Here is a 144,179-nt window from a genome sequence, read left to right as displayed (position 1 = left end):
ATGACTTAATTTGCAACATTTCTATTGCAGTTATATCATACTGATCAAGATACAGTTATATATCAGCGTATTTGTGGAGATGAATTCTGCAGATGAATTTAAAGCTGTTTTTTATACCACGCCTACTATAGTATAGTGGCTAAAAAATGAAAGCAAAACAATGAGTTAGATAAATCCAATATTTAACAGAAAATTAACTGAAACAATTCTGATATGGTTCACGATATACACTCAATGTCTTTCTTTAGATTTCTTTATTTACAGTTTGCAGTACAAGCTTAGATTTTTCTAGATCTTATAATGCACAATCCAGAAATAAACACAGTCGTTTTTAGCTGGAGACACATACAATTCTGAGATTGGGACACAGTGAAAATGTTGAGCTAAAGTGTGAAAAAACAGCACTTGAAGTAAAACTATGAAGATGCTGTAGCACTGAAAGACGTCACTTCCTTATATAACTTTAATGTGACTGAACAGATTGCTGCCTTTTCACACTGCTCAGTGCAGTGACTGTAAGCTTGTTGTGTGTGAGAGTAGATGTGTGGTTAAGTGTGTGTGGCTGGTTGTATGTAAAAACACTGCTGAAAAGTATTGTATTTGTAGTACAATACTGCAGTGGATGTCTTTGGTTCACATCTAAGAGCACAGCATTTGCATGTGCCGCGGTTCATTAATTCATTAATTTGTCGAATCCTTTCTCGTGTCGCCACAGGCTTTTAATATCAGATTTTCCATCCAAAGACTGAGCTTTTTTTCTCAAATAAACAAATAAAGGTAAAATGAAAAAAAAAAGAACTAAAATCAGAAATTAGATCTTAATGTGTTAGCACCCATACAGTACGACCCGACTTCCACTTTCAGTTGACCACGCGGAGTCATAGCGTACAGTATATGAAACTATTTGAATTCAGACTGTGTCATCCTAAAAACAAACTCATTATATCTTTGGATAATTTGTCCTCCAACCATGTGGTGTAATAACACTTGCTCATGCTCATGCTGCTTTTCTTGATGACCTTTTCCTTTTACTCGCAGAATAAGACACTGCCTCTGGGCACAGACTTTCTAATGAAAAAGTGAGCGATTTCACCACTCCCACTGTTACAGTATGCTTTGCCTTCATTTTATACATATATATATATATATATATATATATATATATATATATATATATATTAGGGGTGCAACGATACACAAAATTCACGGTTCGGTTCGGTTTGATACTTTGGTGACATGGTTCAATATTTTTTCGATACAAAAGAAAAGTTCATGCCTTTTTAATTTGTCATTTATTAAAATTATAAATATATATTTTAACTCAAAAGTACAGTTTTTAAATTTAATGTTGCTGAAACAACAAAATAAAAAACAAAACAAATCTATCTAATCGAGAAATCACTCATCTTTGGAAAAGAGTCGAGCGCAGATCCACTGAGCTCTCAACACAGACAGCATCGTCAGAAGAAAAGTTGATAAAATAAATAAAAAAATTTGTATTGTTCAATACATATGTGTATCGAACCGAAAGCACTCTATCGAACGGTTCAGTATCGATACGAATATCGTTGCACCCCTATTATATATGTATATGGTTAGATTTTCTGTATGATTAGACTGCATGTTGCTTGGTTTATGATAAATTTCTCCAAACCTGCATTCACTTGTGAAAAATCCCAGGAGGCAGTTTTAATTAAATATAGATATTAGATGGCGTCTGTGGGCACTCACAAAGTTTTCTCATAAATTATGCTGCCACATCTTAATGGTTGCAATGTTTTAAATTCTTCCTTTTTTTCAAGGACGGTATGAAAACATGCAGCTGCTTTTGGATAAGATGAGACAGCTGGGAATGAACGATCGTGTATATTGGAAAACATCATCATACTGTACATACGCTGGATTTAATATGTACACTACAAGCTCTGCGATCTGCTTGGCTGGGACATGTAGCCTAAGCTCTGCTTGATCCCCGTGTGATCAGTGGATTTTTATGCATTGAAATCGAGGATTAGCTGTTTTATACATCATTATGTTCAATATTTGTGCCTGAATCTGGATTTGTTTGGCAGTTTTTTGTCTTTGTGCCCAATAGCTGGTCAAAGAGTGATGAGATACAAAGATAGTTCATGCCAAAAACTAAAATAAAACCAAACAAACATTAAATCTTGTGTACTTTATCTGGTGTGAAGACAGAAGAAGTCTTACTAGTTAAAACTAGCAGGCATTTGAACCATGTTCTCATGTCATGCTTCAAATGACTCTTTGCTCATTCCTCAAAATTAGTGTTTAAACTTCACAAAGGTAAAAATATCTGCTTCCTTGTACAGAAAGCATATTCACTAAACTCAGCTAGAGTTCTCTTGTAAATATTCAGTGATAACGAAGTGAGTTCTTAAAAACAAAAAACAAAAAATGTCTGTATGAGTGAAATTTGCCCTGAAGTCACATCTGGAGTTAGGTCGTAGAGAGGGTAGATGGGGACATAAACGCTGCCTGAAAAGCTCTTGGGGTCAAACTGAACCTGATGTTTGAAACATCCCAGAGCCATAGCTGTGTTCACAGTCACAAAGGTCTGACCTCAGCTGCAGTCACAATGACGCAGCGTCAGAAACATTTGTTCATCGGATGAACGTGACATTTGAAGAGCTACATTCAAATCATCCGTCCCCTATTCCAGTGGGGGTGATCGCAGTGATCAGAAATAAATAACAAACTAATGAGTATAGATAAGAAGTAATGTTTAGTTCTTAAAAATATACTATTGATCAAATAAATGAACATTTCCAGACACAGTCAGATCCGACTCACCTTTTTTGGACAGTCAAGTTTGAACATTATGTTGCTCAGCAATCACAGAACGGCTCCTTAACATGCCTAAATACCTACAAGTCCAAGGGTCAAACTCAGCTGAACTTTTCATCTGTCAGGGTGAAAACTAGAATTATTAATGGTCACTGGGCTGTCTGTTTGTATCGCAGACTGTGCAGTCTCTGCTTTAAGAGTATAAGACACCCTGTGTGGTTGTGTTTGGGTGTTCTGGTGAGTTTGTGAGAAACGTTACAGCGGATTACGCCGACGCATCCTGAGTTTCAACCTCGTGTGCGTGTGTGTCACACCTCCGGGATGAATAGTGACAGCAACATAACCTAAGCAAGTGGCTAAAACTTGAGGTGGCTTGGACCTCATGCGTGTAAATGTGTGCGTAGGGCTGGAAGAAGAGCGTAAACATACATGAGCATGTGCTCGTATTTCTACGAATACTGGCTGCATCTCTTTCCTGTCTGATGGGATAATATGAAAGCCCACAGAGGACAAACACCTCCACCTGAGACTAAAAATGGGATTCATTTTGTGCCTTGTTTGCTTTCTGATTTTCTCTTTCATCCTCTTTGTGTTTGCCTCTGCAGCTTTTAGTAACGTGAAGCATGTGACGGACTGTTAATCCGTCTGAGAATTAATCCCTTTGAGATGCTGCGTTCTCGTCACTGTACGCTAGCTCTCCTGAGACCAGGAGCAGCTGTTTGTTTAACCTGAACAGAAAATATCATTTTCCAGTTGTGCCTTTCATCACTCTATTATTTATGTTGTACTGAAAACGGTGCTCACTTGCAATATTTTTCATTTTTATATCACCAATTCATCACTACATTGTAGGTTAAAGACCTTAAAATATTGCGTACCAGATTAAAACCCTATTTAATCGCATATTTCAGCTTGTCATTCGTTTTGTTGCACCTGACTTTATTAATCACCCAGTTTTGTTTTTCTTTCTCTACTTGCCTGGCAGCAATTCCCGGCTGTGAGCGGGGCCTTCATGGATTCTCCGTACAACGGCAACACGTCCTTGCAGACGTCCACGTCCAACCTCAACGCTGGCTATTCGCGGCCCTCGGAAGCCGAGGATGACGGCAAAGTGTCCAGTGACACCATTTGGCTGTGGATTGCTGTCCTGGCAACAATTGGCAACATAGTGGTGGTGGCTGTGGTTTGTGCCTGTGCCTTCTGACAAAGTAGAAGAGTGGAACAAAAAAATTCTGCTGCTGTCGGACATGGCAACTCTTGTATATTTTGAAAATATACTTTCTCTAGAAATGTTGTAAAATAGCCTTACTTTAAGACTGATCCCATGGATTATTTTTTCTTTTAAATATAAGCATCAGTTTGAATTTTGCAGAGGAATTTGCATGGGAGTCTTTATTCCCACAGCCCCGTCACCCCACTCCTTTTTCAAAACGTAAAATCAGCGATCATATTGAAATAATTAGCTCACAGAATCTTTCTGTTCATTTGTACAGTTCCACAACCACAAAAGGAAAGCAACAATTAAGGTTGTGATATATGTTGGTACAGAAGTTCACTTTAACGTAAAATGTGACGAAATGGCTCATTGGCCAAACTCAGATGACGTGCATGTACATCATGTAGTTTGTTACACGATGCAGGAACTTTTCCCTTTTTTTAAAATTTCCAAAGTGAAAACTACATGTTACAGTTAAAAACAGACCTTTGTTCCCTTATGCAATGCACAGATTTAAAGACATTTCTGCTGTTACCCTTGTTCTGCCTGTTTCTAGAATGCTTCATTTGAGAGCACTATCATAATTCATTGGTTTCCTTTGTGTGTAACCTGTTTAATATGCATTAAAACCATGGCTATGACTCAGTTTTAATCCTGTGCACTTCTTTGTAAACAATTCTGATTGTTAAAGGCCACAGAAACTTGTCCTCGGGCTCGCCCTTTAAAGCTGAAGGACTAAAAGTGTCACAGCGATGTTTATTTTAGCCTCCGTGCAAACAGTGTATTAGCATTTTCTACTAGGCACTGCTACCTGAGCAAAATAGGAAATTTATTATTTATGAGTTATTTATTTTGGACTCTGGACAGAATAAAAGCTATGGTCCTAAAATTGTAGTAATATGCTTGCACGGGTCAGTTATTACGTAAACTGATTTTGAGCTGGTTACTCTGCAGGTTCAGCAGAGGTCAGCGTCACAACCACAAAGGATTAGATAAGATCAAGAGCCTGATCTCTTACGGGGACCAGAAGCCAGAAGGATGTCAACTGTTTGAAGCTTCACACTGATGAGTTAATGGTCAGAGGTTTGAGCAACCAGTGCACCGATGAGTTTTTATTTTTATAATCAGCAAACATACTGCTGGAAACCTGCACAGTAATATGCTTACTGTGATATGACCCATTCCTCTGTGGATTCACATTTTGATGCCTCAGGTTTCCCTCTTTACATTTAGGTTTTCTCTTGGCTTTCTGGAGTCAAGAGTGTAAAGAGTGTTATTTTTATCTTTATGGATGCGCCTTAATGGGAGAAACTCCATTCATTCATACATACATTTCCCCCCATGGTGCTGGAGCCTATTCCAGCTGTGATAGGTTAAGAGGCGGGACACACCCTGGAGAGGTCACCAGTCTAATATCTACTAATACCTGCTAAAATAGTTCCAGATTGATACAAATGAATTCATTCAGTGACTAAAACTGGAGCACAAATGTCTTACATCACTAAAAATGCTCCAAAAGGCACCAGCGAGTCAAGGCCAGTTTAGTGACTAAAATGAACTGAAATGACCCGTAGCAGGGAGCTAGTGGCAGTTTGGGAAACAGCCTATTGCTTAAGAGAGCCAGACTCCTACTGAATCAGTAGGAATTTAGGGACATTTTAGAACTTAAAGAGATCAGTTAATAAAAACAAAATTCTTCACTCTACTTCTTGGAAATTAGATGATATATTGTGCATATTAACATTATGTGTTTACAATGTATAAACATTTGTTTTAGGGTCGGAATATTAACATGTTCAAAATAAGTCTGGGACAAATGGCGTGCCAACTTTATGAGCTACTAATGTGTATATTTTTAGCTTTATAAATATATCTTTCAATCTCTCTCACTACAGCGCCGTATTTACTGTTTGTCCACACTGAAAAATCCAAAGCATGCTTATACTTACAGCAGAGCTGTAATGAACAATCAATTATGTCAGTTTTGAGCTGCAAGAACAACTATGCCATGACTAAAGTGCTTTTTTCATTAGTCAGTGCTCCAGCAAAATCTAGTTGTCCCAGTGTGTTTTCTTTCAAGAAGCTGTGGCACCCTTTAAAAGCCCAGAGGAAAGAAACTCTTTGTAGAAAGAAATGGGGCTCAATGGGATTGAGCAGTGATTTGTTCAAATTTAACAACCAGGAGAGGTCATGCGGAGGCATATCTTTCGGTCAGGGTTACATTTGCCCCATTATGATGATGGTGGATACATCATTTAAAAAGTGTAGTGCCATTTGCTTTCAGCTTCCTTCCAATCACTGAGATTGTTAGAGGAGGAATTAGCTTTGATAAAGGCAACAGCAAAGAAAGAATGACACAAGAGCAGAGAGAGGACAAAGAGATAAGAAATCAGAGAGATGAGGAAAGATCACAAGAGGTCAGAAGTAATGGAAAGAAAGTTGAGACTTGCAAGTTCAGTTAAAAAGAAAAATCTGAGGTTCGCCTGTTTCCAGGATCTGAGGGAAACTCCAGAGTCTGGTGATAAAATGTCACTTAAAGTGAGTCCATTTACATACAAGTAAATGGACTGTATTTATATAGCGCTTTACTAGTCCCTAAGGACCCCAAAGCGCTTTACATATCCAGTCATCCACCCATTCACGCATACATTCACACACTGTTAATGCATTACACAATTATATAAAAAGCAATTAAGGGCTGTTTTACCCAAAATATAATTGCAACCCACAATTTCTCTTAACCTTAATAATGACATAATTTCAGCTAAAAACAGGAAACCAAGGCTACAATATGCACAGTTTACCAGAATTGGACAACAGAAGATTGGAAAAACATTTCCTGGTCTAATACGTTTTTAGGGAAACCATGGACCATGGAAGCACGGCTCCATCCTGCTTTGTACCAACAGTTCAGCTGCTATTGGTGTAATAGTGTGAAGGATAACTGAGCATCATTAAAATGGTAGTAAATATTTCTGCCGACTGCGTCCATCCTTCAGTTATACTTCAATTCAATTTTATTTATATAGCGCCAAATCACAACAACAGTTACCTCAAGGAGCTTTATATTGTACAGTAAATCCTATAATAAGAGATATAGAGAAAAATCCAACAATCATATGACCCCCTGTGAGCAAGCGCTTTGGCGACAGTGGGAAGGAAAAACTCCCTTTTAACAGGAAGAAACCTCCGGCAGAACCAAGCTCAGGGAGGGGCGGCAATCTGCTGCTGCTTAGGGTGAGAGAAGGAAAATGGGATAAAGACATGCTGTGGAAGAGAGACAGAGGTTAATAACAGGTATGATTCAATGCAGAGAAGTGACTGGAAAGGAAAAACTCAATGCATCATGGGAATCCCCCGGCAGCCTACGTCTATTGCAGCATAACTAAGGGAGGATTCAGGGTCACCTGGTCCAGCCCTAACTATATGCTTTAGCAAAAAGGAACGTTTTAAGCCTAATCTTAAAAGTAGAGATAGTGTCTGTCTCCCGAATCCAAACTGGAAGCTGGTTCCACAGAAGAGGGGCCTGAAAACTGAAGGCTCTCCCTCCCATTCTACTTTTAAATACTCTAGGAACAACAAGTAGGCCTGCAGAGCGAGAGCGAAGTGCTCTAATGGGGTGGTATGGTATTATAAGTTTATTAGGGTAAGATGAGGCCTGTTATTTAAGACCTTGTATGTGAGGAGCAGGATTTTGAATTCAATTCTGGATCTGGAGCCAATGAAGGGAAGCCAATACAGGAGAAATCTGCTCTCTCTTTCAGGTCCCTGTCAGGACTCTTGCTGCAGCATTTTGGATTAGCTGAAGGCTTTTCAGCGAGTTTTTTGGACATCCTGATAATAATGAATTACAGTAGTCCAGCCTGGAAGTAATAAACGCATGAACTAGTTTTTCAGCGTCACTCTGAGATATTTCTAATTTTAGAGATGCTGCGCAAATCAGCAGTCTTACATATTTGTTTAATATGTGCGTTGAAGGACATGTCCTGGTCAAAAATGACTCCAAGGTTCCTCACAGCGTTACTGGAGGCCGAGGTAATGCCATCCAGAGTAAGAATCTGGTTAGATACAATATTTCTAAGCTTTTCAGGGCCGAGTACAATAACCTCAATTTAATCTGAATTAAGAAGCAGAAAGTTAGCGGCCATCCAGGTCTTTATGTCTTTAAGACATTCCTGCAGTTTAACTAATTGGTGTGTGTTATCTGAGTACTTAGTTATCAACATGCTGTTGTGCACTATGTAGTTTTAACCCATCAGTTTTTTGTCTTTAATTGCATGTGTTTCTACATATGCATGTGTTTGCATGTGCATCTCAGCATCTCTCTGTTAAAGATTTAGTCTAGAGTGAATTGCGTCATTGTCCTGTCAGTCCTCAGCAGACTAATGAGCTGTAATGTGCCTCTTGAGCTTCCTACTCATTTAAAATAATAACTTTTTCACTTCCTTGCTTGATTATCCTAGAGGGAAGTGTTTCCCCACAGGCTTTAGATCGGTCACAGCAGATCAGCTCTCTGTGGCTAACTTTATTATTTGCAGAGAGAGCTGCCAGAGTCCAGAGAGAACAAAAAGAACAGAAATGAGAAAGACTTTGTCATGATAGTCATCAGAGGCAAAAAGGCGATGAGTGACACAAAAAGTAAAAGAGGAATATGTGGATGGGAAAGGGAAGATAATGAAGGTGGAAATGCATCGTGCTCATTTCTTGGCATTAATAAACTGACTTCAGACACCTGACAAGGAAAGAGACACTGGATAGGAGTGAGAGAGGAAATGAGAGGATAAGTGCGATGATGGATTAGAGGAGACAAAGGAAAAATGGGAAGAGGTAGTGTGAGGAGGATGATTTTTGAAAGAGTGGTAGTCATTATCAACCATGTCATGTCGGGTGGGAATGAGAATAAATTAGTAATAATTAAAACTTTAAAGTGAGATTATGGCAAGAAAAAAATCTAGTGGGGTAAAAAAATAAACGTTATGTTTGTAAAGGAAAGTACCCAATTATATAGCACATAAAGGCCGGCTGGCACATTCATGCTATTCTAATTTTCTTCTTTTCATTTTAAAGCTTGGACCTACAGTATTAGCCCAAAAGATATCAGTATGTTCTTACCCAGTGATAACAAGCTTAGCCTGACTCATCTGATTCCACAAAGACATATAAACTTATATATAACGGAAACCCACCAGATAGGAAGGCTCTTTGGCTGTCTTTGTCAACATCTTCATCCTACTTTCTAATTCCCAGTGCTTAGTAACTCCAATCTCTTAACTACATGAAAATCCTTTAACTACACGTGTTTAATGTAAATGTCAAATATTCTGATGTCACACGTTTTCTCTTGCTGTTATTGTGCTGAGCGATCCCTATACTGTAGATTGCTATAGAAAAAGAGGTAGCATAAATAGGCTCCCTTGCATTGCTCATTTGCAGCAAGTAAAATTAAATACATCCTCCACACTAGACATGAACCCAAGATGGCAGCATAACAAGCTAAATGATCCATAAAACTGAAGCGCAAGAGGAACCGAGCAGCTGGGGTTCATCTCAGCTCCTTGCAGAGTCTGACCCTGAATATATCAGCTCGAGGGTTTTGCCCTGTCAGCAGGGTTAAGTCAGGTTAACTGGCAACCTTTTTCTTACTGTAAGCCTTATTCTTGCCTAGCTCGATTAGTATAGTTTACATATTTCTCTTATCTCCTTTTGAGAGGAGCCTAAAGTGTTATTAACTACTATGATGAGAATTTAAAAAGCTCAATTGGTGTTGCATAATATACACCGTGGTCTATTCCTCCTTTGTGTCACGCTGTACCCTCTGTTCTTCCCCTTTCATCCCTTTCTCTGTCATCTCTCACATCCCTCCTTTCATGCATGCGAGGCACCAGACCGTGAAATCCACATTGTGAAACCCCTCTTTTGTACACACACACACACACACACACACACACACACACACACACACACACACACACACACAGAGTCCTGACCAGACCCCTGACTCGTAACATTTTTTTCGTCTCGATTTCGTCGTAACTCAGATTTTACTAATTTTGCGACAAAGCTGGTCTCACCGCGATGTGAGGAAAACCTAAATCACATAAACCTTTTAACAAATAAACAATAAAAAAACTATAGGGGTCAATTTCCCTTTAAACTTCAACTTTTAACCTTTGGCTGAATATCGTTGGCTCCTGCATGTTCTCTGTATACTGGAGAAGCGCTTAATGAAAGAGTTTGGACAGAAAACAAAAGTGCTGTTTTCATTTAAAAAATTGAAAAACTGGGAAACTACAGAGTAGCTTTGATTCCCTTTACTTTCCTGGATCACGTACCATTTCATGGAAATACATTCATGTCTTGATGACCGACTTCAACATGAAAAAAATGAACACTTTTGCATCATGAATGATTATTACAGTACTATTACTGTTGCAGAGAACACATATTATGCACAATGTGATGGTGTGGGATGCTTAGAGGATGAATGGACAAAAGAATGGTGAAGAATAACAACTGTCTGATTACAGATGTTCAACAAAGGTTATCTTTGCTGACATGTAAACACTTCTATTCGCAGCTGTGACGAGGACCAACAACTTGAAAATCCATTTCCTTTCTATTACAATACTGACTACAATTTTGCTGTCTGGAAAAGACTATTAAAACATCTGACTCAAATGATGAAGCCATTTATTTGTCACTTGCAATTGCCTGCAGCAAAATTGGACCTCTTCTGACCATACATACAATACACAAACATCACATCAGGTAGACAGGTCAGAACAGGTAGCATAAAGAAAAACAATCAAATGTACAAAACAATAGGGGGATGGAGGAGAGACAAAGAGAACTCTTGTTAGACTGACCTCCTAGTAGGAAATCAGTATGAGAACAGAAAAACCAAAAATGGCAGTAGATGTAGTGGTGTGTGTGTTTTATTTTTAATTAAACCTAGTAGTCCAGTAGTCATGCTACTAAGATTTAAATTTGAAGACCACTTTGAAATGTGTAAAGTTGAACTGGTAAATTTTGATGTAACTTACAGATCCTTTTTCAAAATATGCCCCAAAACACAAAAATACCCAGCCAACACACACATGTGGGGCCCAAATGGGGAGAAGCAGTGCTAATATTTGGGGCCCACTTGGTAAACCCACCTGGGACCCAGCTAATTTTGTCCTCAGTCCTCAGTTTGTTGGGTCACACCTCTTAATCTTTCAAGCCAGGCGTTTTCAGTCCCAATGCCACAGGTGTATGAAATTAAGAGCCTAGCTCATGGAGTCTGTTAGACCCACTTTATTTCACTGAAACCTTTGTAAAAGAATGGGTTATTCTAAAGACTGAACTCGAGTATGGTAACAGGATGGCACTGAAGCTATAGGTCAGCTCTTGAAGTTTCTTCCATCATTAATAATCCACGATCAACCTTAAGTGGAATTATGGCAAAGAGGAAGTGTTTCAGAACCACAGCAACTCAGCTACAACTCAGTGTCAGACCAAATAAAGTTACAGAGAGTGGTCGTTGAGTACTGAGGTATATAGTAAGTTGCCAACGCTCTGCTGATTCAATAACTGCAGAACTCCAAACCTACTCTGGCATTAACATCAGCACAAAAACCGTGTGCTGGGGGCTTCATGGTATGGGATTCAATATGTCGGGTTCGTGTCGGGCTCGTAACCGAAAACTAGCTTTACTTTGTTATCTGGGTCAACTTTGCTAGCGAGAGACAGAGAGAGGCGTTGAAAGGCTGCTCCAACGGAACTTATTGTTTGAGAGGCAAACGCGAACACGGTGTACAGTCGAGTCTTAGCAGCTTACTTACAACTGGGCTCGTCAGGCACTCTTTTTGGCTGCAGTGGTTATTATTATATTTACATGCTTCCAGCTCCTGTTTCTGCTCAGTGACAGCTCTTACTTTTCCTTTTTCCTTTTTCCTTGGTGATGGCAAGCTACATTGTAGCCACAGCCACCCTGGGGCGCACTGACAGAGGCGAGGCTGCCGGACACTGGCGCCACCGGGCCCTCTAACCACCACCAGTAGGCAACGGGTGAAGTGTCTTGCCCAAGGACACAACGACCGAGACAAGCCGGGGCTCGAACCGGCAACCTTCCGATTACAAGGCGAACGCCCAACTCTTGAGCCACGATCGCCCCTAGGTTGTGTCGGTACGGTTTCAAATGAACTCCAGAGCAGTTAGTTTATGGTGTGAACGTGATCCGCACCAACTACCTGGTGTAAGACACAAGTTTGAGCTAAAAAACGTCCCATAGCAACATATGCTTTTCATTTTCAGTGTGGGAAGGTGCTATAGCTGTGTAAAGGTATTTAGGGGCTGCCAACTAGCCTTGAAATCAATGTAAATTCTCTGTTTTCTCACACAGCACCTTCTTCCTGTATTTACTTTTGATTCTCCTATGAAGGACACATCATCTGATCCAGGCATTCTCATGTGGTTTGTAGTGACGCATTTTGGTTCACCTTAGCTCACTTGGATTTTTTCTTTGTGAAAACAAACTAAAGCATGGGGAAAAACTACAAGTTTACAAGGTAATGAATTATGACCTAAGAGGTATACAGTGCTACACAAAAATCATATCATTGCGAATGGTTTGATAGCGAGTAGATTCCTGCAGTTGCCTGTAATTTGCAAGAAAGATGATGTCTTGTCTGCAAACACTTGGTAGCTGCTCGCTGAGCAGTAGAGAAAGTGTGAAAACTAAAATCAGACAGGAAACAGACATTGCTTTCTTTCAAAGTAAAGGTTGTCCATTTTGGGGGGTTTTAGCAGTAAGACAACACTCGTAGGGAGACACAGGGAATCCACACAGCAATGAGGGAGAACGCGACGCCGAACAGAGGGAGACGCAGACAGAAATACACAGAGGGTTAACGAGGAAAGTGGGAACACACGGGGAACACAGCTGACACAGATAACCATAACGAGACAGGGCGGGGTGAACATAACACTGACGGGAGACGGGCAGAGTCAAACAGGAAGTACACAGAGGTTCAGACAGGAGGAGAGAGCACGGGGAGAACACAGACATAACAGGCTGGGGAAAACATGGAATAAAACACGAAAGGGGACAAGGGCTCATGAATACATAGAGGGGCACACAGGGGGTGAGAGTCACAAAGGGAAAGCACACAGGGAACAACATAACCGGGCAACTCAGGAAACAGAACCTAAACAGGGAACTGAATACCAAAATACAAGAGAACTAAGAATACTGGGCCAACACGGCCCAGGACCATGACAGACACAACTTCTACTTTGATGGCAAACATTTTCTGTTTGCAGTTTGGACTTTTTAAACGTTCACTACTGCCGGGGTCGCAGTTGGTTAGTGTTTGCTCACAGGTTGGCATCTTCTATGCAAACGTTGGGCAACCACAGCAATTTGCTAGCAACCAAAGCATTTACAACAAGGTTTTTGTAGCAGCAATCCTTTTGTGACTGATTTTACCTAGCGACACCCAGCAACCATCACCAACTGGTCAGGGAATACACATCTTTCCCTAGCAACGGTTACCTACTGGTCTCAAGACTTGTGGAACTGAGACCTGCGAAAACCTTTGAACTTCTCACCATTTTACAATCTTTTGGGTCTCCAGAATTACAATTTCAGTATGAAGGACACCGGATGGACTGTTGTCAAACACCTAAAAATTTTCTTTCCTTATAGTCAAAACTGAAGCTCTATTATACAGGCATTAGAATTCATCATTCTCCTAAAGTAGCATGCATTATCTAAATCTAATATGAAAAAAATCTTCAAAACTTTGTAATAGTACTCATGTATTTTTTATAAGTTCACTTACTCTTAAACTAACATTAAATAAAATTGCACCGAATGCATGCGAAGAAGTTGGAATAATGTGGCCTTAGAAATGCTGATCATAAAATTTTCATTTTATTTTAATGGACTGTTGCATCTCTTTAACCTGTCTAAGGGTATTACTTTAATGTAGCCTTGACAGGCTTCTCTTCCTCCGATAAGTCATATAGAGAACTGAAGGGATGAATTATTTGTTCTCTGACTGAACGATGGCATAGAGTACTTAAGAGACAGAAGTTGTTGCAGAGGTCTTGCTTTTTATATTTCTAATGAATCACAAGAGGTATTGTTCTTCTTCTTTTTTTTTTTAAAATTAGCCTCCATGTTAAAACATTGTATAAATGTGTTACACTCAGTTTGTGTTTGTATGCATGTATGTGTGTGTGAGTTTGTGCACGTAAGCAATTAAAGCCCTCAAACACAGTCCATCTGTAGTCCTGCCAGGGATGACTGTCTTTGAGGTGTCGAGAGATCCTCAAATACACACCAATGAGTTAATTCATATACACACAAAGACAAAACCTTTCTACAAACAAAAGCCTTCCATATTATTTAACATTTAGTCTCTATTTTGACTTTCTAGTTTCTTCTATCTAATACTCAGTTTGACCTTTTGACCACAGAATTACCTTGAATCTCAAGAAAAACTTCTATAAACAAAAGATGCTGTTTTTGCCGTTGTTTTATTTTGAGGCGAGGATACCTAAGGGAGGACATCTCTTGCCGATAAAATGAAAAACATAACAGTTTGTAGGCTTCATAAGACACAAGGATCGCAAGGAACAAATCTATAAGAAAATTCAAAGCATTTAGTTTCCTGGAAAGAAAACAGAAAGTCACCACAAGACAGGAAATTCTCATATTACTGTTTTTCCTGCCAAAAACAATGATCACTAGATTTTTGGCGGTACATTTAGTTTACAAGGGGGGATGGGCAGGGAAAGGAGAGGAGAACGGATTAATGACTGATAAACACAGATTTAAAGAGCTAGACAGTCGACAGTGTCATGATGACTGTTTGCACTTAGAGATCAGGGCTGCCTAACCTATTCCTAACAGAGAGCTATGCAAGATGTAGATTACAGTATTACTGTTTACATTATGTTATCATTCATGTGTCATTTGACTTTTAAACAATGAAGTTTTCATTTAATACTAGTAGATTCATGACAAGGATTGTTTTAAGTGGATCTGAACTGATTTAAATGAGAAGACACTGTGTCTGTGAAAAAAAAACAAGTTTTCCAAGCAGATGTACTGGCAACAATGTCTATATTTGGTGTTAGAAGGGCAGAGGAAAACAATGAGGTGAACTTGGTCACAGTTTTCATTGGCAGATTAAAACTCGAAGACCCTTCAGGCATAAATACAGGCCCCCTGCACGAGCACACAACCGGATGTAATGATGCAATGATGTAATGAGGGCAATGCATTACAAGCAGTACAGCAGCGACTTGTCATTTAAATCCTAAGCCATACCAGTCTTTATTGTCCTCTTGAACTTTCATGGGAAAGTATGATTTACAAAATGTATATCAAGTTCACTTCAGTACGACCAGTGACCAGGACCACAAACTCACCATTAAACTATTTACTGAGGTTGCTGTCCAAAAGAGCTGAAGGACTGAGTTTCCACAGCTCAGCAGTTCTAAACAATCTTTTTTTTTTTTTTTTTTTTAGCAAAAGAGTCACCCCCTTCTGTCCATTAGGAAGAAGACACCCAGAAGCTGTGACCAGGGGGTAGAGTGATTGTCTACTAATTGTAAGGTTTGATTCTCCAGTCCACATGTGGGAAACCCAGCCCGGGAGCGAGGCTGGCTCTGGCGGTCAGAAAAAGCTGCAGTCATTGAACAATCTGTAGATTGCAGCAGACAACTCGGGCTCCGTTGGTTGTGGGGCGCTCCTGGGGGAAAAAACAGAATCCATCAGCCCGGTTGCAGGTGGGCGGCTGTGGCGAGGGGCCTGGGCCGGGACCACCTGATCATCTTTGTGGTGCGATGTGTTCAGTTAATGTTGGAGAGGAATAAAGGAGTGAGAACTGAGAGCTCTGTCATCCATGCTTACCTCCACATTGGGTGTGAGTGGAGCCCTCTAGTGGTCCACCACAAGGGCAACATTATGTAAGTTCCTGTTTGGGCGCTATAAAATACCTAGTTTTCTAAAAAGTTTGATATTTACCAAATTCGTGGAATTTTTGTTTTTGTTTTGGATTATGTGTTGTGTTTCGCATCAGCTATTCAAAATGTGGTGCTTTTCTTACTTTTTATTTATTTAAGTATTTAATCACTACCAGCTGGAGAAAAGGCCACACTTGGTGGTTTGTTTAGTCACCAAACAATTTAGCGGGGTTTTGAAAATGATCATGGTTTGAGTTAAAATAGACCTTTTCACAAGCCTAACTACATTTTAAAACATTAAACTTAACTTTTGCTAGGTTGCCAGGGTAACGTGTTCCAATCCCCAAGAACACGCCCCCAGAAAACCACCGGTACTTCACAATTCCACAGACTTGATTTTAAAACTGGTACCAACTCTGGACCAGCTCCAGATTTTTCTGCGAGACTAGTCTCCTGCAAGATTTGAAATATTTATTGTGTATGTCTGTGTGTGAGACAACAAAACAAGATAGCAATAATCAGGCCAGCCTGCTAGGCTGCTTAGATATGTATGTCTGAGTGTCTGTTGTTACTTTTCCAGTAAATTATGACTCACTCGCTTTGTCATTCAAGTCATTTTAAAGATTGAAGCATTTTACAAGCTGAGCTGAGCATAAACAGTTTACAGAAAATACGTTAATCTTTCACAGCACAGATCACGTCACGTCTCTGCAGATATGATCTAAGAGTCAGCATTGTGTAGACTTTCATTTCGTCGTGAAAACAGCCTGTACTGATTTCACTTAGTATGAAATCTCCAACATCAGGACATTCTACAGGTATCTGTACTGCAAAATGATTCTGTTTCACTTCCCTTCAGTAGAAAAAGCTTTACTTAGTAGTAGACCTGATTTGCTATTATACAGAGCTCTTTTTACTACGTTGATCTGTTAGCTATAATGGATTATACAATTTCATAACATTACATCACGCAAAGTGCCCATTTACTTAATCCAAGGAAGGTCTGGCTGTAGATTGTTTTTGCCTATGAGTGCAGAGTGATAAAGTGTCTGACAGTCAGCCTGCCAGATGGGAGTCACTCTAATCTAAAAGGTGGCTCAGCAATAATGAGACACAGATGGTTGTGGTATGTTTATATAAAAACACATACAAATCACAACCAACCATGCAAGTGTGAACTCCTTTTTTAAGAGTTTCTTTTTTAAAACTGGAGAATAAACTTTCACTTATATCTGTTACAATATTTGTAAATGACTATTTGCGTCGGAAATTACTGGTTATTTGGAGATTTCGATTGAATTATCCTATTATTTGAAGTTATCATTTTAACTTAAATACAGTGTTTTCCATTATCCTACCCAATCCAATTTTAACTGAAGAACACTCATTTTAAAAACGCAAGTTTGAAACACCACACAACATATCCATTAGCATTCTTTGTTAAAATTCTGTCCACACATCTGGACATCTAATATTCACCTTTTTTTCCCCTTTATGTTAGATTTGCATTGTTTATTGTCATTTATGCTTAGAAATATCTACTTATATATGCTTAGAGTTTTATAATTAGTTGTAGATTGATAGAGGTTTGATTCTTAGTCTGCAGAGACGTTGTGTGCATTCCAGAGTGCTCTGGCATTCACACCCACATTCTGGGAGCATGGGAGAGGTCGTACCTTGTCTTATTGTTTTATGGTAGGATAAACGTATCTATATCTGTTTTAGGCTAAGTGCCTTCTGTTTAGATGAACTGCTGGACTTCCAGACCAGCAGGTTTAGGGAAGTCGATTATGGGGTCACACTCTGACCACACACACACACACACACACACACACACACACACACACACACACACACACACACACACACACACACACACACACACACTTACACAACGCACAGGCAAGGTACTCTGTGTGTATGTAGACGTCATATGTTAATGAACCTATGCTTATTCATGTAACCTCAATAAAAGAGCAGTGTTACGGGGGAGCAGATGAGAGCAACTGGGGTCAAGCGAAGGAACGCCGTTTGTCCAGTTCTCTCCCGTGCACGAGAAACATAAAGAACTTTGCCTACTCGTGTCTTGCTTTGCTGTGTAATTTAAGCTACAAACCTATCACTTTATTTCAGGTCTAGAGACAAGTCATTAACCACCTGGACACGAAAAGTGGCAACCGAAAAGAGTGGTTGCTGTGGATTGCAGGCCGGCACTGTGAAATCAGTTGCTAAAATCATCGATGCCTGCAGACCTGTCAGTGACCCTCTGGCAGTGACCACTCACTAGGGAAAAATGTGTATTCCCTAACCAGATGGCTTATGGTAGCTCAGAGCTCCTGGATGAAACTGGCTGCAAAGAGGATATCAAATTTATATGGAAGACTTCACTTATCTGTAAACCAGCTACTCAAACACATTGGCTACCTACTTGCCAAGTTTTGCTACTACTTGGCAAGTAGTTAGCAAATGTCCACAGACAAACGGGCATCTTTAAAACTACCTTGGTGGGGCACCTTATACGTCTTTGCAACCAGTTTCACCTGGTGACTGCTAGCAACCACTCGCCAACCAGTAGGAGAATAACAATTTTTTCTTAGCAATCATGAGTTTGCCCGGGGGGGTCATTGAACAATCTGTAGCACTGTGTTGTTTGGATCCCGGTAAAGACGGTAAAGTGTTTGATCTCAAACTAAAAGAATGAGCTGCAAAAACCTGAAGAGTCATGTTCTCTGTGCTGATTATAATGCATTAAAATATAAATTATATAAATCTGAAGCAAGTCAAAGTAGAGAAACATTGTATATAAGAAGTTTAAAGGTCTCTTAACTGTCCCCCCCCCCCCCCCCCCCTTTTTTTTTTTTTTTAATTTTCTGACTTGGGAAGAAGCTATAATTCAACTAAAAGTATTCAAACAAATTAGTTGCAAATGTTTGCCAGTTGTGCTCTTAAACATAAGATTCAGGTTTGGAATAGTGCCTGGAGAATCCATTGGTCTCTGCTTCCAGCACACGTCTCAGTTCATCTGACCACACACACACACACACACACACACACACACACACACACACACACACACACACACTCGACCTCACCAGTGTGAGTAAGTCTGTCTGGAACTGTTAGACACAGAGAGGAGGTCTGGGAATGCTGAAGGTGGGGGAGTTCAGAGGAAGAAGAGGTAGAAAGTTGCAACTTCAGGGCAATATGGACCGCATGCTATGGGAAGGAATGCATGTGTCTTTGTAGGAGAGTGAAAAAGCAAATGAAAAGAAGAGGAGGGGGAGGAGGAAAGAAGCAATGAGGGAGGGATCTCAGCTAAAGCTGCAGCGTGGCTGTGTCTGAATGAAAGGACCTCTCACTCTCACTTTCTTCTGCTGTCTGTCTGTACCTATGGCTTCTGCAAACGAGCACGTCCAGACCAAACACAGAGCAGAGACTCTCCGAGTGACTTCAAGCTAGAAGTAAATATTTTTCAGAAACTGTGGCTGAGGGTGCAGCATTTTCGATTGCTTTTCGTAAGGTTAGTCCCTCTTTCTAAGAAGATTAGTACTTTTGTTTATTTGCTTTTAGTGCACCAACAAACTTATTTTTGAGAATAAGTTGCAATGTGATTGATGGTCAGTTTCAGTGACGGGAACCTTATCTCTTTCAGGAGCTTCTGCTGTGACGTGCAGGTGTTTATGCAGATATGACTGAGTAAACTCTTCTCATCACAGAAATTTGGGACATTGCTTGGACAGACCTTCAGGACTGCTCTGCAGTTCTCCTGAATAAAATAATTCACTGGATCTTGGATCAGATTTACTATATTTTACCTCATTTTTGTCTCACACATCTTGAGGTTAGCCTACCATGTGAGTGTGTTGTGTGAGTTAGATTTAACTGGAGTTATCCTGAGTATTTTGTAGGTTTCTGGCCAGCTGGCAGGCAGCTGTGATGGAGGGTCACTTCATACACACATTCACACCTCTAGACATAAGCTCACTGATGGCTGCCTGAATCTGCAGAGACAAGCACACCAAATGAAAACATCAAACATTCCACTTTAACTTTCAGTTTCATATTTGCGCTTTATAGACGTGATGTAACCTGTACACTCATTTCCTTTTCTTACCTTTTCTAAACTCAAATACCACATTCACACTGACTTCATTTACTACAATATTGGGTCAAGAGACAAACTATCCAGAACTGAGAGAGCGTATACTTACAGCACGATGATACAGACCTGCAATTTGGTCCCCAGATGCATCTTGCAGCACACATCCCCTCACCACCTTCTCCCCATCCTGCTGTTGCTCCTCCGTACCTGGTGGGGGAGCTGTCACCCTCAGTGTTTGGATTACAAGCCTCCATTTGAGCCCAGGCAGCCATTGGCCTTCTGCAAGGAGTATTCCAAGTTTGGGTGCTGTGATGTGGAAAAAGATGAGGAGATATCGGGCAGGTTTTACAACATTATGGAAAACTTTGACCATTCAGGTTATGCAGCCTGTGGCAAATACGTACGCAGCATCCTCTGCCAGGTAAGAGAAACATTTATTCTAATTTGATTTGATCTCTTTGATTTGATGAGTATAGGTACAAATATTCAAATCAGACTGTGTTACACATGTTCAGTTTAGAATTCAAACTCATGTTTTCCACTGTGTGTATAATAACTAGATTTTATTATGCTATTTTATTTTATTTATTATTTTATTTTAATATGCTGTCCTCTAATCTAGCATCACAATTGTGACTTTTTACATTTAAATTAAAGCAGGTTCCCCTCTGGTTTGTTTTAGCAGGTAATAAATTCTACTACATATTTCCAACAGGAAGATATAAGTGTGTTTAGTCATGTGTAAGAAGCTCATCATAAAGGAGAACCAACAAAATATTTTAACAGTTTAATGAATACATGATGCTTTTAGACAGCAGTTACTCATACCAAAAGCCAAACCGATGTGTAAATTGAACATGGTGAATATAAAGCCCAAAGGATCATCCAGTGGAAATAAACCCTCCAAAATCAAGAACAGGCTGCCTTTTGCTAAGAGAGTTGAAGATGAATGATTGCGATGGGTTTTCTTTCCCTCTGTCACCAGAGCACCTGCTCATGGGGGTCATAAGATTGGTGAGGTTTTCTCTGTTTAATTTGTATTATTGTAGGGTCTGATGCAACCCATGGAGTGGTGTGTATCAGACATCTGGCCTGATTTAAATGTTCATATAACACTACGGTGGATTTTTCAAAAAATATGTTAGTAATTCCTTTACTGTACCGCATAACCGTTCAGTTTATTGTTGCTAACTTTTCTTCTTGATGAAATGACAGTACACATGGGTGTTGAATGAAAACATAGATATCCAAAAATTTCTGCCACAACTTCACCAACTAAGGTGCATGGAGTGGGACACCTGTTGAATAAAAACAAAAAACGCGCCATTGGTTGGACTTCTTACCTGATACATGATGTTCAGGCTTGTAAAAATTGTGGATTCTTCCAGTGAATCCTGCTATTTGATGTAGACACAAAATGTCTGGGTCCATGGAGGTGATGTTGCATGGTCATCTGTTCACAAACATGTACTAAACAAATCACAGATTAGTTGTCATCATTTTTTTTTAAAGCCAAGAAAGTTGAAATGGACTGATTGACTGGAAATCTGATAATTTGCAGTCTTCTTGGTCCTGACTGGTGACCTGTTGGCTAGCCTCACGTGCATTCAAATGTGAGCTGGTCCTTTTCATGCAGCCACCTGCTAGCATTTGGCTGTGGCCATTTGCGAGTTCTACTGTGAGTAGGGAAAACACAAAACTGGCAAAGTAAATTGGGACAGAATCGGCAAATGTTCTTAGCAAGAGACCTAATCAGACACTTAAATCACCCTCACCAGCTGAACATGAACATTTTAAAGAAGCCAATAAAGGTGACGGCGCTATGGCTAAAGTTAACGTGTTTAGATCCAGCCAGGTAGCAGCCTTGGTATGAAAAAGAGGTCAAAGAAAAACAGTCTGTGTCATCTTATCTGGTAAAGTTACAAGTAAGCGTGAACTATGTGCCAGAAAACATTAGTTTCTCAGATGAGGCACAGACATAAGCATAAGACAGCCAGTCTCCAGAGTTTGAACCAGAACAGCTGTATGAAATTGCAGAACAATTTAACAGCACATTCACTTTTCCAGTAATCTCACAAAAATATGCATTAAGGTTTTAACTACGCCATCAGAAGACTTGGCAATATTTGAATGAAGTGCCTGTGCCAACATTAGGTGTGGAGGGGAACAACTGAATTTCACTTAATGACAGCAGAGAGACCATAAGGCAGAGGTAGAAAAATGAACCAGCAATCCCTAGGTGAACATAATATTTTTTTTTCTTTAACTTATATTGTTTTAAAAAGCATTGACTCATACAATTTTGGCATGAAAAAAAAACTTTCCAAATGCATTATTGTGTTATTCTTGCAATGCAGTTTAATAAAAAATAAGATAAAAATAAGATATGAAATACTTTCCTTATCCCATATTTAGGAAATTCATTTTTTAAATAATAGTTAATGATGATGATGATACTACTAATAATAAAGTGAACATGGCAAAACAGAACATAAAATAAAATAAATACTCAACTTTTAGTCTCTGTTAATAGTTTTGGATATTTTTTATTCTAACGAGTTTTTCTATTTTAGTGTGAATGTGTTTTAGTTTCCTTTTTCAGCTCTTTAATCTTAAACAGATCCCAGTGCTGAAATCCAGCCCCTCCCTTCCTGGAATAACCCTTGAAGCCACTCCCACTCACTGATGACATAATTAGGCCCTGACTTTGCAGCTCAGACGCTTACTACGTGCAGATCCAGAGCACAAATTAAATGATAGGTGCAGCACAAATTTGGTCATGGCCGTATAACTGAGATAAAAGCTTCACTATGCAGAAGCCAAAATAATCGGGTGGGTAGCTTTACCATAAATAACACTTTAATTTTTGATGTCAACAAGGAAACAATGAAAACTAACAAACCTGGCGGCTTCCCGGCAGTTTCATACATCATACGTTATGTAAAGATGGTGACGAATCGTCCAAAAATATAGACTTATGTTATTGTGGTAATTATAGCCTGATGTGGTTCTTACCAAGCAGTGCAGGCTGGATCTCAAGTAAAATTGCAGAGCTGCGACTCACGCACCATTTACAACTGCTGGATATAGGTGGAGCTCAGACGAAATATACATTCAAAAAGTTTAGCATGATACACATGTGCTGTGTAGACTGCAACAAAAAGCCTTTAAAGAAACTCTCATTTACATGAGCGCTTTATATGAAAAGTTATGTTAAAAATAAAGAATGCATTTTTGGTTCCATTTGAGGTATGTTGATGCTTTTGTGTACTTTTTAAACCTTTTTCAATGATGATGGTCCGCTCTGTGGTTTTTCGGCTCCCAAGTTCATAATTTGAGGTGAAAGAGGCCCGGGAGGCGGTCAGGTTACCCCGCTGCCAGGGTACTTAACCAGGGCAAAAGCCATACACTGAAGCCGTCTGTTCCAGCTGCAGAACGGAAGCTTCCTAGCACTGATATCAATCACAGCGTGAAGAGAGGGACGGGCAGACACATATTAAAGAGAGAGACAGAGTGGGAAATGAGTGTGTGTGTGTGAGTCAGGGAGACGGGAGGAAGACTGTCATTGTTCTTTGCTTACTTGACCAAACAAACAACCATTTCCTCCTCAGGCCAGGGGTCCAGGATATATCAGGTTGCTGCAAAAGAGGAGCAGAGAGAAAAAGGATGAAGAAAAGCACAGGAATAAGAAGAGATGAATAAAATCAGTGAAGATAATGTCAGGCATAAAGAAAAGAGAAAAACAAATGAATTAACGATAATAAAAACAGACATAGAGATAATTTCAAGGGCATTCTGTTGCCCTTGAAAAGAGTGTGCATTTGTGTGTTATAGTTGTGCTCTGCTTTCACGTGGCTTTCTCGATGGGTTTTCATTTATTTTGTCATCAAATAAACCATTAGCAGCACCCTCAGTTCAACAAGACCCATAAAGGGGCTGTTTGAGGATAAAAAACATTTAGTGAGCACTGCACCAAGCAGCAGAAGTCCAGATTAGTTGTTTCCCTCTTGCATTTTTAATAAGCAAGCTTTTAGTACGGTAGCAATGTGTCTGGCTGTGTACAACGTCTCTTTATGTCTGTCTCCACGTTGGTTGAGTGTGGAGTAAGTGCATATGAGAGCATGAGGGTGGGAATGGATGTTTGTATCTGTGTGTGCCTGTATGTCTGTGTCTATATGTCAGGTTGGGTGTCAGGCGCCACCTCTCTGGGGACATCTCAGGCCCTCCAAGGTTTGGAGGCCTATCTCCCCCCACCACCACTTCCCCTGCCAGTGGCGGACCCCCTCAGACATCGGTGCGTTGGTGGTTCTTTGTGTCCGGGGATGGGCGTCCAGGTACACACCGGCTCACTCCTTGGCGGCCGCTTATCGGGGCCTGGAGCCTGGGGCTCGCTCGGGCCACTTCGGAGGTGGGGTGCCCCCGGCCTCTCGGCCTGGGGCTCGGTCACTCAGGCACAGCTGGCTGCCGGCGGAGCTCATGGGCGCGTCACTGCAACTCCCCCTGGCTTCTGCTCCGCGGCTGCTGAGTGAGCCCTCATCTAGGACTCTCCTCAGCTCTTACCGGGACAGTGGCGCAGCTGCCCCTCTGTTGGTCTTCCTTGGTCTCTTGTGTTCTGGGGGCCTCTGGATGTCTGGAGTTTTGATCTCCTCCACACCTGCTTCACGCCCTGGAGGACGGGGCTGTGGCCCCCCCACACCCTCTAGCAGATTATTACATGAAGGAACCTTTTAAAAAAACAAAAAACAAGCGCGTCCATGCTCACAGGTGTACACACGGGTGATCACACCCACAAACTACACCCTTTTTGGCTCCTACCTCAAAGCACACTGTGTTCTGTTGATCTTATGTGCTGCACAATAATGTTTAACATTTAGTATTTACTGTCATATTCCCATATATCATTGTGATGTTGTTTATTCTATTACTCTTGTTCTCTTCTGCTTGCTTTCTTTTTTCTTTCTCAGCAGGTGATCCAGGTGATTGATATATGCATTTTTTTTTTCTCTGCCCGTTCTGTTGGTTTTTGTCTTTTGCCCTTCTCCCCCGTCCCTCTTCTCAGCTGTTTCTCTTTCCCTCTTTCTTTCTCCCCTTCTTTCCCCCAGTCAAGTCTGTCCCGTATTCAGTAAGTGAAAATAAAATAAACAATAAAAGGTGAATCAAATGGACCATTACGGCAAGGCTGGGATGGTCAGTTTGGTAAAGTAAATCCGTTGGGCATCTTTCTTTGCCTTTAGACAACAATTCTGATGGCAAAAGAGCCAAACGGGACAGGCCAAAAAAAAAAAAGAAAAAAAAAAGCAATGTGTCTGGCTGTTTCACACTGCTCTCTCAGTTTAAAAACTCAGCCTGTGTCATTTCCTCAGACAGGGTCACACATTTACCTCTCATCTGTTTACCATGACTCTTTTTTGTCTCTCAGCTACAATAAAACACCAGCGTGTGGAGCAGTCAGTGGAGAATCTGGAGCATGTGAGATGACAGGAATAAAATCTGAGTCTATTCTGAATTTGACGGCGTAAACACCAAATTATAGCAGCTTGAAGTGGTCGCGTTGTTAGAAACAGCTGCTTGTAGCTGCATGCCTTATTTCTACCCTATCATAGTGGAACCAAAATAGGACAATGGCTGGGATTTCAGCATGACTTGGTCAAACAAAAGATCATGTGCAGTATTTGCAGTTTGCTCTGCCTTTTTGCCAACACATGTCTCTCATTTTCAAGCAAAGAAAACGTCTTCATAACCTTATACCTTCATAACCTTATTGAACTTATACATTTTTCCTTGAACGTAGCATCTGCCCCACATGCCTGTTTACTGCTTTCATCAGCAGTTCCAGCATCTCAGACTGAACACAGCTTTTGTTTGGCCCAGTAGAGAGAAATCTCTTTCAGAGAACACTCTGATCTTTTCCACAGTAGTACTATCAAGATGTTCAACAAGAGTCTGCGTTGACTGTTTTTGCCAAACTCCCCACCTCCCCGTTCTCTGTGATTTATAAAAGTCAGTGTTTCAGTTAACACTTGGATGGAACAGCAGTTTAAGCCATCTGTGCCCTAAAAGACAAAGACAGACACAGAAATGTAAAGTTTGATGGACTACTGTATGATCAGCAACTGTGATGAAACATTTTATGTGATACAGTAAAAAAACAGACAAAACAGTGTCCAAAAAGTATTGATAGTAATCGATTTGTCACACCTTTATATTTAAACATATCCATTTTAGTGTGGGCTACAGCTTGAGTCATGTTACCTACTGACACTGTGAGTTTGTCCATATGTGTGTAATTGTGGTCTAAATACTTAAAAAAAATCTGCTCACAGGAATATACACCAAACACAAAAGACGGCCTTGTAGTCTTACAGGTGGTAATTAGGATAAAAATCAAGGTCAAGTTTTAAGTTCTGGTCACAGCTGGTCAAGGTCTGGCTGACTATACTTGTAATAAAGCAGTAATAAATATCTACATACCCAAATGCTTATATTTGCCCGATTGCCAAATTGTAAATATGACGAAACAGTTATTACCCACAATACACTGTTCAAACTCTGGCGTCATCTTCCTGGTCAAAACTGTTTTTTGTACCACTGGAAAAATTGAACTAGAGACAGTTGGTTGTTGGTACTGTTTCTACATAGAACAGAGATTAGATAGAGGTTTGCATATAGAAACAAAAATCAAACAATTATATTAAAATAAATAAATTTAAAATCTTTACATTTTGCCCCAGACTGCACTGAGTTACAGGATCTTTTCTTTCTTTTAACAACTCTGGAGTAAAGTGCTCTGCTGGTACAAATAATTAAATACGTTACTGCTCATCCATTTCTACCTGATGTACTTTGTCTTACCAAATAAAGGCAAGCGCAACAGATTTATATAACAAAAAAACAAAAAAACAAATGGCAGGTGTTTATATTATTTTCCAGTATGTAGATTCACTAGTTAACAGGACATCACCCATTTATTTCCCTTGTTACTGCTTTGATCTTTTTCTCATAATGAGGCTTTTCCTACATGTACCCAGACTGTTAAAAAAAAAAAATCTGAATGCTGAAGGTAAGAGTTTTACAGCTGTTGTACTTGGTGTACTTGGCGAACAGCTGTTGCATCACTGCATTCAGTGTCAGCATCAAATGCAATTGTTTGAGTGCAAAGTTAAAGAAAGGAGCCAGAAAGCCTGTGATTGTGAGGTCAAGAAACCACTGAAGGTTTTTTTTTTGCGAATATCTGCTTTTGCTTCATTCTAATCAAGGAAGAGATTGCAAAAAGAAATCCTTCAACACAAACGTTTCTCTCACTAGAAAGTCAAGCAAAGACGTCCAGGCAACTTCTGTGACATTGGTCCATCGTTTGGGGACTATTTTTCAACCAGGGCTCAATGAAGACAACAAAAACTTAAAAAATCTTTTAGATAAAAACACATAAGTACATGTCTTCATTTACCAATGTCCTTGCAAAAATGTTACAGCAAATAATTACCAGAAGAGGCATTGTGATGACAGGATTAAAAACAACACGTTTTGTCCACGTTGACGTTATTCAGTGACATAATTTTTAAAGTGCTTTTGAAACTAAATCCACCACTTACATAATCACTGTAATAATCTCCATATATAAAAACAGCTGAGATTAAGCGTCAGACTGTGAAACAACACAAAAATATCCCATATCTGCTGTTCTGATCTGTGCTAAATGAGCTAAATCTTTTGCAACGTTATTTATGTTTATTTATTTAAATATTTACTTTTGTTTAAATACCAAAACAGTTATTTGGAAAACTTTACTGATGTCAGAAATAATTCACTGCAAAGTGAAAATAGGTTTATGAGCCCTTACAAGAAACAACACCAAATTTAATCTAAACACTCTTGATCTACCAAACCAATCTTATGCTGGTTTGTTGTTTGGGATTTGTTTACTGGATCAGTTTGGTTTTTCTGGCAAATGAAAGCGCACCAGTTTGCATGATGATGGTTTGGGTGCCATGGCTCTTTGTGCCTAAGGCACACCATTCTGGGTGTGGACAGTGTGGTTGTGACTTAATAACTGAGTGGACCTTCCTGGGATCCATTTATACCAGGCCGCACTCAGACAGGCTGCATATATCTCAGGCTTGCCCAGTCAAAATGAGGCCCAGAGGCTGTGGAAGAACAAATACACAAATCCATTTAAGTGATTCATTACTGAATCTCATACATTTCTGTAACTCTACCTTTGATATTAGCTCAAAAAAGTTTTACATTTTTAAATCATATGTAATGAAACGGTATCTGTTGTCCTTTGAAGGAGTGTTCTCCATATGCTGCCCACCTGTATGATGCCGAGGACGCTGACACACCCATGAGGGCGCTACCTGGACTCTGTGGGGATTACTGCTCTGACTACTGGCGGCAGTGCCGGTACACGCTCAGCCTCCTGCTTGAGGACGTAGGGAACTCACAGCAGTTTGCAAACCTGACTGCCACAATTGAAGAAGATCACAGAAGGTTTTGTGAATTTCTGGTGTTGAAGGACAAAGAGTATTGCTATCCTAGTGTCTTGACAAATGCAGGTATGAGTTACATGTTGTATGAAGAGGTTAAAAAAATGCATCTCGGTGTAACTAGCCCAGAAAAAGGTCTAGAGTATACAGCCTTGATAGCTCTGAAGCTGTTATTAAACACATCAATCTGTGAGCTAAATGTCAGCGTCAGTATCAAAATGATGCTCCACATCAGCAAACCAGCTAGCATGCTTAAAGTGAAATGTTTAAAATCATTAGTACGAATGTTAATGATGGATGCAAACAGTCTGAACTGCATGCATGAATTTGAAAATATCCGTGTCTGCACTGTCTCACCAAGAAAATCCCTGCAATGAAAGAAAGTGTGGGTGGAAGAGCTCTTCATATTGATTTGTAACTGCCTGAACAGAAGCTGAAAGTACAGTGCATTGCTGTAAAATAATTACAGTTTTAATTTGGTGCAAATCTCTGCAAGTTTGATTGCAACTCAGTTTGCACATGTGATTAGACACATGCCAATCTACTCTCCCGTGTCTTTTTTCCCCCACCCTAAGAGTTAAATGCTAACCTGGGATTGCTAAATGAAGATCCCGAAGGATGTTTGGAGCTGTGCTTACAGGAAGTTGCCAATGGACTCCGTAACCCTGTGGCCATGATCCATGCAGATGATGGAACTCATCGCTTTTTTGTTGCGGAGCAGCTGGGTTATGTGTGGGTGTACTTGGCGAACGGCTCTAGGATCGATCGACCTTTCCTCAACCTGACTAAAGCCGTCCTCACATCCCCGTGGGCTGGAGACGAGAGGGGATTCCTCTGCATAGCCTTACACCCTAGGTCTTTTTTCCAATCAAAATACACATTTAAATAGCAACATTTAGTTTTCAAAGGAAAAATTCATTGTGCCAAAATGTGAAATGCAGCATTTCCATTGAGCTTCTGTTTCGTTCACAGGTTCACCACTGTCAGAAAAGCCTACGTGTACTACTCTGTGTCTGTTAAGAAGGAGGAACGAATACGAATCAGCGAGTTCACAGTATCAGCACATGATGATAATCAACTAGACCATTCTTCTGAGAGGTGCTGTATTTAGTAGGTCCTTGCATGGTCTTAAATGACACAAATACATTCATCATCTTCTCATCTCTCCTGCTGTAGAACCATCCTGGAGGTGGTGGAGCCAGCATCCAATCATAATGGAGGACAGCTTCTTTTCGGTCACGATGGGTATCTGTACATCTTCATAGGTGACGGTGGCCGTGCTGGAGATCCCTTTGGAAAGTTTGGCAATTCACAAAACAAGTCAGTACTGTTTAACTAATGTGTTTGCATGTTTGGATGCATGCATAGACCCACAATGTTGATTTCACATTTTGTGTTAAAGAAGATGTGAAATCTCAAATAACACGCAAATATAATAGACATAGTTGTGATTGTGAAGAATGCTCATCTTTATAATCTTCACGAGGCCTCATGACGTTGTCAAGATGTTGACTTGATAAACAAAATACCAAAGTCGAGTCGGAGCAGGTAAAGCGTCAGAGAGTCCTGCCAAAAATGGGTTCCAGATAGTTAAATTCCTCTCAAATCAAATCTAATTAAAAGGATCACATTTATGAGGAACGTTTCTGCATTGAACAGAGGGCATTATAAATGATAGTTTTGCAAAGACTATAATTCAAAACAATTTCTTCAAAGTGACGAGTGAAAACTTTGTTTGCACGTGTCATAAACAATCATTCATGATAACTGCCAGGTTCTGTGCTGTGCCAGTTTATGGAGATTTCAGTCTTTAATTTACAAAACACTTCAAATAGGCATTCCTCCTCTATGGTTTATCATTATACCGAGAGCTGCATTGATTGAAGTTTATTATTTTTGAATTTTTAGCACAGAAAATTAAAGATAAAGCCAAAAAACCTTTGGTTGCAAGTCACAAAGTTCAGCCAATAGAAAAGAGCATCAGGGAGTTCAAATATTGCTCCTCATGTTTTGTAAATCAATACTTCATCCTGTGAAATGCACTAATAATGTCACATTTAATAGGTAGGTTTGCATTTTAGGGCTGACAAAAATAGCGATCTATCTTTAATGTTTGTATCAAGAAAGCAAGTAAACTTCCTCCAAAACTGGGACTTCATTTAGAGCTGTTAGCACCTTTTCTCCAGAGATGGACAATTTAGCCGTTTGTCTCTTCCTGAGGCTGTTTTTGACAAGCCGTAGTAGCTCTTCTGGGAATGCAGCCTGCCAAGTCTAATATTGACATGACACACTACACACATCATGGACCACCACACACTGGAATGTGGAGGGGAGAGAGAAAGTGAGCGAGAGTGAGTGCAGGGTGGTAAACACTGGAAAAAGTGGACACTGGAAAAAGGCCATAAAGGCCATTAATAATATTTGTTTTAAATTATTCTTTATACAGAAATTACACCCATTTGTGAAGGTAGTTCCTCTTTTCCTTACATTTCTAAGCAGATGAAACAACAAGGGAGAGAAAGGTAGGGAGAAGGAAAGAAACAGCTCATGCTAAACTATCCCACATTGATGGTCAGTGTTATGACAGCCAGTGGATTCAGATCACTACTGTCCATTGTTCATGATAGACGTAGCAGGATGGATTTTGAAGTGTCCAGAGCTATACTCTCTACTCAGATTCATTCAAACAGAACTGCAAAACAGATCTGACCGTGCTTTTCTGGCGTTAAATAAACACTTACGGTTGAACCATTCAGTCACCACAGTCTTTATGATACTCTGAGTCATTCTTCCTTTTTTGTCTGGTCGTTACGTTTAATAGGTCAACACTTCTCGGCAAGGTGCTGCGTGTTGACGTTGACTTCAACGATAACAGTGCCCCGTACAGCATTCCCTCAGACAACCCATTTCTGGGCGAGAAGGAGGCACGGCCGGGTAAATGAATTTCCTGTTTGTGTGGAAGACTGTGATCATGTCTGGTGACTTTGAAGATGCTGAATGGCACACTTATTAATGCTAATCTAGCTTAGCTTTTCTCTCATAATATTGGACTGCGGTGGGACTGTGTTTTTCTTTCTGTGCAAAGCTGGAAAATGACTGTTCGTGTCAGAAGTGCGTCCTCACAGAGGATGTCATTTTTGTTTGTGTTTTCCATCCACGTATTTCTTTCTTTGTTTCCCTGCAGAGGTTTATGCCTATGGAGTTCGCAACATGTGGCGTTGCTCCATTGACCGTGGTGACCCCGTTACCACTGAAGGCAGAGGCAGGATGCTTTGTGGTGACGTGGGCCAGAACAAATACGAAGAGGTAGACCTCATTGTTAAAGGTATGATAATTGTAGTTTGAAGGATGATTTTCTTTTTCTAATATGTTGATTTCCAATTTTTCCAGCATCAAACCGTTTGAATACATATAAATTGTAGAACTTTTTTGCTGAGTAATTTTACTGTGTCAACTCTTATTTTTAAGGAGGAAATTACGGCTGGAGAGCCAAAGAAGGATTCAGCTGCTACGATCGTAAACTCTGTCAAAACTCATCCCTCGGTGAGTCTACAGTCTGGGTTACTGAAAGTCCATAAATACAAGTATATTTTAACCAAATTATTTAATATTTATACAGATATTTAATTTGTAAATTAAATTGTTACAGCACACTCTTTGTTCTCTGTAAAAGCCTCCTTAGAATAGAATAAAAAAACTGTTGTCAACTCAAAAGAGATTTTAAATAACGGAACTTCATTGTCCTTTAATTTCACGAGCTCAGGTTTCTTACAGGGTACAGTATATTTCCTGTTTGTTACAATGATGTAGCAGTGACACTGAATAATAAACGAGGTCTGATCTTTGTTTATGTGTTTGCAGACGATGTCTTGCCAATCTTTGCCTATCCACACAAGCTGGGCAAGTCTGTGACAGGAGGATACATCTACAGAGGCTGTCAGATGCCCAACCTTAACGGACTCTACATCTTTGGGGATTTCATGAGCGGGTGTGTGTTTGTAAAATTAAAATTTCAAATGAAAACACTCGTAGCCTTTTTTGTTTTTGTGGATTTCTACCTAATCAGTGTCCAGTCAGTGTGCTGTTGAACTGCTCTGCACAGGGTTGATTTAATAATTTACAGTAAAAATGCATTGATGTGAAGCTTTTGGACTACAGCTCTTGCTATGCGTAAACATTATATGTATCTCTGTTTGTGTTTAGGCGTCTGATGTCTCTTAGGGAGAACGTTACCACAGGTGAATGGCAGTACAATGAAATCTGCATGGGAAGAGACCAGACCTGCAGATTCCCCAAACTTATCAACAGTTACTATAAATACATCATCTCTTTTGCTGAAGATGAAGCAGGTAATAACTGTGTGGGTCGGTGTGTTGATGTATTGCTACCAGACACTGCATCACTTATTTAATTAGGTACATTTATAATGGAACGATAAACTTGAGCCCCAATCACACACACCTAGAAACAGTCCATGAATCCCCTGGCAGCTGCCAGTTGCTTGTGGAAAATGTGTATTCTCAGACTGGTTGGGGTTGCTAGAGGTTGCTGACAGCTGGTGAAATAGGTTGCAAAGAGATGTAGGCTACTGCACTGAAACCCTCCTTGTGACACCTGCAGCCAACACTATTAAAAAGGTGTAACTTTTTTTCTGTTTCCAGTTTGTGTTGCACATTTCACAGTTTTACTACTGCTCAGTGAGTAATTGACGAATGTTTGCAGACAAGTAAGTTTCTTGCATGAGAACTACAGGCAGTTTTGTCTCTTAGTAACCAAAACAATCAAAGATGTTTTTGGTGTAGCGCCCTCTTTAGGACTGATTTCACATAGCAAGAGCAAACACTCAACATCTAGTCTGGAAATACAATTTATTTTTCTACATGTCTTTGGTTTCCAGAGGATTTCCTACTGGTTTCCTGGTCTGTGTGGCTTAATGTGAAAAGAAATAATTATTTCTAACTAGTACACATGTAGTGTGAAGTACCAAAGTGGATATTTTTACTGGTGTTATTGTTAATGAAATTAGATTACTACTAAACTGCATGATTTCTAAGTTAGGAAATGTTTAGGTTTGTGTTGGTCTTAAAAAATTGTATTTCTCTTCTTTCCTGATAATTTCAGGAAGCAAATTGGAGACGAATGATTAAAGCAAAGTTTAAAATATTTTTCCCCAGAGTAGTGTTTTGGTCTCTCTCTTTCTCCCCCATTTTGCTATTTTTGTACCTCTTTTATTTCTGTCTCCCATCTGTTGTCATCATAAATATTTCCCTCTGTTCCTGTTGTTTAAATTTTTTTCTTTTTTTATCTCCTTCTTTTCTTGCTCACTGCTTCCTATTTTTTTAATCTCCCCGTTTGTCTTTTTATGTTCTGCCGTCTCTGCCTGCTGCTCTCTTTCTCCATTTCGTCTGTGAATTTTTCCAGGTGAGCTGTATTTCTTAGCCACAGGAGTCCCGAGTGCGACAGCAAGAGGTGGCGTTATCTACAAGATAGTGGACCCTTCCAGGTAACTTGCCAATGCATCACTTTACTTCATCAGCAGTTAAGTGCTCATTAAACTACATGGATGTGTGATGTTAAGGTGTGAGAGTGTGAACCCAATAATTATATATGATGGAGGTTTTAAGAGTTGGAATGCTGCTAATAAAATACAGTGCAGCAACATGTTAAAATGTTAAAAGAAGTGCTCAGAGCACAATCATCTTCCATCCCTCTCTAGCCAATCCAGGCAAAAAGAAAGAAATAAGAAAAACAGATTTTTTTAAATCTTATTTATTTAATCTATCTTCATTGACTGTATCTCTGCACTAATACACACTACAATTAAAGTGGAAGCTGCTAAACACCATTAAAAACAAAACATAAAAAAAATAAATGAAAAGATACATATGTGCTTATAGTACCCAATATTGCATGTGTACTAATCTTTTCTGTCTTGGAAACAGGAGAGCACCACCAGGAAAGTGTAGCATCAAGCCTTCACCTGTTAAGATAAAAGGAAAACTAATTCATTTCCACCCAAAAGAAGGTAAAAGAAAGTCTTAAAGTGGTGTTTTTTTCTCGAATTTCCTTGCCCTGCTTCAACCTTTAATAATAATAATAATAATGGATTGGATTTATATAGCGCTTTTCAAGGCACTTTACAAGTGATTCTTTCTAGAAATTGGTGAGTTACATTTCCAGCAGTAAATAAATGGTTAAAACATGCTATTTAATATGCATGTGGTTTCTTTTGGCTTCTCTTGATGTCTCTTGATTGTTCACTTTAATGGGAGCGTTTAAATTTGATAAATCTACCAAATCAAAGCAGTTTCTTGCATCAGGTATCCAACGGATGGTTTTTAGCACTGCATAATTCTTTTTATTTTATTTTTCTCTTTTTTGCAGAGTATGTAATCAACAAGAAACCAACCACCACAGCTGTTCCTACTACAACGACCACTACAAAACCTACAACAACTAAAAAGAAGACAAGAATAGTAATAAAAAAACCTCCAATGCCAACAAGAAAAAAACCAAAGCCACCGCCAACAACAGCAGCAACAAGAAAAACAACAAGAAAGACAACATTACCAACAACAACACTGGCTCTCAAAACCACAACAAAATCTGCGTCGACCACAACAGTAAAGCCAAGAACTGTCCAGATGGCAGCAACAACTCCTGCCACAACCTCGTCCACTGGTAGGCCTGCTGGTGTACCCGTTTATCAGGCTAGCTCCACTGATTACCCAGTTTCTAGCCAAACCGCTAACCCAACCACTAATTTGACTATTAAGACTAAAAATAAGTCCACGAGACTGGTTCACACCGTGGCACGAGGAGAAGCCAGCAACGCCAAAACTGGTGGTTTCTTCGCCTACATTCTGATTTTGTTTCACATTTTTACATCTTAATTACTAAATTTATGTTTGCTTCTAAGTAAAATCCTTTGCAAATTAGGCTTAAGTGCTAATAATTTAGCTTAGCTTTCTTTTTTTTGGGGGGGGGGAATCACACCTTCTTGGAATAAGGTAATTATAAAATCTATGCAGGCTTTCTCATGATCAAAAAGTATCAGCAGTATCTCCTAAAGGTCATGTTAAAATGTTATGATTTAATCATATTTAAATTGGTTTTAAGGGTTATTTATGTTTTTCTTCAACTAAATAATTTGCTATATAGTTTTTGGCCTTTTAACTGGTTTTACACACCGTTTTGAACTGATTAAGAATATTGTGAATATTTATATAGAAATAAATAACACATAAAATGATTTAAAAAGTTTGATAAATATGCCCCTTGGACATTTTCTCTACTTTGTTGAGGCAGATAAGCCATACTGTAACCTAAATGGCAAAAAAAAAAAAAAAAAAACCAGAGTAAAAAAACAAAAGGTGACTTTTCTTAAATCAATATGCATTCAAAAAATAAGTAGCTTTTTAAGAATTCATTTTTGCATCTCACCTGTCTATACAGTTTAGCAAGTCTGTGCACTGGAACATAAACATGGGGAATGGAAAATAATTTGCATAATTTGCAGAGAAAATGCTGTAAAATTATTGTTTATCTTAATTATAACTGAGTTTACTGCCTCACCCTCTTGGCTTAGTTTTAATCACAAGTTTAATTATTCAGACTAAGCCATTTGCATTTGCACAAGCTTTTGCCTGACTCAGGTATCGTGGAATTGACTAAATTGGCTTTGAATCCCAACTTCAGACCTGCTAACATGCTATTCTTTGGCTGGTTCAAGAAGCTAAAGCAGGATAAATGGTGCTTATTTATGCATTAGGTTTTTGCACTGCTTTAATTTAAATCAGGTGTTTTGGCATAATTTATTATGAATAAATTGTTCTGCATCAGCCTCAGTTTGGACATTCATCCTTTTGTGTCTGTGTCTACGTCCTTCCTTTGTGGTTGATACTATTTTTCCTTTGTCAAATAGTACAATGAAAAATATATATTACAATATAGCCACCTGCACAGCTAAAGCTAGCATTTTAACAACATGATATCTTATTTAAATACCTACATATATAAAATACCAAAAAATGGTGGTTTTACATTTTTTGTCTGAATACAGAAATTTTCTAGATGTATTTACACTTTATTTAAATGATAATAGAAAAAATAGTAGTATAGTAATGAGTAGTAATGAGTAGTATAGCTAGCTAACTTGCTAACTTTGCACATAACCCATTTCCTAGCAGGCTAATTAGTCGCTAAAATATCCTCTTATTTATATGATTTTTCTGCATCTGATTCTTAACAACAAAACAACCTCTGTTTCCCAAAATGTCAAACTTGTTTTATATTAACATTAGTTTCAGCACCTCATAAAACAAATAAAAAGGGTGATTCTGTCTCTTCATCAGGTTATCGCGCAACCTCCACGACTGCAGACTCATCTAGGATTGCAAAAACCCCAACCATCACCACACCTTCATCAGGGAGACATGGGAGACCCCTTCAGTACCCCCCTAGCACCACCTCACAATATTTCAAACCACAACTCCTTACCACTCCATCCACAAAATTGCTGAAGCAGCCCCACATGACTTTAATCTCCACACCCTATCCAAAAGCTCCTGACCATAGGATGACCACAGCATGGCCACCGTACTTCAACCAGACGCCCCTTGTACCATCCTACAGGCCCCAGAGACCACTAATCAACACTACGCTGCTTAAAACACAGGAGGAAAAGCTGTGGCTTGGTGAGAAGCTGGAAAGTGCAGGAGAGGGCAACCAAGTGTTTAAGAGGTCGAGAGGACGGGGTAGAGGTCAAGGTTACAAGAAAGCAAGAGGAGGGTGGAGGCTGCGGGTTGGCTCAGTGCGACTTGTAAGCGCCGAAGGTTTGCCAGATCGAGGCAGAGTGGAAATTTTCATCCGTGGCCAGTGGGGTACAGTGTGCGATGACCTTTTCACCATCAAGTCAGGTAGTGTCGTGTGTCGTCAGCTTGGATTCTCGACTGCCCTGGCAGTGATGAAGAGGGCTGTCCTGGGGGAGGCGGACGACAGTGTTAGGATATTCTTGGATGATGTGGAGTGTGAAGGTGGGGAGAGATCACTGCTCGAGTGCAAGAGGTCCAGGGTTGGGAAACATAACTGCTCACATGCGGAAGATGTAGGGGTGATCTGTGGTTAGCAAGGAGTTGGTTAAAAGAAAGGGAAAAGCATTGGGAGAACTGGAAAAACTGGAAAAAATATATGGGACTATCACATACAGACAGTGATTGTATAAATGATTATTAGATCCCACACATTTTTTTAAGGATGACTTTTAATTAATTGCAATTTTCAGAATTTGTATTATCCTGCTTTTGCATTTCTGCACGTTACCTTAAAACTGCTCTATTTGCGTCTTGGAGAGAAGTGGAAAAGAAGAGCATGCATCCAACTTTTCACTGGCTTTGTGTGATCTATATGCAAGTAGCTCCTTCTAAACTCACTGAATCCACAGTTGTAAAGATAATAATCAGTTACAAGTTGAAACAATGATGATTATAGTAAACAGCAACATAGTATCTAAACCATAATTACATAAACACGGTGTTACCGCTCACAAAAGGGACTCTTTCTTAACCCCTTGTGAGTATTGTACTTAAATTAATTTTGGTACTCAGCAGTTAATGGTTTCATAATGTTCATGATGCAAATCAAGCTAAAAACTGGTGGATTGAGTGAGTTTTGGAGGTGCCTTGACATTTAAAGAAAAAAAAAATCCTGCTAGAACACACAAACATTTTTTAAATGCATAATTTTACTAGATTTATTTTCTGAGGCAGATTTTAAATAAATTGCACATGGAAACATGTTGAATGTAGTTTTAAGATGAAAAAATTATCTTTAACCAGGAAATGCTGGACATTCTGCGGATTGAATGTAATGTTTCCAGGTTTACATAAAGAGATGTTAAAGGCACAGGGGGCCTGTGATGTAAATAAAGTTTACTGCAAAGTGATTTTCTTCTAAGTCTCTTATTTGCTGTCAGTGAATTTTATTGAACAGTATCTGATTCTGCTTCAGCAACACTTCTAAGCACTTTGTTGTGTAAAACAATGAGGATTTGTAATATATTAATCTGAAATTTCTGAGACAGTTTACAGAGCATTTGACCCATTTGTCACTGACTTTTCTTGACTTACACGTAGACCTTAAACAGGAAGTAAAAATGTTTGTGATGAAACTGTGGAAACAGTCCTTACTGACCGTAAAGATATTTTCTGTGGCCCCAAATAAACATCCACACATTTTATGGTCAGATGGAATAAACATTGAAGATCTTTTTGTTTCCTGATAGGCCATAATTATCTGTTGTTGCATAAATAATAAGTAATTCCACTTAAACAGAATTTAGCTTTGGGGATGAGGAGGTCCAGCTGTCCAGCCTTCTTATGTGCACGCACATCAACATTTTGACAGAAGGAAAAACTGATGAGTTGATGAGTTACACTCAGTGGGCTGGAATGCACCACATGTCAACATTTTCTTTACATTTCAATTTTATAATTAAATATCACGAAATCTAAGGCTTGGTCTTATTTCCTTCGTCTGACTTCCTTCATTCTCACTCCATATATTTGTGTAATCATTAAAACATGAAAGTCAGCAGAGTGTAAAAGAGGCGTTATTACAAACAGTCCCATATTAACAAACAAACAGATGGCTGAATGAACAGAGAGAAGCAGCATTTGGGCAAATTAAGGAGTGAAGTGACGAAGAAGAAAACAGAAGCAGTACACCATCTTGTGTTGCCTCTATGGATGTGGTTTAAACTGAAGGTGACAGAATTCTTCACTATGTAAAACAAAATGTTTTGAGAGTAAAAACCATGATTCCAAACAATATTTTTGAAATCCGGTTAGCCTCACTGTACATTAACCAAATTCATTTGTTTTTCTTGATCTGGATTAAAATGATTTCTACGGTTCCTAGTTGCAGTGTAACACTGTTTTCCTCAGATCTGGAAACAAACATCGACTTTAAATATGAACCCGACATGTTTGTCTTTTGTACTGTTGATACAAGTACATCCATGCTTACATTTTGTTTACATCAAATTCTGAGTTTTCTAGTCTTGTTCCAGAAGTCAAGTCTCTTCAGCCCTCTGTGGTTCAGTTTTGGTGAGTCCATGACAATTGTAACTGACCGGTGTGGCATCGGGTGTGGTGCCGTGCCTGTGGGCTGCTGCATTTCTAGATGTTGTTGGTTATTTGAGTTTCTGTAGCCTTCTTATTACCTCGATGCAGAGTGGGCATTCTCCTATGTTCTCTCACTGGGAAAAGGCATTTTCAACCAGAGACCTGCTGCTCACTGGATATTTTCTGTTTTTCGTACCATTCTCTGTGAACATTAGAGATGGTCATGTAGTAAAATCTCCGTACATCAGCAGTTTCTGAAATAGACCAGCCCCTCTGGCACCCACGACCACAGCCACTTAAATCACCGTTCTTCCCCATGCTGTTGCTCGGTGTGAGCTTCAGCAGATCATCTTTACCACGTCCACATACCTAAATGCAATGAGTTTCTCCCATGTGATTGGCTGATTTGAGATTTGCGTTAATCAGCAGTTCAGCAGGTGTACCTAATAAAGTGGTCAGTGGGTGAAATCACAATAATAATAAACTAAATATGAATTACTTTTGAATATTTATAGATTTTTTTTTTTTTTACCAGAGTTGTGTAATGTTTACCTGAGAACAATACAACGGATGATTTTTATTATAAAAATGGAATTAGCTCCCTTTTGTTAATAAGTATTTATAAACAGAACACCAGGAAAAAAAGATCATATTTAAATAAAGCTTGCTTTTGCTTCCAGACCACAGGGAGGCAGTCATGTATAATTTTATACGGAGCTGTGAATAATACAGTCCATGTTCCCTTGTTATCTATTTCATTAGCTTGCACTATCACACAACTGTTAAAATTTGTTTTTACTTTCATTTTTTTTCTCAGTAGAGCACTTTTCAATCTATTTCAATCCATCGCCTAATAAACTCACCCAGTCATGCATGGCAGAGGCAAACTCGAGCCATGAATTCCAAGAAACCATCAGAGGCCCTCGGAGCAGAGCGATGACACATTAATTAATTTATCCATATAGCTACTTCACCTTGTCTTCAGTCTGTGCTAGTTTCTCACATCATCACTCACATCTGTCCTCCAAAGACTGTGTGCATCCTGTCCTCTGGACCGTGACAGTGGCACTTTCCGAAAATAAAGGTCCGTCTCTGTAAAGCAAGGCAGAGGTGCCCCTGTTGTGAGAGATTATCTTATGTATCTTTTACAGTGAAGCTACTAGAAGTGGCTATATGGTGATGTTAATGGGAGTGACATTGTACTGTATGCAGGTCTTAAGGTCTAAATTCCAAAGCAGAAGATGAAAGTGGTTGTACCATTAGCAGGCTTACAATTAAAATCCTTATAAGTCTCTCTCTCTTTCTATCCCTCTGCCTTTAGGCTAGCTGGCCCCATCTGCTTGCAATGTCCTATACTGTGTTGACTGAAGTCTCAGGGGAGACATTGTTTCAGACACAGGATTTTTGTCTTATTTACCCAAGCAAGGTGACAGAACACACTTTAGGCAATGGCCTCAGGAAGGAGTCTCTTAGATGTAGGAGAGTCGTAACTATTCACACCAGAGTAGCTCAGCAACCAAGAGACAACCAAGTCATGCTCAATACCCCCTTTTCATACTTCCAAGCATAAAAGCATAGACCAGAGTGTCCCCATGATCTCAGAGGTAATACCCAGAGGCCAAAATGAGCTGGTAATGCACTAAGTTTTGCATTTATTATTATATTACATAACATAAATCATCCACTAATTACAAGCAGAGCTGTGGCTCAGACTTCAGCACAAGAGATGTTTTGTTACAGAGCACCATGTAGTCTGAAATATCAACACGAGGGAGAGCTGCAGCTCTTGTGCAGTTCATCATCGCTTGTCTGCTGCTGACCCAGATTAACAGGAGAGGGGAACCACATGTGCACCTGTGTAAAAAATAATGAATAAATAAAAAAAATGCACACAGTGGTCAGATGGACACATGCGTATAACATTTTCAAGCATGCATTTGCACAACGTGCTTTTCAGAGTTAAGATGACAGCAACGCCTCTGCTGTCTTGAAATTAGCTCTATGTTGCGTCAGTGTGCTCAGTCAAGCCGTGTGCTCATGACTTTAGCTCATGAGTTCATGAGACGGAAAAGCTAAAGTCTAAAGAAGATAATTAAGAAGGACACTGGATTAAAAAGCTCAGAGATAGGAAAAGCAATAAATGATACAGAGTGACGATAATCTTTGCCAGCAGCCGATTTAACTGTGACATTAATTATCTCTAATGGATCTATGTTTTATTAAGACGATAGATATTCTTCAACAGGATTAGACCGAAAAGGAACGGATAGAGCATCCTATCGATCTACAGTAAATCACTCCAGCAGGAATAAAGCTCGTGGTGTAAATATCACTGCAGAGAAAACCCTCCCAGACAACAAAAGCAACAAAATATGGTTGTTTTCTCCGTTTAATGTGATTACCTACGCTTTTCTTAGCAATAATATATGTTTTTATACACTTTTAAGTTCCATTACATTAAAAAAGATATTAAAATAACTGAGAGAATAGGAAGGCAAAGCAGGAAAGGACTGAACTGGAAACACTGAATTAAGTTGCCTGAGGTTTCACAAGGGGGCTGTAAAGATACACTGCATAGAAACACGCAAGCGTGCACATAATGCCCACATCAGCGCAGACACACACACACACACACACACACACACACATCCTCCGGTGTCTTTTGTTCCTAATTTAGATCTCTTGCTCCCTCCGACTGTCTCTTTATTACTGTTTTAATCACTCATTGCCTGTCTCTTCTCCTCTTGCACTTCCTTTGAGTTCTACTTTTCTAAAGGCAAGTTTGGCTTTTTTTTTTTTTTTTGGACAGAGCTGGAAAATCAAACTCAAATGAAAAAAAGTGAGGATCAGGATAACGATGGCTTTTACCTGGGAATGAGCTAAGAGATTCAGATATCTGTGTGTGTGTGTCTGACGGTTGCTTGATGTCAACTTAGGAGCATTTTTCTCTCATTATGTTTTTCTTGCCTCTGTCTGTTTGGTTTGGTGTTTGATTTGAGTTACCACATCTCTTCAAGTATTTAGTGGGATTAACCACCCTGTTAGCTCTGCTCCTTAATGCATATATTTTTTTACGCGGGGCAAATAGGAACCGGTGAACAGGGCCTACTTTAAATAATCTTGGTGTCAACTGCAGCATTGTTGACACCACTCTGTCACATTGTGTGCAATAGGATATTTATACCTACTTCTTGAGTTTGAACAGCATAGCTTACAAAAAATCCTACAAGTGTGTTGCTTCCTTTATCTTTTGCTTTTTAATCATTACATTTAATCTGATCACAGTCAAAGTCAAACTCAGCCCCATATTGTAATCCAACTCTCAGACATAAGCATCTAAACTACTCATCTGTGGTTTGATGCTCATCTGTATCCTGCTCATTTCTACCCTTAGACATCCAAATAGTATGTATGTTTGTATGTATGTTTAATGCATTATTCTCCACACATATCTCCATTTAAATGTGCCGAATTTGCGAGAATGGGACCAGATGTTTCGCTCTGTTGATCAACCACATTTAAGGTGTGGTTAAACAGTCCATTAAAGAGGGATTGCAGTAATTTGGAACAATCAATCATCTATGACTTTTTAATTTTTACACACCTGCAGTTATGGACAAGACTAAGCGATGGAACAAGAAATGTGATACGAGAAATATCTTACATGACAAGAGATACAGAAACTGGTTTAAGATTTACTTGGTAAGACAGGGGGTAAATTGTGGACTTCTGTTGAGCAAAACTTTGTACAGGTGGTACAGCAGGTGACATTGTTGCCTCACAGCAAGACTTTCCATTTAAAGTTGAAGTTTTTTTTGTGTTTAGGGTCTTACTCCTTATCCTATTTCCCAACTTCAATTTGTCCTTTCTGTGTAAATATTTTCACGTCCTTCTCTTTGTCTTTGTTTGTTATGCTTCCTGTCCGCTCCAGTGATTTCTCTAGCTAACCTTAAGCTCTTTGTGTCAGTTTAGGTTTTGGTTTTGAGTTTCCTTTTTAAACCTTTGCCTTTCATTTGGAACTAAAATGTGACATTTTGATTCAACACTCTTTGAGACCTGTTGCCACAGATTTTCAGTCCTAAATTTCAAGGACCTGACTATCAGATACTGTTCATTGGCTGTTCATTTTTTTTGTCCTCCAATCATCCAGTTCCCTCAGATTTTTTAGGAAACACCTCACACCCTACCGAGATACACCAATGTTTTGGCTAACAGCTCTTTTAGAATTACTATTTTGCCTGTCAAAATGGGCTTTCTCACTCTTTTTGTCTAGATTCAACTAAAGGAACAGTCTAAAGGAACAAAAAATAAAGAAATGATGGGTGCTTTCAGACGTTTTGCACAGTCCCATAGAGTACTTGTGCCAGGATTATCCATCCATCTTCTTCTTCTTATAATCAATATGTGAATTCAGCTCGTGGGGGCAGCAGTCTGACCAGAGAAGCCCAGACTTCCTCACTTCCATCCACCTCTTCCAGGGGGGACTCCATTCCCAAGCCAGCTGAGAAATATAATCTCTCAGCTGATTATATTTCTCAGCTGGGTCTACCCTGGGGCTTGCTGAAACAAGTCCCTGTTTTAGCATGGACGCTACAACAGTATAAATATCTCACAATGCAGTGCAGTTGTGATGCACATAACATCCGTTGCTGGAAGATGACCAAGGCAGATAAGATCTGCTGTAAGAGCAATGACTCTTCAGTTAAAGCGGTTTAATCTTGTAGTTTCGTTTTGGCAGTTGTTCCATTGCTCATCTCAAATAAGTTTGTGTAATCACTACATCTCCACCTTCCATCATGTCTATGAAATGACACAAAAAACACAGTTGTACTTTGAATATTTCAAGTGATACAGTGAGTTGTACATAGTGTGAGGTATCTGGTTATTTTGTCATAGACTGCATGGCTTTGTAGTAACCTCTCCTGACTCCTTTCTTTGCTTTATAGCTGCATGATTTGCTTTAGTCACTTAGTACATAGAGGACTCAGGTCACTTGAAAACAACAGGCATAGTGTCACTTAACAATGAAATGTTACTATGGGGTGGAGGGTGGCGGCGTTGCATCAGATTTATAGTCAACAAATCGTAAGAACTGCTAGTTTGCTCTGTGGATTGACACAAAAAAAAATTTCTAGATAAGAAAACAGCGCATCCAGTGATCATGTAAATGGTTGCTTGGACACACTCACTCATGTACACACATTTGTGCAGACACACACCCTTCCCATCTGGCTGGCAGCACAGATGGTGGCACTGGGTGATGCTAGGGGCCAAAAGGACAGTTCTAACCAGCTACACACAACCACCCACGCACCCAACCTCAGCCACACACACATATACATATATGCAAGAGGACGATGTGATGCACATCTCATAGTTTACACATATATGCACAAATGTTCAGCACAACGCAACATGTACATGCAAGCAAACCCACTCAAACGCTTTCCCTTTCTGATCTTCTGTCTCTTTTCCACTGGTTACGCAAACCTAAATGTACTAATGTTTCATTTAGAAGCTCAATGAGTCGATCACTGCTTGTCAAAGCTGAATTTTCATTTTAAATGACATATTTTTTGCAAAAACAGTATGTGGCTGCAGTCGTATGAGAAATTTACTAATTACATTTTGCTCAATCTTTCTTCGATTTGCAGCTGTGGTCTTGCGCTGCTGAAGACCTGCTTTCATTCTCAGCGCGTTCAGTGAGCTGCGTTTTAGCCCGTGTGGCTGGCACAGGTAGCGCATATCAAAATCCTCATTGTTTGTTGAGCAGGATCTACTTTTGTTTTTTCTCAGTCAGATAGAGTGAAAGAGAGAGAGAGCGAGAGAACATCTTTGGAGCAGGTTTTTGATGTGTGCATGCATTTGAAAAAGTATGAACGTACTATGGATGTATTATTCATGCGGCGTGATTGTGAATGGTGTTCACATGTCCCCCCAGTCCAGTGTGTTCTCGAAGCTTCTCTGTGAGGAAAGGCTGAAAAAAGCAGGCGACGAGAGTGAAAGAAAGGGAGGAGGAGAGGTGGTGATGGAATACATGTGAGGAAAGTGGAGACAGGGGGTAGAGTGGCGGAAGGGGCGGGGACGGAGGAAGTGAACGTGTAAACCAAGTGAAGAGATAGAGGGAGAGACTGAAAAATAGAGGCACAGACGGACAGAGAAGGACAAATATAGAGAGAATGGGAGCATGGTGGGGGTAAAGGAGGGAGAGAAATTGAGGGAAACAGAGTGGGAGAGACAGAGGGAGTAGGCAGAGGAGAGGAGGCGGGAGGGAAGGGATACTGCATTTTAGTGATGGCACAGACTGAGGCTGCAGCAGCAGACAGAGAACGATGAGAGAGGTAGAAATTAAAAAAGAGCAGCAGTGCATTGTCAGGGAGAGTACGGCAGGATTCCAACGCAGGTAAAATATCAAACTATAAATGAATGAAATATTGACAAAGCTAATTTAAATACTACTATACTGATAGTTTTGACTAACAGAGACTTGGAGAGGCCTTTTCCTCTGTGACAGCAGTTAACCTGCCGAACCATTCATCCTTTAAATCCATGCATGTACCCATCTTCATCTTCCTCTGTTCACCGTCTTACCCTTCATCCATCCTTGTGCCTCTGTCTTCACACCTTTTCTTGCTAACCATCTTTCCATTCCACCCACTCACCCACCCATAAGCTTTTCTGCCCCCTTTTCTGAGAACATCTCAGTGTGTTCTTAGAGTGTAAAAGACAGTGGTATTTACAGTAAACATGCTTCTGTCCTTTCTTCTCCTCTTTTCAGACTGTCACAAAAACATATTTGGAGAGCCAGCTGTGAGGGTTAAAGAGAGGAAAAATGGACCAAACTTGCTACAGGGACTGCGGCGAGTGAAAAAGGCATTTCACCAGTGGGAAGAGGAGAAACTAAGCCTTCTGTAATCAAATGAGTAAGACTACTAGCAACAGCAAAAACACAGACAGGATCAAGCATTTAAAAGCAGACTCCTGCCTCTGTTGGGAAAAAGTATGACTGGCTCCTTTTTGTCTTTCTGTTTGACTGTCTATCCACAGTCTGTCCTTCTGTCTGTGTCAGCAGGATGAAAAGGCATCATTTCAGCGCCTAGGACCTAAAAAAATGCTGAACAAATCCTGATGGTTGTTAGAGAAGCGAGGCACTAAAAAAAAAGAACATTTGCAAGCTTCTGGAAGGAAAAGGGAGGAGAGAGCGGTATGACTCAGAGCACAGCAGCTCAAATGCCGCGTTTACTGCATGCAAGAGGAGAGGTGGAGGGAGATAGAGGAACAATGAGGAAGATATAAAGCGGGGGGGAAAAAAATCAGAGAGGACTTGACCAGAATTGAGCTGTCATTAGACAGAAGAAGGACAGGATGAGGACAGAAGTAACCACGCAGGCAGGCAGGCAGTGAGTGATATATAGGCCACGTGAATCAGGTTGCAAGAGGGAGAGGAAGGCAAGAAGAGGGTGAATATAGAAAGTGGAAGGTTTAATTTGACTGAAGCCAGTTGAGGGAAGGTTGAGTGAAGGTTTGCTGCAGGGTTAGTGGATGGAGAACTGCAAAAAAGGACAGTAGGAGGGGATTAATGAAAGATTGTTTGAGCTCCTTGCGGGCAAGAAAGTCCTGCGTGGCTGTGTTTTACCTCCAGGAGAGAACCTGGCAGAGGTTTGGATATGGAGCAAGTTTCATGAGGGTTAAATAGAAGAAGGCAATGATGGAGGGTAGAAAGGTTAGAGCAATATTGGAAATACAATAAAGCACAGAAGGACAGAAAGACGGAGCTGAAGAGAAAACACTGCAGACCAGAGAACATGAGATCCAGCGCACAGTGATGGGGACATGGAAACTTTAACTGTGACAGCAGCACAGCAAGAGATTGCTGTTAAATATTGATGCTGACAGGCCACTCTGGCAAGAACATGCTACTTGCTCCACAGAGGGGAAAACAGAAGAGATGCAACTGATTTCTTTCTCTCTGAGGAGTTTTTACACCAGAATAGTCAAGCTGAGCGATATGAAGCAGAGATGTTGGCACAAAATAACATAAGACATGCAAAATAGCCAGGAGTTGGCTTCCTGGAGGTTTTTTGGGCAGCTGTCCAACTTCTTTGGATTGACTGCAATGACTTTCTAGAGAAAGGAGGACCTTTAGGAAGAGGACCGATATTTGAGCGATCTCATGAGGACCACAACATTTTCTTCTTTTCTACAAGAAGAACACTGATTTACATTTTGGATTGAAATGCTTCACCTGCTTCTACAGCGCCAGTCCTGCCAGATGAGTTAAGCCAACACTGCTGAAGCATAAATGATTTTCTTGTGTGTTTCCTGCAAGGATTAGATTTGAGTATTTGACCAATAGAAGACTGCTTGAGGAAATATGCGAGGAAATTCTTGGACTGAATAAAGTCCCACTGCCTCTTGATCTCTAAACATTCAGTAACTGCCATTTCTCCAACCTGAATTTCTGATTCCTCAAAACATCAAAAAACAGCAACACAATGCCACAATCTCCATCCAGCTGCAAATAGTCCAGCTGTGTGTTTATGTGAGGCTGCGCAGGGGGTGTGTAAGGACTGTGGATGTGCTCAGCTGTGTTTGTGGATATGCTTGTGTGTGTGTAGTGGTGTGTGTGTGTGTGTTTGCGCTGAGCTTCGAACCCAGCTGTGTCGAAGTGTATTCTCAAAGAGTTACCCAGAACTGCTTGTGTGTGTGTGTCGCCTGGATTCTTGGCACCAGCGACAGCGCTGGACCTGAACAGCAGTGGAAAGAGGGGGGACAGGGAGGGGAGGGAGGAGGAGAAGAAGAAGGAGGCGAGAGAAACCAGCAGGACGGTGGAGAAGAAAAAACTGACAGCATGCTCGGATAAAGAGAAGAAAGAAAGGAGTCTTCGACTGCCCCCCTGGTGCAATGTATGGTGAGTACAAATATCTGCAAAAGCATGTAATGGTACACAAAAATCACTGCTTGGCATGAACGGTGGAGCCATCGTTTTGGTATATGTTCAGTACGTGAGAAAAAACAAAAGATGGCATCACATTTTTTTCCAATAACTTAAAAAAGGGGCATTTTTAGAATTGTCTAATAGGCTGCAATTCTTTGCTGGCATGCTGCATGTTGTCAGCTGTATGCTACCATGTATGAAAAAATTAAACTGGAAAAAAGTCCATTAAGAAATGGTGAAAAAAAGTAGTGGTCCCCTACTTTCTTTTGTGCACCTGACACTGACGACGCAGCTTTCTTCTTTGAAAAAACTGTGGATAAGCATGTCCAAGGGGACTTGTGTTTACAAGTGTCATGTGCACATGGTGGCAGTTTGTTTGGCACGTAGAAAGTGAGCAGAAAAGTCATCTGAAAAGCATGTGGCATATATGTTGAAGTAAATTGGTACATTGTATCTCTAAGTGCTTACACTGCTAGACCACTGCCATGCCAAAAGCATTTCAGATTACGCTTATTGCTAAAAATTCTCACAGTAATTAATAAGATTCACAGAAAATGCCAAGTTTCATGCTTGACCAGAGTTTGGGAACCCCAAATTTCTACTTATATGATATGCTTTCACAGCATCTTTGGACATGTGTGGCTGTGTGTCTCTGTGTATCACCTTTTTAAAGATCATATTCCCCACAGGAGCTTGGTCAAGGTGAAAGGTGAAAGGTCAGAGATCAGGGTTATTAAATTAAATTCATTTAATTTAATGCAGGTCATGTGATCTGACACAGTCCATATGATATGCAAGCCGAGGGGGTGACATTATGCATCCATCCACTGATTCACACAGTTTAATGTAGGTCACATGATAGCAGTGCCCAGAGGGTCACATGACATCCAGCCTGGGATTTGAATAAAAAGTGACTCATCATCATTTTTAACCACACAATATTATTTTGTATTAATGGAGAATTAAAGACTTTCAGTCTAGGAAATATCTTCTAGCTCTCCTAACAATTAACAACAATTCAGGCAAAACATAGAAACAATTCCCCTGAGCACAGTACAAAAATGTTAACGTGCCTAACATAAAGTGAGAAAGCACTTTCTATATAGGTACATGCCAAAAGAAGAAAAAAAAAAATCAATAAACATCAGAGCAAGTTTGGACCTGAGGACTAACCTGCACTGAGTAAAATAAGTTGTATGTATGGTGTGATTTGCTTGGGACCAACTAAATGTTCCATGTTGGTATTAGAGATGATATTAAAATGTCCACTAATATTTGACATGCTGCAAAGATCACTTTGTTGTTTCTGAGAAGAAGCTAAATATTTATAGCATTAGCATTATGCTTTGATTATTTTACATTTTATTAAAATTTTTTTTAAATCAAGTATAAAATGCAATGTTGTTCGACCAGAACCAACAAGCTGAGTTGAGTTGTTGAGCAGTTAACTCAGCGAGTTCTTGTTATCCCCGTGTTTCTCCGACACTTTCTCACTCACACAGATGCACTCCATCTCTTCCCTTTCTGTCACAAACACATATACACAGTCACTCTGTCGTGAAGTAGGCACCCTCTTTGCTTCTTCTTTCCACACAAGCACACATACACACATCATTAACAACACACATGCACCAGCGTGGAGAAGGAAGGACTGTTGCTGAGGAGAAGTGACAGTTGCTTGATGGCCGCTGGCCTTATATTCCAGCAGTGCTGGCCAGCCAAGCCCGTAATGAGGCTGTGTCATAAAGATCTGGCTCCCACACCATCACCATGCTGTAATGCAAATCAGCTCTGTGTGTGTGTGTGTGTGTGTGTGTGTGTGTGTGTGTGTGTGTGTGTGTGTGTGTGTGTGTGTGTGTGTGTGTGTGAAAGAGAGAGAGAGAGAGAGGACAATGGTAAAATTACTCTATTTGACTACATTACTATATATGCTACATTCTCCACAGCACACGGTGCCCATACATGTTTCCTTTGTGCATGTGCGTGACAGTGATCTAAGACTAAACAGAGTCTCTGTTCAGTGTGGCAAGTACAAAAACTGTAAGATTAATGACTGAGACTTTCTGTGAAGTCAATAATTCTACCAGTCAATGACACCAATCAATACTTGCAATTCCTTCCTTCCTGTGACCACTACTGGCTATACAGCCAACACATACAGCACAGTTCACCACAGGATAACTTAAATCTGCTATTGTAGTTGACATTATTATTATTTTATTTGCTAAACAGTGACCTCACTGTGTACAAATAGCTAGATTAGGAATCAAGAGGTCAGATTTTCTGTTAATGAGAAGTCAGCGTTGATGAGTTACACACAGAGAGACTAGGTTTTAGTTACCATAGTTTCTGTTGGCATAAATAAGCTTTATTTATTCATATATATCCATCCAGTTTTTATTTATCCAATGTTATTTATACAGCACCAAATCACAACAACAGTCACCTCACGGCGCTTTATATTGCAGGGCTCTACAATAATACATACAGAGAAAAACCCAACAATCATATGAACCCATATGAGCAAGCTCTTTGGTGACAGTGGGAAGGAAAAACTCCCTTTTAACAGGAAGAAACCTCCGGCCGGCAGAACCAGGGTCAGGGAGGGGCAGCCAGCCGCCTGCTGCTGAGGTGAGAGAAGGAAGATAGGATAAAAGACATGCTGTGGAAGAGAGACAGAGATTAATATATACATATATATATATATATATACATATATATATATATGTATATATATATACATATATATATATATATGTATATATATATACATATATATTTACATTTTTGATTGTATTATTATGAGACAATTATTTTTATTATCATCAGTATGAGATGTGTAATAAATCACATTTATTTGGAAGTATAAAAGACAAGGGGAAGAAGATAAAAAAAAGTTGTACTGCTGGTTTTAGCCTTCCAGTACCTCCGAGTGAATAACTAGTAATAAATGGAAGCCGACTACAGGAGTATTGTGGCTCAGCAGGAAGCACGCAGATATTTTTTTATGCCTTAGTCTTCATTTTGAGGTCATCTGGATTAAAAAAAAGTTAATATTATTGTTTCCTATTTTCCTATTTTCAAATTATTAGTCACATAATAAGTCACTGAAGGGTCTTTGTTCAATGTTAAACAATACCACCATGATCCAGATCATCCATGGATAGTACTATCTTGTGACATACTGCTGAACAGTGTCAGTATGCAGACTACTAACTAATGCCAAACTAACAATCAATTATTTTTATTTATAAAATTCCAAAACAATCCTATCACATACATTTATCTCCATTTCCTTTAGCTCTTCTTTTGTACCCCTACAATCCTTTTTAGTATCAGGTCCTCTAATCGCTTACTTACTGGTTTCAATTGTGACATATTTATTTGTAATGCTGTTGCTCTTATTAGAACGTTAGGATTACCTGACTGGTATTGATGGTTTGGATGCTAACAGATGAAGCACAGAGGTGGAGCCTTCTGGCAGGACTGTCTCTAATTATGTCTGCATCTCTACAATGTGTCTGTCATTTTAAACATTCAAGAAATATTTCCAAAGTAGAGTTTTACCAATATTGCTTAGTTCATTAGTACTGATGCATAGCAGGCTATTTGGAGCACACACTATTCAAAAATATAGAGAACCACTGCCAGCAGAAGCAGCATTTTTTTGTATATGACTAGAGGCAATAGATACTTTTATCAGTGCCTCCACAAATCTGTTATCTATTATGCATTACTACAGCAATAAGTGTATGGCTACATGGACATAACTCTGCAGCAGCGAGTCTTGTTTACTGTTCTCAGGCTGATCTTCAATCAATAATTCTACTGGCATAAATATTTAATGTATATTGTATATTGATAATAATACAAAACCTACTTGAGTTATTTTTTAGCTTGTTGAGATCATTACACAGCTTCAAAGGAAGCGCACCATACAAGAAAATAAAACCTGCTGCTGATATTGATGCAAAATGAAATTAGTTACTTCTACTGATACGATATCATTCTAATGTAAAGCATTCATCCCACAAGCCTCAGTTTCATCTCAGGATGTTTCCATGAGATTGCTTTGGTAGCAAATTGCTATGTGACCTCAGATTCCGACTCGCATATGCACACTGCGCTGTAGATGGACCATCTGTAGGGAATTTATATAACTTCCTATATAAATTAATCTGACAGCGATATAAGCAGAGGAGCTATCTGCACCAATTATGATGAATTTTATGCATGAGTTTTACGGGGCAGACTGCTTTGCATTGCTCAGTCAGCGGGGGAGCCGATGGTGAATTCCCCAGTGTTACTGCACTTTACACTGCCCTGATTGTTAGGTTCAAAACAAGTTCGGGATAATTGCTATTTGTGAAATATTAGCAATAATTTACAGATCAGATTCAAATTGTGATTGTTTTTAAAAGACTTTAATCACATGCTTTTCTAAAATATTACTTCTCAATTACGCCTCAAAAAAGCTGAACAGTCATAATTAGGGACATACACGCTTTTATTTTTCGTTTTTCAGGAGGATTCCAGTATTATACTGATTTATGCTTGCCTATACTGCAGGAATACTTTTTTTTAACAAGGCCATTTCATTAGAATAGGCAAATTAACTGCTCTAGCCGTGGTAAAAGGATAAAATAGTAGAGTACGATAGTCCAGTGCAAAAACACATTAGGATATTTCAGTGCTTTATGGTACAAATATATTATAATATTCAAAAGGCTAAGAACTAAATAGGATATTTTATTGCAGCTCCTTCTCTTTTGTTCTTGAAATAGCAGTGAGTTATAGAGGTTTAAATGACTAAAATATACAGCATGTATTTAAATATTAATTCAAATCGAGTAAATGCTTGAGCTGCTTCAGTTAGTTCTAATGTGGGTTCTTAAAAGGAGAAATGAAGGAAGCAAGAGGGAGAATATAAAATCCTGAAATAGATTTGAAACTACCCAGCCTGTGTGAACGATACAGCATATTACATGTACAGTATACTAGTGTATACACTGTGTATATATATCAGTCAAAAGTTTTAGAACACCCCAATGTTCCCAGTTTTTAATTGAAAATTATGCAGTTTATCTCATTGCACTCTGAAATGAAAGCATAGTACAAATAAGAAAGCAGAGTTTAAAAAGAAATTATGGAATCAATTTATAGATCAAAATGTAATCTAAACTTTTGACTCTTCAAAGTTCCACCTTTGGCAGCTGAACACACCCGTGTCATTCTTTCTATAATAGAACTCAAATATTCTTCAGAAAGTTCTTCCCATATCTGTTGCTGAAGCTCCCATAAATGTGCGGCATTGTAGATTGCTTTGCTTTCAATCTTCTGTCCAGTTCATCCCAAACCAGCTTGATGGGGTTTAAGTCTGGAGGCTGTGCTGGCGACTCCATGTTTTCAAGCTTACCATCTTGTTCTTTTTTCCTGAGGTAGTTCTGGCATACCTTGGACTTATGTTTGGGGTCATTATCTTGCTGTAGGATGAACCCCTGGCCAACTAGGTGCATACCAGAGAGTATTGCATGGCGCTGCAGAATGCTTGGTTCAGGGCGCCTCTCACTATGTACAAGTCACCGACCCTGGATCCAGCAAAACAGCCCCAGACCGTCAACAAACGTCCTCCTCCATGTTTGACAGTTGATGGCACAAACTGTGGAACCCTCCTTCCGCCTTCTCAACGACACACAAAGATTCTGAGTGATGAACTGAAGATTTCAAATTTTGATTCATCAGCCCATAATACCTTCTTCCAGTGTTCAGTAATCCAGTGTCAATGTTTTATGGCCTAGGCAAGTCTCCTTCTCTTATTCTCACGTCTAAGCAATGGCTTTCTTGCTGCAACTCGTACCGTCAAACCTGCAGCTCGAGGTCTTCTCACTTAACACTGAGACTTTCTTACTACGACCACTATTATGCTTGAAGCTGTTGTCCTGTGAGCCACCTAGCTGCTGTTAACTTTCAGAAACGTATCCTCTGATTCAGTTGTGCCTTTGGGTCTGCTTTTGGGTCGGACCTCTTCTTGTCAGCGTTTGCCTTTTGATGGTGAAGGAAACTGTACTCACTGACACCTTGACTTTCTTTGCAATTTCTCTGTAAGAAAGACCAACATTTGTGTTATGGTGTCTCTTCCATTGTGAATTGCCTTTTTCTTGTCATTTTTGTAGTAACACACTACGTTCTGCAGTACAATACCCTCAAATCATGAGTGTTAGAGAATCGACACCCACCCACCAATTCACTGTTCCTCTTCATTAGCCACAGATACACAAATGCATGCATATTCATGATGTATATGTACATTTATAGCAAGCAAAACAACCATCCAGATCAATGTTTAATTTCATTGCACCTTTTGCAGTGCAATTGAACTTAAATACTGTAGGTAGTAGTAATTTGAGATATGTAACATGGGTTTTAGTAGTATTGTCACTTCTCAGTTGTAGTGATTGCAGGTCCTTACATTGTTGCTATTAAACAAGCAAAGCGAGAACAGCATTTAATCAAAGCATCACAGATCCAACAACCAAAGTACCACATAATACCATTGCTTTTACAATAGCATAATCAAAGACATAATTATCATAATTATACTTCTGATAAAATAAGAAATTAAATCTTCAAAGAACCAGACACAATGCTTGAAAATTCATTTCAGTTCAATTGTGTTTATGCTCATATCCCCAAATCAAAGCAATAGTTATCTCATGGCACTTTATATTGTAAAGTAAAAAGCCTGCACTGTAAGAGAGAAAACCCCAACAGAAAAAGAAAAAAGGAGAGCATAGAGAGACAGGCCAAAACAGAAAGTGTGGGAGAGAGAAGACAAATTTTAATGACATGTAGTAATGGTGCATGAACACATACAGTGGAAAGATGGGAATGGAGAAGACATGTTCAGTGCATCATGGGAAGTCTCCCAGGGCCTGGGTCCACCACAGCATAACTAAGACACATCTCAGGGAAAGTTTTAAGCTTCATTTGAAGAGGAGAGAGGGTTTCTGCTGCCTGAATACTAACTGGGAGTTGCCTGCAGTCTGAGAGCAAAGTGCCCTCTTAGGATAATATGGTACTATGAAGTCTTCAAGAGGTGATGGGACTTCATCTGTGTGTGAGGGGGGGGAATGCATTGTTGTTGCATTCTAACACTATGCTATAATGATAGGTAACAGGTAGCTTGGTATGTGGCTTCATAACTTTAATGGACTTAGAGCCTGTTGCTCAGATATCTACTGCATGTGGCTGAGATGCACAGCAATCTGGTTTGGGTCTTATTGTTCAAAGAAAAACATTTATGAAAAATATTGTATTAATTGAAAAGTTTCTAGTAGCTATTTGTGAAGGAAAAGCATCAGTCTTCTCTTACTTTAATTTCTGTAAGAGGATCAAATGGAAGAGCCTTTAACAGGTGGCCAACATTTTTTCATCTCCAGCATCCATGACTTAAACTCACAATCAACACCTAACATCAGAAGTGGTGAATAGTTGCAATGTGCTGTAGTTCAAATGTATTCTACTTTCTCACTTTTTCTCCTCTATTTCTATGCTTTATGGCTTCAACTTTTGAGGTGTGCCATGAATCCCCTTTAAGTGGGTTGGAAATAATCATGTTACACTGCTGAATGACTCAACTGCATCAAAAGAGTGTGCTGTTTCTCTAGTTCTATACAGGACATGGACACAAAAACAATCGCACCCTTGGGCAACCGGAACAGCTGTTAGATGTTGAAATGTTTAGCCAGCAGACCACCAAAATGAAAAGATTGAACAACAAGTGTAGAGAGTAGAGAACCGGGGCAGAGAAACTCTTTGAGGATGAATAGCTACTAGTGTTTACTATGTATGTACATGTCTGGACTTACTGATGTTAAAGAGTTCAGAGGGAATATGTACTCTTTCATAACAACACATTATAAAAAAATATTGTTTCTATGGCCAGTTTTTGTCAATACTACTTCCTTCCACTGTAAGGGCGTGGATTATAGAAAAAAACTGGATGAAAGTGGACTTAGTCATGGATGGTTCAGTGTACTGGACAGCCGAACAGTCTTACTCATTTTAGAATATATTCACACACACACACACACACACACACACACACACACACACACACACACACACACACACACACACACACACACACACACGCTTGTGTCGTCGTAATCCTAACCTCCCTTTTTCTGTGTGCTCCCAAACTGTCTCCAAAGACGGCTGATAATTCCCTCATCAGCATCTGACCTTATTCATTTTTAAAGGACACCACTGATCCCTCACAGCTCTAGTGCTTAGCAACAGAGCATACGGAGGAACAAAAGCATGGAAGAAGACATAATGTAATGAATTTTACAGACTGTGGATTTTGAAGAATTTTGACAAAAGATTTAATTGAAATATTGGAACCAGCTAGAAGAAAAGATGCTTATATGAAATTGCTTTAGGAATATTTAAGAAATGACGAGATTGGGGTACATCGATTCAGTGGCAATAAAACATTTGTGAAGCCTTTACAGTTATCAGGATTTCTAAATTTCTGAAGGTGTTTTAGTTTTGGATACCACGAGTGCCATGTCTCGTACAGAGAATAGTATTTTTGCATTACCAAAAATTTATCAGCACATAGCCAATGAACAAATAGCAAATTTCGCACACATGATGACTGTACTGTCCACACTTATTTATATTGTTCACTACAGGACATGGGGTCTACTGTATGTCAAAGCAACATACTTGCTGATTTTTCTCTGAGTGACAGCTGCCTGTTGCTGTTTTGGAGACAGCGCTGGAATCATTCTTTCCATCTCTGTCGCTGGTGTTGAGCTGTTGTGCTAAATATGCGTTTTCTCTCTTGGAGTTGAAGAAGAGCTCCTCACAGAGAGGTCTGAGCCTGGTACTGCACGGGCAGTCTGCAGGCACCGAGTGGAGCTGTGCTCACTCATTTCTACAAATTGTGTAATGTCAATAATGCATGAGTCAGCCAGTAGTATGGGGTACTGTGGTTTGTATTAATGTTACTATTATATATTGACAGAATTATTATAGTTTTGTACTTTCTAATTAGCTTTTTATTTTCATTTTATTTCGACTTTTTGTGTTTTAATTAAGTTTAGTTTCACTTAGTTTCCAAATTAGATTTTCTCACTTCAGTTTAGTTTTCTTTGTTTGAAAATGTTTAGTTTAGTTTTAATTAGTTTCAGCTTTTGTTTTAGTCTTTTAAATTATTGTGGTATGGTATGTAGGCACGATTTAGGAAAATCAGAACAGGTATTACAGTAAGAACACAGCCCTACGAACACATAGTTTGAGCTACATGTATGAAATTTGGCTCACACGTGTATCATGCTGAGGCGAACAAAAAAGTCAGTGGGACCACTGATGCAAACCCAACAGGAAGTCCGCCATTTTGGATTGAAGGTGCCATTTTGGCTCTAATTTTTCCATTTCCAGGCCTCGTACTTTTGCGAACTCCTCCTTGGGATTTGATCGTATAAGCTTCATATTTGGTCAGTGTCAACTACACACCTGGGCCATATTAAATTTTAGAGCTTTTGAGTTTTCAGGATACGGTGTGACCGTGGCGGCACGGCGAATTTTGATCATTCACCATGAAAATCTTATTGCCTCTCATTCTGTTATACATTGTCTGATCTGGACCAAAGAGCCAACATATAATAAGGATCCACCCCTGAAAAAATTTCAACTGCCACATTTGATATCAATGACAGCGCCACCTAGTGGGAACAGGAAATGTCATGTTTTACACTTTGGGGTACAGTATAGTGATGGGTGACGTCTGCAGACTCAAATTTCTCCAGGAAAGCCTTAAGGAGTTGGTCTTGGGTTACATTGAAAAGTGTGAGTTTTCACGAAAGGGTGTGACCCCGAAAGCATGGCGAACTTTGACGTCTTGCCATGAAGAAACAAATTAGTATAACTCAAAGAAAACCAGTCTGATCAGTATCAGACTTTACAGGCATGATGTCAGACCTGCCCTGAATAGATTGATATGCCCATTGTTAGGAATATGCAGAGCGCCACCTAGTGGGAACAGGAAATGTCATGTCTTTCACTTTGATAAACTGATTTTCACAGGTTCATCAGGTCCACCTCAAAAGTGGTAAATATTAACATTAGTCCCTCATGATGCTTCAGTAAGAAAATTGTGAGTTTAAACTGAACGGCGCACCCTGGTGGCAAGGCGGTTCACCATGAAAGATGAAGTGGCTTTTGAGGGGCTTGGAAAGTGCAAAAACTCTTGGAGTTTGGCCCACACCTCCAGTGTGATAAAGGCTTTGTTGTTATATTTTCATGGAATATTGTGAAATGGCTCCACAGCGCCCCCTACAAAATTTCAAAACATCAGCCCCTGCTGTGTTTCATCCATGAGGTTGAAACCTGGTAAGCTTATGGAAGATATCAAGATGTACAAAAAAGTCTTTTCAAGCAATATCCTAAATCCAACAGGAAGTCAGCCATTTTAAAATTAATGTGTAATTTTGGCAACATTTTCCCCTCTTTTCAGGCCTCATACTTTGACAAACTCCTCCTCATGATTTCATCAAAATGACGTGCTCTCTGGTGCATGGAGTCTATAGACCTTTGTGATAATGAATTGTAAAGCTTTTAATGTTTGGCGAAACGGGGTGGTCATGGTGCCACATGGAGGTTCACTCACTAGCCAGAAAGTAGCAATCTGCTGTCACTCAAAAGCACAATGTCCAATCTCTCCCAAACGTGGCAGCCATGAGTCGAGAGTCGAGCTCGTAAATGTTCGATATGCCATTTGTCAGTCATGGTTAGAACGCCACCTAATGGGACGACTATAATCATCATTGAACGAGATGAAATTTTAGCTTGTGGTTCTACACATGATTTCCATCAATGTGACATCAGATCGGATGTGCTGGGTGTAGGTGTTGGGCGTGGCTGAACGCGCGGTGTGCGAGGGCCCTCTTAACGCTGCTTGCAGCTTTAATTTAATTAGTTTTTCTCTGGTACTTTGAACACTGAAGTGATGAGAATGAGAGATGAATTAGGTGGAGGAGGGAGGAGTAGGGTAAGGATATAAACATGCAAAGACAATGAAGTGGGGTCATGTAAGGGTTGGATACAGCACACACAAGATACACAAGGATACACAAGTTAGCTAGATCAAGCCAGATCAGCTAGAGCTTAACAAACAGCAGGTTGCTTGTAACTGTCCACTACATACATCACACGTAGTGTTTTTTATTTTACCAAATCACTGCATTTTTTGTAAATATTAATATTTTATTGTATTTATTGCTGTGCACGCTTATTATTTCTCTTTCTGTAGGGTTTCTTTGTGTATCTGTAATGTTAGATATAGTCGAAGTTTAATTTTGACATTGAGGTGAGATGCTTGACCCAACTGTTGTGTCTTATTTGTCAAATTTCACCAAGTGTTTAGCAAATGCAAGAAATAGTAAATATCAAAAGAATGCAGGAAAAATGAATGTGTTTGTGTTGTGATGGGGAAAGAGAGGAACAGTTTTCAGCAATTCTGTGTTAGAAGTAATGAACCTGTTTCTTCCTCTTCTCCTTTCAGCTTTGTTGCTGTCTCTTAATTCTTCTTCACTGTGTCTGTTGCTAGGCGTCACGCCCTGTGGGGGTGGGGTTCTGTGATGGTAACAATGGTCCCGGGCAGCCGCTATGTCTGCAGCGCTCACGCAAGAGAGGATGACTCCACGAATGACCGTGAAGAGCGAATCTTAGCAGTGCTGGGCATCATTGGGACCATTCTCAATCTTTTAGTGGTCATATTTGTCTACATCTACACCTCCGTCACCTAAGGCTTTCTGCTGGACTTGAGCATGGAGATGCTGGCACAATACTTTTACCAACACTGCCATCCCTCTCTTTAAGTATTTCTATACTAAGAGGGTTTGATTATTTGACGTAAGCGCTGACTTATGAGGATTGTTGGCAGTTTGATCAGCTGGATTGTAACTATTTTTATCTACACCTGCATCTACACTGTTTACTCCTTAAGACAGCTCTGCTCTGCTAGCTAAAGACTGCCTGCAGTCACAGAGGAGGAGCTTCATGTGGAATTGCCTGGACGTTCCTGTACTGTTCATATTAACTGTGTCATTTCTTTCCCCACAGTGTGTCCATTATGGCAACAGTGATATACTTGTATTTATATTGCTCCATGACTGTGGGCTAACATTTATGGGATGTCTCAGACAGCAGGAGAGGAGGTCATGATTGTCTTCGATTTAATGGTGTTCAAATTTGAAAGCCATGTTCCTTCCACACTTTTGTGCAAACTTAAAAAAAAACCAAAACACTGCCATTTATCTAAAAGGTCACAAAAACAAGACACTTTTGATTCAACCAGAACAAATGAGTTGATAAGAAAGGTATATGCTCCTAAAACTATTACTTGGGACCAAGATTGTTAAACTAATTATTATCATTATCAACAGCGGGATCCTTTAGCCTATCTGCTCCCAACACCCATAAATCTACTTGAACAGAACATCGATACTAACACACAAATAATCCAAGCGTCCAGTGAAATACCACTTTTATTAATTAACAGATTTCTTGAAAAAGTTTTACATGGACCTGACGTGTCCATACCTGAGCACACCAGAAGAAAGATTCCTGGCTGTGCTAGGAGTCATTGGCATTGTCCTTAACCTCCTGCTTCTAGTCTTTGTCTATATATACACTTCTATCTGATACATCACAGTTTTTCTGTCAGAATACAGTGCTGTTTATCTATGATCACATTCCTCTAACTTACTACAATGATCACATCTTGCATTAAGGAGGTTATTTTATTGCACTTGTCTAAATTGGTAAACTGTGACATGGTTTATATCGCATATGGAGATTGCATCTCATTCTAGTTTGTAATGGAAATACAAAATGTGAAAATATTTGCTCTACAGTTGGTTTTTTATACAGTACTCTTACACATGTGTGAATCACGAGATGTTTACTTAAGCTTATATTGCTGTATTGAAATACTCTTTATAACGCTTTGACCAATATAACTCATTGAAGTGTTTCTGTTCATTCCACACGATTACCGATATTAAAAACACAAAGACATGAAACTGGATGACGTTTTAGCCTTTGCAGAAGCTTTGTACATCAGCAAAGATCCCTCTGTGCATAATTGGGGCCACAAAATGATCGTCTGTGTTGTGTTGCCATGTTTCTGTGATTGGATATGGAAACCAGGCACAGAGCAGCAACACAGAGTGCAAAGCATGAAAAAGAGACAATGTCACACAAATCAAGACTGTGTACTTTTGCAGTGCGACACAAAGGACTACAACAGTGATAAACAAACTGGTGAGAAACAGCATGGCTTGTCAGAAAAAAGAGGACATCAAATCTCTCTACAAAGCTTCACCATCTGTCTTGAAACTCGGAAAGGCACAAAAAACTCCCCGGGATTTGGTTACAACCTGTTCAATGGAGCTGCATGTCATTATGGATATAATTTTAGGTTTAAGAGCTGTGACTGTATTGGAGGAGCAAAGCAAAATGAAGCTGACAAGCAAGCAGGGAGGACTGGCTCGAATCTACACTTTATCCTCATCATTCTTTTCTCCACCAACAAGCTGACACCAGAGAAGACATAGTAACACGTGAGTCCCTGCTGTCATTTCATAGAGCACAGGAACCATTTATTTCCCAAAATGAATGACCAGCGACTCTGAGTGCTCTCTTAACTTTCTGAGATTTCTGTTGGCTTGTGTGGAAAACCTTGATATTTTATAATTTCTGCATATGATTACTTGTTACACTGTGTATGTAAGCTCTTAGGTTTAGTAGCAATTTGACATTGAGTGTTTTGTTTGGTTTGTTGTCAAGTAAATCCAAAAGTCACAATCACTATACAAGAAAATGTTTGGAATGAAACTCAGTGTAGATGGTTCTGTTGACCACAGTCTATTTTTATAAATTGTACAGGGTTCAGACAAGTGTGCCCACAGCCTATACTAAATACTGGATAATAAGTGGCCACCACAGACTAGCTCCAAAACTGAGTTAATCTCCAGGGAGTCCCATGGTAAAATGACCAAATTTACAACAGAAATGACCATGTCTGAATTGTGGGATTTAAAAAACCCTTCTCTTTAAAAAAGTAATTGCATAGGGGTTATTTTTTAAAAATATATAATTTACCTGTTTTAAATTGTATTAAGGCTTAAAGGCTTATTAGTGGCACAGCCACTTCGATTGGCAGGTGTGTGCAGACACTTGCTGCTGTATCCTGTAGCTGTATGCTAAGCTTCACCTCTGCTAGCCACAGAAAAGTACCTCTCAAAGTATATGTGGTGTTGGTGCCTTTTGGAATATTTTTAATGCAACTATCTGACAAATAACATGGCTTATTGAGAAGTTGCTTACTAACAGCTGTCAAAGAAATCCACGCTGCAATTTAAGTGAGCGATATTCTAGCATTTTGTTGTACTATGCACTACTTTGCAAGTATCTGTGTATGTGTTATGCACCCATACAGTCTATGGATGCACCTTGCTAACCAAGCTTGCTAGCCTTAGCTGTATTACGCCACCCTCTCATCCAAACATGGTCACTTATGGCCAAGGAAAATGTATGTGTTGGCAACCAGAAAGCTAAAACCAAGGCTTTAAAATGGAACTTCACGAACCAATGAATGATTTCATGGTGGTTACATCAATCTTTCACATGCGGTGAAGAAAATTCATTTAAAGATGCATAAGCAACTCACATGAGAACTCTCTGAACTTCTCACTTGCACATTTACGCTTACACAGATTATGATTAGTATGTCTTTTCTTGCAAACCCCTCACTGCATTTTCCCCTGACCTCAAGTAGCACATCAAACTCTTTCTGCAACATTATAACTGGAGGCTATAACCTATAACCTGTTTAATTATGTTACTGTTTCTTGCCCTGTTCATTGTGTAATCAATGGAATCAATGGACTACCTATAATAATAAAACCTACATTTTAATAAACTGATTTTTTTTCCTGTCGTTGTTTTTGAACAATTCAAGTTTTATGTCTGGCAAAGAGTATAAAGTATAAAACAAAAAGTCTTCACTTTTGTGCTCACACACCAGCTGCTTTCATATCAGTTTGTGGGTTTATCTCCACCTTTTATAGCACATAAGAACATTTTAGTGCTAGCCTACTTAGATCATTGAGACTTGCACCTTTATTTCCTGTCACATTTAATAATTTAGTTTGTATTTTAAGTGTGAGCTGAGACACAGAATGAGGCAAACCTTTGGTTTGATGGAAATCTGCTGTAACCCACTAAACATTCGACATTGGATAGACGTGCAGAACTTGTCTATATTGGGTCTGTTGGTCCATGACCAATTGTGGACATCTATATGACTTCCAAACTAGGTCCACAATTTGGGTGTCCAACCACGACCCGACTTGGACATCATTATGATGTTCAACATTTGAACTTTGGACTGGCTACATTTTTTTAAACATCATGTGGACATGCTGCGGGAATTTTACATGATTAATAAATATAATATTATTGTGTTTACAAATATCAACATTGTTGTTATCCAAATGACACATATAAATACAGATTATATATACACTAGCATGATTGATTATGTGTTAGCCTATTGATTTATTCAGTACATGTGGGGGGTTTTCTGTTATTCTACATTTTCCAGATTTCTTTAACTGGTTTATTTATTTCAATTAATCAACATATTTGCTTTCAAGCACATGTATTGTGAAATTTTTAAATAGCATTGGCTGGTGTACTTTTCAAGTATCCTGCTTTATTGTGAAGAGATTTGTAAAAGGAAGTGAATGTGATTGTGATCGGTAGCAGGACTGAGAGAAGTTGCATTATAAAAACAAGATCTATATATGAGTTTGACATTGAAAAAACAACCACATTTGGACCATAAATAGCCTGTACATGAAGGTCCTACGGATGACAGCACTAGATGTTCAGTAGACATCGAAAGAAAGGTCTGGCATTATAAAACAACCCCTTCAGTAGACCAAAATTGTACCTCCAAAATTCACATATAAAAGACGTCACTTCACGCAGTGGGTGGACTGTGGCAAGGAAACTATGCAGAACAATGTGTGAACATAGTAATATGCCAAAATGCCAAAAGCAGCTCATGATTGTTTCCTCGGAGGGCGCTCTCTGCACCGGGGCTGTTATTGACCGTGGCTGCTGGGTCTCTGGGGTCCTCTCAGCCTGGTTGGGGGGCTCCTTTGCCTCCCTCCGGCTGTGTGCCCAGCCCGGAGGCTGCGGTCTGTGACCGGCTCCCGGTGCAGACGGCTCTCTGTTATAATGTTTCCTCACTTGGCTCATGCGAGCCCAGCCCAATTTTTACTCTTTAAGTGTGCGCGTGTGTGTATGTGTGTGTGGGTGGGGGTGGGGGGATATATGTGTATTGAGAGTGTGGGGAGTGAGTTGGAGGGTGGGGTGGGCTGCTTTTAACTATGTAAAGCACTTTGTGCTACATTTTTTCTGTATGAAAAGTGCTTTATAAATAAAGATTGATTGATTGATTGATGAGCCAATTAATTCATTAATTTATGTATTTTTTTTTCTTTAGGTGACTTAATTATATCTAGCTGTTTGTGTAGTGGTTGATGTTTAACCCAAACCTAATCCAGCAGTAAGAGAAAATAAAAATGATATTGGATCAGCAGGTAAAAGTAAAATGTAGGTGCAGGTGGAATTGGGGCAAAATCTAAAAAAAAGATATTACAAATATTACAAAGATAAAGATATTACAATGCAAAAGTAGCATTGCTGTGCCCATCACAGCATGCAAAGGAAACACTGCTTGTCCAACCCAGTATCATGGCAAGAGTGTAATAGACATGACGGTCCACCATTTCCATTTCACTTTTTAGGCAGAAGTTGCAGTACGTTGTAGTAAGCTGCAGTACCAACATAGTTAGATATTTTATTTCAAGCCAACATGAAAATAGTCACAGGAAAATGTTTAAATAGAGATTACTAACACATTTATATGTAAATATATATTAGCCACCTAGTTAAAAAATGTTTCTGCCATAGAACGACGGTTTGAAGTATACAGGGTGGGCCATTTATATGGATACACTGTTATAACATGGGAATGGTTGGTGATATCAAAGTCCTGTTTGTGGCACATTAGTATATGTGAGGGGGGAAACTCCTCAAGATGGGTGGTGACCAGTGCTGGTCAAGTTACTTGAAAAAAGTAATCAGTAACTAATTACTGATTACTTCCCCCAAAAAGTAATCCCGTTACTTTACTGATTACTTATTTTCAAAAGTAATTAATTACTTAGTTACTTAGTTACTTTTTAAAAACACGATTTACAACCTGAATAGGTAATAAAGCGATAGATCTTTCAGCCCAATTCTACTTTTTCTGCTTAATCCATCATACAAAATGTAATCAAATGGAAAAGTCTCTTTTTTAAACTTGTTTTATCAGTTTTAATCTTTTAACTTTATGCATCAAGCAAAAATTTAATTATATGCAACATTCTCTGACTTGAATAAATTAGTTTAACATTTAAACCTATTTTCTGCACATTCCAGCACATAAAATAAAAATATTTTTTGTGTTTACACTCAGTCTTTCAAATAAATGCAAGTAAAACACAGCAGAAAATAAATAAAGTCAAAGACTCAGCGGTCCTGTTGCTCTATTTTCACCTGTAAAGCAGGACTGCGGTAGGCGGAGGTTTACCCTGGTGCAGGTGTGCCGCGGTCAGTTGAAGAATCCGCGAGTTTCTCTGTGAGTTTCCCATTACGTCGTTGCGCACTTGGTGCTTGCTTGGAAGTTTAGGTTTTTTTCGCTGTAAAAAGAAGTTTTCTTCCCACGATGGACGCTAATGTTTTTGTCACTTTTTATGGAATCAAACTCAAAGTAAGGTCAGTACTTCCACACTTTAAACGCTGCACGCTCATACTCTCTCCCACAATCGATATGTGATCCATTGTTGATCTGCAGACAGCTGTTGTCACTAACGGCGCACTGTCGTGAGACATTCTCGCAGAAAATCACGCAGAAGATTTTGTTCAGTGATGAGGCAAACTTTTATGTGAATGGTGAAGTTAACAAACAAAGCCACCGCTATTGGTCTGACACTAACCCACATTGGATGGATCCCTCCAAGACTGTTGGACCAACAAAAGTGATGGTTTGGTGTGGTATATGGGGTACAACGATAGTGGGTCCATTCTTCATCAATGGAAACCTCAAGGCCACTGGATATTTGAAATTGCTACATGATGATGTGTTTCCCTCTTTATGCACTGAAGCTGGCACGTTCCCTGAGTTTTTCCAGCAAGATGGTGCACCACCACATTATGGGTGCCAGGTCCGAGCATTCCTAGATGAACAGTTTCCTGGAAAGTGGATTGGTCGTCGTGGGCCAGTTGAATGGCCCCCAAGGTCTCCCGATCTGACCCCCTTAGACTTTTACCTTTGGGGTCATCTGAAGGCAATTGTCTATGGTGTGAAGAGACGTGATGTGCAGCACCTGAAACTACGGATACTGGATGCCTGTGCTGGCATTTCTCCTGCGGTGTTGCTATCAGTGTGTGAAGAGTGGGAGAAGAGGGTTGCATTGACAATCCAACACAATGGGCAGCACATTGAACACATTTTATAAGTGGTCAGAAACTTGTAAATAGAAAGAATAAAGTTACGTTGAAACCAAGCACACCATTGTTTTTCTTGTGACATTACCAATAAGTTTGATGTGTCACATGGCCCTCTTCCTATTGAAAAAACAAAAGTTGTATCCAAGATGGCCGACTTCTAAATGGCCACCATGGTCACCACCCATCTTGAGGAGTTTCCCCCCTCACATATACTAATGTGCCACAAACAGGACTTTGATATCACCAACCATTCCCATGTTATAACAGTGTATCCATATAAATGGCCCACCCTGTATACTTCAAACCGTCGTTCTATGGCAGAAACATTTTTTAACTAGGTGGCTAATATATATTTACATATAAATGTGTTAGTAATCTCTATTTAAACATTTTCCCGTGACTATTTTATTGCGGTGTATCCATATAAATGACCCACCCTGTATTTCAGGGTCCTTCTAAACAAAAATAGCACAAGACTCAAACAGATGAAATATATGTAATATCTATATTTAACCTAACATGTCATATAATACTGAAATGTTGCATATTGGGATTTAAAATCTAACTGTTAGTGTGCAGCAACTAATGAAGACAATATACTGAGAGTAAAAAATTTATATTTGGAAAGTGGCCATGCCTTGGTCCAGTAGCTGGGCTTTATCTTCAGTGTCTGAATGCAGTTCAGTTTCTCAGTTGAGACCAGTTTTAACATGACAGGCTGATTGCTAAGTGGACCAATGAGAGGGTAGAGCCTGGAGGGTGAATCCTGGCCATCTGCTGTCCCTACAGACAACCATACAATCTTCTCAATGTACAAACACACGCGCACATATGCACACACTTTCTTTTTAACAATGCACCTCAAACTCATTATTGCTTGTAGTGTAGAATGGGAATACTCTTCAGCACCATAGGAAAAACAAGTGGGACTTCTGTCTAATGCTCCAGGCAGTAATTGTTGACTCAGTATTGAAAACCATGAGGTTCAGACAAGCAAATGAGTCCATATTCAAAAATGCTCATTTTGAGTCTGAGCTCGTCACTGACTTGCAAGCACTGATCTCATGCTTTTTTTTTTATGCTGCATGAGCTGAATTGATTTTCAGAATACATTGTATCCAGGCTGGCTGAGGCTAGACAAGAGACAATAATCTGGAGGATCACTGAAATGATATTGTTATTTCTGAGCAGCAAAGCTGAAGAATGTCAGGTTATGTTAGAACCAAAATAACTGACTGAAGACAAAAATAAAAAATACACACACATTTGCATGGGCAAGCTGAATTTCTTTGCCCATTTGTGCATAACAGATTGCAGTTGTACAGTATTTTCTGTGTTAGATGCAGCACAACTCCACCCAGAGGAAAAGGGTGAGAAAGCTCCTGGTGCATGGGTAAATAATCATTTGACTGCAAATTATTTTCTGAGTGAATTAACTGATGAACTCAAATAAGATATTGCTGGTCATTCAAACTGGTGACGTCTTGAACCATTACCCCACAATTCATAGTGGCTTTTTATCAGGAAGTTAAACCATCAAATAAAAGAAATAAAGTTGCACCATTTTGCAAATTTCTGATGAAACTGTTAAAAGAAAGATATGATACAATCTTTGAGAATTTAATTTCCCATGACATACGCAATCAGCAAAATAAGAGGGGCTACACATTTTGCAGAAGAAGAGTCTATCTGTAGGATTCACTAGACCATGGAAATTGGAAAAAAATTGGAAGGGACTGCAGACATTTTTCCAATGCTGGAATGAAGAACAGAAGTGAGAAATGCATCATATTTACATATTTAATTTACATATTTAATACCTTGCTTTTAAATGATTTAGCTTTTTTTTACAAAATAATTTTACATTATTTCTGTTCATTCCTAAATACTCAGAGATGTTTTCTGGATAACTCGATTAAAATCTATCCTTGTAATAGGAAATCTGAAAAGAAAGTCAGGGGCCACCGCAACTCCTCCATATTCTTTTTTCCAATTTAGTAAGGCTCCTTTAAATGACTTGGAATAACTAAATGAAAAATCTAGTCTGGCTGTGAATTTAAAGTTTCACTTTTTATCAGCCATATTCAGCTTGGTGGTTTGGTACTGTGTTAATTTTAGGTCCTCTGGGTTTCTTTCTTTCTGGTTTATTCTTCTGGTTTGTCTGTAGGATGCATCCTAATTGTGTTACCTTAAATGCACTAGGAGTCAGAAAATAAGGTTATCACCCACATAGTAGAGCTTTTTTTAAGTAGCTGCTTTGGCAGACCTGTGCTGTTGTGTGCAGCCATGTTCAGCCAGCCATATAAACTAACAGTGTGTCCTCGGGCACCCCATGAGACAGCCACTGAGCTAACTAATATGGGTGCTGCCCTCTACACACACACACACACACACACACACACACACACACACACACACACACACACACACCAATACATGCCCTAACAGTCTCATACACACCAGTCTGTGGTCTCCAGCATAGCTGTGACCACAGCTCCAATGTATAATCCAGTGTGATCTAATAATAAAGTGTCTGATTTCTCTGTTACCATTCTGTCTTACCCTCTGCACCACAAACATTTATGCTCTCTCCTCAGTGCCTTGGTCCGTTGTTTGATGTGTTCCTATTTTAGCCTTTAGTTAGTTTGCCAGTTCAAGCATGAACCCCATCTCTGGCTGCGAGCCTCAAGCCATTGTCAGTGAAACAAGAAAAGATGTTTTATGTAAACAGTAATATAATGTCCTACTTGCCTGTTGAGTGTAACAATTCCTTCACAAATTCACCCAGCCTGGAAGGAATATACCCACTGAGTCATGTACTTTTAGGTTCATGTTTATTATCTCCAAGCCATTTTGAATGCACTTAGGTTGCTGTTTAATGTGCAAGTTACAGTGTGTCTGACAAGATCTAAGTTATTTACATCATATTCTACTTTCAAACTTCAGAACATTTCCCACTTGGAGCAAGAAGAGAAATAAACAGATTATTGTAAGCTAATCGCTATTGTTGAACTGATTTGTTAAAACTCTAACATAAAATGCAGTTCTTAACAGGGGTCACACAGTAGCTCATTCGTGTTTAATGCTAATATACCAATAGTTATTTGGGTGTACATGTAATTAAAGCATAGATTAGCTTATACATTCTGTATGTAAAAATCAGAAAATGTAACCTTAACATTACTAACTTATGATCATGATGTTAATATCTCAATACTACTACTTTGTCTACTTCTATTTAAATAATAGAATAATAATAGAATAATAATAATAATAATAATAATAATAAATATTTCTTAGAACACACTTACTGATTACCTTTTAGAAACTTCATGATCAGGTCGGTCCTATGGTGTTTATCTTCACAGGCCCTTTTCTGGCCCAGGGCGTCTTTGCTGTCCTTTTCCCCCAGATACAATCAAGAGTTGATACTTTTACTGCTACGAGGCTCTAAACCAATAGGGGAACACACAGAGTTCCTTTCTTTTTTCTTGTTCTTAAAACACACAAACCACAGTATGGAGTACAGATCAGCGTTTACCTAGGTCAAGAATTTCCTCATACTAAGAGTCTGTGCTGAATTTTAAGCTACAGATCAATTAAAGAGAGTAAATAGCCAAACTGATGATTAATCCTCAGTCAAAGCCTTGTTTCACAATACAGGGAGAGTGCATTATTTAAACTCTTACATATATTATCACATTTAACCTAAGACATACAAACATAACAGTCATTATGATTTAATATATTTTATTGAAAGTAAAATTCACCAGAACATTTTGGAACTGCTGGGATTTATTACATAACCGTGTATGACCATTACAACCATTAAACCCTTTCCTCAGTGCTACCTAATAAGAGAATTCCCCCGACCTACTCTCCAAAATTCAACTTCAATGAATACTTTAAACGGAAAACAAAAACAATTTCTTTAGTGGAAATTAGTCAGCGTATTTAAAGCTGTGGTAGGAAACCTTTAGTGTGTGGAACTGTGTTTCCCAAACCCACTTAAATGGCAGCTAATCTAGCTAACATGATGAGCCCTTAATGTTTAGATGGTTTGGTCATATTTCAGGTGCTTGTGGTTGCAGGTGAGGATATTGAGTCTGTGTCAAAGCGCCCTCTGACCTCTGAAAGGTCAGCTTTGGACTCTGTCACCACTGTCCCATAAAAATACACATTTTGTGTACAGTTTCAAAGTTTAAAAATGTCATAAAACAACAGTTTTCCTTGGTTTGACCTTACAGAACCCTGTGCAACAGTACAGGATTTTAATGTATTGTTAATGTATATGTTTAACATTTAAATGTTTAAAGCTGTTTCATGTTTAAATTTCCAATCTGTAAAATTGCAATGTTGTCATTTTGAAAAGAGTGTTTAATTGAGAAGGCTATTTCGTATTCGAACTTACATAACGACACTGTTAGCTGATAATAAAGCGTTATCAGAAGGGTTACGGAAAGAAAACTTAAAAGGTTCAAATTTCTAATGCTATTTAGCACATTTGGTTTAATAATGCAGTGAGCTGTCGCAGGAATTATAGGGGGACGTGACGCTCATCGGTAATGCTGTTTTTCTCTCATTACTTTGCAGTTGCAGTTTTGTGGTGTTTTTTTAGTGTTTGCCCCCGTTCCAAATTACTTATCACTCATGAGTCTTCAAAGCCTGAAGCTCAGTCAGCACAGCTGTGACTGATGAATACACACACTCAAACAAACCAACACACACACTGAGGAGAGACAGATAATAGATATTTAGAGGTGGAAGAAATGAGTCTTTCGCTGTAAAGCTTGTTCCTCACCTAAAGATTGCAGATTTCACATCTCTTGGGTCTCATTATTCTTGTGTAATTTGTTTCCTAGGAGAGCCCCTGATCAATTAATGGGATCGCTTTTCTCACTCCCTGTAAGGTCTGCTAAGTCTGTCTTAGCAAAGGAAAAGGTAAACAGTAATTATGCTAAAGTTACGTCCCCACATGACAGCTACGCGAAGGGGGTGGGAGATAGTAACAGTTGGATCCGGGTTGAAATGAAAAGGACACCAGGCAGAGGAGTTTAACAGAAAATAAATCTTTATTATAATTAATTAACCCAATAATCATATAAGCAGTAACTTCAACTAAGAAAACAACAAGGATTCAACAGAAAAAGACAGCAACGCTGCTATTAGCAATAACCAGGCAGGCCAAACCAAGAAATGGAGGCCACCGTCACTTAAGCAAAACCACTGCCCAGTTGACCTACTCACAACAAGCCACGCACGGTGGGGCTGGTCACACACAGCAGGCCTTTTCCACACCTAGACCAGACTCACACACTGACCAGCACCCCACACCCACACTGCTCTCCTCCAGCTTATATCACCTCTGGAGGGTAATTGGTGGTAAACGAGGGCAGATGAGCAGCAGGTGTGTTCTAAAGGAGAAGGCAGGGACAGAGAGAAACAGGGGAGGGGCAATAAAGACGGAGGAGGAGAGCAGCACTAGAGCTTAGATGCAAGCTGCCGTTAAACTTGACTGAAGAAGACGAAGAAGAAGCACTAGAGCTTCTTTCTCTATGGTGGAATAGTTTAGCTGATGGCGCTTGAACTTTACAGAATAGTAGCAGACTGGGTGACACACATCCTCTGCGTCATCCTGTAACAGCACTGCACCAGCTCTGGTGGCACTGGCGTCAACTTCCAGTTTAAAAGGCTGAGAGAATTTGGGGGCTGCCAGAACCGGGGCGCTGCAAAGGAGAGATTTTGCAGACTCAAATGCATGCTGGCATTCCCCTGACCACTCAAAAGGGATTTTGGGGCTACATAGCTTCGTCAAAGGGGCCACAACTACTGCAAAGTTCTTGCAAAAACAGCGATAGTTTGCAGTCATGCCCAAGAACCGCTTTAGCTCCCTCCTAGTGGTTGTGGCCGGGTAGCTGAGGACAGCCTCGACTTTCGCCTCCACCGGGCAAACCTGCCCAAAACCCACCTGCTTTCCCAGGTCCCCATCCCAGGTCCCCATCAGCCAGAGTTTCGGGTGTGTTAACACACCCGAAACTCTGGCTGATGGGACCCACACCCAGTTTCACACCTTGGCTCAGGCGATTAGAGGATCATCAGGGGGTCCTTTTGTCCCTCCGTGGGGGGAAACTCCCACTAGGTTTATATCTGGGACTCTCCACCATTTGACCTTAGAACTGAAGAAGCTTCTCAGATGAGAGGTGAAACGTCTTCAAGCAACTTAAAGAATTCCAGACGCTTTTCTTTGCAAGCTCCTTTGAGAACTGTAGGTTGCTGTGCTGGCAACAATCTCATGGACTTCTCTATCATAGTAGGGTTTCAACATGTTAATGTGGCACAGGCGAGTTTTCCTCCTGCGTTCTGGGGTACTGAGGACATAATTTGTTTCAGACACCTTCCTTACTATAACATATAGTCCCGCAAAACGGGCTGAAAGGGCAGAACCGAGAACCGGTAGAAACACTAAAACTTTGTCTCCAGTTTGAAAATGTCTTTTCACAGCCTTTCTGTCATACCATTTCTTCATGCTTGCCTGGGATGCACACAGGGCCTCTTTTGCTAATGAGGTAGCACGTTACCTGCGATCCCTACACGTCTTCACAAAATCTGCCACGTTAGTTTTTGGGACACCCCCGCTAAGGAACCTCTCTTTCAACACCTTTAGTGGGCACCGCACATCACGGCCAAACACAAGGGTAGCTGGGCTGAACCCCACGGACTCCTGCTTAGCATCGCATATCGCAAACACCACAAAGGGGACACCCTCATCCCAACTTCTGCCCGAGTCGTGGCAGTACTTTTTCAGCATGGCCTTAAGTGTTTGGTGCCAACGCTCACGTGCACCCTACAACTTTCAATTCAATTCAATTCAATTTTATTTATATAGCACCAAATCACAACATAAGTCGCCTCAAGGCGCTTCATAGATACAGAGAAAAAAACCCCAACAATCATATGACCCCCTATGAGCAAGCACTTTGGCAACAGTGGGAAGGAAAAACTCCCTTTTAACAGGAAGAAACCTCCGGCAGAACCAGGCTCAGGGAGGGGCGGCAATCTGCTGCGACCGGTTGGGGTGAGAGAAGGAAGACAGGATAAAAGACATGCTGTGGAAGAGAGACAGAGGTTAATAACAGATATGATTCAATGCAGAGAGGTCTGTTAATACATAGTGAGTGAGAAAGGTGACTGGAAAGGAAAAACTCAATGCATCATGGGAATCCCCGGCAGCCTATGTCTATTGCAGCATAACTAAGGGAGGATTCAGGTCACCTGGTCCAGCCCTAACTATGCTTTAGCAAAAAGGAAAGTTTTAAGCCTAATCTTAAAAGTAGAGATAGTGTCTGTCTCCCGAATCCAAACTGGAAGCTGGTTCCACAGAAGAGGGGCCTGAAAACTGAAGGCTCTCCCTCCCATTCTACTTTTAAATACTCTAGGAACAACAAGTAGGCCTGCAGAGCGAGAGTGAAGTGCTCTAATAGGGCGATATGGTACTACAAGGTCGTCAAAGGAGCTTGCAAAGAAAAGCGTCTGGACTTCTTTAAGTTGCTTGAAGACGTTTCACCTCTCATCCGAGAAGCTTCTTCAGTTCTAAGGTCAAATGGTGGAGAGTCCCAGATATAAACCTAGTGGGAGTGACCCCCCACAGAGGGACAAAAGGAGCCCCTGATGATCCTGGGAAGGGATCTCAAAACTGGATTATAGATGGCAGAGAGTTGGTGTCGTAAACCCCCGCCTCTGTTCAAAGATGGTCGCTCTCTGCCTCTATAGATGGTCAACTCTCTGCCATCTATAATCCAGTTTTGGATTATAATCTATAATCCAGTTTTGAGATCCCTTCCCAGACGCCTTAACGCCCACTCACATCCTGGGCCATCTGACCTCAGGAATTCGCATGATAAGGTGGGGCCAGGTTTCACAATGAACACACCCGAAACTCTGGCTGATTGGGACCCACGCCCAGTTTCCCACCTTGGCTCAGGCGATTAGAGGATCATCAGGGGGTCCTTTTGTCCCTCTGTGGGGGGTCACTCCCACTAGGTTTATATCTGGGACTCTCCACCATTTGACCTTAGAACTGAAGAAGCTTCTCGGATGAGAGGTGAAACGTCTTCAAGCAACTTAAAGAAGTCCAGACGCTTTTCTTTGCAAGCTCCTTTGACTACGATGACCTGGATGACTGAGAACCTTCACAGACGTACTACAAGGTCATTAAGATAAGATGGGGCCTGATTATTTAAGACCTTGTATGTGAGGAGCAGGATTTTGAATTCAATTCTGGATTTAACAGGAAGCCAATGAAGGGAAGCCAAAACAGGAGAAATGTGCTCTCTCTTTCTAGTCCCTGTCAGGACTCTTGCTGCAGCATTTTGGATTAGCTGAAGGCTTTTCAGTGAGTTTTTTGGACATCCTGATAATAATGAATTACAGTAGTCTAGCCTGGAAGTAATAAATGCATGAACTAGTTTTTCAGCGTCACTCTGAGACAGGATATTTCTAATTTTAGAGATGTTGCGCAAATGGAAGAACGCAGTCTTACATATTTATTTAATATGTGCATTGAAGGACATGTCCTGGTCAAAAATGACTCCAAGGTTCCTCACAGCGTTACTGGAGGCCAAGGTAATGCCATCCAGAGTAAGAATCTGGTTAGATACCATATTTCTAAGCTTTTCAGGCCCGAGTACAATAACCTCAGTTTTATCTGAATTAAGAAGCAGAAAGTTAGCGGCCATCCAGGTCTTTATGTCTTTAAGACATTCCTGCAGTTTAACTAATTGGTGTGTGTTATCTGGCTTCATGGACAGATAGAGCTGGGTGTCATCTGCATAGCAGTGAAAATGTATGCTATGTCTTCTAATGATACTGCCTAAGGGAAGCATGTATAATGTAAACAGAATTGGTCCTAGCACTGAACCCTGTGGAACTCCATAATTAACCTCAGTGTGTGAAGAGGACTCTCCATTTACATGAACAAATTGGAGTCTATTAGATAGATATGATACAAACCACTGCAGTGCAGTACCTGTAATACCTACAGCATGTTCTAATCGCTCTAATAGGATATTATGGTCGACAGTATCGAATGCTGCACTAAGGTCTAGCAGGACAAGCACAGAGATGAGTCCACTGTCAGAGGCCATAAGAAGATCATTTGTAACCTTCACTAAAGCTGTTTCTGTGCTGTGATGAGCTCTGAAACCTGACTGAAACTCTTCAAATAAACCATTCCTCTGCAGATGATCTGTTAGCTGTTTGACAACTACTCTTTCAAGGATTTTTGATATGAAAGGAAGGTTGGAGATTGGCCTATAATTAGCTAAGACTGCTGGGTCTAGAGATGGCTTTTTGAGTAAAGGTTTAACTACAGCTAGCTTGAAGGCCTGTGGTACATAGCTGATTATTAGAGATAGGTTGATCATATTTAAGATCGAAGAATTAATTAATGGCAGGACTTCTTTGAGCAGTTTTGTAGGAATGGGGTCTAAAAGACACGTTGATGGCTTGGAGGAAGTAATTATTGAAGTTAACTCAGAAAGATCAATTAGAGAAAAAGAGTCTAACTTAACATCAATGGTACTAAGAGTAGCTGTAGATAATATTACATCTGTGGGATGATTACTGGTAATTTTTTCTCTAATGATAAACATTTTTTTTTTTTTACAACTCTGGGTGATAAGCACTGGACACAGAATGAGAAATGCCAAGGGAGATTAAAGTCAGTTTAAATGCTCGGGATAGAAGTTAGTTCCCTGGTCTGTTTGTACTGTTTTTGGGAGACCAAAGGTAGTAAAAAATTTGATTAGTGCCTTAGTAATGTTTGCAGTGGTGATCCTCCGCAGAGGAATTGCTTCAGGGAACCACGTGGATAAGCACATTATGGTCAATAAAAACTGATTACCTGCCCGTGTTCTTGGCAACGAACCAACACAATCGACCAAAACGTGTTCAAATGGCTCACCAACAGCAGGTATTGGACATAGTGGGGCGGGGGCACAGTTTGGTTTGCCCACTAGTTGACACGTGTGACAGGTATTACAATACCTTGCAACATCTGCCGGCCAGAAGAAGTGCTGCAGAATATGGTCATATGCTTTAGTTATCCCCAAATGTCCTGACCATGAATGATCATGGGCTAATTGTAGCACATGCTGACGCAAACTAGCCGGGACCACTATCTGTTGGACCACACTACAGTCCTCCCCTGGCTTTGAGGTCCACCTGCGCATTAACAATCCATCACAAACAAAAAATGTCTGCTTCCTGTCTCCTGTCGGACCATCACTCTCATCTACGGCAGCAAAACATTTGGCTAATGACAGGTCCTCTTTCTGAGCAATCATAAGGGCCTCCCGCGTGAGGAGCGGGGGGGGGGGGGGGGGGGGGGGGCTGCGGGTTCAGGAGCAGGCTCAGCTACCTCTTGAGCCAGTTCCTTGGCATCAGGACCTGCCTCCTCCTCGGAGGGCATCACATCCTTTTCCAAAATAGAGCCAACCACCGACTCTGACAAGTCAACCACTTCTCCCTGCCGATGGGCGTGTGACCAGGTAAGAACACCTACAGGAAATACATCCGGGTGGTGCCGGCTTAAAGCATCTGACAAAGGCCTGAGGTCAGGAGTCTTCGTGACCTCTGGGGTAGGATAAACCTTCCCACCTGCAATGTCATTGCCCATTATAAAATCCATGCCATCAATCGGGAAGCAAGGACACACGGCCACAGGAAAAATATAAATGTGAAAGATGTAACAACTCTCAACATTTTTAGTCAAGTATTGTAAATTTGTTAAAGATTGATACGATAAAATAGAAGAAAAGTGCACATTGTCTACACAAAATAGCATGTTTATTAGGCATATTCAGTTTCTTTGTTGCCATACATTTATGGTTGGACTGCATTACTGTTAACCAGATCCAGATGATTAATTATTAATGCAAGTGTTCTCATGTCAGCACTCATCTGATTTCTATATACTTGCACATTTAAAGCATATGAATTTATTTAGGATTGATTTAAGTAAGAGCAGAATCAGTGACCAAACGTGCGACTGGTTAGATACTGTCTCTTGTGGTTGCATTTGGTTTAAGTAACAAGGCCTGAAGGAGTTAGACCACGACCCTAATTGACACCTCACCTCGGGTTGAAATACACCCCCAGTGGATCTTTATTTCAGAGGTTCATCAGCGGCAAAAACTGCTCGTGATGGCAATCTGCACTAGGCTGTGTATATCTGCTCCTTTCACCTTCATAGTTTAAGGTGCAAAATGAAGACCAGTGTACTAAGGAAGCAACGGCACTTAAAGAAGGGGATGTTTTCAAGCAACAGCAGCTGGTAGATTGAAACATCCCCAAAATATTGCATTTCTAAAGTGTTCTTAAACATTATTCATTCACGAATCCTCAGATAAAAAAAGCAGACTTATCTATCATACTCATACATGAATGCAAGTGAAATCTGTGATGTCACCATGAAATATTTGAGGCCCTTCACTCCCATGGTAACATTACCCAGTGGACACACACATCCACACACATCCACACACTCATGCAGCAGCAAGCCAACTTTACATGACCTGACACAGAAATAGTGGCAGAGCAGCTGAGCAGCTTCTTGGCCTTGTGTAGCAGTCTGTGATGCACGACGCACAAAACAAAACCAGAAAAACCAGCATCTCTTTATTCGCTCACATTACAAGACCTGTGGGTCCTCGGAGCCCTGGGAGAGGAGGATACAAGTGGCTTTAAATCTGAGAGCAACCGGTCGCGCACGCAGTCCTGCCAGTCGTCATCTCTGTGAACATTTGGATCTATTTGCTTTGGGAGTGGATTGTCATTGACGTCGAAGTAGTTTTTATTGCTCTCTGAGGGATTCTGAAGCGTGAAAAATGGAGCCCGGTTTGGAGCCAAGGGACGACAGAGGAAAGAGAACACCAGAAAGAAACACCAGAGAGGTAAAGTGCACAAAATTATGAGTATTTTATTTTCCCCAAAGGAAAGGTGACTTATGTTTATAAACTTTAAGAACAAAATATATTAAATAAATAAAAATTTTAACTCCTCAAGACTGTTTTTTTTTTTAAGATATCACTTTTAAAAGACAGAGAAAGAAACTAAAGTGTGTGCTAATAGGCACCTGAGTGCAAATGACAGAATGTAATTGAATAGCTCATATGGGTCAAATAACTTACATGAGACATATTTATTATATTCAATACAAGTGGGACATAAAATGTGTACAGATACAAACCTACATGTGAACAAATCATAGATACAAAAAAAGAATATAATACTTCTTACTGCATGTCTAATAAAACAAACAAAAAAACTTAGATACAACTTTATCAAATGTAAAACTTTTCGGGACATGAAATGTGTCCAGATGTGGAGCTAATTACAAGGAACGGAATAGAACCGAATAGAAATGTTTTATTTGATCAGAGGTCTGGTTTGTGGCTGGTGTAATGCATGTGACAATGACGCCATCTGGTGGCTGATATATGTCACATCCAATAGAAATCTTGACTTTTCGTTGTGGGAGAAGAAGGTAAAATAAATACAACTCAGCTCTATCAAAAATTTAACATCTTCCAAAATTAGTGCAGGAATTTAAAGTGTTACATTTTGGGTATAATTAAATCTAAGTCCAGACTTCTGAGGCAGAAGAGCTCCTACTCCTCCTTCAGGCTGATTCAACCTCGCTGCCATAATGAATGCTTCAGGAAATCATTCCTGCTGTTCTCTATAAATCTGTATAATAACTCTTTATTCTGATTGGTGAACAGCTGTCAAGCATCGGATCCCAAACATAATTTTGTATTATACCTTCATGGAGCTGTTTGTCATAGATTTATAGTGTACAAATTATTTATTATTCAATTTGCACTTCTCTCTTACACAGTGCTAGCTGTTTTTACTGTTTTTAAGTAACTTTTCATTCTGCGTTTTTTACAACTGTTGTAAATATGTAAATTCCTGCGCTATCTCATAGTATAAGACCCTTACTGGTAGATTCTATTCTATAGATAGATGGCCTACAATCTGTCAAAAATAAGTCCAACATATCTCTTATTAATGATGATTGAGCCAGAGAGAACATCCCAAACACAAAGTAGAAGCTGCAATCGGTTTTTGGCAAAGTGACTTTTATATCTTTTATTTATCTGGGTAAAAAGTCTCTTTAAGATTAAAAGTGTTTTTTAAGAGAGATCTGGCCAAGAGGGCGGCTAAAGTTGTAACAAATATAACAAATATATCACAATTTTATAAGCATTTAAAAAAAGGACTATATTAATGATAATGTGGGTACAATAATGCAGAGATAAAAAAAATACTTCCAAAACAGATCATTTGTTTATTATATATATATATATAACCCCATTCATAAATCCTCTTCAATACAGTCAACTGACTAATAGCAGTAAATATATTAAACATAAAAACCCCACACATACCTGTGCTTTCCCTACTCTGTTTCCATTCTGCACAGCGGCGACTCACTTTACTGTACATCTCTGTCTTTCAGGTGTCGGACGATCTTGTATGTGCAAATCATCAGTCAGTAATGTGCAAGGTTGACCCTGATCACCTGCTCGGCCTTGTGGGCATTGTGGGCACAGTGCTCAACCTGCTGGTTGTGGTGTTAGTGTACATCTACACCCCTGTCTGATGCAACTACAAACACACCAAACAGAAGGATTTATAGCTCTTGCAAGAGTCCTGTCTTTTGATAATGTTTGTGTTACATTATTGATATTAAGGAGAATAATTTACTGGTAATCACTTATATAAAGCCGCAGCTGTAATTACAGAAGTTCAATTGCACAAAGTGACAGATGTTCCGCATATGATCTTTCTTTGCAAATTGCGTCTGCAATGTTACCACTTTATTTCCAGATTCATTAAGAATTGTAGAGAATTACACTGCAATTATTAGAAAATCAACAGGATCAAAGAACATTGCTTTTATACTGTATGGATGTTTCCTGCTTGTTTGATGTGGTTTTGTAAACTGAATTTTGCAAATAAATTTGTCTTTGCACACCAACAGAGCAGTATTCTGGTGTATATTTGCATTTATTTTTTGAAGCAAACATTCATTTTTTATATACACAGGAAGAAATAACCCAATTTTTTATTTATAGCTGCAAGCCTACTTCTTTGACCCATCACAGAGGACTGGCAAACAGCAGGGAAAGAACAGGATGTGCCTCATAAAAAAATCATCAAATAGTGACATAAAAACAGTGTTGGAGGGAACAAGTGGATCCTCTCCAGTTCTATGTAAAATATAAATCCAAGTGTAACTCTGCAAATCAAGAAATGACAGAACTATCGTAACTCCATTAACGAGGACGGCTAGCATTAGAACAGGTGTAGTGTGTGATTGTTAAATCCATGTATGTACACGTACTGCATTTTTTAGATAAAGAAGCCAGCGTGTTATTTTGTCCAGCTCACTCTGGTATTCGGAGAAAATATACCCATAACAATGATCAAACATCACAATATGTTTGTTTTGAAAGAAACAATTTAAGGTGCAGGAGCAGTAGAATTATTTAAATGATTAATGTTTATATCAGGCAATATCTGATAGCTGGTGATGATGTCAATCTTTTCAGAAACAGCCTTCAGGTCGTCCAGGATTAATCTGATGCTGTGGGACGCGTTGATGATGGCGCTCTGCGATGCATTCAGCTGTGAGGTTGCACTGCGCACCTTTCACATAAAAAAAAGAAAAAGCCAGATAACTTAATATTCTGAATTTGCAGAATCTATGTAATCAGCGAGTTAACTACTAGTCAGACAAAATATTTACATCTGTTCTACTTTTTATCATTTGAAGTATCACTGTATTATCCACGGGAGACCGTCCTCTCTCCCTTTCTCTTCGCCCTACTTCACAGACATCTACTACCTTCAGAAATTTTCTGATAACTCTACAGTAGTAGGATGTATGGGTAATAGACGGCAATGAGGAAGAGTACAGAACTGAAGAACCTTGTGACGTCGTGTAAGCAAAACCATCTGCAACTTACCTTTGCAAACAACCCTATTCCCCTTCATAGGGTCTGTGCCGAAACAGTAGAGGATGACCAACACCACGGTGCTCACATTGTCAATTAATCGGACAGAAGCCATTTCTATTTTCTCAGACGATTGAGGCCCTTTAACATCTACTGGACAAAGCTCAGGATATTTTATAAGTCTGTGGTGGCCAGTGACATCCTCTATTCTGTGGTGTGATGCAGAGTTGGTTTGAGGGTAGCGGATAATGACGGACTCAGTAAATGGATCCACCAAGACAGTAATGTTCTGAGTGTGGAGACTCTCTGATACAGGCTTTAGAAAAAAACCAGGAGGGCAGGCCAAGTTAAAGTCAATAATGGACAGTCTTTTAGCACCCTCTACATATCGCGCTTGAAGAGTCACAGGAGCATGTTCAGTAAAATACACTTTTAAGCATTATGCACCACAGAACTCCATAGGAAGTCCTTTCAACTTGTGACCATCATCCTTCATAACTTTTCCTTATGAGATTTGGACTAGTTTCACTTCTAATGTCTTCTGTAAACTGTATATAGCATTATTTGATATTTGGAATATTTGAAAAATGAAGTTTTACTTGTTTTACTTGTCTAAATACATATCCCCGCGACCCTGAAAAGGATAAGCGGAAGCGAATGGATGGATAAATATCAACCTACCTCCCTGCTGGCACTGCCATAGACTTGTTGTAGTGTCTGTCCCACATCAGCATACAGTCGGCTGTTAGACTCCTGCAGCTTTTGTTGTAACAGGGTCTCACCTGAAAACAGAATTATGTGCTGAAGTTACTCAGAGCAAAACTAGATTGGTCTTTAAGTTCACTTTTAAATTTGTGACGAGACACTGTAAAGGCCCACTTCCAAATCCTCTCAAAACTGTCAAACACATCTCAGTGTTGTTAAAACAAAGCCGATACATATGAGACAACCTTGAAATTGTTAACTAGTAAGAAAAGACTAGTATGCATAGTCTTGGATTGGGTTGGCCGTACTTTCACACAATAAGCACTGGAGTTTTTATTCATCTTTACCGTGTGGCCTGTGTGAGGGGCTCGGTCTGTCTTCCACTATGGAGTGCATGTCAGGGTGGTCTCTAACTACAATTAGAGGAGGGAGGTCTCTCTTTAATATCTGAGCGCTGTCATGGGTCCCAGGAGCCTGCTCCGGGTCACCCTCGCTGTCCGTTTCAGACGCCTCCCCTGGAACCTGAAAGCATCCATAAAAAAGATACAAAAAATAAATTAAAATGTAGATTCATGGCTGAATCTAAATTTTAAGTCACTGGCTGAAGTGCATAAATCACTCTCAAAACCACGCATACAGGATAACGCATGCAGGACAACCTTGGCTCCGACCGAGGGAGTCAGAGAGGTGATGTAGACTTCATCATCGGAGTCTGTTTCAGACGCTTCGCCCTGGACCACTATCGGGTACCTGCCGGCCATGACTGCGAAAACATAAACAACATCTTACTTCAGGTTTATTCAGCTAGAAATAGCAATGCCATTAAATGTGTCTTATATAATGCAGACTTCATTGAAATGAAAATAAAAGTCACAAACCTTCCCTGAAAGACCAAAACACAAATCACATGAGCAACAAGGAAGTAGCAACGGACGTTTCATGCCTATTGGACATTCAAGACATGACGTTTCAGCCCAGAATAGGATGATAGCGCTCACGAGTCTGTTTGTACATTACACCGGCGTACGTCGAAAGTTAGCGCCGGCTGGTAATAGCTTTCGGAGAAGCTGGACGTTTGTTATTACATATTACACGAAAACAACTGTTTTGTTTTATTAATAACAATTTTATCACACAATTTTGGTTGTTGTGGCACATGAAATACATATGTTTTCTCCATGTTACCAGTTTTAGGTTAGAAACTCCTAACTCCGCGTGTGTACAACTTAAGGAATGAGCTGGCCGTTATATCGAGCGCCAACCAGGAAGCAGACTTCGTGCGCTACAGTCACTTTACAGGTACTGTCAATTTACAATTTCAGCTGGTTTAATTTAGATTAAAGAAATGTATGACATACGTTAATATGATACCTCCTTCTCCAGAACTTTCCATATACGGGAGTAATAAAAAATAGTTATTTTTAGCGTGGGGGGCAGTGTTAGTGAACCGTACTAGCTGTTTGGCGCTAACCATCTTAGCTTCCGTTAAGCTGCTGCTCGGTATTTTCATATTTATTGCTGGTTTTGTCTGTTGGAGCACATTTAAGCCATCGGACTGTCACTATTGTGTGTTCACCAGGGATGGCGGACGAGACTCTGTTTGAATTTCTCCACATGGAGATCGTGTCACATGTTTACAAGGAGCAGCAATCCAGCAAAGGAACCATGGACAACAAGGTGTGTTAAGGAGTTGCCTATAATGTCATGTAGTAAAACAATTTTTTCCGGTTTTAGAACACAGCTCCCCCTTATATTATAATATTGTGACGTCATGTTCACAGTTTTACATGATATACTGTTCAAATTAATCGCTTGCATTTTATCTTTTTAGGACAGAGCAGTCTGTGTTTCTGTCCTGGAAGGTATGGGCTTCAGAGTGGGACAAGGACTTATTGAGAGGTAAGTCACACATGTAAATGCTGAGTTAAGTGGAGTCTTCCTTTATAGTGAGTGTCTCATCACTTGTTTGCTCTTTCTAGGTTGACCAGGGACTCTCCCAGCTTTAAGGATGAATTGGATATAATGAAATTTATCTGTAAAGACTTCTGGACTAAGGTGTTTAGGAGACAGGTGGACAACCTCAGAACAAATCATCAGGTAAAATGTTACACCATGCAGTATGTTACTACCAAATTAGTAAGTAGGTTTTGTGTAGTGTTTGTTCAAGCTTCAGTTATATATCCTGTAACAGACGTTTTTGGCCTTCACAACAGGAAATTTGATCTCTTGTGAAACAGAGACTTTGCAATGCATCACTGTTTGTAGTGGATGATTACTGTGATGAAGAACATAAACGTCTCTAAAAGGTTTAGTGTCAAAGTTGACTTAAACGTGTCCTGTTGATTTTTCTTGTAAATAAACAAAAGCGCTTGAGAGTTAACAAAGGCCTTAGATGGATTTCTTTCTCTGAAAAATTCTGTATCTTTTACTTTCATGTCTATCCGCTGTTGTTGCAACTTTAAAACCCTAAACATTGAACATTTTGTTACAGTGCAGTTTTCTGTTGGGTCCTTGTATTCATATGGATGTTAAATTGAACTCTTAAATCTTAGGAACCTTTCCCAGCAATCAGGAAATACAATCACATGTATTGCTGGTTAAAATGAGTTATCTTTTAATATAATGTCTTGTTTATTTTCCACACCAGGGGACCTATGTTCTGCAGGATAACAAGTTTAATTTGCTGACCCAGCTGTCCAATGGAAAGCAGTACCTTGATCAGGCTCCTAAGGTTAGAATAGTCACAGACACACTCATGTTCCTGCATTCCTAAAGACTACATATAGAACAAGTATCACTAGGTGCTTAAGGGTTTGTATTTTGGCATACAGCCAACAAAACCTGAATGTCATAATGCAATAGAGACTAATTTGTGCGTGTGTGTCTCAGTACCTTGCTTTTTCATGTGGTGTGGTGAGAGGAGCCCTATCTAATCTGGGTTTGGAGAGTGTGGTAACAGCTGAGGTCTCCGTCATGCCATCCTGTAAGTGCTTTGTGAAAACATAATTATTTTACTGTAAGGAAAAGTTAGTCAGACTAACATGCTTATTACCTTTCAGTCAACCATTGTTACTGTACTTGTGAGCTTCTGTTAGGTCTGGTTTAATTAGATTTATAATGTACACATAACTAGCAGTTCTAGTCTTGAGCTACCCCTCATTTCTTCATATTTTGCTTGGAAAATGGGAAATAGCTGCAGCAAAACCTGTGCAAACATACATGGAAATAAAGCGAAAACACAGTTTGTGCAGTAGCAAAGTCAAAGTTTGGTATGACCAACTCTTTTAGGAAAGCTTGCTTGTAACTTCTTTATGTAAGTAGTCTCCAGGAATAGTTCTCCAGGCTTCTTGAAAGACATTCAAAACTCAAGGGGGAGATACTACCAGCTGGTGATGTGTGAATTAAAAATGTTTATTTTTTATTTTTATTTTTTTATGTCAAACTGTGTTATTTTGAACACTTTTTTGTAGATTAAGCCAAAGAAACTGGATTAAATTGAGTTTTTACGACAGCCTGCTAGTAACAGAGTGTCGAATAATACAATTTCAAGTCTTTCCCAAGCTGTTATGTGTAGACACAACACAGATTCATCTGTTGAGTTAGGTGCTATTTTTATGCTTGAATGAGTCACAGGTCACTTTTAAGTAGCTTAACAAACAAAAAACATTCCTTTGTAAGATCTTGAGAAAACCTGGGGCAACTATATTGTGCAAGACAACTTCAAAAGATTACAAGAAAGTCTGTCTAATTGGAAGGAAAATATAAAGAAATGAGGAGTGGCTCAAGACTTTTGCATAGTCCTGTACCTTAAAGGACAGTACAGATGGATAATATTTTATGCATTTTTATCTTCTCAGGTAAGTTTCAGGTGGTCATCCAGAAGTTGCCCTAATCTTCTGCCCACATGGTGCCAAAAGAGAAAATAATGGTTCCTGTTTTCCCACTGATGAGTGAAGCCATAAAGCGAATCAAACATCCACAAAAGGGTCCAGCAGGACTGCTGACGTTCTGCTGACCACCAGGTACAACTGATTGGTAAAAACAGGTAGCCAGGGCTCAAATATAAATCCTTTTGGATACTGATTCTGGTTTTGAAGGTTTTTGCTTATTTTACATTCTCAACTCAAGTTATTTTTTTATCTGCTAAGCACTGGCTTCCAACTGAATACTATGAAGTTAAAGTGAATGTGTAGTTATTAACAGGATATGTATTCTTTGTAATGTGTTGCAGTGCTTAGTCTGAAAATTGGAAAAAGTTTAAAAAACAAAAATACTACAGGAGGACAATCCGCATAAGTCAAGAGAAAACATCTTTGTGGATGGCATTTAATGCAATCTTTTTCAGCATCCATTCCATTGGTGGCTAATGAACCTTTGCAAATCATTACATCTGGCTGATTGCATTCATTATTCAGTGCTTACTGTTCTTTACAGAAAAAGCTGTATCCAATTCCTGGTGCTTCGCTCTGGTTTTTAGTTTTGACTTCAGGAGAGAAGTCTTTCATGTAGTAGTGGGAATCACTTAGACTTTTTCTAAGGCAAAATGCAAATCTAGAATAATACACTGGTAGAAATATTTGAGTTTCTTCAAGTTATGTGAATGTAATACGTTTCTAGAACAATAATTTGTACAATTTTTCCAAGTGGAATGATACGAGCTTATTTGTTGTTCTATGTAGTGGTCTCACATTTAAGAGTGGAGTAGACTTGAATGTATTTCTATGTTATTTTTCATCATGATGGATGTGTTTTCTCTTGTTAGAGCATTGATATTTAAATGTGACATTTTTCCTGGAATTTAGTAAGTAAGCTGTAAAACATGTTGGGGTTTACAATGAAAGTTAATCATACAGTTGTCAGGCAGTTGGATAATATTTATTATTTATTCTTTTTTTTCCCCCCCGACTAAACCACTTTGTTGAATGGATTTAAAATGCTGTGACAAGAAAACAACAAAACAAGGTTTGTTAAACATAAAATGTAAGACCATAAAATGATCACTTCTCTGGGAAAGGCTGTTACTGTTGCTGCCACTAGGGGGACACATACAGCTGTTATCTGGTTGTTCAGTCTGACGTCACTAGCCGTGTCTGGGTCTAAACTCCGCTGCAGGTCCATATATCAAACGATCACTATGGCATTACTGAGAGTTGAAAAACTGTCTAAAGTCTTTCATCTTTAATAAATTGATCAGCGTTCTGCTCTACCAGGTGTAACAATTGAGTTTAACATCTAGGCATCCATAAAAATGGAATTTATGACATTTAACAGAGTTAAAGTTAGCAGGAAGTTAGCTCGCTAGCTTCTATCTAAATACAATATAGCATGTCCTGACTGCGGGGTTTTGGAAACAAATGAAAACGTACAGCTCTGCTATCACTTCCAACATAAATGAAAACAGAAAGCTAAAACAGCTGTGACGTTTGTAGGGTTACTGAAGTTTGGCTAGCTGCTATATAATGATTTGCTACGTGACCGCTAGCGACTCAGCTATGTTAGCATAATATAAACAAGCTAACTTTTTTTCCACTCGATAAAAGTTAACGTGAGTGTTCTCGGTGGTCAGGAACAAATGTAATCGCATGGCGGGATGCTGTAAAAGGACCAAACTTCAGCCAGGAGAACAACTGAGATAATCCATCCACAATACGAGGTTAGTCATTCATATACTGCTGCATGGGCTGGGCTGTAGTTACATCCTAAGGTTTTAAAAACTGAGCTTAAATAAATGATTAGCGGTAATAAAAGCTGAGGGAGGTCAACAGGGATCACTGACTGTTTTAGGAGCTTTTTGAGATTATATAGAAGAAAATACAAAACATTAAACATGTTAACAACACAAAAGCCATATTAAACGCAGACTACTTTAGGCCCGGAAGTAGGATTCGTCACGTCATCACTTAACAATCGGATTACAATATGTCTGATACTTTGAGTTTAGATTCACCATGTTGTTGAGGTATGTCCAGAATCTTGTTGTCCGTTCTGTCTTTTTCAAGTAATTTCTTCAGATTTGGCTATGCAGACCCCCCCAAGTGTTGAGGTCATCACAGTTACTTTCATCAGTTCTTCAAATAACATTGGTGTAATTATTCCATGATACCTGACCCATACATAAATTTAGTTCTTTTTTTTTCTTTTTTAATTTATGATAGAAAACATTTCCATTTAAGAAAAAAAAAAAAGACTTGAAGTTGACAATTACAGCTTATATCAAGGCTTTTTCATGTGAAAGGTAAAAGAAAAAGATAGGAAGTGGTTTTACTCTGCTCTACTTCTTAAGCATTAAGATTAGTCTATACTTTTAATAACAAAAAGATCAACCTTAACTTGAAGCCTTGTTTGCCTATACCTCCAAGGTTGGTCAAAACACAAGTTGGTACAGTTTTTGATATGGCACAACACTGACATTATTGCACATGTTGTGGTTTTCATCTGGTTCTGTTTCTGTCTCCAATCTAAGGAAAATACCTCCTGTTGTGTTCCAGTATTTCACTGCCTTTGGTGGGAAAATTTTACTCAATAAAGGTCTTTACATACAACTTTGTTTCCCTTCGGTGTGTCTGGCTCAAGCTTGGGCTTTCAGAGGTTGTAGTGTTGATTCTAATTTCCACAACTGTTCATACTGCTGTGACAGCAGTTATTATTCTGGAAAAACATCTGGTCTGATGAGTCTCAGTTTCTGCTGTAACATTTAGATGGTAGTGCTGGAATTTGGCATGAAAGCATGGATCCATCCTGCCTTGTATTATTGGTTCAGTATGTTTGTAGCGTAGTAATGTTGTTAAGATCTTTAAATCATCTTAAACTCAAATTGTACTCAAATGGCCTCCACATTGCCCAGATTTCAAACCAATAGAGCACCTTTGGGATGTGTTAGGACAAGAGATTTATGTAATGAATGTGCACATCTGCAGCAGCAGTGTGATGCTATCATGTCAACATGCAGTGAACTCTCTGGAATGTTTTCACCACCTTCCTGAATCTATGCTATTAAGAATTAAGGCTAACGGGGGTCTAACCCAGTACTAATAAGGTGTAACTAATGAGTTGGCCAGTGAGCGTATGTTCTTGACTCTCTTGTCTTTGGCACTTGTAACTGGGTTATCTTCTTATTTTGGAGGCCCTAAAGATAAGGGTACTTGAATGAGCTTAAAATTCCAAAAAATAAAAAGCTAAATAAGGTCACTGCTTATAAGTATGCTGCCTTTCGACCCTTGCTGTGCATCTTAGGTAATAGCAACCTGAGTGAAGGGCTGGACGTGAAAGAAAAAAAACAGACATTGAGTTAGATGTCTGCATAAATGTGTAGCATCTGCCTACTGCCCACTCTTTTGCCTATTTATTGCAACTCATTAAACACTTAGTCCAAATACCATTTGGAAAGAAGGGGGGAGCAGAAGGATGGATTAGAGAAAAAAAAAAGACTAGGAGGGGGTCGAATTGTAGAAAGTTGAAGGAGACAGAGAGTGGGCTTTAGGAAAATTAGATGGAGAGAGAATGAAGAGCCTCAACAGGAGGCTGAAGGGTGAAAAGTGGAAAGGAGAAGTTTATTAGAGGCTGAGGGAGGCAGAAAAGAGAAAGATGGAGGGGGCGTGATGATGAGGAGAGGAAAGAGTGAGCGTGAGAGAAGTACCTTGCGTCTGTACATAAATGCCTGAAACAATAAGGAGTGAGGGAATCTGAGACTGGCTCTCAGGACGGTGAGCAACAGCCGTTTTGTGCCGCGCCACACGGCTTGGCCTCCCTTCCTCCTGCTCTACCTCGCATCACAATGTCACCAAATGCGGTCACAAAGAAGAACGGTGAATGCGAGCGGAAGAAAAGGAGGGGGTGTGTTCATGGCTGGAGAAAAGAAAGGTGTTGGGGGGGGTGTGCAAGTTAAACCAGCATTCGTATTCCTAAACTGATGACTTGCTACAATTCAGCTACACTGTCCACACAAACCGACTGAAGTCTTTTGTTGTGTGAGAAGCTGCGAGAGAACCTGTTTCAGTTTATTTGAAATAAGTACAAGAAAACTAAAACATCACCAGCTGCAATTTAAAATCTGTGTTTAACTCCCTAAAATGTGTACTATGTATTGATTCAAAGTCAAATATGGTTCAAAGCAATCTAAGTAAGCTGTGTCACTTCCATGCGTCCACAAAGAAGTTTGAAGGTATTTTTTTCTGTTTTTATTATTATTATCATTACATCTCACAAACGCAAAAGGCCGCGTTTTACTTCATCTGAGAAACCTAAAAACATATGTTGCTGCTTTTAATCTGTATGATCTCACATGATGACACCCGCTTTCATCCTCTCATACTGCCCTCCCTTTATTTTCTTCATCTCCACTTTTCTTCTTCCCCTTTTATCACTTTTCTGTCGTCACACCAGCGCATTCAACTTCCTCCACTCAAGCATGGTATGAGTAAGACTCTCACAGCCATATGTTGACCTGCGGTGGACCTGAATACAGCCATCTGCCTGTCTTTCCTATGTCCCACAGGGCAACCGGGAGAATATCTATAGAACACAATGCCTACACACACACACAGCAGATGCATGCCTCTAAACCCTTCACGGCCACTAATCACTACCAGACAGCCGGCCCATCTCATGTTAAGTGACAAAATAATAGCCCTTGTGTGTGTGCATGACAGAGAGATTCCTTGAGTATCAGGGGTGAGTAGGCATCTTAAGCCCTGAAATCATATTTTAATTTTTTTAATCAAGCCTGCCTTTTTGTAAAGTGTTTTTGTCAGCTTGTCTCATATCAGGAACTGTTGCATTGCACTCCAATTATACTGGTATAGAGGGGGCAGGAGGTGAAAAGGAAGGGAGATGTAAGTAACCACAAAGTGAGGGATGTGGGATGGAATCAGGGAAGGCAGAAAGGAAATAAGCGGAAACTGAAGATTGGTAAGATTAAACCCCAAACAAAAGACATCTCATCTTTACATGAAATTTTAGTGACACTGCTCCACACTCCCACATTCACACCCCACTGTCGTATTACCCTCGACCGCAGTGGCCGGGACAGCCATGACTGCACTGCCAAACTCGCTTAAATCCATTTTGATTTGCAAATTTGCTGCCAGAAACACACTGCTGCACCTGAACTTCGAGGATGCGAGAGACCACAGTGCTTTCCTCATTTTTAACCCCGAGACTTCGCTTCAGACTCCAGCAGCCACTGAGTTTTTAAAATCCACAAGTATCACTTTTCCCTTTAAGAAGCGAAGGCTAAGCTTTGTAGGGAAAATAAAAAGCCAAGACTTTTCCTGGATTTCAAAGGCTCTCATCAGTATTGCTTTCACACTCTTCACCTTGAGACTGCATCACAGAATACTTCTTAATCCTGGAAGTATAGGGAATACTTGTGTAGTGTAAACTACTGCATGAATACTTTAAAGGTTAGCCATCTAGAGGAAATAAACTTGAGATGAGCTTCATGAATGAGGTTTAGAGCTCAAATGGAATTATTTTATTGTATAGATACGGTTAACCTCAACGGCACAGGTCACTGGGGAAATGTGATAAACGAAAAGCAGAAATGACAGTTCACTGGTTTCCTGCACCTAAAACCTTACATCCTGTGAGCCTTTTTGCCAACGCTACATTAACGCCAGCATAGCATATATTAAACCCCCCCCCCCTCCCTTTTAAACATCTGCATTATTCAATAAAAGCAGTTTGCACATCAAATGTTAAAATCTTCACTTTTTACCTGCAGGTGGCAAACAGAAGTCAAAGAAAGACAGTTAAAAAAAACAAAACAAACTCCTTTATTTCCAGTACAAAAAAGCAAAATATATTAAACTTGATGCAAGCATTAACAACTCAAAAGTCCTCTATAAATATGTTAAAAATAAATTAAAGAAATTAATTTACTAAAGATCATCTTTACCACTAAACAGGCCTTAAACACGCTGATGAAAAAGGTTTTTTTGTTTTTAAATAGACCAACTACATCATTAACACAAGAAAAAACAATAAACAGCCAAGTAACATTTTCTAAAACACTATGCACACATACCTCTAACCCTACAGTAGGCTGACTCTAGCTTCGTAAGGCCAAAAAAAAAAAAGACCTGGGAGCATATTACGCATGCATGTGACCAGGATACTTTTCAGTCTTAACAACAAAGGCATCAACAGAAAAGAGAAAAAAAAAGATTAATACTGAATAACAGAGAGATGGAGTGACGGAGTGAGAGTCTCACTTTACAAAAACTTACTGGGAATGTTTATGTTTGAGATAAAAAACAAACAAACAAAAACAACAAAGAAAACCCCGAACACTTCAGCACCACAAACGACAACTTCTCAGAAAATAGTCACCTGGCTTCAAGCTCTGACCTCATCATTTCATATCGAACTAATTGGCTAGCTCCCGGCATGGATATTCAGCGCCTGGTACCTTGTGCTTTCCCAACCGTGCAATATGAACCCATATGCGCCCAAGCTCTCCTGACTGAGTCACTTTTCACTCTGCTGCAGAGTGGTTTAAATTTGGCAAATTGACACTTGACTGCTTGAGGTTTGTCAATAATGCACGAGAACCCAAAAAGCATCTGCAGTAGCCGCAGAAACGCAACGCCTCCGCTCACACTAGCTTACTCTCCTGATATAAAAGAAGACTCTCACCCCATGCTCGCATCTCTCCAAACACAGCAGCAAATCTTGGTTCAACAACGTAACAAGACCTGGTAAATAACACTACAGGTATACATTGTTTAAAAACGTAACATTCAGATTCGAGGCCAGCGATCTAAACACAGCCCCCAGATGGTACAACCACAAGAGGGAAGGGCGAAAAACAAAAACACTACTTCACGAGCTTATAAACATTACATAAACAATACAGTGTACATTAGATGGAAGAACTCCTAAACATACCGTCACATCGTGTTTGTCCTACTGAAACGAACGAGCAACAAACAGATGTCTTTGGCTTTCTCACATTCTTTAGATCTGTCGCAGTATGCTGACAGGAGGAAATTAAATTCACACTGTGATTACAAAATTCTTTGTTGGACTTTGCCATCCTAGCATATCATTTTGATAAAGCTTCAAAAGGTTTTTAAGGACACCATTAAAACATCTGTTTTGAGATATACCGTTTTGGTGAATCCGCCACATACAAACTGGAGTTTTAGCATCACTGTGCCTTGTGCAAATGACAGTGGCGTGCAGTGTGACAGCGTGTTAGGTCACCCAGTCGTTTTTTCACACAGAATGCTAAAAATGTCTTAGTTGTCAGTCAGTGTGTGAGCGGGGAGTGTGCGTTTAAGGGTCTGTGTTCTTAAGTATGGCTACGTGCGCAGTGGATATTCTGCGTATGGATACTCATGTACACATGTTCCAGCAATCTGCAGCTTAAAGGCAGAACCCAGTGGCATCCTCAGGAAGAGAGAGCTGACTGAAAACTAACAGACGTTTGCCGTTAGCTTCGTTAATGCCACCAGATGATTCGGAGCCGCTCAGTGAACCAGCAGAGCTGATCCCATCCTGGTCCTGGTCTGAGAGAGAAGTGTGGGACAGGGATCTAACACCAAGTGGCCCTGAAAGGACCCCCGCAGCACTGGGACTCTGCTGTAAGGAAGGGGAGCTCGTTGGAGATAACCCACTCGGAGAATAGCCGGAGTCAGGGGAGGGCATGAATGGAGACCTGGGATCCGGACCCACGGGAGGATGGTGCTGCTGAGCGGGGGAGGCCTCAAAGGCAGAGTTCATTTCTAGAAAGGCATGGGAGAGAAGATCAGTAATGTCTGCGCAGGAAGGAGAAGAGGCCGTTGGTGGGCATGTGAATGAGGTGGTGGCAAGAGAAACATGAGGAGTGAGGGCAGACTGAAAGGCCTGGTGGGGAGCTGAGGGAAACCCAGAGAAGCTGAAACTCTGCCGGATAAGACGTGGCCGATGGGAGCGGGAGGAGGAGGTGGAGGGCAGCTGCTGAGGAAGGCTTGAGGAGGAAGAACGAGAGAATGAAAGTTTATTTTCTTCCTCGCTGTTGTGAACAAAGTGACAGCGGATCCCATAGGGGCAGAAGCCGATGGTATGAAACGTACGGCACAGCTCAGTTTTATATTTTGGATGTCTGTTTAGATCACGTAGCTCTTCTGGCCCATGGGCAAACTGGCACTTCCCCCCATACTTGCACAAGCCGTTCTCGGTGAAAGACCGACACAGTTCGGTTTTATAGCGCGACGACGAAGAGGAGGCAGACACAGACGAGGAGGAACTGGTGTTCAGTGTGGCGGAGCTGATGTCACTTTGGGAGGATTTTGTGCCTGTCACAGGCCAGCCTAGACTTGCTCTTGTTGCACCACTGGTCTCTACCATGCTGAGAGAGCGCTGGGAAAAGAAGCCTGGCTTCTCCCACTGCGTGGAATTACCAAGCTGGGAAAGTAGATCACTCTCTGATTGCTGTCCCCGTTGGTTGGAGGTCAGAAGTGCACTGTCCGAAGCATTAGCGGGCAGGCAAGACAGGGAGGAGAGGGAAAATGAAGTGTTTCGACATGGCTCGCCGATGTAACCTGGTGTTCTCATGGCCAGACTTAGGGATGGCACTGTTCTGTTCGGCTCCCTCAGATTGAGATTCAGTAAATGCTGTATTTAAAAAAAACAAAAAGTCCACATCATTAGCCTGTACAAGCTACTATTAGTATTCAGCAATTTTAAAACTTATACATTTGCTAACTAGTTTATGCCAGTTTATGTTAGACATTAATATATGTTTTTGTTATTACCACTAAACACTAAAGGTTACATCTTCTGCTCTATTTGCACATTTCTGTTAAATGTTTTCATTGGAAATATTTTGAGTCAGGTGCCCTGATAGATTCAAGCATCAAGAACCAAGTTTCGGGGGTGGGGAGGTACTGGGCATTTGTATACAAGTACATAAAAAGCACACTTTTTCAACTTGTGTCGTCAAAATAAATTTTTGACACATCGATCCATCCATATGCTTATTTTGTGCTGCATTGTACTGGCACGACAAATTCAGATATTTTAGATTCAAATCTGTAATACGTAGCGTCACCCCTCTTTCCGTTTGATTTTTGGATTCGTCCATCTAAACCTAAGGAACAAAAAAAAAAAAAACCTTCAAGACACGTTTTTTGCTCTGATAACTAAGACGAGCTATACAATGTTTCCATTCAGTGCACGGAATAAAATACGCAATGTTAACTTTAACAACAAACAAACAAAAGTATTACAAAACTTTTTTTCCCCACTTCGAGCAAGTTTAGGACCTCTACACTTCAACACAGCTCTAACTGGGGACTTTAGTCTGTTAGCCATGACTTTTGTGACTTAACTTGTTGGGGTTATGTGTATAAATAAGATGCTTTACTGGCGAACTGTCTATCGAAGAAGCTATTAGCACGAAAACAGCGACCTTTAATAATTAATGACGTTAATTAACCGGCGTTGAGAGAAAATCACAAACTAGGCTCGATAATGAAATCGATAATTTCATGGGCCCAAGTTGCGATGGACTACAACAACTTGCTTTCTGGCAACTTAACGTCTGGTCAGAGTTAAACTTTCAGGTTACAGAACAGTCAAAAGACAGACGAAGAGTCTTAAAAGAGAAAGCCTGACACATTTTATCCACTAAAGCAGACTCGAAAAGATAACATGGAGACCGCAAACTCCGTAACAGCGCAGCTAGCAGGCTAACACCCTCCTCCTCTCCCCGACCTAGCCAACTTTCGCTCTCCGCTAAACTTTCTTTTGCGCTCTTATGGGGGTTTGGTTTACCTTGCACATCATTTCTTCCAGCTCAGCAAACTGGTTCAGGGGATAAGATGGCATTTTGCTGAGCTATCAAAACCTTCGTCCGATCCCGTCTGCCCCTGCCGCGATAGACGTGGGCAACTCGCTGGCATGAGATGGTCAGAAGTTTCTAGTTATGTATGGGTGCTAAACAAGCCCAAGACCCGGACCACGTGTGGATTTAAAACCTAGCACCACTGTTGGCCACTCCCACGCCTCTGTGGATTCTGCAAAAAGTTGTTTTTCCACATCCTGCGGTTCTAAAGAAGGATGAGAATGAGGGATTATATGCAATAAATAAATAAATAAATACATTTATTGACTATAAGTTGAAAATTGATTATAAGATTGTATAATATGCATTATCTATCGCCTAGCTTCACTGATTTGGGTATTACACAATATATAGGCTAGATTTCTTAGTTTTGCGTATTTCATAGCTTTTTTTAATAGTTCTTTTTTTTAACTGCTCTTTCTTCTCTTCTCTTCTCTTCTCTTCTCTTCTCTTCTCTTCTCTTCTCTTCTCTTCTCTTCTCCATGTACCTCTGTCTTTCACTATCCCTCTTGTTCATTTCAGCAGACAGTCTGGGGTTATCACCACAATGAATGGGCATTCTGAGGATATTTACAACTGGGGGTCCAACCAAAAAGAAAATAAAAAAAGAATTTAAGAAATAGTAGGAAAGCTGTAGCTTGATGATCCGGGCATGACCACAAGCTTAGAAAGCTGTAAATAGATAGGCTATCCTACAAAAAACAAATGTTAATATTTAATTGGTTTAATAATTAAATCTGTTAATTGTGGAAAGTAGAACACCTGAAGACAATATTTGAAAGAAGAGATTGTTCCGCTTTATACCAGGAAATTTATATAACCAATATATTGGTTTAAAAATAAAGAACAGATTGTTGTATTCACCCTGTCTTTTTTGTACATTTTTTTTTTCAAATTTTAGTAATTTACTAATTTGCTAACACTGTATTTTCCTTATAGTGAATATGTGGTTTTATGACATCTCTAGTTCATTGGTACACAAGGGCTGGCCTTTTGAGTTTAATTTGATCAGACAACTGTTACACCGTTCTCTTGAAATACTTGTTTTCAGTTGATGCATAGTAGGAAATGAAAATGCAGGCAGATGGTTTCTTTTGCTTCTGACTCATAACTAGAAAAGGCCATTTCAAAGACAAAACAAAGAAACAGAAAACTGAGGCACTAAATGTGGATAAGGAGAAAAGTGGAGACAGCCTAACCCTATGACACAGACAAGAAGGAACGAAGGCGTTGATTTCAAAGGTGAAGACAGATGTGTGAAAAATTCCACTGCAGAGCAGAGCCTTGAGATGATTAGTCCCACTCTCTCGCACACACACACACACACACACACACACACACACACACACACACACACACACACACAGAAAACAACAGGTTTAGTCCCTTTACCTTTACAAAGACAGGGAGTCTAAACCTTACCTTAGACACTACAATCATAAATTCAAGCCCTTCTGTCAACAGTAAGACAAGTCAGTCCTCACAAAGACAAAACATCAAGAACACGCAAGCACAAACACATCTGCCAGGACTTCGGCTGTCACACCTCGTACCAATTTTGACTGCATTCATAAGCAAGCAAACTGTTGGCTGCAACCTTAGTGAGCTGCTTTCAGTTTCTTCTGCAACTGATTCTGATTAGGACTTTTAAGTTTACCTTAGAATAGGTTCATTTGTGGCATCAGTGAAAATTCTTGAGTTCATTTGTAAGTTTAAACAAGTGGTATTAACAACCCAATGATATCCAGCCCACATGAAATCCCTGCAGGACCAGAGGAACATCTTAAAAGGTTGACAAAAATGACTCAGTCTGCCTCAGAAGTTCTTGAGTCCAAGTTGTAGCTCTGAGTCCCTTTTGAAAGATGAGTTCAGCTGAGAACAAAGCCTGCCGAAAAGCTTTGTTTTGCTCCAGCCAAGTGGTCACCATTAAGTGTGTGTTTTTTGTGTGCGAACGTGTTTGTGTGTGTTTGACAGAGGATTTCAATCTATTCCACCCCCAGTGAGCTGTAATGGTACAGGCCCACTCTACAGTCTGAAGGTTGGGGGTTTACTCAACATAAGTAATAAACTGCACATTATTTGTGACTTTTCCTTTCCCGTAGAAAGCAAATGAATTGGCTGCTTTTGCACATAATTGCTATTAAACAGTATGATAATAAACTGTGTGTGTGCCCACACAGATTCTTAAATCTCACGTACCACATTGTAAGTAATATGTATGTCTTTCACCCTTCAAAAGTTGTAGATCGCTTTGCAATTTTTGGCAAATTCATAGCGATTTCTAGTTTTGTGATTCGGTGTAATTCTGAGTTATGTCCCTGCTTTTGTTGTGATGCTTTATTAGCAGATATTTTAGAAGTAATGTCCAAACATACATGGACAAGAGTATTGGTCCATACCTCTTCATCTTTGCATTCAGGTGTTTTCAGTGCCATTGCCATAGGGAAAGAATTGGTTATTATACAGAGTTCAATAAATCTGAGTGTAATACTGTAACAGGGTGCCAGCACTGCAAGTAGTCAGTTAATGAAATTTCTTCACCCATAGATATTCGTCCATCATCTTTAACTGGTTATTCCAAAGTGTGTTTGAACCACAGCAGAGTGCAGACCATGTAAAGTTACAGAACATGGTGTAAAAGCCACCAATGCTTTGCTTATTCAGTAACTACAGAGTGCCAAACTTCCTCTGGAGTTAACGTCAGCATAAAAACTGAGCCGGGGAACTTCATGCCATGGGCTTTCATGGCCAAGCAGATCCTATAGGTCGATTTGGCAACACTGTCATAACCACCAGACTGCTACCATTGCCAAATATTGTCTCCTGCCGCTATTGTCTCGGTGCACTTTGTCATCGCATGAACTAAAATCCTTTAACACATTAACAATATTTTTTAATTTGGGCTACTAAATTTGGCAAATCAAATATATGAGTGGTGACTCCTTCTTAAGGAAGCACCACTCACACATTTGATTTGGCAATTGTTTACACTGGATGGCCTTGCTGATTCAACCTCCAAGCGGTCCAGGGATCTTTTGCTTCCTAGGCGAATGTGTAAACTGCTACACTATAAATTTACCGCAACTTGCTGTGATGCTTTAAATTTATAAGATGCACAGTAAGGGCATGAAAATGAACTTTTAGATGCACAATGATTATAATGTGTATTGTCCCGGGATAAAACAAAACCAGTGCTAATGCAGCTGTGTGTCTTCAACAGAAAGTGACATTAGAAGTTGCTCTAATTAGTTCTACATCTTAAGAGGTGGGCACTGTGTGTGTGTTTTTACCTCCTCTGACACTGTAAACAACAAACCATTAGCACGATGTCAGCAACACAAGTTCCTTGAGGTAATTTGTTAATTTGGCAAACAAATGCTATAAGCTGGCTATTTGGTTAGCAAGTTCAGTTTACTTCTGTGAAGAAACTAAATCTTTGGGCTGAGTTGGGGATTACTGGCAGTGGGGGTTAAAGGAGAGGGGGAGGGGAGGAGAAAGGAGGTGAGAGATTTGAAAGGGAGTTCTTGCTTCTTGTTGAGTCCAGCTGGGCTGGAGGGCCTTTGGAGCACAATGAGCTCAATGAGCTGCAGAACCAACTAACAAACTAATGGCCTGCCCTCTGTGACTACAGCCATGCACACACACACAGTGTGGAAATAACAGAGCAAGGTGAATGTGTGGGATAGAAGGGCTGGGTAGGGGGAAAGAGATGGATGCAAGAGGGGGGAGAGGAGACGATGAAGGGGCAGGATTGGGGTTATTTAGAAGAAACAGGGGAAATGAGAGAGAGAGAGAAGGCAATAAAGGATGGAAAGTGGAGATTGTTTTGTCGAGGCTGGATCTGCAGCGAGGTTCATCCAGAGATTTGGGATTATTCCACCAGGTGCATAAAAATGTGCCACAGGATGCATTCTGTTGCTTGGTCACGTAATCTTTCAGCACTGGAGTAATTAGTCATCATGAAAGCTTGTGATTATTCAACATCTACTAGATATTAGAACAGGTTTCCAGAGGTTGTATTGCCTGAGATATTTGACTTTAGGCTATACTGCACGCCAAGTCTAATAAGATGTTTCCAGGGAAATGATGTAAAAACAATTCATGTTTTCTGATATATTTAACAAACCCCTTGATGATCAAACAATATTGGTTTTCAGTGAGTGGGAAGGACGTCTAAGAGCTGTCTGCGGGTTATAAGAACTGAATGGAAGGTTGAGTAGGAGGTAGATAGTAGAGCTGACTAATCCATAATTACAACATCACCATTGGATGTGAGTGGATTTCCTGATTAAAACAACTGCATTACACTGACGTCTGTGCGCATGCACTTTTGTGCTTGTGTGTGCTCCTACAACCTCTACACACTCGCACACTCAGCCTATTGAAAAACTCATGATTAAGTGAAGTCATTCCTCCACAGCCCCACACAGCCTCCTTCAGATAAGAGGCTACAACTACTAGTGGAAAAAAATAAAGGGAAGGGAGGAGGGGTTTGTAGACCTGATGAACATCTGCTCCCATTTTTCTCCCCCTTTTTCACCCCCACCCCACCTCGCCACCCTCCCATTTTCACAATGTAACCCCCTGCATCACTTGCTTGTGTGCGCGTGTTTGTGTGTGTGCATTTGTGATTGTGATTACAGAGAGCCTTTTGGTTTGCGCACACACACACACACACACACACACACACACACACACACAGAATTACCACACAGTTGGGTTCTACTAAGAGGTCAAAGGTCAGAATCTAAACTTTGACCTCTGACATCACACCCTCCCTCTCTACCTCTCCCATCCGCTGGAATTCACTCATGTGCATACAATTAGGAAGCAAGAGTTAGGAAGCAAGAGAAGAAGGATGGAGAAAGTTTAGTAACAAGATAACAGCACACATGTCTGCACAAACAATGAGTGAGGGTGGAGAGTTCAGATGCAAGTTCTTTGAACTTCTTTGTTTTCAGGGAAAGTAGGAAGGAAAATTAGTCAGCTGTGTTTGTATTTGTATGTACACAAGCAGTACCACTAGCATACAAACTGAGGCATATCATGTGACAGAGGTCTGCAAACAGTGATGTCACAATCTTTGCCCTTTAACTGGTGCACTTTTCAGTGCATTGGGATTTACTAGTTCCAGGCAAAGGAACTTTTATTACCACAATACAATATTACATGTCAGATCTGACTCATGTTAATGTTTTTAACCGCAGTACTGTAGCTGCACTATACCTCCTGTCTCATTATAGTTTTCATTTGTTCTTACAGTTTTATTGTTATTTATTATTATTCCTGTTTTTGCCTTTTGATCTGTGTTGGTTGTCTTTAGAATGAGATCTAAAATGCTGTGTTAATTAATAATATTCAAGTTGTATGAAATAGCAAGACAGAGGTATCTGTGGTGATCTGTTGCACACTTAGTCTCACTCATTCCAAAGTAACTTAACATGAATTGATTTTACTATCACCTTAGTAGCATTAGCTGTGCGCCCTGTTACATGTAGAATCTGTAAACTTGTGTGATGATCCCATTGTTTGGAAAGTTGCAGAGACAGGAGGGCAATTTGATATTTACCTACCATAAGCTTGCTGGTGTTTGCTGACGGCTGCAGAAGTAAAGAATAACTGCATACCAGTTATACCAGACTGATAACTGATATTACCCTCAATACTCGCACATTAAATCAGACTGATTATATGGGATGATAATACAAAAGGTCTCAAAAAATCTTTTTAATTATTATAATCTCAAGATTACACCTGTACTCTAATGTGATCCGTAAAGACTCCATACAATAGTGTAGCTTTGTTTTATATGATTTATTTGCCAGAAAAGAAACAAATGATGAAAGTTCGTAGGTTAAGCTATGCCCTTGTGACAGATTGTTCCAGTAACATGAATGAAAAAGTTGTGGAATCTTATATTTCGCAACAGGGTTAGAATTTGTTTATGCAGCTTCTTCTGCTATTTCACCAGAAGGGGGAGATGTTGCACTATTTCCAAGTTGGTGTTGGTGGACTGCAAACTGAGTGCATTAGATTACTTTGGCTAAATCAGTTTCGATATAGAGTATAGAACATGACTCATGTACAATCCATAAGCTGGCAGATGTTATTCCTTATATAATACTTGTTTAAAAGTCTGCATATACTATTTCAATGACTCAAACACGCAGTTTTCTGATAAACACAATGAAAAGGCCATAGCAGGAAACTAAGGCTGCTGAGTTCACACAGAGACTGACAGAAAGGGGAACTTGTACCTGGAAACCCTCCAGACATCAATATGTGTATGGGTGTGTGTGCATGTGTGTGTGCATGTTACACAGCCCCTATGAACCCAAAGCAAAACAAACAGCTAAATCTTTGTTTCGATAACAGAGGGGTGGTTTATCACTCTGTGTATTTGTCGGTCTAATGTGTAACCAGAAGGAACAGCAGTGAGTTAAAATATGGTCCATTCAGGAAGCAGTCTTGAGCAGCTTCTCATTTCTTATAATATTTTGCCTCCAAGGAGCCAGGGTTTCTTGTTTAGTTTTTTTTCCCCACAATGGTCTTGAGCAATAGCCAAGCATGAAGAAGAGACTGGGGTATGTTAAATGACACAAGAACTGGATTGAAAGTCTTTGGCAACAGGTCTTACAGATTAATGATTCAGAATCAGAAATTTTTGGTTCAAATTGTTGTTAATACGCACAGAGTAATTTAGAAAAGGGTACATTGGGAAGTGTCTACAGTCATCTATAAAAAACAGTCAAGGCTTTGTCATTGTTTGGGACTGCATTGCAGCGACTGGTGTTGACGATCAAAATTGATGGAATTATAAATGCAGAAACGTACTGTCAGAGTTTGATTCAGAATGCAGTACTGAGTCAAAGAGTCTGAATGGCAACAGCTTAATTTTTCAGCTTGACAAAGATCCCAAGCACACTGCCAATGCAGGAAAAGCATACCTGGATAGAAAAACACACAGTATTGAACAGCATTGGTCATCGATTGGCCTCCCTAGAGTCTGGACCTCAACATTATTGAAGCAGTGTGTGTGACAGAGAACAGAAGATAAGGCCCTCAACATCCAAAGACGAGCTTTAAGTGTCCTTCAAGAAGCGTGGAGAACTATTCCTGAAGACTTAAAGAAATTACAAGAAAGCTGCCTAAGAGAGTTCAGGCTGTGAAAATATTGAATTTGTACAAACTGTATTCCTGCCGTATCTCTATCTACAGGGTGGGCCATTTATATGGATACACCGTAATAACATGGGAATGGTTGGGGATATTAAAGTCCTGTTTGTGCCACATTCGTATATGTGAGGGGGCAAACTCCTCAAGATGGGTGGTGACCATGGTGGCCATTTAGAAATCGGCCATCAACTTTTGTTTTTTCAATAGGAAGAGGGCCATGTGACACATCAAACTTATTGCTAATGTCACAAGAAAAACAATGGTGTGCTTGGTTTCAACGTAATTTGATTCTTTCATGAGTTATTTACAAGTTTCTGACCACTTATAAAATGTGTTCAATGTGCTGCCCATTATGTTGGATAGTCAATGCAACCCTCTTCTCCCACTCTTCACACACTGATAGCAACACCGTAGGAGAAATGCCAGCACAGGCATCCAGTATCCGTAGTTTCAGGTGCTGCACATCTCGTATCTTCACACCATAGACAATTGCCTTCAGATGACCCCAAAGATAAAAGTCTAAGGGGGTCAGATCGGGAGACCTTGTGGGCCTCCTCGTTGAGATGCTGCAGTAGCTGGAGTTTGTAAGGGTGCCATTTGTGAGTAGCTAATATCCGCCGAAGGGATGTTCGACTAATGCCACTCTCCAGCGACATGCGGCGAGTGCTACGCTGTGTCAGCGGTTGGGTGGAGGCGAGGAAGAAGGAACCCAAACGCAGCACTCGCAGGTAGGTGACGATTTATTATAAGGAGTGGATGAACAGAACAAAGGGAGAAAATGGCTGGCTGGACGACTGACTGAAGCACTGACTGACTAACGGAACATACAGACGGAGAGACAACATCACAATAACATCAATGACACGACATTGGACTGGTTGAACTGAGGGACATAAATACACAGGCTGAGTGATGAGAGATTAGAACCTGGTGAGTACACAGCTGAACATAATGAACTAATGATAAACGGGAAGAGGACGGAACATAATGCACATGGACCAAGGCTAACACAATAAAACAGGAAGTGGAACAGGCAGAAGATAAACAGTGAACGTGAACTGAAAATACTGGGTCACCGACCCAGGAACCCTGACACGCTGTGGGCGCTTGCTGAATGAAGCTAGGACAGCCACTGATGTTTCTTAATCAGTGACAGTTTTCTTGCGTCCACATTTTGGCAAATCCAACACTGAACCAGTTTCACGAAACTTAGCAAGCAGTTTGCTAACTGTACCATGGGAGATGGGTTGTCTCATAGGGTGTCTTGCATTGAAATCTGCTGCAATGACCCAGTTACTGCATTTACCAGATATCAACATGATTTCGATCCACTCCTCACGTGTTAACCTCTTCGACATGTCAATGGCTGTGAACAAAGAGAAACTTGTAAATAACTCATGAAAGAATCAAATTACGCTGAAACCAAGCACACCATTGTTTTTCTTGTGACATTACCAATACGTTTGATGTGTCACATGGCCCTCTTCTTATTGAAAAAACAAAGTTGTATCCAAGATGGCCGATTTCTAAATGCCCACCATGGTCACCACCCATCTTGAGGAGTTTGCCCCCTCACATATACTAATGTGGCACAAACAGGACTTTAATATCACCAACCATTCCCATTTTAATATGGTGTATCCATATAAATGGCCCACCCTTTATGTTTGAATGTGTTTCAATAAATCCATGCACCCATGCCAAAGAAAAGAATAAATTAAGGGTGGATGAAGACTTTTGCACAGTACTGTACAAGCAATGTCATCAAAGATGCATCCTGAGCCCCCTGAGCGCAGCATCTAAAGCTCCAAATCTACTGACTTTCATCAGATCTTAGTGTAAGAAAGCCATTTTGATGAGACAAAAAAAAGTCAAACTAACATGAACATTGTGTGCTCGACACACAGAGAGGAAGGCGTGGGAGGCGGAAAGGACAGACAAAGGTGAGAAAAACATAAATAGAAAGCAGCAAAGAGAGATCTTCTCATGAAAGTTTTACCATAGGTAATTTCACAGAGTTTTGTCTATTTTTAAAATTCACCTGCATAAAAAAAAATATAGTGCCTTAACATTAATGATAAAAGACTAACAAATGTAACTTGAAAAGTTTGCTGCTCAAATCCTAATGTAGGCCTTAGTGGAAAAATACTTGTGTAAAGTAGCCTTTTCTGAACAATGTACTTTAGCTAAAACCTTAGAAAGGGATTTTGTTGTATGCAAAACACCACGCAGCTGCCAGACAGGAAGAAGACCACTAACGTAAAACAAGTACAGATTGATGTCAGGTGTTTGGGCAATGAAGCACAGCCAAGCCTAGAACGAGCGTCATAAGTGGTGAGAAGTTTTGTATTTATTGAAGCTGTTTAAAGAGGAGGACAGATAAAAACACCACTCTGTTGCTAGCCTGCAATGTGAGGCGTTCTTGTTTGCAAAATTCCCTTGCTCTTTGGTTTACTGGTTTTGTGTCAGGACTGGTAAAGACGGGTGAAAAATAAACCCATGTCATCAATACTGGAGTTCTTGTGGCCACCAGAAGACAACGGGAATGTTCAGGGTTTGACGTGCTGTGGGGAAACAGTGTTCATTCCTGTTACATCGGCTTAGCAGAGGTCATGGCCGGAGTTTTTTCCAGGTTAAAATGCCCCCTCCATTCAACATAAACTTTCATTAAAACCATACAACAGTGGCTTTCTTTTGGTTTTACTTGCTATTTGTTTCAGTTTCAGACATGGCCTGATACAGGCACCAAGAATGCCCTTTTAGGGTAAGTAAAAAGATTGGTATGTGTGGTGTGCAAATTTTTGCTAATCAGAGTTGAACAGAACTGACTACTGGAAATAGAGTTTGAAAATGGGCCACAGCACTATACAATTCAAAACTTTATGTTACATCTAAATAGCATTATCGTCATAAGGCTAACTTTGTGTGTTTACACATAGTTGTGTGTGCTTTCCAGTGTTTGACCCAATGTAGACAGAAGTGGGGCAGCAGGTCTTCTGTTAGAATGTGTATTTATTACTCCCTCAGAGCAATTCAGCAGTGTTTTTTACTCCCGTTGCATTCCAGTCTCTTATTCACGTCAGCTGTGGGAGGTTGATGTGAATATATTGTAAGCCTTCTCCTTCTTCTTCTGTGCACCTAAAAGTGTGCCAAAAGATGATGAATACTCGTCTGTATATTCTCACACGTGTTCCCGTCCAACTGTATCCAGGCAACGGCTCATAATATTGATGAGCGTATTTGATCAGAGGCATATTGATGGATCTCAAGCCACATACCAGATGATGTCGTTCACCTTTTTTTTTTTTTAACATTTATTTATAGGTTGGTATATCGTAAATTTGGTAGAAATACAGTCCTTTCTGAATGCACCTGCATGCATTCAGGTGTTATTTTCTTTTACTTCCACTTCCTTGTCCTGTCCATCTACTTCTTATTGCTATAAGAGTTGAGCTGTAACTGCATGTCTGCATGTATAATCCTTGTATGTGTTTTTTCGTGATGAGAAGAGTGTCTACCACACTGTTTCCTGTCATAACTTCCCCCTGTAGTTTCCATGTTTTGTACCAGACAGCAAGTCTTTTAATATGTCTTTGAATCATACAGATGATGTTACTTGTTGTTTCAGGATGTTTCAGTGTATTGCTGAAAGCATTTTTAGCATCTTATATGTATTCACATGTAGTTGCTGTACAGAATAAAATGTTTTCATAGTCTTACCTGGATTAATAAAGCAAATACTTGTATTATGATTCACTGATCACACATTTTCATATTCGTTATTCAAAAAATTATTAATCTTTATTAGTTCAGAGATAATTGTAATGGCCTCATCTTAAGCCTTGTTTGTATTTTCCACATCTATGAGTTTGCTCGGGTCTGCTAGGATTTGATTGAGATAAATTTCATTATCAGCTACTGTGAGAGAAGGTCTAGACCATTTGTGGAGAATTCACATTGCAGTCCACCAACTACGCGTGTGTCCCAGGTGGTGAACTTCAAGCAGACTTCAGAAATGTATAACAGGTACAAGCACTCGTTGGTTGGGTCTTCAGCTATCTGTATTTGTGTCTGCAACAGAGTATAATCAAGGCACTAGAGATTAGAGATTATATATCTGTCTTTGATCGAGAATTTTTATATAGCTTGTATTCTCTCAAAGATGGAGTAATGGAGCACTTGATATAATTTACAACTGCAATTCAATTGTTGTTGTATGGGTAGCCTTGAGCTGTTTCTGTGTGATGGTTTTCTTGCTGGTTTCCTAAAGTATTTAATATTGATTATGTGTTGCAAGTTTACATTACATTCTCACGTATAAGCAAAATAATCATCCACACTTGCAATTAGCATTGGTTTTGTCTCCTCTTTGCATTTAAGTTTTGGAACCAACAAAACCTGACCCCACCCGCAATACAAGGTGGGCTTCAAAGGTCTTTGGTAGAACCCTCAGACTTTACATGAAAGATGGGCACAGATTCTCGGTCTTAAAAGTTAAGTACAGTGCCATAGACCTGCATTTTCTCTAATAGCCAACAAGGGGCCACAAAGCCTATGAGAAAATGACCCTGCTTCTCACTTACTTTCTGTCTTCAAAGCCGTGTCCACACAGGAAGCATTTTGCAGCAATGTGGTGACCAAAACAAGAGAATCACATGCAAGTTCAAATAAATACAGTTGAAATAACTGCAGACAGGACCCAATATGAAGTCACTGAAATGACTGCCAGTGAGCAGCGCAGAATACTGACTGACATATGAGCTAGCGGTAAATACATTACAGGGTTACCTAGGCAACTGAAGCCTGGAATGTCCACAAGAGACCAAAAGTCAACTTCAAAGTGATGAGCGATGGGAAATGACTTCCTGTGTGGACTCAGCTTTGGTAAACATTATCCTGTTTGTGATCTCAGTTGTTAGTGTTACGTGATATTGAATTCTGCACGATATTCACTTTATAAACTATGGTCCCATTAACAGTAAAATAGATAATTAAGACACAGTGTGAGCGTGGCTAACTTGTGATTGACAGGTCCCCACCATATGAGTACGCAGTGCTCTTGGTTTCTCATCAAAACCACATAAAGTCTGAAGCTTAAAAATTAGACTCCACAAACAAATGAGTGATATCATATTAGGTATGTTAACCAGCTTTTATTCACAGTCTATGAATGGGTCACTAAAACACTGAAACACAATGGAAGCCTTTTCAAAAGGCTGCTGTTTCTTTTCTATTTGCACCTAAAAGTTGCATCTCAGCATTACATAAAAATAGTAATCATGGATACATCAGCTCAAGGTGACTAGTATATGTGTGTGCTGGGTGTGCTGTGGTAGAGACATTAGGATGTCACTGCATCTTCTGGAAGAACTATTGAGAAAGAACATTGTTTTCTGTTACTGACCAGAGCCAGTTAGCATGTATTTGCACTGCTAGCTAAGCACTTGACGCAAAGCGTCATCTAGTCTCCTGCTTCCTCTTTTTGACAGCCGTCACCAAATTAAACATACCTCATGAAATTAGTCACTTCCCTAAAGTTTAACTCCATCTGTATGTCTGCATGTAACTTGTGCCTACTTCCCAATTTGAACAGTAGCAGTTAAAAACAAGACTTGGTCCACTCCCGTACCGGCATTTTTTTGCTGCATCAAGTCTGTAATTTTTTTAACCGTAGGATGGGAGGAGGCTGTGAGGAGAACTCTAATCTGTACACCTGAAAGCAGTAATTGTGAGACAAAGAGGTGCTAATTTTTGTTTTTCAACACAAGACATAATTATTATTGGGCTGATGAACTGTAATGAAGAAGAACACAGTTGTGTATAATTTTTATTATTGGACTTTACTTTGCATAAGTCACAGTTCAAACTAATCCTCCTTTTATTTTATGCCGGGTCTTGGTGCACTTTTACCTGATAATTTTCTTGTTAACTGCCTCTTATTAACACAAGGTTTATGCAACTTCTGGGTGGTGCTGTTGTGTCTGAGATGACCATATGAAGGCTATCAACTCTCAGTGACATCATACAGAGCCAAAATGAGAAAACAGTCTAAAGCAGTCTGAAGCCTGTGCTTTTGGGTTATAAGAATATGACTCCTTTGCTATGTTTAATATAAACATTAACCACTGCAGCAACGTGTACATAACAGAAAATCAGGAAAAGCATAATAAATCCCCTTTAGCTATATATGAATCAAATTGTGGCAATCTTATGACTGACAGTCCAAGCTTAGGTCAAAATGAGAACACTTGGGTCAGACACTCATAACACTCATCCTTTTGTGGTTTTCTTGCATAGATGTCCATTATGCACACTATTCATTTCTTTTGTTTCTTTCCTGTCTTTTTTCTTCCTCCTTTTCTCTCTTCTCTTTTTCCATGATGCTTATTTTTATAAGAAGGAATTCTGCTGGTCTCGGCACTGCTAGTGTCACCATGGTATGTATTCCTAGGAGGCCAGCCAAGCCTAAACACACATATGCAATATCCATTCCTTTCCTTTTAATAACCAAACTCCTCACACACAGCTAACACCCAGGGAAACACACACACGTGCACGCACATACACGCACACACCCACCTAGCTAACCACTCAATTTTCTGCCCACCTGTTTAAACATAGCAGTGTGTATATGTATATGTGCGTACGTGTGCAAGTGCTTCCTCATAAAGAGGCCTATTGTCCTCCTGGCTGTAATGTGTGCGCTGTGTCATGAATTGGCTCTGCATCCACAAAGACCACTGCTGATTTTAGCTTAAAACTAAAACATACGACCTAAAATAACACGGCCACTCACAAGAAGCAGCTGACCTTTAATGCTACTACCTCAGCATCGTGGCTTTAAGGGTCAGGATGTAAATCACAATGTTTTGTAAGTGAAAAATGAGAATACTACTTAGAAATGAGTTTACATTTTGAGGTTGTTATTACTACTATTATTATTATTTTAAACGAGAATATTTTATATATTTCTGTAATGCCGGTAAATGAGACCTGCGTTTTAATTTTAAACAAATCCTTTAAAAAGTCACATTATTTGATTCATGCAGTCATTCATTATCTTCTTTTTATAGTTTTATTTTTCTAACCCCATCGAGTCAAACGCACAGACCCCTCTTTTATCGCTGTTTGTTGTTACAAAGTGGTAGAATTGTGATATGAACAATACTTTATTTGGATCCTTTGCTTCAGCACTAATGAATGAAAATTCTTCAGCCTGCTGAAGACAGCATTCTGAGAAAACAGACTAAAAAATGAACAGCCACAATAAGTCATTATGACTGTACAAAATCATCATCATGTCATCATGATTCTGTGCAGTTAGTATGGTGAACATGTTAGCAAAAGGTATTTTGTTTGGCCATCTGGCAGACACTTGGAAACACCTAACACCACCTGACAAACTGAATTTAATTTTAAACATTTCTTTTCTAACTATGCGTGATGGAGCAAAAGTCTTCCCTCACCCCTCACCAAAGAGGGTCGTGCTAAATCTTTGACTATTTATTTATTTATTTATTTATTTTTAAATCTTTGACTATTTATAAATGGAACTAAAAATAGTTATTTACAAAAAAGACTTCTGAAGTATAGTATTGACTGTCAAAATGTTGTGGTAAGTGCAGTGTACTTGGCTGTGGTCAGTTGAGGGGGTGGGGGGTGGGGCATGTGAAGAAGGGCATCTGAAGCTGTGGTGGAAAAAATGTCATTGAGCAACCTTTTATTTATTGTACATAAAGCCACATGAATACCACCCTCTGCACAACTCATGCTACAGCAGCACTAAAGAAAACTGGCTGGACAATTGAATTTGCGAATCTGTTTCTTTGGATATGTCTTTTGTCCTTTTTAGGAGGAAGAAACCTCTTAAAAATGACACATAACTGTGTTCTTAAAAAGGAACCTCTTTCTAGTGCCCGTCAGTATAGTTGCTGTATCATTCTCAATGAACTGAAGGCTTTTCAGAGAGGTTTTTTTTAACATCCTGATAATAATGAATTACAATACACAATTCATTTCAGTTCAGTTGTATTTATATATTGTCAAATCATTACAAGAGTTGCCTCAAGGGTCTTACAAATAAAGGCCCTACAGTAGAGAAAAGACTCCTACAATCAAATGAGTTAGAGGGGGGAGACAGTAAAAAAAAAAAAAAGACAGACTGTGTAAGAGAGCCAGAGTGTAATAATAGCTAATGACTAAAAAAAGTGGCATATGAATACACAGAAAGTGTGAAAAGAGGTGAATGAGGAAGAAATGCTCAGTGCACCATGGGAAACCCCAGCTAGGCCTATTGCAGTGTAACAAAGGGAGGGTTCAAAGTAGGATTGCAAGTAGAGGGTTTCTGTCTTAAAGAGACGTTAATATGATAAAAATATGGTCTCTCTCTCTGGTCCCTGTCAGTATTCTTGCTGTAGCATTCTGAATCAACTGAAGGGATTTCAGGGAGTTTTTAGAACAACCTGATAATTAATTACAATAGTCGACCTAGAAGTAATAAAAACACGAACTAGTTTGAGATCACAAACATTACTTTGAAACGGGATGTTTCTAATTTTAGAGATATTCAAAAAAGCAGTTCTACATATTTGTGTAATATGCACACTGAGTGAGATATCGTGGTCAAAAAGGACTCACAGTGTTCCTGGTTGCCAAGATAATGCTACCCTGAGTAAGTATCTTGTTACACCACATTTCTAAGATTTTTTGGGCCAGTCACCTCAGTTTTATCTGAATATAGAAATAGAAATTTAGTAGTCTTCCATGTCTTTATGTCTTTTCATAATTGGTAATTAGTTGGTGTATGTCATCTAGCTTCATGGATAAATAAAGCTGGGCATCATCTGCATAGCAATGAAAATGTATCCCAGACCTTGTAAGTGCGCATGCGCCATTAGCGTGCTGCCTGCTGTAGCCCTAATTTCCTTCGGGATTAATAAAGTATTCTGATTCTGATTAAAGAAAGTATGGATAATGTAAATAGAATTGGTCCCACCAGAGAGCCTTGTGAAACTTTATGATTAATGTTAGTGTGTGAAGAAGACTCCCCTTTTACATGAAGAAATTGGACTCTGTTAAATAGGTATGAATCAAACCACTGCACCACAGTGCTGTTTGTTTGTTATTCTGTGTCTCATGTGATGCTCAATGTTTCTTTTTAATTGCCCCCTTGGGAAACAATAAAGTGGCTTGTTCTAATTTCTGTACTAAAATATCATGGGAAGTTTAACAGTAAATACATAGAGATGAGACTGTCCAAGGCCATAAAAAGATCTTTTTTTAGCCTTCACTTGTGCACTTTCTTTACGGTGATGAATTCTGACTGAAATGCTTCAAATAAACCATTCCTCTGCAGATAATTAATTAGCTATTTTACAGCTACCCTTTTAAGAAATTTTGAGATAAAAGAAAGGTTGAACATTGGTCTATACAGTAATAATAATATTTATAGTTGCTGCGCATAATGGCATGCAAATGGGATGATTTTGAATGATTTTCTCTCTAATGGTGAAATTTTTATTTGTGGCTGGGTTCAATAAAGCCCTGATTCTTTCTCAACCTGGCTACAGAGCTGAAAATAAACAAATAGTAAGAAGTCCTAGCTTTAAGGAGGGTAAATATACCACAAAAAAGTATTTTTCCAGGCTAAATGAAGGTTTTCTAAATTACTGACACCATAACTCATCCTATGAGTTATCTGCTTCAAGGTACACATTTGTGAGTTATATCAGGGAGTCAAACACATTTGACTCAAGGTTTTCTTTTTCAGAGAAGACACAGCAACCAGGCTTGTACACAGTGAGGATGTAAGCCTGTCTGTGAGTAGAGTTTAGGCAGCTTCTCTACACTGTGGTGGAGACCAGCTACCAATGCTTTGCAATGTGGTGGCACATGGCCCTGAAGGTAACAGTGGAGGAATTACATCTTTGAACTTACAGCACTTTTAGAAAGACATCTACTGTATTGAAATGTATTCCTCATTCCCATGCAGCTCATTAATTTAAAATGAATTGTTATTTAGATGTGATCAGACAAAAGAAATTCTACAGCTGTGTCACTGTACATGTTTGCTGTGTTTAGCCTTGTTGTAACAAATAATTCCCCATATTTTGGAATTAATAAAGGAGATCTCATCTTATAAAGCTGTAAAACAATAGGATCATCATAACATTTATAATGTCAATATATGCTAATAGGATTTATAACTGACTGTAACATGATATCCTTGATGGGACCCATTTTCAAACTTTAGCTACAAAAGTTGTTGGGGGTAATTAAATAAAAAAAACTTAGATTTATGCTATTTGAGCTGATTGTGTCTCTGCTCCTCTTTATTTGACAGAGGATACCTAAAATCACAAGCTGAAATACTTCTATATTATATTTACTAGTTGAAAACCCACAAAAATAAAAATGAAACTATATCTATTCTTTTGACTGTCAGACAATTGTGGTTTAATTCAAGATGATTGCTATTTGGTGCACCAGCTTTAAAGACTGGAATCTATTGTGAACTGTTGTTGGGTTAGAGATAAAAGTGCATCTTTTGCTCTGTTTGGGTTGATACATGACATTTTTAAGTCACTATTAGCCTTACTAGACTTAGCAAATGTGTTTTGTACACTGATTTAGCCTATAATGTATAATTATCATACTAATTCAAATACAAATCACTCACATGTGACATAAACTAGTCTAAAAGCAAAGTAAACCTCTTTTCAGCCAGTGTTTAAAGTGTTAAGCCATTTGGCCTTTCACATAGAAAGCTGTTTTTATCCTCATGTGCAGGTCACACATCTGTCCTTAATAAACTCACCGACTCAGTGATAATTTATTTTCATACCATAATAAGAAAGAACATAAAAACAGGAAGTGTGAAGTCTAAAAGGAGAAGCACATACTGAGTGTGATCATGAACAGGAAGCGTGCAGAGAATATGTATGGGCTGGCCTGTTGTGAAAGATCTGCTTTAATAACACAAACAGATGTGAAACTGTCTGAAGGGACTTTCTTCTTATGCCCAACACCCCGATGCAACAGATCAGACCAGGCTACAGAGTCTATACAAGGGCTGACCGTTCTCACACAAGAATATAAACCTAACTAACTAAAATAGATTTATTACACTTACTCACATGTGCGTCATATTCTGGGCCCTGAAATCATGCTCAAACTGACAGCTGGTCCTCTGGGGTAGGGGAAAGGCATTCCAGGAGCAGCACACATGACTGACGAAGAAATGTGGAAAAATGGGAAGTGAAAACTCTGTATATGTATACATAAATAAAGAACAACAAACAAGCTCATTGAGACAAAGATTTTGTCTGATACGATACACAGACACACACACTCACACTCGTTTTCATATCTTAGTGAAGACATCTAATTGACATAATGCTGACAATCAGAAATGAATGCATAACCCTAACCCTTGGCCTATACCTAACCACAACCTTATTGTAACCTTGACAATCCTCAAAAATGCCTTCAAACTCATGGGAACAGGCATTTCATCCCCATAGTCCCCACAGGTATAGTGGCATGCACACACACACACACACACACACACACACACACACACACACACACACACACACACACACACACACACACACACACACACACACACACACACACATATGTATATTCAAAGATATCCGTCTCAGTGTGGTTGTTTGTTTCCTTGTCTGCAAACTCCTCCTAGACCATCATATGCCAACCAAACTTGGCATATGAGTAAATCTTAGGTCCCTGAAGGTTCTTATCTACATCAGATAATTTGACGTTATCATGTTGCCTAGCGACCGCCTAGCAACCTCCTAGCAACAGACTACAATTACCTGTTTTTAGGATTTATGCACCTATAACACCTAATAAAAACGTCATATAATTTATAGCCACAAAAGTTGAGTTATATATGACACACTATGATGATGTCACATTACTTGGAAACCACCTAGCAATAGGCCAAAATTACCTCTTTCTAGAGTTCATGTAGTTCCAATACATCAGTAATGTGAATATACCTGCATCTAAAGGCGCGCTTGTGTCAAAGTCAGCTGAAATGATTTGTGTAAGCAAGGTTTATTTGTGCACTGTTCATGACTTGATGGACCAGTTCTGTTTAACTTCTGTATAAATCATATCCATGGAGATGGCCACCTTCCAGGTTGTTATTCTGGGTTTTCATTCTTGTGACACAACCCAAAGTAGCCATTTCTGCTTTTCAGATCATTTTGTACAAACTCATCTAGATTCACTTCTTGTTCTATGAAATAGAAAAGTTTCATAGGTTAGGATCACAACAAGTATTTTTGCTGGATGAAAAACCATTTCTTTTACCACTCCTAAACTAGAAAAAAATGATAGGGATCCATAGATATTTCTGCATTAAATTTCGAATAACACTTCACTAATCAGTCAATTTTCCTTTGAGACCTTGTTGAGTGAGATTTTCAAGACACATTCAAGAATGAATAAATAAATGCTCTTCCTGTAAATTGTAAATTGAATATGTTGGATGCCTTTAGGGCTAAATCAAACCGGCTGGTGAAAGTAAAACTTGAGAGAGGAAGAGGGGAGTGAAAAGAAAAGAGAAGTGGCTGTGAGGGCTGTGAAGGGAGAGTTCAGGGAATTTTTCTGCCTTACCAACTCCTCTCCCCCTTCTTCCCTTACAGTCTCCACCCCCTGTTCCCTCTGTCTGCGTCAAAGGATTGAAGACAGAAGAGTAGAGAGCAGGAGGAGGGGTGGATTGAGGTCTTTAGCAGAGGAATGTAGCAGTGAGAGAGAAGATGGCTATAAAAGGACAACACTTCCTGCACTGCTGTGATGTCACTACTAAGATATTTCCTCCTTCCTTTGCCTCCAAATCTGACATACGGATGCTGCTATTTCACCTTAATTTCTCTGAATTTCTCCAGTTCTCCTTCCTGCTAAATTCCAAACTATGGAGTTTGGATTTGTTAGAATTATTTTCCAAAACTAACATAAGCAGGAATGTTTATTTTACATGCAATGTGAGCAAATTAATTCCTATGCACGAGGCCCGGGAATGTACATTTAGTCTACAATTTCACATCCATGGTTCATAAACTATACTATATTTTGTTTTCTTGGCACACACATCTGGATCTGTCATTTAAACATTAATTTACCAAGTAATTGGTTGTGCTCTTTAAGTACATAGAGCTTCATTATTTTCTTTGTTATGGATTTGGTGAGCTGGATAAATTTTTTTAAAGCTCATTAGTATTTCAGAAAAGTGACAGTGATGATTGGGGGAAATAAACATGTAATTAGGTCTTTGTAAATAAAGTCTTGTAATCATTGTGGGCTATTTAAATTGGCAGCGTATTGAACTTTAGATTATAATGAGTTTTTAATAATATGTGAAGCTAGTTGTGCTCAGCATTCATCTATGTAAAGAGTCAGGCTGTGATTTTTAAAAAGCACATCATCGACATAGCAGCTCATGCACCTTCCTGAATACGACTAACTACATTTGAAATTACTAGATGCTTTTTTTCAGTGCTTTTTCAAGTCTTTGGTGTTCCAGATGACTTCTACCTAGTATTGCACTATTTTAATCTATTTAATCTTTTCAGGTCTCCCCCTTCAAATTGCACGTGAAAGTGAATCATAGCGATGATTCAACAAAGGTTGACTCCTCACGCTTCTGTGCAAGGATCAGCACCACTGTGAGCACAGGATGTTTAACAGTAGAGGGCAGTAATATAGCATTAAAGTGGACTGAAATATTGTTCAACAATACAAGTAGGATAACAAAATGTGTGACCTTGTCTATATAGATTTTGATAAACCAGCTATTTTACTGTATGTTTCTGGTGAACTTCAGTTGCTTCAATATTATTGCTTCAACGATTAAATGCTGGAAACTATAAGGGGGAGTGCCTTTAAAAACATCAAATAAGTGTTTTTAAAGTGTTTTAATGCACGTTAACCCCTTCGGGCTTTATCTTTTCCAAGAAGGAAAAAACAAGGCAGTGTTTAGTGACCTCGTTGGTAAAGTAGAAGTTACATAACGTACTCCGTCACGCTCTGAATGGTTGACGAAGGCTTGAGGTTGAAATATTACTCAACTACAATGCTTAATCTGCATGTTGTGACAGACAGATAGGGAGGGAAGAGGCCGTTTTTTTTCAAAGCTATTAGTAAATTACAATCATACTCAACTTGAGTTTACTTACTGAAACATGCAGAGACTCATACTAGCATACTAGCAATTACTATATATGTGTCACAGTGAGCTTTATATATTTACTAGGTATGTGTGGTTTTTTTTATTTTTATTTTTATTTTTTTTAAAGGGATGCCAAATGCTGTCATTTTTCTGTAAAGCAAATTTACCTTGCCTTTGAGTATAAATAAAGTTACCTTGAACCTTGAACATTTTGATGGTAGAAATTTTACTTCATTTTATTTCCAGACAGTTTGGTCAAAAAGGATTTGATTGCCAAAGGTTGCAAAGTTCCTACCAAACTGGTTGAAGTTGAAAACAGGCAACTGAAAGAGCCTCTTTAATACATGTAATAAAAGCAAATTCAAGTTCTTTTAGTTTTACAACTTTAGTCCCTGAAGTTTCACCTTGAACTGAAGTTAACTATTAAAATGATTTATAAAGCTCATACTGAGTGATACCTTTGGAACCAAGTTTTTGTATCATTGACTTTACTATCAGTCTGCTTGTGTTTATGATGAGAATGAAAGGCTGTTTTGACCTTTTGAAACTATTGCTCAAGTGTCTTGGGATACGATTATCTCAGTTATGGTTTTACCTTTAGACTGTATTGCATACAACTGCTTTGATAGACCTTGCTTCAGTGTGTATGTGTGTGTGTGTCTGTGTGTTCCTCTATGCATGCGTACGTGCCTTACGTGTATAGTGCTCAGAATCAGGTGACTTGGGTAAGGTCAGTTTTGACAGTAACAGCCATGGTTGATCAATAACTATTTCACAGAAAGCAGTGGTTATGTTAGCCGTGTGTGTGTGTTGCAGTTCAAATGACTGTAACAGGCTTAAAGACATCGTGAAACGAAGAGTCAAACAAACACAGAAGAAATAATTGAACGGATTAATTACTATGACTTAAAATGCTTCCAGGAAAAGTACACTTCGCTGCACATGTGAGCTATTAGAAATTACTTAACCACAATGGCCAGCTTCTCTGTATTTTCATATATTTTCACAGAAAATTATGTTAATAATAGATTAAACAGTTTTTTCGTCTTCATTATTTGGTCTCATAAGAACACGTTAATGGACTTTAACCAGTCTGGCCTTATAGAACAGGCTGTGAAATTGTGAGCACACAAACACCCACTCATTCCTGCTTTTTTGGCTTACTGTTTACACTTTGTGGTCATTGTCCATCACCATAGCAACACATCCTGCTATTGATCAGAAGGGGAACAAAGTTGGAAGGCACAAGGCTATGAGGTTCACTTGGAGTCTGAAATCCAGCCCTTAAAGAATCTAAAGAATTGACAAAAAAATGGAGCTTCAGTCATAAATTAGATTTTATTGTTTGAACATAAAGGGTGTGGGTTAGGATCATAGCAGAGCTATCTTAGGGATAGGTGTGCCATACGTTTTTCACTCATGATTTCCTAAGGTTGTGGTGTTTTGTTCAGATTAGTGAAGTTTGCAAATGTGGATGAAGTTTACTCACTTTTATTCAGGAAATGTCAACACAAGCAACGCATCTGTCACTCTGTTAATATTGGGAGTATCATGTGTATCGACACTATATAACCACATGACACCGTGATGTGGTTACATGTAACTCTGGTTACTAAATGATCTTGGTTATTTGTAGTATGTAGGAGACGGACAGCAAACAAGTTGCCTAAACTCTTTTTATTATAGCTTTTCAAGTCATTCGAGTGTCACTATCATATAATCCTGTGGCTGGGATAAACATGTATGGTCACCACAAACAAACCTCACCAGAATTTTTGTGGAAGCAGATGGAGAGCAATGACAGTGTTACCAGTAATACGAGTTAGTAGGAAGAAGTGTCTCCAAAACTGATTTCTTAAGCTCTTAACTTGGAGGGGGAATTGAACCGTCCCACATTTCTTGGAAATCCTGATTCAAAAGATCTCAAATCAAATGGGAAAAATTCCCACATCGTATTTATCTCAACAAGCTGCAAAACTGTAATCAGATACATCAATGATTTGTTGTTTTTATTGTCCTAATCTCGTTAATGTGTCGGACAATTTCACACTTATCTCCCACAAGTGCTTCTTCTGTGTGTGTTCTCAGATATTCTGGGTGTTACTGTAAGGAGGACTTTTATTATTCCAGATCCCAATCTTGCTAGACAGTGTACACTTCTTTGACAGTATGAGGGCGGGGGCAGTTTGCGCAACAGTCTCAAGGGGAATGTAACATGGAAATTGCAACAGAGTGTTTTAACAAACGCCTCCTTAACTCGTAAATGCGCCTTACAGAAAGTGACGACAGAAAAAAGATCATTTTTTTTCTTCCATGAGATTTCCCACTGCTCAGTTTTCGATAAATGCTTTTTTGATATGTAAAAAGCAATTCTCCATTTGCTTTGAACAGTTACACTAAAAGCAATACCCTAATATCCAAAATTCAATTTAATGCACTGCTGCAAAGAGCTGCCAAAACATTGCAGGTTTTACCTGGAAATAAAAAGCTGCGTGATAGTGCGTATAAACACGGTAATCTAAATACCTGACTGTATACACAACAAAGATGTATGGCACAAAACAGAATCGGGAGAGAAAAAGTGGAGGACAAAAGGTCAAGGTTCCATATTCAGGAGACTAGTTATTATTTAGCTGTAATGCAGCAGAATGTATATTTAAGTATAACATGTATAGGCTTTAGCGCATTCAAAATCTCGATCTCATTTCAAATAATGTAGAAAAAAATCCTCAAAAAGTATTTGTGATTCGGGCTCAGAGGTTCAGCAGATTACTGGAAAGGTGAATTTCCCTCCATTTTTTAAAATCTGGTGCTACTGAAAACACAGGATTTCCTACCAACACACGTAGAAGTCAAAGTAGTGGTGTTTTAACCTCTGGGTGGTCTTGGGTCGATTTGTGCCATTTTTCATTGTTCGTATACACGCCATTCGCACTGTGTTGAATGGAATATAGCGAAAGTCTGCAAAAAAAAGTTTGGTCACATTTACTATTAAAATTCCAGTATGACTTCCGGAAATTAGCTTCAGTGGCTAAGCTACAGACAAACTTACACTATTGGTCTTAGTGGTCGATTTGTGCCCCATTGAAACCCATTATAAACGCTATTTTTCACTGCAGATTAATTACGGTTAAAGGGATCGTGATCGTTCCACCTTCAGTCTTTGTGGGGAGCTTGCCAGCAGCTGGCCGCCTGGGGGGCTTTTTATGCTCCTGCGAAAAAAAAAAAAAAGTGGATCGAAATACATGTTGGTGCTAACCCTAACCCTAACCCTTAAAACAACGAAACTATAATTAAAACTTTGTATGAATATTTCAGGGAGAAGTAGTTTTAACAGACTGGCTAATTTAAAGTGGAAAAAAATATTAATATATAATCTTTTTATAGCACTTTTTATGGCGTGGTTGATTTGTGGCTCTAAGACCAATAGTGTATGCATTTTTCTAGGACCCCCCAGAGGTTAATAATGGTTGCTTCCATTTAAGGGGAAGCCCAGCTCCAATGTGTCTAACTGAAACACTTAACAGAACTGGGCCTTCATCGGTACACATCTTCTTTCCTTGCTGTAACTACAGGAAGTTCCTGAACTCCGCATGTGAATGCATAAGCTGTAAATAACACGAGTCCAAAACATCAGCGTACAATCATTTCTTTATTGAGAATTTTTTTTTTAAAATGTATTTTTCTTATTTTCAGGCAATCAAAAATATAAGATTATCTTTTCTACTTTGCTTTTTCTCACATTTGCATTTCACAAACAGTGAAGTTTTTTTTCCATAAATAAAGTACAAAATACAATTTTCTCTAAATGCAAATAAATATCATAATAAATATATCAGTTTAAGTTAAACAACACAAGGTAACCAATACCCAAAAGGAATACTGCGGTGTTCCCTGAACCAGGCTGTCAAACACAAGGGGGGAAATAAAAGATAGTGTGCAATTTACAAAGTAGCAAATATTACAGAATGTTTTACAGAATCAAATGTTATTAAGTGTATATATTCAGATTTGAATTCACTGACATACCTTATTTGTATTAGAGCACTTTGATCTTTGTGCATTCTGCAAGTTGTATTTGCTTCCACGTCTACAAAACGACAGACACACACATACACTCTCACATGCATATTCTGTACAAGGCCCACATGCGCACACACGTCCACACACAGACAGAGTGAAGAACGAAGCTTTGGTTGAATGCTACTGAGAGATTTGACAGGTTCTCCCTTTAGAATTAGCTGTAAAGTGCATATCACAGACACATGTCAGGTCTCACTGGTAAAGGCTACTGAATCAAACATACTGTTTGTGGCACAGAGCATAAATAGCCTATTAGGTAGGGAAAATATTCAAGGCACAGGAATCACTGATTATCACCAAAGCTATTTTGATCACTACCAACATTCACCGGTAATGTCAAGACCTGCAGATGAGTTAATTTTGACGGAAGACCGCATATATAGGTCTTATAAGCTACATGTTATGTATAAAAATAGATTGATAACATTTGGGTACTTAAATCATCTCAGTATGTGTAGTTAGTCTAAGATGAGCTCAACTTTACACACATAAATTAAGAACTTTAAGTGTTATTGTCGACTTGTTCTGAACAGTTCTGGTGCTGATGAAAGTCCAGATAGACAGAAAAGTTAAAAAGAAAGTCATTTATCTTTTGTTATTTCCCTTTGGATCCATTTAGTCAGACAGGGATAGGCGTTCAAACACAGTGAGCCTCTTGGTGGCTGAGCCATCAAAGGTCGGAGACTCGGTTCCACTGGAACTGCTGCTGCTGTAGGACTCCTCCAGGGAGTCCTCAGAGGAGAAACGCTGCAGTGAAGGCTTTACGAATGTTCCAGCAGCTGGAAACAGCATACTGCTGTCCTGGTGCTGCCCGTCCTTCACGTTGGTGAAGACACTGCTGTTGTTGCTACTGAAATTATTTCCATGACCACACACGCAACGTGAGACCTGTGGCTCCAAGATGAGAGGAATGTTATGGATGTCTCCAGCGCTCATACGGGTTTGCTGGCTGCCAAACGGGAATGCTGCTGCCTCACGCTGCACAGAGTCAAACACTGGGGAGAGAAGGTCAGCAGGAGGTGGAGAAACAGAGGGAGCACGGCTGAAACCCTGGTTAGGATCACCGAAGACCGAGGCGAATGATGGAGGGGAGGAGCTGCGAGAAGAGCCCAGAAACCCAGCGAAGCTGACACTCTGGCGGAGCTGGTGCCGTGGATTGTGAACACTGGGTGTTGTGGTAGTTTGCTGCCGCTGGAATTTGGCAGACAGTAACGGACCATCGCTGATTTTCTCCTCATGGATGAAGTGGCAGCGTGAACCATAGGGGCAGTAGCCAAAGTTATAGAAGGTTCTGCAGGGCTCTGTCTTGTATTTGGGGTGGCGGTACAGTCCTCTTAGTTCTGCCTCACCATGGGCAAACTGGCATTTGCTGCCATACTTGCAGCTGCCAGTCTCCTGGAAGCCACGGCACAGCTCAGTTTTGTAACGGTTAGAGGACACCATTGGTGGGGTCTGGGCAGAAACAGTAGATGAGGGAGGGAAGCCTGGTGGGGGAGGCACAGTAGTAGCAGTAGGGCCTGAGGGAAACAGCTCTGAGTTCTTCAGCTGTCCAAACGAAGAGAGAAGGCTGCTGCTGGATTCAGTTAGACTCATGGAGCGATCGGGACGGAAAGGTAGCTGTTTCTTTGTGGAGACAGGGGCCGGGCCCCAGATGGTTGGCCAGAGAGAGCTGCCAGTGTCGTCATTATTAACATGCTCAGTGCTCATGTTGAGGCTCAGAGAGCCAGGAGGGGAAGGGGTGAAAAAGGGGGCAGACCGATGGCTCTGCCCTGAGACTTCGTTCAAGGCCAGGTTGATCAAGTTCTGTAACAGACAGAGGAGACTGTTAGAATCCAAAACAATATATGTCTAATATTAATGAAATGCTGAACATTTTCAAAGTCTTTCTATAAAGCTTTATTTAGGATATTGGGTTACATGAATGCCAAACAAATAATAACAACAACAATAACAATAATGTAGCCAAATTAAATTGAGATTAACTGAAATAATATAAATGAATAAAATCATAGTTTGTGATTTTCCATTAGTTTACTGATACAGGAAGATTAAACTAGGGCACACAACCAACTGAGCAGCTGACCGTCTTAGTCACCTCATTATGTCTTAAATCACAAAGTGAGGAGGCCCTCTGTCATTTCAAAAGGTGTTCGCATCAAAACACCTTTTCAAAGTGTTACAGTCAGAGCGCCTAAGCCACGCCACCCACCAACTAGAAAAAGGGTTTTTCAAAACAAAAACAAAACACTGAAGTAGTTTGACTCACCTTTGTTAAGATATCGTCGAGCATTTCGGACATCCTTTTGGCAACAAGTTAAGGACTCGGGTCTGAACTCCAGTTGACTGTTGGATATATGTCCAGTCTTAAAAGTTAATGGTCGAGCCTCTCCTTTTAACTCTATTTAAAAGCCCCTCCTATACTGGGAGGAGTTTCCATTCCCCCTTCCGGGATGACGCTGCTGCTGCCTCAAGTTTCATATGAGCTAAGAGATGGGCGGGACTTAAACGGTAGAAGAGAGAGAGAGAGGAAGAGAAGAAAGAAAACAGTGTATTTTTAACTAGTTGCGTGAAATGTGTCAGTTTCGTAGGCAAGGGGGCCTATTTACATAGCTCTCATACCCACTCCAAACCTAGAACGGCGCACACTTGTTTTGCTGTTTTTGCTCTTATTCTGTACCAATTAGTGTGAATGATTTTTAACCGCACAAACTCTGTGATACTTTTTAAAACCCAAAGCGCTCAATGTAAAGTGGCAAGGAAGGCTGTTTATTTAAGATGAATACACTGACTCCTTTCATCTCAAAGTACAGGCACATCTGTTCTATAGTCTGTAGTAGTTAATAGATAGTAATAAACATATGCAGCCATATACTCATATATGACTAATGCCCAGCTTTCTGGAAGTGCCATCAATCATCTCTGATCAAATCCCGTGTCGCCTCTACACTATATCTTTTGCTCACATTACGTTACATATACATCACTGTGCTTTCTTGTTTACCAGAATACATGCAGACATTTCCCCATCTGTGGTCTGGTTTCTGCTGTGCACCAGAGCTCCAGCAGAGTCTAACCATTACCAGAACACAGACAATAGAAGCATTGATTACAGATGAAAGAAACCAATAGTGGTCTCTTATTGGTAGTAGAGTGTGGTGAATAACTCCTTCACGTCATGTGTAGCCACACGTTTTTAAAGCTGTTTTAATGCAAGGTTTGCACACATACCCCACTTTGGATGGCCCACAGTGGAAATGAAGCTGACACATAAACTTCACAAACAAAACAAAAGTAATTACCAGAAGCATATTGTTATTAGTGTTTAACCATTTTTTCTTTCCACAGTGAGCATTGCGTTAGCTATGTTTTTCTGTCTTTCTCACAGGCATTAAAAACATGTTACATTAACACTTAACTTGTTTATAATATTCTGGGGTGATTTTTTTTTTTGTATAGTACGACTGTAGAAACACTCTGTGATTCACACATTGCATGGATCGGTTTCACACAGTGTCAAGTGTGAACAATAAATGTTCATATAGTCTGTACCCTGACACATGAAGCAGAAGATTTCAAGCCCTTTTTCATTTGCATTTTGCTGATTAAGACTGTGATAAAATATAAATATCACATGTCTCTTGGTCTAGTTGAGTCAATTCAACCACAGCCATGGTGAAGACCGTTAACAGACGATGACCACTAACACTGTCTACAAGGAGAGTAATCTATAGAGGGTTATTGGTGAAATGGCTGCCTGTTCACGGAGCGTAGTATCAAAAGCTGTTGATGTAAATTTGACTTGAAGGGAAGAGTATGATAGGAAAAGGTGCACAAGCAACAGGGATGATTGCATACAGAAGATTATCAAGAAAAGTCAACTCAAGAACTTTGGAGAGCTTCACAGGAAGTGGAGCCACCACAAGAGCTGTCACGTTCCTGATATCTTAGAAATCCCCCATAGTGGGCTATCATAAGGCAGAAGATGAGACTCCCTCACCCTCCAAATCCACCTCAAAATAAAAAAAAATTAACAAGAGCTGGAGGCCACTGTCAAAGCAACCTGGGCTTTAGTTACAGCTCAGCACTGCTACAAGCTTCAACACATTGGTAATTTTTAATAAAGGCGCCCCAGTTAAGCACTGAGTGCATAAGTGAACACACTATCACGTGCATCTCTAATGCTCGTTTTTGGGTTTTTTTTAGACGCACTTGTACATCATTTCACGCATGTCAGTAAATCTAATAGCTTCTTATTTTTCTGCGAAACTGCTACGCTGTTATCAGCCAAATGAAACACCAGATTTTTTTTGTCGCTACTGCTGCGTCATCAAGTCACATGAGTCATATTTAGTCTAGTAAATGATGGCAAATATATTCTGATCACAGTTGTGAAACAGTAGAAAAGTCACAGTAAACAGAAGGTGGGTGCCGTGAGAAGAGCCACAAGGATTTTTAAAAAAAACCCAACAACTTTGCATTGTAAATCAAAAGTATTCAAACACTTTGGTAAAATTAACAGACTAAGCAAATCCTTCACTCCAAATCAAACGTAGCTCCCAACTGAAATTAAAGAGTTTTGCTTAAACAGGGGAATTATTAATGCATAAAGGGTAAGACTGGATTAACCTTGCAAAAGATATCTTCACATACAACATAAGTCTAGTAAATTAAACCAAAGCAGAAAATGAAAATACAGAAGTACATTGCTAGTAAATTAAGAGCGTGATTAAAGTTCCCACTTCTGTTTCAAGAAACACTGAGCCATAGCCAACCATAGAGTTTCGTTACAAGTTACCGCCAGAACACTTGGATGCTCTTCTTGCTCTCACTGTACTTTCTTAAGTGTACTCCCTCACAACAGCTCTCTGTATGTGTTTTTGAGCCTAAGTTTTCTCACTGTTAAATGCATAATGTTTGAGTTTTTTAAGTTACTGAGATGAGTTGCTTTTATTTTGGTTTTAAATCATTCTTGGGTACCATGTTGTATAAATGTGCAAGAGGGTTTGGTGAGAATCGCAATCTATATCATGTACACAACTCACAGGCCTCACCTGCACGCCGACACTAACAGTGCAACTCAAGCCAAACGAGCCTCTCATGTTCAGCTATTAATAACTGCAGCTGCATATAAATAACCCCGCTGCATTTGATACAAAAAAGTCTGTCAAGAGGGCATGCAACAATTGTTCCCATCTTTGCTGAAAAATTTAGTTCGTCAGCAGGCAAGTAAGCGGGCACAGACATGAGGGATGCAAAATACCAGCACTGACATCTTGTATATGTATATCTTTCCTTTGTTTGTATGTCTAAGTGTGGGTTACCTTACTCTACTGGTTTCTAATGAAAGTCTTCCCGGTTGCATAGATTTTCTCTTTAACAGGGAGTGTCACGTAGAGTTATATTCAGAAAAAATGCTGATGGTGCTTTCCAGGTTCTTGTTGTGTTTTTTCTTTCCTTGGTGACTAAGAGAGTCTGTGCCCAATGCCAAGTTTTCCACTAGGATGATTTTAGTGACACACCAGCAGACTTGAGGTCTTGTAACATGTTAGAACATGATCGCACATTTAATTCAAAGGAAATTGTCCCTATGAGGCAGGAAACTGTGGGAAAATTGTAATATGAGAAATGAAGACAATACTTTGTAAGATTGGGACTAATCCACAGAAAAATAAGTTAAGTACCAATGAGATTTTGAGTGCTCATGAGGTTTATTTAAACATCGAGTAATGCCAGTAGGTCATTTTCCACAGGTAAAAAGCCCAGACTTGAAAGCAAACATTCAATATATGTGGGGAGAAAATCCACCATGCAATGCAAATATGCATATTTGTATTATTCCCGTATCCCCTAATATAAATTTATTATGAAATGGAAAATCTTTACAATATGATTTTTATCTTTTTATTTGTTGCCTTATGAAAGGAATGTGCTGCAGTATGAATTTTATGCAGTTCTGTACCCACATCAGCTCTTAATTCTTTAGCTTTGCCGGTCACTTAGATGTACAGATGGGTCATTAACTAAAACAGGCCTGTGTTTACCCTTTTAACCATCCCCTATACGATTGGCTTTTACATTAACCCGCCTTTGCAAAATAGATCACTCTTTAAAGATATATAGAAAGTCTCCTGGGGGAATTTTAGATAATGTTATCCCTGCAGCTTAGTGGGTGATAATTTATAGCCTAATTACAGAGCTGGTGAGAAAATTTTCAATCTTGAAAATATCTCTAGCTGGCAAAAATATACTAGAATAGTAAATACACAAAAAAAAGAAAAAAAAAAGAATAGTAAATACACCCAAACATGCTGTATTTTATTCCTCAAGGTTCATTATTCAAGAAACAACATAGAGGAGGGAAACTGGAGGGAACTTTTTAGGTGTTTGACTCACCACGGATGGCTGTGAACTGCCAAGTCATCATCATGTGGTTCAAGATGTTTGGCAGGTGAGGTCAACATATATGGGAACACCCAACCTGCTATGGTTTCCATACTGCCTCTGTGTACTTATTTGCATAGAAGCTTCTCCGGCTTTATCTCTTTAGCCTTTCATTTCCTCTGTCCCTCTGTCTTAGGTCAAGTTGTAAGTAAAGCCACCGATAAATACGCTCTGGCCAGCTTGTCTCTCTAATAAGAGATACTTTGCAAATATTTAATCATGCCCTCCATAACATTGCTATGGTGACATGCCAAACATTGCACGCCTAAATGGGCACAGGTTCAGCAGTTACTTAGCGACAGCTGTGGAGCAGGTTTGCAAAGCTAATATGGCTGACACAGAAATATGATGAAGCCAAGCTGCTCCTGATTCTAAATTTAATAGCTGATTCATCACGGTGAAAGGCCACGGAGGGAATTGCGAACGAAGAGGAGAAATAGGAGCATTAGAAGGGAGGGAGGAAGGGATTTTAGCTGCTGACATTATGATGAGGGAAAGTACCTGTCTCCCCAAATGAATCCCAGACGCACTGTTTTTCCATCTTTATCTATGTAACAATTATGGATTCTTCTGTGTGGGGTGCACCGGAAGTGCACTGACCACACAGTACCACAGTGTACTGAGAATATGCAAAGACGTGTTAAAATGAGGATCATTTGACTTAACAAAAGTGGTCTTTATAAGAACTGAAAGAACAAAAGGTCCTGACTAATGTCAGACTATAGATGCTGATTTAGAGCTGAGGAGGTAAACAGCGTGGTGCATGAAAATCATTTAAAATCTCCAGAACACTGTAAACAATGAACAACAACTTTTAACATAAGAGTTTCCCAATCACTTAGTCACACTGCGAAAACCTGTTTAGTCTCGCCTGCTTTCGATTCTAGTCCTAGCAGGTTTTATTTTTTGCTTTCATTGTGCAAACGCAGGTGTATTGACTTCTATTATTGTTTTTTTTAATTGACATTCATTTTTAATAACTTAATTGTGTACTTTAGTGTATATTTATTGTTGACTTTTATGTATAATGTGTATTTTGTATTTTGCATAGCTTGTACTGAGGTTGTTTTCAATATGCTAAATATGCTACATTAGTATATATATACATCTCTCTCTCTCTCAAATTTAATGAAACTGTTCATGTTTTTCATGGGATTATCTTCATATTTATTTAATTAACCATTTATAATTATTTATTTGCCAAAGGTCAGAAAAAACAAGTGCTAAATGCACTAAAGAACCAGATTTTTACCAAAGTGATACCCTATATCAAGAGAGATTGCAAAAAAAAAATTAAGAACAATAAATATTAAATGGATAAAAAACCCAGGCAATTCTATGGAGCTCTTATGGATGACAAAATTTTCCAGAGATTCCCTCATAATCTTTACTCTGGGTTTGGGCTTAGTGTCACTTAGCAGTGCCACAGAGACAACGTGTAATGGATACAAAATTTTCAGTTTAGGGAGTCTCAGTGATTGAGAATATAGCTGAAGGCCACATGCAGAAATGTTCCCATAAAGCAAAAGTGTGAGGTCGTTACCTGGAATTATGTGTGAAGGCATGCAGTTTGACACGGCAGACCAGTAATGTAGATTCAAACAACTGTGGTGTTTGTGCTTGTTTTGGTGCTGCTTTACGGTTCTTGTACCCTTAGTGAGGCGAGGTTTCTTTGTGTGTGATTTTGTTTTGTTTTTTTCTTGTTTGTTTGTATTTTTTTAAAAGACAGTCTTGTCTGGCAGCTTTACAATCAGAATCATGATCTGAATTGACTGATGTGCCAAACATAATTGGTTTTGCCAGATAATTCTATAGGGTCCTTTTGTTAGTGTTTTTCTTTTTTAGTCTTATTTATTTATTTATTCATTCATTATGCTTCACAGGTGACTGTTAATAATACATTTCTACAAACAACAAAGTGTTAAATTCCACAGTGATGTCGTACTGTACCAGTGTATGACTTAAACTGTGAATATAACAAAGCAAGTAACAAGTAAAGCCTAAACCATGAAATCTTCTGAAACTCAATTGTTTGTAAAAAAAAAGAAAAGAAAAAAAAAAGCATGTATGACTTTTAATTTAATGTATTTAGTTTGAGTTTTGCAATTCATTAAAAAAAAATCTATTGTGTTATTTTATTAGTTTTTTTTTGAGAGAAAAATAAAGTCTTACTGATTAAGTAAGGGTCTCAGAAACTTGTGAATCTAATATGAAACACTTGTAAATTTAGGAACCATACTTCACATTAAACAAACACAGTACATTAAATTTAGGTAAGTTAGGTACTACTCTGAGGATGACTAAAGCCATCTGTTCAAAATCCCCACATTTTGTAACAACTGCAGGCGTATGTGTCTGTTCGGTTCATATGCTGCCGTATGCTACAAGTAATTACCAGTAATCTGGGGGTCAAAATAGATGATGACTCATCACAATGATTTGCGTATGTGTCATCCGTGTGAGACAACAAACAGACTGTCATTTGTTAGACTTTCTGCCGTGTTTTTCTTTCTCAATTATTGAAACTATTTTCAATCATGTTCCAGTGCTTTTAGCTTCAGTTTCTTTTTTACTACGTCTGAGCTGGAGACTGGTGTGAATAATCTTTTTCTACAAAAGATTTCAAAAGTCGGTGTCAAAACTAATTTACACTAAATCAATTTATGCAGCTATATGAAGATTTATCATACAGAAAATGAACAGCTTGTTACAAATGTAACGTTTATGGTACCTTTCCCCTAAATTAACAGTACTGATAATTATCAAAATCTTTTTTTTTCATGTTTCTGTAATGGCTAATCCACCACTATATCCAAAATCTTTAATCAAATGTTTTTGCTAAAAGATAATTATAATTTTTATCCATTAGTTTTCAAATTTAGTTTTTTTACAAAAAAGCAGAAAACTAGTAGACCACATTATTTTTTGATTAAGATGCCAAGTTACAGTTATTCACTTGCAATCCTGAACAGAAAAAATTGTTTTAGTGGTTGCATGTTATGCTTAATTAATTACTGATTTCTGAAATTACAGTGTGCCTGTTCAATTTGGATATAAAAATATGAATTCTGTTTGTTATTTTATTAATTAATGGCAATATAATTGTTTGTGTGTTATCTTGTTTTCATGACAATTCGTCTACTAAATTTGTTATGTTCTATACAAATAACCTATAATAATACAAATCCCAGTTTCACATTATTAAATTCCATTATTAAAACTGCACAGGTGAACAAATACAGAGCTATGAAATTATATCTTTCAAGACAAAACAAAGTTTTATACTTAGACTTTAGTTAGATGGAAAAATAGACAAAAGGGACATAAGATGTAAACAAGGTAAAGGTTTATCATGTGACACAGATCAGCATGAGGCTGGACTGGTCAAACCTGCTTCTGCAGATTGTTTTTCAATGGTAGGTTAAGGTGTAATGCAGATAAACAACATAACATGCAACAAGTCCGACTGTACCAAAAGGTTCCTTTAAAGGCGTCTATTTTTTGTGTTAATGTAAAAAAGTGAAAACTGTGTTGTGAACTACAACATTGTTCAGGAATAAGACAGGCCTATACAGTAATATCTCTACACCTGACAAAAAAAAAAAAAGAAAAAAAAAGTAATAAAACATAAACCAAACTAAATCAGATCAAACCACCATCATTGTAGCATTAAGTCCATAACATTAGGTTTTGGTTTTTCATCCTAATGATGGCCTCCTTCTCTTTGTACCTAATACTGATAATTCTTGCAAAAATTATTCCGACAACAAGTTCAAAACTTCCCAGCTTTTTTATCTACTTAATTGCTCATTAAATAATAGGCTTATGTTAAAGCCATTGAATTAAAGCTAAAAGTCTGGACTTTACATCTTGATTGTTTTTTGTTGATTTAAAATGATGTTGTTGTTCAGTGAAGAAGTAAAACTGCAAATAAATATTTAATTGTCCCAAAGCTTATGGGGCTAACTATAGATGTAAAATCAGTCCTATCAACAAGCAGGTTTTAGTTGTTTATTATTGATTGATTCTGATTATTTTCAGTGGCTCCTTGAGTAGTGGCGCACAAAGGTCACCTGTCACAAAATTTGCTTGGGCAACACCAACTCTGACTCAGGATACTTAAAGTTAACAGGGTCAGGCAGCCGGGACTGTGCAGGACTTGCCTACTTTGGTCACTGAGCTATAGTCAGCACCAGGTCAGCCTACGGGGAATCCCTGGGTGGGGCAGTCTGTGAGAAGGCCTTGGGTGGACCATTGTATAGAGAGGCCTGGGTGTCACAAAAAATGGCGTGATCACATGCCAGGTGGTGGTAAACAGCATAACCAAGTGCTATGCTTCCTCTTTGAGGTTGACAGTGGAGGAACAGAGAAAAACTGGCTCCTTACCACCTGAGAACATGTCAGTCAAACAGGAAGCTGGAAAGGACAAAGTAAGGAGTGATCGAACTTGTGAACATATGGCGTCAGGGGGGTAGGCAGACTCTCGGTCAAATGTTTGTAATTTTCTTTACACCTGAGACTGGAAGAGTTGTAGATGTTTGTCCAATACACCCATCATGGACAAAAGGTCCATTGATAGAGTCTAAAATACCTGGTCACCTCTTTCCCTAGCTCCCTGGATAAGATGGCTGTGTCTCCTAGGCCTATTCGTAGTCGGAGCATATTGTCAGTGAGAGTAGAATTAGTACCCAATTAGGACACACTCAAGAGGCAGGCAGGGCAAACAATGAATAAACAATCATTAGAAGAAGAGGGGTCAAACAATCCAAATATGCATAACAGAATACAACACAAGGACAGGACTATTTATACACATAGAAACACTAAAGGGTAATCATGAGAATAGGAAACACCTGAATGGCAAGACACACCTGAAAAGAATAAAGACAACAATGCAGAAACTAGACAAAAGACATAGAAGACAACCACCTATCACAGACTAACATGCTGAAACGTGACACTGAAGGGCATGGGGAAAGGCTAGGAAAGTAACAAACTCACAGGTCATGACATTGCCTAACGAGAAAAAGAATTCCAGTTTGTTTTGGGAGGAGACACAAATCTCTCGGGGGTTGTCTGGAAGGACATTCAGTGTAAAAAAACAAAAGAAGAAAAGAAAAAGAAATCTGTCAAAACAAATACATAGAGTTACCTGATGTGGGGGAACACTTCTGAATAAATGGGGAGCCAAAAGTAGCTTTCTTTACATATGATTATTTACAGAGTTTATATTCTTGACATCATAGAATTGCGAATGCAACCAAACTTTATTTTTGTTTTCAGCTAGAACTTAGAAGTTATTTATTGGCCTTCTGTTGCCTTTGGGCAGTAAGAGCTTGTGGCTTCTTGTAAAAGAGTGAAATCTGGATGATGTGTGCCTTAGTATGTGTGTGTGTGTGTGTGTGTGTGTGTGTGTGTGTGTGTGTGTGTGTGTGTGTGTGTGTGTGTGTGTGTGTGTGTGTGTGTGTGTGCGTGTGTGTGCTTGTGGAGGCTTCTGGTCTGTTTTCTCCACTGAGTTATACATTTCTCATGCACATCTCAAACACATTTCTTTCTTGGTGTGAAGTTTTTCCCCTCACGAATAGTCACTTTGCAAAAAAGAAAAACCAGCTTTATGTCTCAATCCTTCAAACTGAATGTGAGTGATTGAGAATCTAGTTTTGCTGTGGAACTGATTTAATCTTATCTGAAGGCCCATTTAAACTTTTGTTTTATTATGAGCACACAGCAAAGAGTTAAAAAAAACGCCTAATTGACTTTTGCAAGACCAGTCATGTGGAAGAAGCGGAGATTTTGTGATGAGTTCCTTGCTGTTCCTGTCAAGTTGGCAAGTAAAACGAGAAAAAAGGGGAGTATCTCGTGACATTTAACTACTTGTGCAAGACAAAAAAGATCTGAGTTATGTTGCAATATGGGTAGTCATACTATAGTTGTTTGGAATGCTTTGGGTCTCTTGAACAACATGTACTTTTTTGTGTACCCATACTAATGCTCTGATTTAATCACCTGTTATTTAGCATCCAGTTTGTTTTGTTTTTTTAGGTAGCCCAAGTAATCTGACAATGTTAGCTACTTATAGAAAAAAACCTTTGAGTGCAATATATGCTTCAATTTCTCTGCTGTGCACGCATATTTTTATTTATTCATTTTATTTAGGCTTGACTTCAGTCTCACTCTGTTTTTTGAGTCTGACTCCAACTCATCTGAACAAAATCCTGTTGCCTTAAGTCCCACAAGCTTGTTTAGCTCACAGCTATTATAAAGAAATGAAAAAAGTAACCTTAAAGTGACAAATTCTAGAAACCCAAGGAGGCAGTTGATAGAGTTTAATCTAAAAGTGTTGTTATGGGTATTTAAACTATTTTATTTTTGGATTTTGTTTGTTGTTAATGTGTGATGTGGTTTCCGGTGTTTGTGTGAACAAGAACCGTGCTGAGATTTAACAGGAAATGGGACACCATGGCTGAGATTCCAGTTGCGATTTACTACTTCTGGTCAGAGTTCATGTTGTGTCATTGTCATTAGTGAATAAAACAGGATTCCTGTAATCAGGTGGTGTTAGCAGCAAGGGAAATCTGACAAGCACTGATATCTTGTCCTAGTTTTATGGCCTGGACTGCTAAGCAACACACCCAAGATATCTTTCTGTTATCCTGCTTCATTTACCCTGATGCGGGAAATTGGGCTAGTTGGCCACACAAACACAGTTGTCAGCTTGATTAGTCTGGCTGCTGTTTCCCAGTCTAACTACCCCTTTCATATTTTCATGAAACAATAGTATAGCATTTAAAGTGCTGTATGAATGCACATATACTTTAGGCTCTAAAGTCAGTAAGACTAAAAATATTAATAAAGTAATTTGAAGCCAGGAAGGAAAGTTGGTAAAAATGCCAGCTGTGTAACTTAACAGAGTCAGTATCACAGCTTTGTCATTAAGACATGGGAGAGGCTGAGCTATTACAACTGAGTACTCCATCATGTTTGGATGTGTGTGGGATAATGTTAGCTTCATTATTTCAGCTGCAGTCCCAGTGGTGTTAAAAACAAACAGAAAAAAAACTTTATTGTAATATATTGCAAAGTAAATAAAAACCAAAATTCAAACAAAGGCTAAGCTTACATAAAAATCTCACAGGTCACCAAGTACAAATAAGTGTCCTGTTTTAGGATCCTATATTAATGCTTACACAGCAGCAAGTGTTTCAAAAATACTTGAAGTTAAAAGAAAGAAAAATCAAGGAACAAGACAATGTATTTTATTAGGGTCATCAGAGAGCGATAAAGACTTTAGACACTTTTATGGTCCAATGGATCTTCCAGGAATGGCATTTCTTTCACCAAATTAATTACTGGGGATTTATACTATCTACTTCTTATCTGCAAACCCCTCTGAAACACTACAGCGTAACCTACCTATGATGGATCCACACAGGAACTGTGACTGACCTGTTCAGCCCCGACTTTTCCTCCTGTGCATTTGTACTACTTTTTCATTGATAATTTTTCAATGTATCATGAGTATAAGGACTCAGTCAGCAACTATCAGAATGGACAAGAGGGTATGTACAATAAGTAAAAATACTTGAGGGGCAAATGTGTTTGTCAATGAAAATAACCGACCACACCAAGGAGTGAGGACCCAGGAAGGAAAGAAGTCTCCATATTTGCTCGCCTGTTTCTATTCACCACATATGAAACGCAGTGCCAGCTGCACAACACGACCACACAATAATTAAGACATAATGGACCAGCACAAACGTAAATGCCGGCAACAACATTGACCATTCACACAGGCTACATCATAGGCTCTGCAAAGAGTCCCTGCAGAAGTGTAAATCTGGCCTAGAGGGTGATTTTCTGTCTGTTGATCTCTTCTCTTGAATGTAACTTGTTCGCCCTAAGTTACTGTAATATGGTAAGAAAACCCAGAGTTAACCCTGAAATGAGCCCACATCCTGATCCTTATCACAGGCCTCTGGAAAAAACTGGGGGCACATGGGACATGCAGTTTGAGACCCTATTCAGCATGAGAAATTGTGTGTTTCTACAGATTACAGCAGTAGGGACGCTAAAATAACACTATACTGGCAATGCAACGCTTATATGACATATTGCACATTAAATTGTCAAGTTTGTAATCTAATTTAAAAGGGGAAATTTATTAACTCATTTTTCTGAGCTCTGAAGTTACATTCTTGACTTTTGTTTGCCAGAGTTATTGATCTCTGGGACTGACGACAGAGCTAATCTAACTGTTTCAATGTAATGTGTGTCTCAATCAAGTTCAATGACACATAAAACATACATGCTAACAGTAAAGCTGGCTGTTTTTCATTAGAAATACTGCCTCAGAACACTGATATAGTAAGTGCTTAATCAGCAAGTTAGTGACCTAACCCATTTGTGTGTATATGCAGGATACTCTTAGCTGAAGGTCACCAGTGTGTGTTGTTAGGAGATATTTGATATGTTATGACTCAGTGCAACGGTGTTTTCCGACTGGACTGTGGCTGCCATCCAGGATTCATCTTGGACGAAGCCGAGCTCCATGTGTTCACTATTCACGCAACCAAGTTTAGCTGCAAATACTCAACAGATGGTTTTGGGGTTTTTATTTATTCTCCATTTATTCAGGGACTGCTTAATTTGGGTTGTTTATAAGGCCATTCTATGTCTAAGTGCTGCTGACAACATAACATACTTCTTGTCCTGCAAAGAAAACAAAATGAGCAAAACTGTTGCAGAGAAAGTGGTGAAAAATGTCTGATAATAGCTGCGAGATTCCAGTGAAAAGTCATACATTAACCTTTCCCAAAAATGCTTTCCCAAGTGAGCTTGTTTGTTTTTCAGTCCAGAAACAGCAGAGGACAATGAGTGAGTATGAAGTAAAAGCTTTACCATGGAAGTCATTGAGCTGATTATTGATTAACTCACCTGTCACATCTTTTAGTTTTGGAAAATGTTGAACATTACAGCTGGGTTGTATTTAACAGAAACAAAAAAAAAGATAGTTTATACCTTCCCCCCCTTTTTAATTCATTCTTTCCTTTGCCTGTTTTGGCAGGAGCATGCACTGCTCATTGAAGCACTTATTAAATTCTCTGGAATTCTGCTGTTTCCCCTAAAACTTCACTCGCCTCCATTTCCCTTCCCACTTTTCCAAGGGATCAGCACTCTTCCTCCTCACACGGAAACAGGGCCAGGCTTAAGTGAGGCCAAAGAATGAGGGGGGCGGGATAGACGGGAAGCCACGTAGGAAAATGAAACAAAATGTTCTGAATAGCACGCTGAAGCAACTGCCAGGAAATGAGCCAGGCTTAGTGGTGAAACTGCCCCAAAAAGTTTATAAACTGCCCGAAAGTTAATGAAAAACATCCCTAAAAACTCAAGGAAATTATAACTTTTATACTTAGATCTCAGGAGGATAAAAAAAAAAGCTCTTTTCTAAAAAGAGAGAAAAAGAAAGAGACCTGAAGAAAAGGGGAGAAAAACACAAAACAACCAATCCACCGGTAAAGCTGTAAGCAGAAAGTATTTGAGATGACCTTTCTCCAGTTCCTCTCTCATGTTACTTCTCTCTTGCAGAAAAACACATGAGCATATGTGTCATGTAGTTCCTTTTTTATGTTTTCATAAAGCACACTAATGCAAGTCAAGCTAATTTGTTTTATGCCACTGTATATGCTGCACTTTGCATTATTACTTTAACATACTGTATACATGTACAGGCTTTGAATAAATGCCTTGTCATTATAATTTAATGCAAAAAAAAGTTTCACTGAACTGAATTTAAATGATGGATATATGTTATAAACTAAATGATCCTTTTGTTCTTAACAAAGCACGCTGCTGTGAAGCTTAAGGGGTAAAGAAAGAGTCTTAAAGTTTCATGTAATGAACTTTAAGATGAACTCATTAAGTCTTGGCAGATTGAAGAACTGTGCTCATGGCACCCATAAGAGTAAAGATGAGCCCTAGGAAAAAAAAAATACCACAATTATTATTACTTTGTTATGCCATGCCATCTGCCTAGAAGAAACAAAGTTGTATGAGCACATAAAAAAAGTACCACCCTAGTACCGACATGCTCCCCATGAAAGGTAGACTTATTAAATTATTAAAGTCATATATTTGACCTCAGGATTCATCGTAACTCTCACGCTATTCAAGTAACAGCATGAACATTTGTACCTTTTCCCTGACATCTTTTACGTTTGTGTCTTTGATGTTGTTCCACTGTCTTTCATCACTCGGTCCTGTGTGACTACATGCCAGGCTTAGCTGATAAAACTCCTTATATCTGTAAGTCCTATTCGCTGTTACTGGCCCTACCTTTCTAACCGTATGCCGTAGCAGTATCTCACCCTGTGCTTGCTCACTAACACTGGGTCCCTCCTGTTTCTTTAAAAGGAAAAGTATGTTCCTGGCTGAACTGCAGGAACAACACAGAGAAAGAGGGAGACATCAGAAGCAGGGAAGTGAGGAGTTTTACAGATGTTTCTCAGATATAATTGTACTATTCTGCAAGAACTGACACAAAGGATCACAATGCTGTCCATTTCACTTTTCACAAGTTGCACAAAAAGCTTGTCTCCCTACTTTTTTCAGGTTTTGTTTTGGTCCTATTTCCCTTTTTTGGTCAATTGAAAACACCTTTTTGCACTATGTCAAAAAAAGGTTTATGGTTTATACATTATGGCACTTCTTCCTCTTATTTACGTGGGACAATGATAATATATATTTTTTGAAAATAAGCAGTTATGTTTGGTATTGCACTTTGCAGTGCTAGTCTTTTGCTGGCAATTTGTTAAACCTCACATCTTTTGGGAACAGTATTTGCACAACTTAAGTTTTATAAAGAAGCAACTGTGTGAAATGCAGTAAGATAAAGAATATGTGGCATAGCTGAGAGGCATTTGAGGACTACATAAATATGTCTCCAGCTACAACTTGTCTGTCCTCTGCTCAGCTCTCCAGCTCTCTTTTTTTCTCTCACATACACTTTGTATTTCCCACTACACCACCACTGACACACGCGAATACACACACACTCTGTGAATTTGAAGGACTCTCTTGTTGGGTCTGTGAAACAGTGTAAAAATGTAATGGGAAAGTAGTGTGTGTGAGCCTGTGTCATGTTTCACATTATGGTTAAAAACACAACATCATGTTTATGTGTCACATTCCAGATTGCCTCTATAAATGAAAAAGAAGTAAACTCACATTCTGGGATGTTTAATGCACCAATATCTGCTCAACTTCCCCAAAAACATTTCAGCATTTTAAGCACAGAAACACAGTCTCATTATAAAAAACGGGCAGTCCAACAACATGAGTAAGAATCTGTTCTAAATGATGTTCCTGGTTAAGTAATGGTTTGATATATGGAAGTGCATCGAGTGGTAAGTAGGTTTAAAATGTGTATCAGCATCATAAAAAATGTGTTAACTGACTAAGAACATGAAATGTTGCTTTTTATTTCGTTAAGAACCCACCATATTGTTCGGTCTAGTGTTATTCATTTGCTTCCCTTCTAAAAGACTCAGAATGAGTCATTATATGTGACTGCTGAGCTCATGCTCAGTCAACAAGTTTTTAAGTTTGTCCGATCTGCCAGGTAACACACTCTGTCATCTGTCAATTGTTGCTTGTGTGTAAAATCCCAGATAGCACACATTCATGCACAGAATATGCAACATCACATGCAACATTGACTACTTTGTTTGTTGGTGACAGCTGATTTTTTTTATGTCTTCTTGTGGATTTATTTTGTAGCTCTATGAATTACACAAGAAAGCTATGCTGTTGAGAAAAGGGGAGGACTGGGCATCAGCCCTCCCTGAGAAACAATATTTATGAGTAAAATCAGGTCATCTTCTGTGGGCTTCGCCCAGTAAGTCATTAAGACATCAAAACCTTCTTTGTGACGCTAACTGGGTCATGTTTGATTTAAACACCTACACACACACTCTCTTAACTAGTCACGTAAAAGAGTCAAAAGTAAAAGAAACTTGGAATACAGTGGAAATTTTCTACAATGAGCAGAAAATATCTACATTGCGGTCTATCACTGCCGTGAAATGAGTTACACACGCAATGCAAACGTGATAAAATCAAGTTACATAATATATGATTAAAAAGCATACAGAAGTTGTAGAGCAAATAAAATGCATTAAAGAAATTGTCTAAAATGTGAATAAAAATGCTTCACCACATTAATACAGCAAGAAAGTGAAAACACGCATCTGTCTGTATGTTTTTTATGCATGTGTGCGAAGCCTGGAAATAAGTTTAAGGTGTGGTCAGACATTGCTTAAGAAGGTGAGGCCTTTATGACATCAGCAGGTGAAACCAGTTTTCTGTTGGTATCAGGAAATGATGCAGCCACCTTTCTGTGTTTGTGTATGTGGTTAAAGTGAGAAAACAATCATTTTTTCTCCACGCAGGCCTGTGGCTTAAAACAAGAAATTTACTAACTGTTATTTTTCATACATATGCATGGCTAAACTGGTTTTTATGTTGTTCAGACCATATTATATAATGAACTCTGAGTCACTGACTTGTTTGTAGGACAGACAGCACATGCATGCCTACACCGTGGGAGTAAGCGAGAGTGTGTACTGGCCTAAAAGACACCGAAGATACACAAATACATACACACACATGCACACATGCAAAGTTGGTGAGTCAGGCAGGAATGTGAGAGCTATGCGGGTTTGAGCAAAGTTCAGTGTGCAGCTGTTGGGACCCTTCATGTTGGTACTTGAAAATCTTACAGACGTCTCTCAGACGTCAAACTTAAAGTCAAAAACGTGTTCAGATGTTCCAAATCCTGTCTGGAAGGAGTTACCTTACAATCGCCTGACATTTGCTTCACTGTTACTAAAGTATACAGAGTTCACACATAGATGCAATATAGTAAAACATTTGAATATGGTGGAAAAAAATAAAATATACCAAAACACAAGTACTGCAAAATAATGTAATACGATACAGTGAATGACTGAAAATGCATATACAGACTTTCCCAAATTTGATCAAAATAGATTTTTAGACATCAATATTTCTAAAGTTGTCATATTTCATCCATAATATAATTAAATTAAAAAAAAAAAAAAAAAAAAAAAAAAATATATATATATATATATATATATATATATATATATATATATATATATATATATATATATATATATATAGGATTATGACACACACAGATGCTTCCATTAATAAAATAATAACTATTAAGTCAAGCAGAATCAAAGGCTCTGCTGTTATAACAGTCATTGGGAGCTTGTTTGTGGGTCTGAGGTTTGAGACCTTGACTGGTGTCTTCTCCAGTGCAGCAGTCGAGTAAATTCATGTGTGCAGTTACTGACACTTCATTACAGAAGACACATTCTTTTTAAGAAACTGATAAAATATTTATAGTTAATGAACACTGCCCCTTTTCCCATCAAACATTGTGCTTTATTTGGATTATTCTGAATCCTGAGCTCAGACTAAAATGAGCTTTTCATAGTCAAAATCTTGGAATTGCAGATGAAGCTAGACTGAATTTTTTTTTACTTTTAGCCTGTATACAAGGCATAGTGTACATGTGGCATGCTGATGTGACATGGAGGGCAGCATGCTTTTAAGTCCTCTGGAACTCTGTTCAGTAATCATGACATCATAAACCGAGATTTCCACTTTGGCTTTCTTTTTTCATATCAGAAAAAACAGTGCGGCATCGAAGATTTATTCTGTTAGCCACTTTTATTCTCTTTTGAAGTCAACACAAGATGCCAGGAAATTACAGAGAAGTTTCCAGGTCTGACAATACATTTGTTTCCCACTACTTCACAGTTCATTTCCCCCTTGTTTTGATGCGGAGTACTCAGTATACTATCTCAAACCACACTGACACAGGCTCACATGACAAGGTACCATCAAAGAACTAAGTAGAGTGACTCATAACCACATTCTCTTGATTTTAGTCTGCATCACATGACTCTGAGCTTCTCACATATTGTACCACTTACGGTATATGCATATAGTCAAATTACTGTATGTTTACTGTATGTTCCTACACTTACTGTATATGTTGTGCTACAGTTGTTTAGAGTCTTTGTTAAGGGGTAAACATATCATGACGCATACAGAAAGAAAAAAAGAGTCCCTTTGGAACATAAAACAGGTAGAGCACCTGGGTTTTACGCTTCACTTTTCCTCTAATTTATGACAATCAAAACATAAAAAATAACAGGTTTGTAAGAGATGATCGTGGGTGATCAAATATCACCTTGTTTTGCTAATGTATCTGTCTTTGTATTAACAAAATGCATTTTTGGTCCATATTATACTAAGGTTCTTGTCATGAATGCTATTCTTGCCTTTGGGACAATCACACCAAGCTAGCAAAGGCTTTGTGTACAGAGACAGAAGCTACAGCAATTTATTTCAGAAAGGAACAAAGATAATTCATAAAGGGAACATTTTTGAACTATGTTTCATGCCAAGTTTTCTCTTTGGGAGTCCTGTAAGAGAGCACCTTTACTGTAGATGCACAATACCTTTAGCTTTTACTGGCAAAGCATGACCTCCACCTGAAAAAGAAGAGCATGGCACTTTTTTTTGCACTCTGTTGATTTAGCCCTCTTCTTGTTATGCACGTCATACAGTCAGTGTAGCATAACTGACTCTCACCTGACAGGGCAAGGTTTACCGTGTTTAATACACACCCATTCCCGCTATTAGTCGAATCATCTGGCAGAAAGGTGTAAAAAAACACGCTTACGGAAATCAAAGTGTGTTACAGTAGGAAATCTAATACATATTCACATCATCATTCCCACATGACCACACACAAGTGGAAAAGCTGACTGCAGATTTTATTACATGGAGCAAGAAAGATTAGAGTGATACCATTCGCAGTAATGTTAAGTCATAATGATTCTCCTGCACTAAAAAAACATGTGAACTTTTTTCCATGATGGAAACAATCTACTCATAAACATGTTTATTGCCAATGATGTAATAGGTCCTGCAGTCAAAATCTATTCACCGTCTATATACCTGTATCCTGAGATTTTCTCATTGCTTTCTCATACCGTACTGTATTTGGGATGGCCAAATATTTGTTCATAAACCACATAAAAGCTACATTTTTAGTTTATTTTTCATATTGTGAATATTGCAAAAAGCACATTAATCAGCAACATCTTACTTTTTGGTGTAGTGTTTAGTGATAAAGGCCATATGCTTGATTAAAATCACAAATAATATTAGTTCAAGAAATTTTACAATTTTACATTTGTTTTATTTCTTTTGGATTTTTGTGTTGGATTTGGGAGTGTGCTTCAAATCATTGTTCTGTTGAAGGTCTTACTTCCAGTTGAGACGGCCCACATTATCTTCAAACACCTTTTGATATGCAGAATTAATGACTGCGAGCTGCCCAATTCCCTGAAG

The 144,179-nt window shown here is 39.3% G+C and overlaps 6 protein-coding genes and 1 long non-coding RNA gene across 12 annotated transcripts in view; 4 read left to right on the top strand and 3 right to left on the bottom strand.

Annotated features, from left to right (window-relative positions):
• Nucleotides 1-4,662, top strand: part of LOC309687380 (uncharacterized protein C14orf132) — an 18,298-nt gene extending 13,636 nt beyond the window's left edge. The window contains exon 2 of one of the 3 annotated variants that reach the window (XR_014270730.1): nucleotides 3,791-3,903. Coding sequence is in view for 1 of the 3 variants with exons in the window: in XM_082502302.1 (XP_082358428.1) it covers nucleotides 3,791-4,009 (219 nt within the window). In the remaining 2 variants the exon portion in view is untranslated. Of the gene's footprint in view, nucleotides 1-3,790 lie in introns of all 3 variants that reach the window. The other 2 variants (XR_014270731.1, XM_082502302.1) reach the window with 2 other exon arrangements.
• Nucleotides 4,663-19,097: 14,435 nt separating this feature from the next.
• On the top strand, nucleotides 19,098-38,510 carry LOC309687202 (HHIP-like protein 1). The gene is made up of 15 exons (XM_082501982.1): nucleotides 19,098-19,499; nucleotides 19,632-20,502; nucleotides 28,372-28,636; nucleotides 29,143-29,422; nucleotides 29,540-29,665; nucleotides 29,744-29,887; nucleotides 31,389-31,501; nucleotides 31,752-31,892; nucleotides 32,036-32,110; nucleotides 32,429-32,555; nucleotides 32,771-32,916; nucleotides 33,989-34,070; nucleotides 34,510-34,592; nucleotides 34,952-35,248; nucleotides 36,922-38,510. Exons 2-15 carry the CDS (start codon nucleotides 20,197-20,199, stop codon nucleotides 37,692-37,694), a joined length of 2,958 nt encoding a protein of 985 aa, XP_082358108.1. The 5' UTR covers nucleotides 19,098-19,499; nucleotides 19,632-20,196; the 3' UTR covers nucleotides 37,695-38,510.
• Nucleotides 38,511-45,936: 7,426 nt separating this feature from the next.
• Nucleotides 45,937-63,612, top strand: LOC309687963. The gene is made up of 3 exons (XR_014270927.1): nucleotides 45,937-46,093; nucleotides 46,469-48,601; nucleotides 60,246-63,612. It is a non-coding gene; the product is annotated as an uncharacterized lncRNA (long non-coding RNA).
• Nucleotides 63,613-81,324: 17,712 nt separating this feature from the next.
• On the bottom strand, nucleotides 81,325-83,965 carry bloc1s3 (biogenesis of lysosomal organelles complex-1, subunit 3). The gene is made up of 5 exons (XM_082503032.1): nucleotides 83,877-83,965; nucleotides 83,658-83,761; nucleotides 83,346-83,520; nucleotides 82,975-83,075; nucleotides 81,325-81,985 (listed from the first exon to the last, which is right to left on the bottom strand). The coding sequence occupies exons 2-5, from the start codon at nucleotides 83,757-83,759 to the stop codon at nucleotides 81,800-81,802; spliced, it is 564 nt and encodes a 187-aa protein (XP_082359158.1). The 5' UTR covers nucleotides 83,760-83,761; nucleotides 83,877-83,965; the 3' UTR covers nucleotides 81,325-81,799.
• A 61-nt stretch (nucleotides 83,966-84,026) lies between these two features.
• trappc6bl (trafficking protein particle complex subunit 6B, like) lies at nucleotides 84,027-118,409 on the top strand. Of its 4 annotated transcripts, none has more exons than XR_014270869.1 (8): nucleotides 84,027-84,297; nucleotides 84,578-84,675; nucleotides 84,830-84,897; nucleotides 84,978-85,095; nucleotides 85,646-85,729; nucleotides 85,888-85,981; nucleotides 86,856-87,020; nucleotides 116,680-118,409. XR_014270869.1 is itself a non-coding variant. In XM_082503035.1 (8 exons), the coding sequence occupies exons 3-8, from the start codon at nucleotides 84,580-84,582 to the stop codon at nucleotides 86,888-86,890; spliced, it is 495 nt and encodes a 164-aa protein (XP_082359161.1). In that variant the 5' UTR covers nucleotides 84,030-84,046; nucleotides 84,187-84,297; nucleotides 84,578-84,579; the 3' UTR covers nucleotides 86,891-89,540. The 4 variants fall into 4 exon arrangements, 2 of the variants coding, with proteins under 2 accessions (XP_082359160.1, XP_082359161.1); XR_014270870.1 differs by lacking the exon at nucleotides 116,680-118,409 and adding an exon at nucleotides 88,565-89,540; XM_082503035.1 differs by lacking the exon at nucleotides 116,680-118,409 and having other exon boundaries at nucleotides 84,030-84,046; nucleotides 84,187-84,297; nucleotides 86,856-89,540.
• LOC309687707 (mRNA decay activator protein ZFP36L1) lies at nucleotides 92,748-97,033 on the bottom strand. The gene is made up of 2 exons (XM_082502848.1): nucleotides 96,757-97,033; nucleotides 92,748-95,595 (listed from the first exon to the last, which is right to left on the bottom strand). The coding sequence occupies exons 1-2, from the start codon at nucleotides 96,808-96,810 to the stop codon at nucleotides 94,366-94,368; spliced, it is 1,284 nt and encodes a 427-aa protein (XP_082358974.1). The 5' UTR covers nucleotides 96,811-97,033; the 3' UTR covers nucleotides 92,748-94,365.
• A 3,426-nt stretch (nucleotides 118,410-121,835) lies between the features above and the next one.
• LOC309687706 (mRNA decay activator protein ZFP36L1) lies at nucleotides 121,836-124,666 on the bottom strand. Its single transcript, XM_082502847.1, has 2 exons — nucleotides 124,552-124,666; nucleotides 121,836-124,088 (listed from the first exon to the last, which is right to left on the bottom strand). The coding sequence occupies exons 1-2, from the start codon at nucleotides 124,582-124,584 to the stop codon at nucleotides 122,901-122,903; spliced, it is 1,221 nt and encodes a 406-aa protein (XP_082358973.1). The 5' UTR covers nucleotides 124,585-124,666; the 3' UTR covers nucleotides 121,836-122,900.
• Nucleotides 124,667-144,179: the final 19,513 nt, after the last annotated feature.

Source organism: Aulonocara stuartgranti (genome assembly GCF_965226115.1).
Source record: "Aulonocara stuartgranti genome assembly, chromosome: 14".
Lineage (NCBI taxonomy): Eukaryota > Metazoa > Chordata > Actinopteri > Cichliformes > Cichlidae > Aulonocara > Aulonocara stuartgranti.
The sequence above is the reverse complement of the archived record's forward strand: the minus strand, read 5'-3'. Positions and strand labels throughout refer to the sequence as shown.

What these genes read in the sequence shown, in the direction of transcription:
- LOC309687202 (XM_082501982.1), top strand. Translation starts at nt 20,197, where the DNA reads ATGATACAGACCTGCAATTTGGTCCCCAGATGCATCTTGCAGCACACA. An exon ending in TACGCAGCATCCTCTGCCAG is followed by an intron (nt 20,503 to 28,371) that starts GTAAGAGAAACA and finishes TGTCCTTTGAAG; the next exon opens with GAGTGTTCTCCATATGCTGC. An exon ending in AAGATAGTGGACCCTTCCAG is followed by an intron (nt 34,071 to 34,509) that starts GTAACTTGCCAA and finishes TCTTGGAAACAG; the next exon opens with GAGAGCACCACCAGGAAAGT.
- bloc1s3 (XM_082503032.1), bottom strand. Translation starts at nt 83,759, where the DNA reads ATGGCCGGCAGGTACCCGATAGTGGTCCAGGGCGAAGCGTCTGAAACA. An exon ending in CCCCTCACACAGGCCACACG is followed by an intron (nt 83,076 to 83,345) that starts GTAAAGATGAAT and finishes TTCTGTTTTCAG; the next exon opens with GTGAGACCCTGTTACAACAA. An exon ending in ATGGCAGTGCCAGCAGGGAG is followed by an intron (nt 81,986 to 82,974) that starts GTAGGTTGATAT and finishes TTTATGTGAAAG; the next exon opens with GTGCGCAGTGCAACCTCACA.
- trappc6bl (XM_082503034.1), top strand. Translation starts at nt 84,580, where the DNA reads ATGGCGGACGAGACTCTGTTTGAATTTCTCCACATGGAGATCGTGTCA. An exon ending in AAGGAACCATGGACAACAAG is followed by an intron (nt 84,676 to 84,829) that starts GTGTGTTAAGGA and finishes TTATCTTTTTAG; the next exon opens with GACAGAGCAGTCTGTGTTTC. An exon ending in ACCTCAGAACAAATCATCAG is followed by an intron (nt 85,096 to 85,645) that starts GTAAAATGTTAC and finishes TTTCCACACCAG; the next exon opens with GGGACCTATGTTCTGCAGGA.
- LOC309687707 (XM_082502848.1), bottom strand. Translation starts at nt 96,810, where the DNA reads ATGCCATCTTATCCCCTGAACCAGTTTGCTGAGCTGGAAGAAATGATG. An exon ending in TGGAAGAAATGATGTGCAAG is followed by an intron (nt 95,596 to 96,756) that starts GTAAACCAAACC and finishes TTTTAAATACAG; the next exon opens with CATTTACTGAATCTCAATCT.
- LOC309687706 (XM_082502847.1), bottom strand. Translation starts at nt 124,584, where the DNA reads ATGTCCGAAATGCTCGACGATATCTTAACAAAG. An exon ending in TCGACGATATCTTAACAAAG is followed by an intron (nt 124,089 to 124,551) that starts GTGAGTCAAACT and finishes TGTCTGTTACAG; the next exon opens with AACTTGATCAACCTGGCCTT.